This window comes from Dermacentor andersoni, chromosome 6, assembly GCF_023375885.2.
Source record: "Dermacentor andersoni chromosome 6, qqDerAnde1_hic_scaffold, whole genome shotgun sequence".
NCBI classification, from domain to species: Eukaryota; Metazoa; Arthropoda; class Arachnida; order Ixodida; family Ixodidae; genus Dermacentor; species Dermacentor andersoni.
Window position 1 is genome coordinate 30994029 of NC_092819.1, and position 121896 is coordinate 31115924.

Here is a 121896-nt window from a genome sequence, read left to right on the forward strand (position 1 = left end):
AGTATCCGCCTCGCATGCAAGAGGACCGTGGTTCGAATCCCGGTGCCGAGCAATTTTCCACAGGATTAAAAAAAATTATCCGCGTGTTGATAAAATTGCATAAACAGGCCTGGAGTACGGCCTGATCCCGATGACCAGATTTGGTAACGCACTCCCTCACCAGAGCAGGATTGGCCACCCTGGTGTAGTACTTGGCCACAACCTCCTATATGAATACAACAATCAAACCCCGGCCCTCAGTCCCCAGCGGCTGCGAAGTAACTGACTACGGCGGCGGCTAGACCTGTGACGCAGCAGAGGGTGCTAAGAATACCTGGATCCGAACAGGCCGCCATTGGAATCTGAACCTGGCAACGTTTAACGTTAGAACATTATCCAGTCACGCGAGTCTAGCAGTGCTATTGGGGGAATTAGAGGGCAGTAAATGGGATATAATAGGGCTGAGTGAAGTTAGGAGGCCAAAAGAACCATATACAGTGCTAAAAAGCGGGCACGTCCTGTGCTACCGGGGCTTAGCGGAGAGACGAGAACTAGGAGTCGGATTCCTGATTAATAAGGATATAGCTGGTAACATACAGGAATTCTATAGCATTAACGAGAGGGTAGCAGGTCTAGTTGTGAAACTTAATAAGAGGTACAACTTGAAAATCGTACAGGTCTACGCCCCTACATCCAGTCATGATGACCACTGCAGGAAGTCGAAAGCTTCTATGAAGACGTGGAGTCGGCGATGGGTAAAGTCAAAACAAAGTACACTATACTGATGGGCGACTTCAATGCCAGGGTAGGCAAGAAGCAGGCTGGAGACAAGTCAGTGGGGGAATATGGCATATGCTCTAGGAATAGCAGGGGAGAGTTATTAGTAGAGTTTGCAGAACAGAATAATATGCGGATAATGAATACCTTCTTCCGCAAGCGGGATAGCCTAGAGTGGACGTGGAGGAGCCCGAATGGCGAGACTAGAAATGAAATAGACTTTATACTCTGCGCTGACCCTGGCATTATACAAGATCTGGATGTGCTTGGCAAAGTGCGCTGCAGTGACCATAGGATGGTAAGAACTCGAATTAGCCTAGACTTGAGGCGGGAACGGAAGAAACTGGTACATAAAAAGCCGATCAATGAGTTAGCGGTAAGAGGGAAAATAGAGGAATTCCGGATCAAGCTACAGAACAGGTATTCGGCTTTAACTCAGGAAAGAATCTTATTGTTGAAGCAATGAACGACAATCTTACGGGCATCATTAAGGAGTGTGCAGTAGAAGTCAGTGGTAACTCCGTTAGACAGGATACCAGTAAGCTATCGCAGGAGACGAAAGATCTGATCAAGAAACGCCAATGTATGAAAGCCTCTAACCCTACAGCTAGAATTGAACTGGCAGAACTTTCCAAATTAATCAACAAGCGTAAGACTGCTGACATAAGGAAGCATAATATGGATAGAATTGAACATGCTCTCAGGAACGGAGGAAGCCTAAAAACAGTGAAGAAGAAACTAGGAATAGGCAAGAATCAGATGTATGAGTTAAGAGACAAAGCCGGCAATATCATTACTAATATGGATGAGATAGTTCAAGTGGCTGAGGAGTTCTATAGAGATCTATACAGCAACAGTGGCACCCACGACGATAATGCAAGAGAGAATAGTCTAGAGGAATTTTAAATCCCTCAAGTAACGCGGGAACAAGTAAAGAAAGCCGAGCTATGCAAAGGGGGAAGGCAGCTGGGGAGGATCAGGTAACCGTATATTTGTTGAAGAATGGTGGGCAGATTGTTCTAGAAAAACTGGCCACCCTGTATACGCAATGCCTCATGACCTCTAGCGTACCGGAATCTTGGAAGAACGCTAACACAATCTTAATCCGTAAGAAAGGGGACGCCAAGGACTTGAAGAATTATAGACCGATCAGCTTACTGTCCGTTGTCTACAAAGTATTTACAAAGGTAATCGCAAACAGGATCAGGAACACCTTAGACTTCTATCAACCAAAGGACCAGGCAGGATTCCGTAAAGGCTACTCAACAATAGACCATATTCACACTATCAATCAGGTGATAGAGAAATGCGCAGAATATAACCAATCCTTATATATAGCTTTCATTGATTACGAGAAAGCGTTTGATTCTGTCGAAACCTCAGCAGTCATGAAGGCATTACGGAATCAGGGTGTAGACGAGCCCTATGTAAAAATACTGAAAGATATCTATAGCGGCTCCACAGCCACCGTAGTCCTCCATAAAGAAAGCAACAAAACCCCAATAAAGAAAGGCGTCAGGCAGGGAGGTACGATCTCTCAACTGCTATTCACAGCGTGTTTACAGGAGGTATTCAGAGACCTGGATAGGGAAGAATTCGGGATAAGAGTTAATGGAGAATACCTTAGTAACTTGCGATTCGCTGATGATATTGCCTTGCTTAGTAACTCAGGGGACCAATTGCAATGCATGCTTACTGACCTGGAGAGGCAAAGCAGAAAGGTAGGTCTAAAAATTAATCTGCAGAAAACTAAAGTAATGTTTAACAGTCTCGGAAGAGAACAGCAGTTTACGATAGGTAGCGAGGCACTGGAAGTGGTAAGGGAATACATCTACTTAGGGCAGGTAGTGACCGCGGATCCGGATCATGAGGCTGAAATAATCAGAAGAATAAGAATGGGCTGGGGTGCGTTTGGCAAGAATTCTCAGATCATGAACAGCAGGTTGCCACTATCCCTCAAGAGAAAAGTGTATAACAGCTGTGTCTTACCAGTACTCACGTACGGGGCAGAAACCTGGAGGCTTACGAAAAGGGTTCTACTTAAATTGAGGACGACGCAACGAGCTATGGAAAGAAGAATGATGGGTGTGACGTTAAGGGATAAGAAAAGAGCAGATTGGGTGAGGGAACAAACGCGAGTTAATGACATCTTAGTTGAAATCGAGATAAAGAAATGGGCATGGGCAGGACATGTAATGAGGAGGGAAGATAACCGATGGTCATTAAGGGTTACGGACTGGATTCCAAGGGAAGGGAAGCGTAGCAGGGGGCGGCAGAAAGTTAGGCGGGCGGATGAGATTAGGAAGTTTGCAGGGACAACATGGCCACCATGACCGGGGTAGTTGGAGAAGTATGGGAGAGGCCTTTGCCCTGCAGTGGGCGTAACCTGGATGATGATGATGATGATGAGGAGGAGGAGGAGGATAAAGAACGCCGCTGGCTATATAGCGCTTTATAGCGTACGTAGTTAGCTCACTTTGTCTGCCCTCGACTCTCTTTCTGCGACTTGCCCCTTCCCCCGTGCAGGCTATAGCCGACTAGAACTACCTCTGGTTAAACTCCCTGCCTTTCTGTAGACCTTTTCGTCGGGCAAGAAGGAAACGTCTATAGCAACCAGCGCGCAGCGACCCTTTCCTAATTTCTGGCTTGTGCGAGCCAGCGCGGTGCTGGCTGAATGTGTTGCCATCGAGGGGGGTGAAACAATTTGGAGCTATCGTTAGGTAATTCTGCGGAGCAGTTTGGCGATGTCAGCTCATACAAAGGTGTCGAAAACCACTGGGTAGCCCTTTATCTGCAGCAACAATTACAGAAAGCGGAAATTTTAGGCTGCGCAAACTAAGGGGCTGTAGCGCAAACGTGTGACGTGCATCACCAACCATGTAGCGTGTGTATTTGTAACCTGTTTTCGCTGCGTCAGTTCCCACTGAACGAAGAGCAACGGCGCATGTGGATTGGCAGCGTGAATAATAATAATAATAATAATAATAATAATAATAATAATAATAATAATAATAATAATAATAATAATAATAATAATAATAACACTTAACCGTGTGACTTATTGGCGCGGGAACTTGACATGAACAGTCTTCATGCACAGTCAACTCATGCAACTCCGACATATCTAAGGGCCAGTCGTGAGCATACTTGAGCCCGGCCGCCGATATCATTTCCACGCATTTCAGACCCAATATGTCCACAAATACTATGTCTTCAATATGTGCAGTAATTTTGTGTACGTTGGGTCTCCTATTTGAGGCCGATCGCGTGGTTTAGCACAACGATCGCTGCGCTTGGTGAACAAGCATGTTACGTAGGCTTTGTCACGTACCTGGACAGAACCAATGACACGTACCTGGACAGAACAAAGGTAATGTTGTTTGCCGTCGCTTGGAGATAGTCAGAGTATTTCTTTATTTAAGCCTAATTACATAATTAGTCATAGATTATTAATCAACTTCTGAAACATCGATGAAAAGTGTCAGTGAGGAAATTGTAGAGCAACACGAAAAACTCCTGGTACAGCTTTCTGTTGCTCACTACGTGCTGCATCGAAATGTTTTTCCGAGCATGAAAGAAGCCCGCGTATACACGCAAAGTGCCTCGAGCGGCCAGTCGCGAGGCCCTCTCTCTAGCCACCATAATAAAACAGTCTATACACCCTTTCTCTCTATCTCTTCTCAGTGGTCGGTACATTGAGGGGTGGAAAGACGTCACTGAGAAATAATTTGTAGCACCTTCAACTAAGTACAACAAAAAGCGTGCACCTGTACAGATACGTTGAAGCGGTGTGCACAAGCTTAGAACTTTGCCAGTGTGTTGACGCTTGCTTGTAATCCGGTGATACCGATGACATGTCTTCATTTCTTCCACGTGACAAAATGTAGCCCGCGCGTTTCACTGGTGCCGACATATCCTCATACTACATTCATTCAATGAACAAAGGAGAAAGACACGAGATCTACTTGCACCATAATGGCGCCGAGAAGCTAACGTCTTTCTTTTCCCTCCAGGTTTTGTTATTTGTTCAGTCGTTTCATTCCTCGATGTGTGGCATACTTCTCGTGGGCAAGTGCCATGTTTAGAAGAACCAACAAATCAATTTCGTGCTTTATGTATATCGCCACCCAGTGCGTCGATACTAGAACACCTTATGTCGATGCGCTGGGAGATAGTGAGTGTGGTGCTAAGAGACGTTAGTAATGGTAGTAGTACGAAACTTTATGAAGTGTTAAGGAATCGGGTAAGGAAATCCGATCTTGCTTCTTCACCTACCGGCGAGTGACTCCTCAGTCCAGAAGTATAGTTATGATGTAAAAGAAAGTAATCGTGGCTGCGTTTCTGATTTCACGCTCTCGCTCCTCATATGACGCGTCCGGTAGGGCGCGTTTGGGCGAGGTGTGGTAACGCGAGACCTGCGACGCCAGATTTGACGAAGATGAACGCTTCTCTCTCTCTCTCTCTCACGCACCCTCTCTACCTGCATTTGCGCAGCGGCTCCCGAGTGGGTGACGAGACCCCGAGACACGTCATCGGCGCTCAACGGGCCAGCGTCCTTGGATTGCCTGGCGGTCGGCTACCCGACGCCCACCGTCCGCTGGTCCCGGGAAGAGTCAGGTGAGACGACGAAGCACGACGACCGTCGCGTGGGGGGCGTCGTGTCGTCATCGCCTACATTTCCCCCTTTCTCCTTTTTTAATGCCTTACGTAACCCGACGTATGCTGGCATCTCTAATTCTGCGTGTAATTGTGAAATTATCACCGGGGAAAAAAAAGCGCGTATGAAATGAAAGAAAAAAAAAAGCAAACCTAGCGACATCTTTCTTTCTTTCTAGCTTGTTCGTATCACCTTTTCTTTTTAACGGGCTCAGCCAACATTTCGGGGCAGGCGACTGAGAACCCGAAATGCAACCGGTCAGGGGGCCGGTCGGTGAGCTGCAACGGAAGTGGAGGGGCAAAAGAACAAGTAAACGCCGAACACAGAGTGAGATTCGTGTATAGGTATAGCAATACGCTTATGCCATCGCGTGTGACGCAAGTATGTACGTATTTCAAACCTATTCGGTCAAGTGCGTTTGATAAAGCAGACGAGGAAGGCAACCGCTATAGCTTTGCTGCAGGCCAGCGTTTGCCCACCTCCGCACGGAAACGCGTAACGAATACACATTTCCCGCATTTTGCCAAAGCCGCCGCTTCGATCGTAGCCTGCCATCTAACCACAACAGACTGTAGTGAACGGTTTTTATAGGCCATAAAGAGGCCAGATTATCTTTCTTTTCTGTCCTTATTTATATCTCTGAGTAACGGAGAAGCGATATGAGAGTAACGTTTCGTATTTCTTTGAAAGTATAGCGTAGATGGGTATGAGCGGGGGAGAGGGGACCGGGTGGAGATACTTTTTTTACAATTCACAAGAATACCAATACACCTAAGTGTTTTATGAATTTCGCCGTTATCGTCACTGTTAAGAATCAAAAACGGTGACTGGGCAAGTCACAAAGCAACTCAGCTGTTATAGCCTTCTCCCTAAACGTTGCCGTCATCTTTATCTCCTAACCGTAGGGATCCTTTAAAAAGTTTGTTATTCCCAAAAGTGTGCACTTTGTAATTGTATGCCTTATTTTAAGTTAAATAAACTTTAAGCTTTCAGACTTTTAATTTATGAAATCAATAACAAGAATGACGCGGGTAGAGAACCTGCACTAGATAGATAAAACATGACAGGATTAAAGCCAATGTAAGAAAACTGAATAGCGAATGTTAAATAATACTGAAAGCTCACACTTTTCATGAAACCGATTATACAAAGCCTCTTTCGTGATATAAAAAGAGAGTAGATCCAACGCCTCCCAAGAATCGCTGCCAGAAACGTTCAGGTTACGAATCTAGGCCGAAAGATGAAGGCTACAGTATATACTTATAGCGTATACCGTGGGAAGGAACGTTTTCCGAATGAGTCCCTGCGGGATATCGTCTCCCTGTTTATCTGCCGCGCATTCCGCGACTGTCAGCGCCGTGGCCAACTCGTCATTCGCGCAGCCTCCGCGCACCGACAGAAAATACGGCCTCTTTGTCTGTGCTGACGATGTTCTGGCAACACTGCCCTTCTGGCAAGGTGAGCTGCCAGGTTGGGCAACGCGTAGCGATTTATTGCGCTGCGCTATAGCGGGGTGGCCGTCAAGCGAAGTACGCGTCGGCAGGACACCATGGCTGACGCGCAAGGTGTTTTGGCAGGGCGTCGCGCAGCCGACGAGAGAAATGGAAATAAATGCTAGAATGACGATTATCATTTCACTTACGGCGTGACGCCATTGTCGATTATACGTTCTGCATCAGCAGAACTCAAGTGACAGTGGGCGTTTACTGCAATTTCCGTCAGGATTTCCTGCCCATGTGTGAACACTTATGTTGTATAATGACCAATTATATTTCGGGCGTGAATGCAACATAGCCATCGGGTGAGAATATGCCTTTGGGGTGCAGCTCCGGTGCGTGTTTGAACTTGAAGATATGCTACGTGCTCGGTTATTTTCTTTCCCTCGTTTCTCTTACGCCTGCTTTTACGCACGCTTTTCGTGTGTAGCGGCTGCATGCATGAGGCGCAGCCAGCCACTGCGTTCCTCAACAGATCTCCGGTTTGTTAAGGTTACATCAGACATGGCGCGCCGTAATGGAAACAACACTTGAATCTTCGACGACGAGCTGATGTCCGTGCTACTGAAGGAAGAGCTGTTTTTGATCGTCATGAGACATAAACATCTTTCTACAGCTGAAAAGATGACACCGTAAGCGAAGTGCCTGGGGTGAAATGTGGCCTCCAGAGTGCATCGCTATTACTACTATGAAAGGGTATTCTAATCTGGTGAACTGAGCGATAATCACATCCATAAAGCGTATTCGAAAAGTAATTTCCTCACTACATGGCAGATTTTTTTCGATCCGGACGACACAGACGTATATTTGAGAGACCATGGGTGGCGTTCAGTGTGATTCAGTCCTCCAGCGGCAGTTACATAGTGCAGATTTGAATTGAACATTTTTGTAGAATCATTCAGTCTACTTGCGCTTCCCCTAATATATAGTTTTATGAAGAAGAAGAATTTTATTCATTCATTTAAGAAAATAAAAGCACACCAACAATATGTGCAGAAGGAGGTCCCAAAGCTCAAGGCTGTAAGGGGACCTCCTGTTCTAATTGAAAAAAGCAAAACAAAGGCATTGCCCTTTGCAAAGAGCTTCACCAACGTAATATCGCCGCGTCAGCACGTCACCATTCGACCACACCATACGGTGCACACTTCGTGAAGGTCAAGTTCACAGCGTATACCTTCAAACTTGCGGAGGAGTGGTATACATGCCCCGTGCAGAGAGTATCAGGCTCGTTCTACACTAGAATCTATATACTGGCACTGCACTGTATTCAGCTACAATTTATGAAGTGCGAAGCGAATCTATATGTAGTGTATGCTATAGTTGTATCCACTATATGAAGCTACTCGCCAAAATTTTCCGAAATATGCCCGGTATATACGTAGTATTCATATACATACTATGAACTATGTTCGGAACGCGTCCGAAATACGCTCTCAATATGCCTCAAATACGCCGGTATATACGCCGAAAATAGTAAGAAAATACGCCCGGAGTACGCACTACATATATCTGGTAGTACCTCCCAAACACGTCCGAAATACGCTCCACGGCTCGTCCTGCTGGAAAGTTCGCAGGCCTGCGTCGACGATAAGGTTCGACGACCCATTCGGGAAATGCCGAGCCACGAGGGAAAAGGGAAACGCCACCAACACCCTTCCTATATCTCTCTCTTCCTATACTTGGCTATGCGATGCGATGGTACAAGGGAACGGGATGCATGCGGCTTCCCATGATAATGAGTGCTCGCATCCTGCCGCGCAGCCTCGCTGATCGCCGATAACTGTGGCGTGGTCCGCATGCGTATTGTTTTGCGCACGGAAGCCCCGCGTTGCGGCGGATATATGCATAGCAAAACAAAGGCACTACCAGCAGAGGCAGCAGTATATGGCCGCACGTGAGGGGCGTCTGTGTCGGCCCCGTATCGTAGCTTACTTGCGGGCGTGCCCCGAAAGCTGCAGAGTTTAATTTCATGCAACGCAGGGGGAAGGGGGCTCCGATCCCGCTAAACTAACTAGGCTTAGTTGCTACGCTGGCGAGTGTCGTGCGTGTTTTGCAGAAGCAGGCAAAAAGTGTCACATTTGAAATCAGCTGCCGAAGTTAGACCAGCAACGGTGAGCTGAATAACACAATATAACAGTGGGTAACGCCTTCAAGAGGGAGGCATCAGAACTCCTGATGAAGGAGCTGTACCAGCTGAAAGTGATAGTTCCTTAATTTTATAACTTCAGGGTTTTAGTTTCGTACCATAGCTACGGTTGAATGAAAAGGGAAATTGGCATGCTCCTGAAACAAACACACAGCTACATATATAGAAGAATCTTACGCGGGGCTTCGTCAGGTCAATAAATGCCAACTTTCTCTCTCACGAAACTTCCTCCACTGACAATTCCCGCGTACTCAACTGTTCTGAATTGCGGTTAGGCTCCAGGCGCATGCAGGCACAAGAGCTTATGGGCCTATGGATGAAGAACTTATGAGTTTATGGCTTATGAGTTTACTAGCAGACAGCAGACATTTTTCTTATGGGGCTCGCGTATAGGAGCCTAATTTCTTTGTTTTCACCCTTTTCGTCTCCTCGTCACTTGATTCCTTTCGTTTCCTGATATCCCCATTACTTAGCATTATGTAGTTGTTATTAGGGTTAGACATTCTGCAGCTTTGTTACCTGTAACTGTAGGCGTAATTTCAAATATGACAACAGAACGAACAAAGCACACCGCACATTACCGCTGTAGCTCGCGTCAATTTGCGCAAGTCCTGCACGCTTCCTTGTTGATTTGGACAGCCGCCGTGCTCAAGGAATACGCTTGAGAGTACATATATGTCTGCCGTTCTTTACCTAAATCCACCCACATTCTGGGCTTCCTCGTCGTGTATTCTTAAATTTACTTGTTTCTGCTTGTTCGTGGCGCTGCATGTGTACGCAAGAAAAAAAATACGATATTATACGGGTGTACACATACTTGTTTAGTTTCCTGTTCCTACACCGTTATATACACCGCTACAAGAATCACCAAAGTGCGTTCGACCTAGACCGCACCCAAGCACTGTTCTGGGGTTTCTTCTATACGTTTGCGGCGGACACAAAACCACTACCGCGGCTGTCGATTACCAAAAGCGTTCGATAACGTCCCCATGGCCCACCACCAAAACGTTCCCTGCGCTGCACCCAACAACGCCGCTACCGACAGCGGAGCCGTGCGTATAACCGGACTTGCGTTGTGTACCGCATCCGCGCAGCGGGCAGCGCCTTCCATTAGGCGAATGGGTTATGCGGGCACCGGCGAAGCGTAGCGTGACGACCCACAGCGGGCAGAGACAGGAGCAAAAGTTGTGACAAACAAGGCGTCCGACGCTCGTTCATTAGGCGTCCATTAGGCGCGCGCTCGGTAAGCGTATCCGAAGTGTTGCACGATGTTGTTCGTTGAAGGCGATGTTCGTGTGGAATGCAGAAATTTTGCCCGCGTAGGATCGATTATGGCCCCGTTCGCAGGTTAAGCAGCGACCGTTCTTTTTTTTTTTTTTTTTTTTAATGTGTCGCTCTTTGTGCTGCCGCATCCACTGTTCACAAGTTAACGTTGCGAGCCGCCGCGATGTTGTTCCGCGTTGTTACTAAGTGCTGCAGAAGATGGTCGTTCGCATCATTAGGCTTGTGGCTTCCAGCGTCGCATCACTCTGATTGCTCTCGGGAGATACAGTTTACATCGGGCACGCCGAACACACTAGTTCATTGCGAGTTTCGTTCCTTCGCGGTGCTACACACATCGAGGCTAATGGAAACTGACACCGGGAGCACGTAACCCACGCTGTTTCCAGATAGCTACAGTGCCCGAGTTTAATCACGCTCTCGGGCTTATTCGCCTGAATTTCAGTTGTCATGGACGTTCCACTGTAAACATATAAGTGGAATGGTTTGAAAAGAGCATTTTTTTTTTTCATTCTGCAAACGTAAACAATCATGTGTCTGTTCCTATTGTGCGCATCAGCCAGTGGGCATGCGGGAACAATTTTCGTTATCCCGGAGACAGATAATAGAAGTCAGTCAGTACTAATGTACACCACTCGTTCGTAGTATGTATTCTTCGCGCTTTGGTATAATGGCTATAGAGAGAGGTTTAATTCCAATAGAGAAGCTGGCACATGCGTTGGCGTCACGCTCCATATAGACATAGAATAGGGAAATGCGCCATGATGAAAGAAAGAAATTAACAGGAACATATATGAAGATCAGTTTTAGCTTCTTCGTTGCAATCGCAGGAAAGGCTCATTACAGACGTCTTCGTTGTCACATTTGTTGTCTAGTTTTCCCTTCAACTTCGGTAAGGCCGCATTTACTTTCACTCACCAATTTCTACGATGCAGAATGACTATTCAGCTCTGATAGCGTCTGCAAGGCGTCGGAATAAAGTGTAACGATTTAGAAGCAACTATGAGGTAGCGCAGACGCAATTCGTAAAGTGACGGAATTGTTTTACTTTTTACACTCACGTCCTCGACGTTTCTTTATTAACGCAACATATGGCACTCAGGGCGCGCTGCAGCGCGCAATCTCTGCATCCTCCGGCAATCGCTACCTCCCCAGTTCAAGCTATCAACATTAAAGGGGGAGAAAGGAAAACGCCACACCGCGGCGGAGTGATGCCGGAAAAGAAAAAAGCTGCGCGGAAAACCCCGTGGCGATAAATCAGTTCCCGGGCGACGCGAGCGCGGGCGAGACGCGTCCAACGATCCCAGGAGTGCAGTTGAAAGCACGTCGTCGGCGCCGCCCGGCCCCGTGCGGGGAACCCGGAGTTCCAAATCGAAAGCACTCTGCGGACCGCGAAGCCGGCTCGCCGAGCGACCGACGTGGTGCACGTCCCACGCCCCCTTACATGACAGCGTATACAACCCCGCGTCCGTCGGGGCTGTGTCTGGCATCGGGCTACGGCCCCGATCGTTCGCCACCGAAATGGCGGCAGCCTCGCTGCTTCTCGGAGAGATTTCCCGGGGGCCTGTCGCGCGAACAGCGGGTGCGTTTCGTGAGCTTGAAGCCGGTAACGCGCGAGAAACGACGACACCTGTCGGAGCTAGTTCGCTTGGCCTGGACGAGTGGCCTCGTTCGCTGCCACGTGGCGAAATATTAAAAAAGAAAAGGAAAACGCTCAGTGGAGAAAGCGCACTCTTTGTCACGTCTGTTAAAGACCTCCGGTGTTTCTGTAGGTTGAAGGTAAAAGGGGAAATAAATATTCAGTAGGAGGATTGAAGAACGGGCGTTCAGTATGGGCGGTCGCGTCAGTGAAATGAACTTCAAGCCATCACACGGGAAGACCAAGAGTATACTTGGCGAGCTACGTTGAGTCGGTTTTGACACAATTCGCCAACCAGGCTCTGGACGGCGCCCCTCTTAAAACCTAGCCACACACTTTATGGAGCAAAGCATTCTTCTTTTTTTCTATCTCTCTGTTTTAATTGACAAGGAAACGTTTCTGTGCAACTTAGTTTACGTACACAAAAGTAAGTGCGGTCTTCCGTACACTCACAGTCACTGTAGGTAGAAGCGAAGCTATGCCATAGGAACAGCAGCATTCACGAGACCTACCTAGCTGCGTTGTCTAGCGCCCGTATGACTCGTTGCGCGAGAAAGCTCTGGGAAGGGATAAGCGATAGGGTAATGGTAAGAAGTTTAATCGGGCTGAGACCTGTTGGCTACTAAGCGCTGGAGAATGCGGGAAAGGAAGCATAAATGGTGGGGGAAGGAACGCACGCACACGCTCTAGCGTTCTTCATTCAGTGACCAAAGGTCACACAGACCAGTAGATTTCAGCAGCGCTCTTGTGCAGTTTTGTGAATGAAAGCTGTGGGTAGAGCAACATAGTTCTCCTTCCATTTCCAGTGCTTTCGAGCTGTGCGAGTGAAACAGGAGGCCGACTTGACGTGTCGAAGTCGATTGTGATGGTTTCCACGGTGCACGAACGGTTTTAAGAAGTGCATGGGACAGGGGTGGAGAGTGAAATGCTAAAGCCAACATATTTTCACTAAAGATGCTGACTTTGTGATAAGCTGTAGATATGTGTTTGACTGGCGGCCTGGAATGGGCTACTCCAGGTATGGAATGAGAAAAATTCAGAGCCCTTCCACTTTGTGAAGATGGAAGACCAGCGAAGCTGTTTAGCGCACGACACATAAGTGACCCAGAATATTGAACAAAGGTACGAACACATTTATTGTCCTAGCCTGTGGTAATCGGGGCGGTATAGGTACGCACACACATTCGCGTATCACATCTGTTATTAAATGTGCCCGTCGCGTAAGACAATGAATGGCTCATATCCCCCTAAGCAATGGCTCATACCCCCGTAATTACAACGACAAAAAAACCTTTTCCACAAGGTCTCCGTTTTTCCCTTTCGCTAATAGAGCGTGTTCATGCTCGACAAACAAATATCTGACGCTTTCTCCTGGGTCTCTTTTGTTTCTCCTACGCATGCGCAGTGTCCGACGATGTGGAGCTGCGTCCCGTACCGCTTGGTGGCGCCAGGGTGTCGCTGCTGGCCAACGGGACCCTGGTCATCCGCGAGGTACGCAAGGAGGACGCCGGCAGGTACCGGTGCGTCGCCTCCAACGGGCTCGGACAGGACCTCGAAGGGACGCTCACGCTGTCGCTTCACGGTAAGCAAGGCTTCGTTGAGAACGTGGCGCTCACGCCGTGTATGTCATTCAGCGGTAACGTTGGACCTTTCTTCGTGCCATTTTAGTTCAACCTACGACAGAGTTTCGCAGGAAGATGGAGGCTTGAAGCGATGAATAGAAGCTGAACAAATGAATGTCGCTAAAGCCAATGTTTCCACAAATGAACTTGTCAAGGAGACCAAGACAAGCCCGCTTGTCCAAACGTTGGCTTTAGCGGCACTCTTTTGTTTGACCACTGTTTATCGCTTTAGCTCTATCTGTGTTTCACTCCTTTCAGATTAAGAAACACGAGTGTACTCTGCAGAATACATGTATCGTCTACGCGCGAATTATATTATGACGCCTGAGTGCAAAAGATTGTTTCTTTTTAACGGTATGTCGCTAAACATGTAATTTTGTGTGTGTAAGATTTGCTGGAAATCTTCTGAAATTTGTGTGGAAGGTTCTGCGGCGAACAGTCATTTCTGCGTCATTTTCCGTGTCATTGTGCACTTCCTTTCTTTCTTTGCATGCTATATAGCGCACTAGACTTGATTGATCGGTGAGCCTCAGCGCCTCAGAGAGCTGCACCGGGACCGAGAGAAAATAATAAGGGGTTTCGGATTGGTTTTGGCTACCTGGGCCTCCTTAATGTGCAACAAATGCTCCGAACATTACCGTTTCTGCTTTAAAGCTGCCATCGAAATACGGAGGTCAGGCCGAGGATCGAACCCGCGACCTGGTGCTCAGCAGCAGAACGCCATAGCGACCTATCCACCGCGCCGGGTAACCGCGTCAGGTTATCTAGAAGATAGGAGCCGAATGTGTTACGCGCAGCAATCTTGTACTTCTTTACGCGCAACTCATGCTGTACGTACAACTCGGAAACTCTCCGATGACGCAGTTTAATATGGATGGACACGAATATCGCTGTCTGTTTATATAACCTTGGCCGGACGAACAAGAAAAGCAAGAACACAACTAGGTTCGTGCATATAAATACGTGGAAAACACAGTCGTCAATAACAGGTGTAAACGCAACCACTACGACATCCGTCTCGAGACAGTGCAGCGTTACGAAATCAATTCCGTGTGCGCGGACCGTCCTATACAGCCTGCGTGAAAGGTGTGCAAGGGAAGGAGGAAAAAAGGTGTCATGTTAGCAGCTCTTATGAATTACATAAAATTTAAAAAACGAATACGAAAGCACGTCTTCATTTCACAGCGTCCATAAAACCGGGTATGTATGCTTACGCAAGCGGCCCCTGCGAATTTTAGAAAAAAAGGAAAAAGCATCGCGTTTCTCTTTATTGAGAGCTTCGCTCGACATACGCAAGGCCGCGAGCGTTGCGTAAAGGTATCGGAATATTCCGCGTTTTTCTTTTCTTATTGTACAGATTTGCCCCAAGAGGGATCAGTTCAATAACGCTATCTATGGCGCGTGCCATTCTCCCGTTCACAATGTGGGCCGCTATTCGGAACAAATTTTAATAAGCTTCTGTTGTGTTTCCATTGAAAGTCCAGTGATCAACTGCTTTCACGATAAATACGATAAATATCAATTAGAGCTACTGAACTTGTTGTGTCGCGAGAGCTCGCGTGAAAAATTTTACACGTGGTCGGAAAGTTGAGGTTTACGTCGTCAGCGTTGCGCCTGTATTGGGACCGCCACGAGCACGTGTGAAAGGAAATCTCCCAAGAGGCTTCCTTTCTCATTGCAAATTGGCCGTGACAACGTGTGAGATAAGTATGCGCTTCCGTGTGCATATGCCGCAAGCAAGACAGTGAAACCAGCAGCTTTCGGTGCCGCGAAGAACACGGGCACGCGCGTCCCAGAAACCCAACCAGTACGACGACGATGTTCCAGACTCACGGCTGACTAGACGAACGCGGAAATGTTGCTCAAGCTTGTAGCGGCGCAGCCTAGAGTGCGCACATTAGCGACAGCGCGTTACAGGACTTGCGCTTCTCGCCTATTAAGAAACAAAAGGAGCAGCGGAAGGAAAATACGACTCGCTTCGTTCGCCAAACAGGCCCGCGGCGCTGTTTCGCCGCGCGACTGCAACACTGAATGGCTTCACGTACTGGAGAACCGAAGCCTTGCGAAATGCCGTTCTGTCTTGGTTACCACTTTCCGGCCAGCCCCTCTCTCTTTCTCTCTCTCTCTCGACGCAAGCAGCGTAGCCCGACGAGCTTGCATGTATATCCACGGACGTGGCGAGACGAGGAGGAGGAAACAAAAAGAGCCCGAGGAGGCCCGAGGCAGGAGCATTCCGAAGACGTTGACGCGTTTACGCACGCTGCGGTGTGTGTGTGTGTGTCTGCCTGGCTCGAATCCAAGAGCCTGGCTGGCCGAGCTTCTGCGAAACGGCCTCGGCAGGCGGCCACTGACTCTGACGGCGAGCAAGACAGCACCGAGTCCTTGTGCTGCTCTGCTCTAAGGCACTCACGGCTCCCGTTGACATTTTCTTATTATCTTTTCTAAATCGCGTGCCGCGTTCGTGTGCGTAGTAAAAAAATAGCGACTTATTCGGCGAAATGTGTCGCGAAGCGTGGACTGTAGGCGGTGCGGGGACGACGACGCACCTTTAGCGCAGATTACAGCTCGTAAGGAGTCGTCGAAAGCAAGTAGCTGCCAATCTGGAAGTTATAATCCCGCGCGTGATCACTACGGTCTTCACGGGCAGCGCGTCGGCAACGCAAGTCGGGTGCTTGGTGCGATCGCTTGAATACGGCGTGGTAACGCAGGAAACAGAGTGAATGAAACGCAGGGAGTGCTGCGTTTGTGTTAACGTGATAGCGCTAAGGGCGTCCCGCGTCCTACGCCGACCGCCGTTTCGGTAAATATCCCTTCGAACCACCCATACCCAACCACTCTTTTATCACCAGAGTAGCCCATACCTTGTCTTTCATTCTTTACAACGTTTTTCCTCGGAATTTTGAGAATGACAGCCCACAAACAAATGTCATATAAAAAAACACCAACATCACATACCTTTTATGTTAGGTCTTCGCAGACTTAAATATTAGAAGTGCGAAACAGTAACAGGAGTTCGGCCCACGCAAGAAGCCGCGTTTCTACCATGAAAGTTCGGCTTCACACGTAGCGTTCGCAGTCAGCGTTTCCCGGTAAACATTACGGTTGCACAAGCTGCAGTTGCCGGTAGGCGTGAAAAGCAGTCAGGGATCTTTGAATACCATCGCGTTCCAACTCTTAAAGGCGAAGCTTAAGCGTCCTACAAATTTTTGCGTTTGTGTCATGAACAACTCTGGCACAATGTTCTGTGTTCCCGCTTTGTTTGGCGCGCCAACATCACCAAGCCCTCATTTTCTCTTGCCCAACGCCAACAGGCTTGCGCTTCTCCTACGAGTTTTGCTGGATATTTCTGTTTAGCCTTCCTGGAAAGCGCTAGCGTAATGCGCCTTCCTTTTCGATGATGACTTCTTACAGTCGGCGTTTGCGAAAGTTAGGCGGCTAGAGGTGCGTGTGGGCTGTGCAGGAAAAATTCTGACGGCGGCGGCTGCATACCTACTCTCAGAAGTTCGGTAAAGTATTGAATCTGGCGCAGTGGTTCTTAGCAATATGCTTTGAAAGAGAGAAGCTCTTCAATGAATACCGGAGAGTTTTTCGTGGCAGGATGCTTAGCCTGCTACTCCAGGTGGGAATGATGAAAAATGAAACAATACGCCCAGTGAACGGTCAAAGACACTTTATACAGAACGATTTATACTTGTTCAGTATAGATTGTTTTGCTTCACAGAGTTTCTTGTTCTGCGGAACTCGATCTCTGATAGACTTGCTTGGAGTGAGATGAAACGAGCGACGTATTGACGACACATGAGACGAAAATTGCACACACACACGTACATTCGAGCCTCTCTACACTAAATTCATAACACTATCACCAGGATTCCGTTAAATTAAATTATGGGGTTTTACGTGCCAAAACCACGATCTGATTACGAGGGACGTCGTACTGGGGGACTCCGTAAATTTGGACCATCTGGGGTTCTTTAACGTGCACCTAAATCTAAGTACACGGGAGTTTTCGCAGTTCGCCCCCATCGAACCAGGATTCCGTCAACAATAAAAGCCAGAACAGCTTGGCAAAACCAGAAAACAGCTTGCTTAAGTTAATTCTCCTTCTGGTCTATTTGATGATGCTGAAAGTGCTAGTGACCTGCGTCGGCCAAAAGAAATGGCTTGAGGTGGAGAAAGAAAAACAGTGCCGAGCGTTTAGATGCTGACAAGTCGAACAATGCCAACCTAATCCTGATGCAAAAAAATAATGATTCAGTTGCAAGTTAACGGTAAATGCGAGAGACATGCGTTAGCATTACGTCGCTCCTCTTTGAGGTGTGCGACGGATATATATATATATATATATATATATATATATATATATATATATATATATATATATATATATATATATATATATATATAAGCCTTTTTTCGCAAGTGCTCTTTGCAATTGGCTGCTCGCCTTCGCTAGGATATCGAGCGTCAGCATACGCTGGCATTTTCTCTTACGAACAATTCTAGAGCAAGAGCTTTATGTGAATACAGGCTCTGCATATTTGAAATCTACTTTAGTTATCCCGCATAGGACAGACATGTATGACATCTTTGCATTGCACACAGATGGTCTCACGGACATGCGTGACTGCCTTTAACGTTCCCCCAAAACCGCCATATCAGAAAATTACTCATGCGTATATTCAGTTATCAGCCCTAATGACAAACATTTACCAAACTATGGCCCAAATTTTGAGCTCATGGCCGTCGATTTACGTAACAAACGACACTGGTTCGCGTACGATCGTCGTAAGTCAATCGTCTCAGGAGCTGTCTGGCACATCGTCGCGGAGCAACATAATCGGACAGGTCTTATCGAAAGGCGAGTGCGGGACGAAGCCTCCGAGTTCGGTTGTTATCGCCGAACCATAAGCACGCGTTCGTGCTCCGCTGCACAGAGGAGTTTTATCTCTGGCACAGATCCAACGACCGCCACGTGTGCTCGACGAGGTGAAAGGATTGTGCGATTAAACTATCTTAGTGACCTTCTGTGAACCTGTCGCTCCTATTTCCATTCCTTCGCTGTGAAAGGCAGCAACAGCTTCTAAACAAACCGCATTTATTCCGAAAGAAAAAAAGAAAAAGACATCACAACAGTTTCGTGCTTTCTATATACTCCGTCTCACGAACTTCGCGCTATACACTGAAAACTATGGGTCTTTTCAGTCAATGTTTCTTTGTTTGTTTATTCGTATGTTTGTTTGTTTATTTGCTCTTTTTGTGCGTGTGACCAAAGTGCAAAGTTGCACCTGACACCCAATAACAAACTAGTGCCCGTATTCACAAAAGCCTCTTACGCTATAACTGTTCGCAAGAGAACATTTTAGCCAGTCCTTATGCTTGACATATCATTAGCATAGGCGTCCGGCCAATGGGAAAGAACCCTCACGAACGAAAAGCTTTGTGAATTCGGCCCTAGGATCGCTTGCATGTCTTGTATAAAGAGGAAAGTATCGCACAATGTGCTTCGCTAATCCATCCGTTAATCTCCTAATCAACCGAATGTCGTACAGGGGAGGATTAGCGACGGTCGGTGGCCGCGGCTCAGTGGCTGTCGCGTTTAGCTGCATGGACACAAGATGGCGCGTTTGATTCGCGGCCACTAAAACGACCACGATGACCGTATTCAGATGAATGCGGAGGGCAAGAAACATCCACGCGCTTTGGTTTAGATGCCCCTTAATTAATGTAGGTGGTCCAAAACCGTACGGATGCCTGCACTCGCTCCTAACCTCCTAACCTACTCTGTAGCTTTCGGACGCAAAAACCCGTCAAGCAAGGCTTGTCGAACTTCATGATATATATATATGGCTCTAGCTTTAATGGTTCAGAAAAGGGCAAAATTGTGTTAAATATAACATCAGACGCAGTCTACACTACACGAAGGGAAAAGCCGAAAGAAGCACGTCCCACTCACGGCGTTTACGCATGGAGCTCACTCGGCCAGATAAGGGTCGTTTTGCATACGCCGTTTCACGCGACGCAGCCATCGAAGAAATTTCTAGCTCGCGAGCCCCACCCCGCATGCCGACGCTTCTTTCGAGAGCTCAGGGCCGCTGGCGTGGCGCGATCAAGAGCATCGATTTTCGCTCCCCGCCTTAACTCTCTCTTTTGCTGTCATTTTCCTTGATTAGTGTTCTACTTTTTCTTCCCCTTTTTTCCTTGTTTCTTTTTCTTTCTTTCCCTCCCTCGTCTTGGCATTTTCGGGCCTTGGTAGTAATGGCCTCCGCAAGAGACGCCCATCGCGTGGTTGCGATTTTCCCGGCACGGCTAACGGCTAAGTTAGCGGGCAATCAGAAACTGTGCAATAGCACAGACACTTGGGCAATACGGCTGGATCCGTTGAATACAGTGTAACAGCGCGAAGACGGGGGCCCATCGCAAGAATAGAAGGGACGTAGGGCACGTCTCTATGTATCTTACTCGTCCCGCGCGCGGTATTTGCGCGTGGTATCTGCTGCTGCACATAATAGATCTGCGCATGACGACAGTGGCTCATCCACTATCAAGGAGAACACCTTAATCGGTATTACGAAACAATTAATGCACATAGAAGCCAACGTGCGAAGTGAGACCTCCCACATAATTATACTTGTTGTCTGCCTCGTTGTGCTTTCTTGCTTCCAATGAAAAAAGAAAGAAAGAAAAGAAAGGCAATGAGAATTGAAGGACCGTCTTTGGTGCAAATGAGCAGTCCTCTTTCACTTTGATCACAAATGTAGGTCTAGAAAACAGAGACGTGTTCTTGTAACTGAACGACAACTAGCGGCACGGATGCACTTCGCGGCACGTCGGCTGTTCGGACGGACATTCAAGATAAAGTAACATTAAACTTAGAAAGAGAGAGAGAGAGAGAGAGAAAATAAACCATGAAGCGGTACAGACGGCACGTCTCACTTGAAAATAAGGGGCCTTCGGTGCATGTGATGACGATAATGGAGAATTTTAGTTTAGGGAACGCAAGCCTCTTGAGGACCCTAAACTAAAGCTCTCTAATGGCGGAGAAAGGCGCGTGGCGGGTGACAAACCGACTGGCGGTCGATTCTGGAGCGCTATGAGAGGGAGGCGGATCAATTAATGGCGAACTGGGGAGGTCGTAGCCGTACGTAGAAAACAAAACATTTCGACCACAACCACCACCATCACCGCCACAGAATGTGATCAAAGACGACGACCTCCTGCTCGCCATCCGCGTTTCAAGTATCTTTAGAAACCATCAAGAGGAAGCGCACGTTCTGGCACCCGCTTTCCTTGCTTTTCGCGAACGCCAGTAGAGCTAGCCGAGCTCGATGCCCTTCTCGGTGTCTATTGGTCCTCTTGTGTGTCGCGCTGAGTGCGGGAGGGAGACTGAGCTTTTGTCCGGGGTCACGTTCGGTTCGGAAGGCAGTTAAAATCTCGGCGCTGCAGACAAATGCGTCGTTATGTGCGCTGCCTCCGCTTTCTCGCCATTCATATATATATTCGTCGCGGATCGCGCGCTGGAAACGACTTCTTTTGTGCTCAGAAACACATACTTCGCTGGCCTCGAAAGGTACGCCTTTGCCCCGAGGGTCCTAAGCAAGCAGGTTCTTGGAAATTATTCATTGCGCCGTAAAAACGTGCCACGTCTTGACACACGAAGCCAACAACAGGCCTAAGTGTTGCTTGAAAACGAAGCCATTGCTCCAACTGATAGCTCACGAGTGTCACTTATGTGAAACAGGTCGACGAGTCGAGATTTCAATAATACTGTAAGTGTTCGTTACCATGCATAGTTGAACGACGTAAGAAGTAGACGAAGTGAAAACAGTCGTTTCCTATAGCGTCCGCAGAAGAGATGGTAAAATAAGTGCACAGTGACGCAGTCCACCTTTTGACTTCAATCCGAAAGTCTATTCCTCGGGGTATACGAGCTGTCTTGAAGGTTAGAAAACGCCTCAAGAACCTCCGTGGTCTGCTGCACATCTGTTGGTATTGCGCTTATCGTAGAAAGCAGTTAGCGATTTAGCCATAGGTATACACAGCCCTCCTTGATACAAAAAATGAATACAAACAATGAAATGTGCAACATTCGGCAGCCAAAAAAACGCCATTGCCATGTGATTGTCAGTAGCCTTTTCAACTCATTTCATGCTGCGATAACTGCTGTGATTTTCTTGCCTGTTGCAGGTGGAGTGCGTCGTATTCTATCCCTTTCCCGCATTACGCTCATGCGTTGCTCATCCCAAATTCCTTTTATACGAACGAATGTGCATGAGGAATGGCCACAATATGTTGCACGAATCGGAATGTTCGGTTTGTCTGTCTTATTTGCGTGTTTAGGTTGGTGTACCTTTGCATACGCGTGTGTACTTCTGTCTTTCTCTGTGCCACGAGTGTGCTAGCATACGTGCCCGTGCGTGTGGTTGTAGGTATGATTTGTCTTCGAAAGCTGTCAAATGATACCTCGTAGTATGCGCATGAAGTTACTCTTACAGCCATCTCCGGCACCCTCTAGCTCCTCTCTGTCAGCCATCGACACTAATCATGAAAATTAAGCGTGTATAGATAAGTAGAATGCGGCAATATGTGAAAGAAACGAGTGCTACCTCTTCAGATGTGGTGACGTTGCGTATATATATATATATATATATATATATATATATATATATATATATATATATATATATATATATATTAAAAGCTGCTTGCTCTTCTACGTAATTTCGACTCTGTAAAGAGCTATACCATGTCTTTCAGTACAACGCTATCCCAACGCTGCAGTGTAATGACACTCAATATACATGCTATACAGATGCACAGCACTGTGGACCAGCGGCCCTCTCTCTCTCTCTCTCTCTCTCTCTCTCTCTCTCTATATATATATATATATATATATATATATATATATATATATATATATATATATATATATATATATATGCTATTTGGATGTGGGCGTGCTTTCTGTCACATGTCATCAGCCATGTGAGCATCGTAGAACCTCCAAAAGGTTTCACGCTTGGAATCAGAATACCGTATACCGGTGAAAGGTCACGCACAGGCACATGCACTATACACGCCATAAGCTTTTCTGCGCAACTTTTATCACAGACGCCAACAACAATAAAACAAGGCAACACAATTTGAGCACAGGAACACTGGGCCTCTCGTTATCTTGCCTCGGCGTGCCTGACAAAAGTTCCCGTTCTGTTGGGAATGCGATACCGAAACGGAAACGGGGGAGGTACAAAGGAAACGAGACCGTCAGAGAATTCTAAAACGCCCCACAAAATGCACGATCCGCTCCTTGACAGTCGCCAAGCGCGCTCGCCTTCGAGTTGCTTCCTGTTTGAGCCGGTGAACCCCCGAACGTGTCCCGATTATTCAGGCAGGCAGGAAGCGTCCAATCAGCGGCGTGCGCCGGCGTCAAGGGAGCGCCGTCGCGCCTCTCGGCGCTAGCGGCAGCGGGTCAATAAGATAGAACCCCACGTCGTCTGGCGTGCTGCGAGGGCACAGACCCCTGCCGTGGCCAGATTTGAAAAGAAACTGCACGCCCCCTTGGCAGTCACTCACTGCTGCGTCGAGTTTCCTCTTTGTCGTGTGTCGCAGAGGTCCAAGTCTTTCTCTCTCGGTTCTACTGTTGACAGCGCCCTTTTCAGAAGGATTCTGTGACGTTCGAAAGGAAACAGTTCGTTTGCCGGCGTGTCTCTGTCGTAAAATTTTTGTTTTGCTCACCGTCTTTGCAAAAGTTTGGTCTCTGTCGAAATTTTCGCTTGGGAGACCCTAGTTCAGCTACAAGAAAAAAACTCGAAGAATAAAATCGTGGAGGTCCAAGTCCCCGGGGCGTTTCTGTATATCAGAAGGGGGCTTCGTGGAATACTGTTATTACTGGACAGCTGGCAAAAGAGAAATAATCATAAGGCCGTTTCTAGTATAAAAATTTTCCTTAGGCATCATATTGAACACGTCGCTCCATACGCATGTGCTAGCCAAGTCAACTTCACCGCCAACGGGCACACTTTGGCTTCAGTGTAAAACTCGTCGAATGGATCAGTTAAATTTGCTTTCCACGGGCTACAAGTACGCTTTTCCATCTCTACAATGTACTAATCGTCGATAAAGTGCTCAGAAAGCAGCATATGTTCGAGCTAATCAGTATCATCTACAGTCGGCTCTTTATTGCAACCTCGGTTAATTCGACATTTCGCCTAATTCGAACACACTAGAAGGTCCCGGCGAGAAATCATATATGAAATAAAAACTAGTTTAGTTCGAACGCGAACGTGTGACGCTTCGGTTAATTCGACCCACGCCGTCGTCCCCTCATCCGCGCGGCGGTTACTAAGACTTGAGAAACAAGAAATTTAACAGATGGCGCTACTGTTTCCCTAGGTGTGAAGCTGCTTCACTTTACTTTTACTTTAATTTTTCTATACCTTTATTTTCAAAACTTTAAACGCTTTACTTTTCCTTTCAGTTCAACGATAAGGCGGCGTTTATACATGCCGGCCCTCGATGCCGCATGCCGGTTGAGTCACGCTTCAAGAACCCTAAGCAGGAATACATTACAGACAGCCTCAAACAATAAAAAATATATTTGAATTCATTGGCTTTGCCGCCGCTTGCTAATTCGACTTTCGGATAATTCGAACAAATCTGGCGATCCCGCTAGGGTCAAACTAACTGGAACCGTCTATATTTTCACGTAGTAGTGACGGTGAAGAACAGAAAAACTGGAAATTACGAAACTAGTGGTTTATCGGGCGAACTTGTGCCCTCAAAAACATGGTTACACCCAAAGAACGGCGACAGCGGAGAACACAGTCGGCGATCGTCGAAAATCTTATCTGCCGGTCAAGCGCGTCGACTTTTATACACGAGTCATCGAAGGTTCCAGAGTAATCGGTGGTGCCCGCATGTCTTCCCGAAAGTTCTACACAATTAGCTTCGCACATACAATCAGATTACACAAGCTTCGGTAACAATAGAACCATCGATAACATTCAAGAAATTTCAGATACATGCGGGCGCGTTTCGCGCTGAGCGATAACATACGTTAGACGGTGAAAAGCGTTCAACCGTAAAAAAATAAACAAGTCCACGTGTCAGTATTGAAGCACGTGCTCCTCATCCTTTGTGTGACATTCGCAGCGCAGAGGAGCTTCAGCGAGTTGAGCAGATTACACTCCTCGTATATCAAATAGGCCACTTTTACCATGTGTGGATGCTGGGGGTAATCAAGAAAAACCATGCAAACGCGATAAACTGCCGGCGGCACCACATTGCAGCAGCATCAACAAGAAAAAAAAAACATCTCTTACTTACGTTTGTAAACGAATGAAAATAATTCGTGAACTTTGCTGTGCTTTCTGGCGCAAGAAAAAAAAGAAAGTGAGAGGTTTAAATAAGTGAAACTATTACGAAATACGTGACGTCATACTGACACCATGTACGCCGCCATGGTCGTCTGTCGTATTTAGATAGGCTCGGCCTTTACTATTATTATTACTTTCCAAACATTTCTTTTTCCCTAATGATCCATATTGCGCGTGCAGTGCCCGCCCGCTTCGAACAGAAGTTTAGCGTGGAGAGCGTGAGGCGTGGCGACACGGCCATCTTGCGCTGCGAGGCGCTCGGCGACAGCCCCATGGGTGTCACCTGGCACCGGAACGAGGACCCGCTTCCGCTGGACTCGCCAAGGTAAGCGCGCGCTCACACGTTGCGCATAGCGCATAGCGGATTGTAGGTAACCACAGTACGCGTACGCGACGACATCCGGCTACACCGTAGAAAGGCCACGAGCTTGTCTGTAGCCACGTCGCATGTTGGAAACGAGTAGTTATTTTCAGGGCTGGCGTATACTTTCTGGCATTAGTAAGTAAATTCATTGCAGTAAAGGCAGCGAGGACTTAATGCCTTTCTGGTTGTTGCTTTCTTACTTTCTTTCTTCTTTTTTTTAATAACCGTTATTAAAACAAAGAAATGATTCTAGGTACCGTTGCGGCATCGCTCTCTCCTTCGCCGATCAATGAACACCCGGTACAGCTTTCTGTTCTTGCAGGAAATGCGTAACAGAGTGGGATTCCCGCTTTCCTTCAACGTAGCGGCATTGTCTATAGTTTTTGTCACTTTCAGCAGTAAAAAAAAAAAAAAAAAAAAAAAAAACGCTTGTAGGAGTTATATACTGGTTTCTTGGCGAGCCGGAATGGCAACGTCGAATGGAACCAACGGGCAGCGAACTTGGTTTCGCTGAAGAGGGCCAAAGACGGGGTAGAGAGACCGTCTTGTGGTGGGGGAGTACAGCCTCGTGCATATACGGCGCGTGAAGAGGCTCACTTCCGTGCTCGCTTTTGTGCCAGGCTGCAGGTGTTCGAGAGCGTGACCGACCGCGGCACGGCCTCCGAGCTGCACGTGCAGGGCGCCGAGCGGTCGGACAACGGCCTCTTCAGCTGCCTCGCCAAGAACGGCTTCGGGACGGACAGGCGAAGCATCAAGCTGGTCGTCCTCGGTGAGTCCCAGCTCATTTGCTTATTGAGATTGATTCAGTCATCGATTGATTGATTGTTTCAGTCATTGATTAATTAATTGATTGATTGATTGATTAATTGATTCAAACATTGATAGTTTCATACATTGATTGATTAATTGATTGACTGACCGTTTCAGACATTGATTGATTGATTGATTGATTGATTGATTGATTGATTGATTGATTGATTGATTGATTGATTGATTGATTGATTGATTGATTGATTGATTGATTGATTGATTGATTGATGTCACCATTGACTGAGCCCATTGCATATATATCGTTGCCATTGTGCACGGGGCCTGCAGGAGCCAGAAACAGAACTAAACGCTGGGCGAGTTGGTTCCAAGCAACAAGGAATGATTGCAAGAAGGAATCGCTAAAGCAGCTGCAGCTTGTACTCGGCACAAATCCCGCTTGGCCCTTTTTGTTCGATAGTTATACGGGGCCAACAGAGTATCAATATTTGAGCCAAACTACGCCGAATACAAGCAGCGCATTAGTTGAGAAGAAGGCCGTCTGAGAGTGCCTCGAGTACAGATGGGTTTCTTTCTATTTAGGTGTGTTCGGTATGAGATGATGCCCCTCCAACAACACTTAACCAGCGCTACTACTGCTTCGGAACGTTAAGCGTCACTAATAAATAAACCATAGCATCGCTTCCCGTACTTTTAAACTTGGAAGACAACAACAAGGTATAAGAACTGACGACCGCGCAAAGGAGCGATGCAACGGGAAATGATGGGCGTAAAGTTTATAAATAGCAAAGGGCGGTATGGATTAGAGACCGAGCGGGCGTAGCCGAAGTTCTATTTGAAATTGAGGGGAATGAGTGGAGTTGGGGAGGTCCTGCAATGCATTAGGCACATAGATAACTGGTAGACTATAAGAGTGACTGTAAGAGACAGCCGAATACGGCGTATACTGTTAGATGGCGTGATGAGAATAACGAATATACAGGAAGAATACAGGCATAAGATGGAGTCGGTTGGCGAAGGACAGAGGTAATACAAAGACAGACGTATTTCAGAAGGGCCTTCGTCGTGCAGTAGACATGAGATGGGATGGCGATGATGATTATGAAGATGATCCTTACCAAAATGCGACGCATATCCTCCTTTTTTTTTCTTTCCTCAGAGGTACCGTCAGCCCCGTTCGATGTCAAAGTTGAGCAGTCTTGGAGTCGTTCCGCCAGCGTCCGATGGAATGCCCCGTACAGCGGCAACAGTCCCGTTTCCAAGTACATCGTGCAGTATTGGAAGGACCACGGTGAGAAACTCTTCTTGCCTCGTCCGAAAGAAAAGCCTGCGCGATACTGTTCGGCCAAAACAACCGCATGGCGTGTTTGTCTCTCTCTCTCTCTTTCCTCTTGCATCGAAACTGTGTAGGCGCTGCGCACAGGCTAGAAGAGGCCATCGTCGTAGCGCCACAAACGTCGACCCTCCTGCGCGACCTTCAGCCGGGCACATCGTACATCGTACGCCTGCTGGCCGAGAACACCGTAGGGAGGGGATCCCCGTCGGAGAGCCAAAAGTTCCAGACGAAAGAAGAAGGTGTGTCACTTCATTCTTTCCTACTTTACGCACGGGTCACCGAACGGGACATTTGGAGCTATTGGTCAAATAAATGCGTGCGGACCTGCATCATGCTGAAACTGCCTATGAGCCACCGGGATTGGACCGGTATAATGGCAGCATTCCTTTCGCTTGATTTTCTCCCTTTCTTATCATTTACCCCTCACGACGTAACAGATGCCGATGATAGCGTAAGTGAAGCGCCGCTCAGACCACTGGCGAAACGTTATCCCGGACATGCTTTTCAGGTTAGCCTGCGCGTCTCCCGGCATCTCTCGATAGTCTTTCTTGAGTAGCCTGCGGGTACAGCGGACGTTGAGCATTTACCGCAGACGCGGGTGCAGAGACACTTCGGGCAATTAAATTGCGCCACTTTGTTTTCCATGTCAGTGGCAGAGGGACGTCGACGCGTTGGGGCTCTCCCCGATGCATCGTAGGAATTAAAGCACCTTTATTAATTTATTATGGGGTTTTACGTGCCAAAACCAAGATCTGGCCACGAGGCACGCCGTAGTGGGGGACTCCGGATTATTTTTTGACCACCTGAGGTTCTTTAACGTGCATCTAAATCTAAGTGCCACAGGCGTTTTTAGATTTCGCCGCCATCGATATGTGGCCGCCGCGGCCGGGATTTGATCCCGAGACCTCGTGCTTAGCAGCGCGACAGCAAAGCCCCTAAGCAACCACGGCGGGTAAAATTAAAACAGCTCATTCGTGCTTAACGCTAATATGCACCCCGTGACCTGATGAAAACAGCGACCCTGATGAAAAGAAGTTGTCTTTGTCGAAACGTTAGGTCAAGACTACGCTTTTCTTGCTCGCCAACTGTTTAATTTTCTTTTTTTCTTCTTCGCCATATTGAGATGACGGGGGAAGGTAACAGACACACGGAACCGAACTGTACCGAGCACTTGACAGTACCTAAGGCATTCTTTTCTTAAATCTAAGCATATTTTTCTCTCTCTTATTTTCACGCCCGTATGACCAAAGTTAGGGAGGGCGCTTAGATTTAAACCAAATAAAATATGCCACAAGGCTGAGGAAGAGATATCGTATATAGAAAGGCTCAAAATTAATAGCCCTGACTAATGCCTAGTGCAACAATAATATTCCTCGTAGAGTGAAATGCTGCATACCGCAACGATATTCCTTTGCATTCGTAGTTGTCAATGGCCTCGCTGGCTCGTACTTGGTTATGATGCAAAAGAAGCGAAACGATGTCAAGGAACGCCATAACAGGACAGACGCCTTTTTCTGTCCTGTCGTTCCTTCACCTCGTTTCGCTTCTTTTACAACGTGACTATACTTTGTAGTGATTCACTGGTAGCCTTAGTTCAAATGTAAAAAAATCACTCGTGAACAGTGGCCTTCATTATTCCCTTCTCCTGCAGAACCAAGCGGCGCTCCTACTGACGTCATGGCCGAGTCTAGAGGACCAACTCTTCTTCGCATCAAATGGAAGGTATGTGCGGGCCAACATCTGCGGCACAAAAGTGCCTCGACAGTAAAGCTCATTCGTGCTTACCGTTAATATGCACCCCGTGAAGTCGTTTATTAATCAACTGGTAGCTAGCTCTCACGGCGCCGGCGCACACAGATCAGACACTCGATAGTGATTACTTGTAATTCATCAGAGGCGTATTCATAGCAAGGTACGTGTTTTGGTGAAATACACTTACTGAAACTTTGCTGGTCCTTTCGATAGCGCCGTCCGAAGAAGGGCAAACAAGGCCTGCTTTCACGTATCAGGTCGTACGCCATAGAGCTGCTCACAAGAACCGATGCCACCCAATATTGGCAGCGAACATAATATTCGTGATAACGGCCGGCCAATGACACAGTTTATCAAGCGAACAGCTTTGTGAATCCGACCCAAAGTTCCTAGGGGAATGGAAACGCCCCGAAATTAGAAGCGGGTTAAAAAAGCCTCCGAATTGACGTCCTGGCTACGCGGCTGCTGTCTTTTCGACTTGTAGCGGTTAGGCTTTGCTGCTACCGTTGATGAGTGAAATGTATGGGCCAGCGTTGCAAGTTTAGGGCCGTTCTTTGGTCAACCAAGTCACGTTGATATATATATATATAAAATAAAGGACAAAAGAAAGAGAATGGTGAGCGGGTACAGAACAGAAAAACAAAGAAAAAATACAAGGAAAGCGTGGAAGATGTTATTAACGTCTTCCAACCACTTCCTTCGCAATGGCCAGGCACCACCCAAGGAACAGTGGAACGGTCACCTGCTGGGCTACTACATCGGCTACCGCAGCCGCACCTCGGAGGAACCGTATAGTTACCAGTCGACGCTGGTCACTGACCAGCTCGAAGAAGAGCATCTCCTGTCTGGTCTCAAAAGGGCCACCGAGTACAGCATCGTGGTCAAGGCGTACAACGCGGCCGGCTCCGGCCCAGACTCGCAGGAGGTCTTCTCCAGGACAGCGGACTCTGGTAAGCTGGTTAGAAAGAGCTGGCTTTGATGGCAACTGGACACAGACCGCCCAAGGCCTGGCCGCAGGCTTGGCGAGCAAGACTATTCATATGATGGGCGAAACACGGTGGTGACGCCTTAAATGGACACAAACACTCGCTCACACACGAAAACATCTACAAACATGAAGTGTTGAAAGGAAGCTAAAGCCATCATCGCGCGCGTTCTACAGGCAGTGCTGTGTCACCGGTAACTGTTGACGTACGAGTGCAAGCTTCAAACTGCTGAGTATAACGCAGCAAACCTTATGAATGACACTGCTCGTACAATGCGATGAAGCAATGCGCTATTTTTGTACTGCAGAGCCACCACTGCCGCCACGTCTCTGGCTCGAGTCCCACGACCGTTTCTTCATCGTCGTTCACTGGCAACAGCCTCCAGGACCACCTGTCACTCGTAAGTACCCGCCCGGTCCAGCCCCATGTAGCACGGCAACGTCTATCAAAACAAGATCCCTTTTTTATCTTAATTTAAATGTACCTTGCCTTGACTATCGCACTTTCATTTTATTGAAGTGTCTTCATATGACGTCATACCAGTACAGACCTTTTCACAAGAAGCTAAACCGCCAGCGCCATGTTTGCCACTGGTCTGCGGGAACATGGGCTAGTAAACTGATGAGAGTTGAGCAACGAGGGCAGACACACACTTTGCTACAGTACAGAACCAACACTTCGCATTCATTCGCCTTCGTGCCTTACGTCGCAATACTGACATTACCTCGCCTCCGTCTAACTTACTCGCTTACAACTCAGTGAGTCAACTCTTCGTTCGAAGCCTTGCCTAGCGCTCTAAGACTGCAAATACTTAACGTAACTGGAAAATGCGAAGACGTGCAAGTGTCATCGGCTGAATGGATGTGCCGTCTGGCTACCGCGCAGACTACATCATGTCGTACCGGGAAGAAAATGGCCCATGGCGCGAGCTGACCGTGCCGCAGGCGGACAACTCCAAGTACACGCTGTCCGGCCTGCGAGAGGCCACCCGCTACCAGATCTACCTGCAAGCTGCTGGAGAGGGATCCACAAGCGCCCCCAGTGAGACCATCACCGTGCTCACAGAAGGCGGAGGTAAGCCGCGGATGCTTTCTGCCGGCCGAACGCCTGCCTACGTTCACCTTCGATAGCTGTCGGTTGTCCCCAGTACATGTGCCTGGAAAATGAATCGCTTAGCGCGGGAGTGAATAAAGCTGCATTTGAAGCAGGTACTTAGAGATGTCCACAAATAACATCGAAATATATCAAACTGATGGAATTGTTCGCATGACTCCGAAATTACGTAGCAATTTGAGCAGTCGCGTTCAAGTTCTATTCTGTTCAAATCAGCGATACTATACTACAGGACGCTAAAAAGCCTATCAAAAGGTTGAGGCTATCGCTCGCGGCTCGTCGAAAACATTCACACAGCGGAGGTCACATCGGAGAGCTCTGAAGTGCGACTTTATCGCCCAGCAGAAAAAGCATTTCAACGAGGATCTTGTTTCGTGAACTGAGTGATGGGCGTCACATTGCAGCACTATCGGATGCATCCATGCCGGCCCCGCACGGAAGCCAGAGCCGCGAACTTCCGGTCTACTTCCGGCTGTCGGTAGTGGCGCCGGCAGCCGCGTCGCTCACCATCATCGTTCTCGTCATAGCCGGGGCCTGCCTCTTCGTGAGCCACGAAAGGCGGAAGTACAAGAACATCATCGGTGAGTGCGCTTCACTGTGAAGGCTACAAGCCATCGCGGGTGTCGACACTTTGTTTATGCAATATTTTGATTGGCCATAATGTCGGTTCTTAGATGTAAAGGTTGTTGGGGAGAAAAACTATCGTATCTCCTCACCTCGACGCAGCTAGTTCAGAAACATCCAGTGGCAAGTCCCCTCTCGCAACTCGAAGCTCCTTAAAGCGTCTGCTACCGGGCTAGGACAATCTGAATTGTCTCGTAGCGTGCTCGATGTTCCTCGGCATGTGTCATCTGCGTCATAGTATCTCGTGCCTTAACCGGTACTCAGTGCGCTAAAACCAGAGAACGGCCCTGGCATAATCTTTGACCAAATGGATATGGCGGGAATTCGCTAAGCGGCAACAGATTCATGAAATGAAACTTCCGTACCAACTTCATAGTAGCACGTAGATAAAAAGAAAACGAACACAGGTTCATCGGTGCTTGTTCTTGCTTCTGCTGACATTCATGAAGCATAGTTTACCGTACCTTTCCCAGGTTGTCCGTGAATATTCATTCTAAAGCTTTGAAAAAAGATGCTCGTGCGTCATCGCGACGGCCTGTTCTCTCTCTCTCTCGTCCCTGCAAATGCAGTGCCCCCGTTGAAGCCAATCAAGTCCGGCACGTACATGAGTGGAGCCGCAAGCCTCGGGCGTCCACAGAGCCAGCGCTACGTGGACGTGGACCAGCGACTGGGCGCTCCGCGGACACCCCGGCACGCAGACGGCGAGCGAAGCGTCGGGCCGCCCGGCTCGTGCCGGCCGCTTCTGGGCTCGGCCATCCCGCAGTACCCGGCGCCGTACGCGACGCTGCCGATCCGCTGCCCGGCGGCCGACGGCCCGTCGCCCTCGCGGCTCACGCGTAACGCCAAGGGAACGTCCCTGTCCCAGGTACGTGTCCCGCAGGAGCCTTGGGACGCGCCGCGCTCAGGCGTCTGGTGCGACATCTGGGCGTCAATGACGCTCACGGCCGGCGGCAGTGTGCGCTTGAGTAAGGCCCTCGACGTCCGTCTCTGCCTGCTTCTGCCTGCTGCCTCCTACACTCGCTTACTCTGCTCTGTGCTGGCGCCACGGCGGCAAGCAGTGAACCTTTTAACTCCCGAAAAGGAGTAAGGCTGTCCGCTAAACCACGCAGTTGTTGTTTATTATGGCGTGCGAAGCTATGGGAGACTTGGCTACTAAGCCGGCAATCCTAAAGCCTTAGAAAAGAGGGCGAAACCCTACAATAATAAACACAGAACTTGAGGGGAAAATATAGAAACAAGCAGGCAGAGTTCACGCATTACGTCCCTGCGCTTCATGTCACGCTTAATACCCTAAAGTCATCAGAAGAGTTCGTTGTTCGGTGAAACTCGCCAACAGAGTTTTGCTGTCACCGCAGCCGTTAGATTTACGATTCTGAAGTCATGATTCGGTGCCATCAGTTCTCTTGGCACGTGCCAAGCACCGAACTCGCGTACGTGTCTCCGAGGAGCAGGTTTAGTTTGTTGTTCCTGCGCAACAGGTTATTATTTTGTGCAAATTCGTGTGTAGAGGAGACTCTCTCCCGATTAATGCGTTCAAATGAGCTGGCGACCAACATATTTGCGAAATGAAGGTGCAGGGTGTCAGCCAAGGGACAGCATTGCGCCATTTCAGGTGTTAAAAGCATTAGATTGCATAAGCAGCCGCAGGCCCACGCCGTCCACGAATACCCCAAGCTCGCGTGCAGTTAGGTCGCGCCGTTTTTTGCTGACCGCCACCCGCTCGTTGTCTCGTCTGGTGCCATCTTTCTCTTTCTGTGTGTGTGTCTCTCTGTCTTTCTCTTTCTCTCGCTATCTCTTTCTCTCCGTCCATCTTCCGTCTTTTCCCGTTTACCCTTGTTTCTCTCGAGGGACAGAAGAGGATGCGGTTGCACGTACGTTCTTTATTTCTCTCATTTCTTTAAAACTCTGTTTCGGAAGGGCTGTTCTTTGCGTTTCGACCGAAGGATGGCGTCAGTGGCATAGTTGTCAATTGCAAGCAGTGGCGGAAATTGCCGTACGCACCCGCCTCAAGGGACCTTCCCCGGTTCCAGAGGCAAATTCGCAGGCCTTCAATGTTTGCGGTCGTCGATTTCGCTCGTCAAAGAGATCCTGCAGGTGGTTTTTATTATCGAATGAAGAAAGCAGCGATAATCTTGGTATGAAATGTATCAAGCGAAAGTACGCTAAAAGAAGTACTCAAGAAGATGCTTAGGTATTGTCTAAAACGTTGTTAGCTGACCTAACGACGATGATATCATTGGGGGTATCCCTGAATAAACAATGTTCCTTCTTCTCTTTTGTTGTACATATTTTATTATTGCCATAACGACCTTATGACGATAGCTTTCTGGAACGGCGTGTGTGCGAGCATATCGTGAAGGGGAATTACAGCTACCCCGTGCAAGAGAGATAGAACAAAAAAACAAAAAAAAAAAATCAGTGTTCGACATATGCCCAGAAACATCATCCTTCGTCGAACTCAAAGTGTCTTGCACATGCCTTTACCGGTATTTTTTTCTTCTTGATTTCTGTTCACACCATAGTGCCTGACGCATCATTATTCATATATACGAACGCAAAGCGCATGCCCTGTGTATAGGAAAGCGTTCACGAACTATGTGTCTAGACATACGGACTCCTTAGAACGAGTCACATTGTGCGCGGGCCTGTTTTTCTTTCTTTTTCTTTGCTCTCTCGCCCTCGCCACCAGGACATTCTGGACAGGGAAGGCCAGGGCAGCAACATCATCGAGGAGGCGGCAGAGATCCACCACTACGACATCGCAGCCTAGAGGCGGTGACCTGTGGCGATCTGAGTGCAATCGAACTGTGCGTGGAGGACTGGAAGCAGAAGCAGCATCAGGGATGGACGGAACACGGGGAGCAGGTGACGACGAGAGTGGCAGCGCAGGACAGCGGGAGACAGGGAGTCGAGGGCGACGGGGAGAAAGGAGCGAGCGACTCCGTGGTCGAAGCGCCCGAAGGCCTCGAGCTCAACTCATCAGCGTACAAACCGGACGCGGACCCTAGTTCCTCACAGGCCAACAACATGGCCGTCGCTTTCGAACTGAACCTCTGAAACGAAAACACTGACGACAGACTCACTTTCATTTCTTTCCCCATTTTTTTTTTGTTCGTTGCCCAGTCCCCCGTCGCTGGCCATCGTCTCGACGAACTCCTCATTAGTGTGTGTACGTACACGTGTGCAGTGCGCGCGCGTCTCTAAGTAGTGTACGTGTCGCCCACCCGAGAACCTTTGTTTCGAATTGTGCGTGCGTGTGTGTGTGCGTACGTGCTGAACGTGAATTGCTCATCGTTCGCCGATCGTGCTTGCGTGTAGCGTTCTGTCCGTATAGTAAGTAGCTCTCGTGTTGACGTGTAGAAATATCATCACTTCTTGACTTCTCGGCACCCGAAAAAAAAAAAAAATACACACACACACATTTCGTTCCCTCGCCCATTCCCGTTGCCACCATCAACCCAGCTCCCGGCCATCGCTTGTACTTGCGATTTAGTTTTCGTGATTATCTTTATGCAGGTTGTTTGCCGCAAAGTGCGAAAACGAAGTATCTACTTTTAGTCATCTAAAGCCGTTGTGATGGTGGCAAGGTACTGTTGTGAATATAATAAGCGACGCCGGTCGCTGACCGGCGATCCTAAGCAATCTAGGAATCTCCACGGAAAACAAGAAACTACGCAATGTGAAATGAAGCACCAACGTTCGACGTTTTGGATTGTGCTCCTGTTTTGTTGTTTTCCGAAGCCTGTGTAGTTTCGTCGTCGGTTATTTTCGTGGGCTATTCCTGCTTTTTTTGTCTTTTCTTTCTGTCTTTTTTTTCGCTTTTATTTCTTTTCTCCATGCCTGGCGTCTTGCGGAAGGAAAGTTGCTTTGCCCTTGTCACGTTGGTAACGTGAGGAAGTGCAATGAAATAAGGCCTCCCATACTTAGAACTGCTGTTGTGTTGCAGTGGCATTGCGCACAGCCGAATTAAATCCTTTTTCATTGACCCGCACTGTTCAGTTTACCAACGTGACAAACGGCGTACAAGAAAAAGCAAGAAGAACATTCCAAACGAAATCGACGATCGAGGCGCCACCAGTCAGGCCTTTTTCTCTTTCCTTCTTTTTTGTACAGACCCTGTTGCCTTGTGTGCTTCTTTGACAGCCAACTTCAAACCACAAGCTGAACCACGAAGGTGTCATTGCTGACACCTTGCTACATAGAGCTTTTTTTTTTTCATGTAGTGCGCTGTAATTCTGTGATACTGAGTAGGTATTTATGAGAGAAAAAAAGAGGAAACATATGCATTGTTTGTTTTGTTGTGGAATAAGTGTAGGTTATTTGTACATTTGTCTAGCGTTCTTGTTTTCGATGTCCAAAGAAGCAAATCGAGTCATGTAAAGCATTTTTAGACGCACGAATGTCGATCGTGTTTCTCTGGTTTTTCGTTGTTCAGTCGGACGAGTAGGCGTGCTAGTATAAACTCAACCGTCAGTAAATTGTTTGGTCTGTGACGTCACCGCAGCTGTGTCAGAAGCAGCCTGAGTTTCACGTGCTGTCAGGTGGGCGCCTTCGGTATGCCATTGTTTGCCGCCTATAGTTCTCGGCGAATAGTAAGGGCTGTGTTAAAATGTCAACTCTTTTGTATTTTGATTTTATTGTTATGCGTCGCCATGTAATCAGTGCGCGTGGTTCGTCTTGAAACTACGTCCGGAAATTATTTTCTGCAGATAATTACCATGACTTTCCACCACCTTTCTGTGTTATGTGTGCTAGATTCCCCATAAAACTCACCCACAACAGGCCTTTTCGTAAAATATTGTTTCTCAGTTTGTTCTTTTTCTTGTGAAAACGTGCTTCACTTAGCGTATAGGCGATGTTCTTGTAAAATATCGGGAAAGTTCGTAAATACGATTACCATTGTGGGACTTCGCTATACCGATCAACGAAGCTGGGGACAGTGTAGACTGCGGCCTAAACGAAGCAAACATGCTCGCATTGTTAGTTTTGAATTTTCGTTTTGATGTCATCCAGAATGACGGTACTTTGAATGGTACTATAGATATATCAGTAGAGCTTGGAACGGCTGCCGAGAATTTCGCAAATTGCAAGTGTTGATTATACTCCAGTCAGGCGTACAAGGAAGGGTTTGGTTATTTGTGCGGATGTGCTTCAGAGTTGTGTAACGTCTCGCAGCTTCTACGCCAAGACGGTGTCACCCTTTATAGCTTTTTACCTGCTGTAGAAGAGCGGCTTTCATCTAGGCGATAAGAAAAGGAGAGTTCAAACGCAATCTGCGCGCGGATTATCTCTCTCCCTCAACTGAATTATGGTGCTCCGAGATAAAACCGGGGTTGCAAGACTTTTTCTTTTTTTCAACCTTGGTTATCTTTTTCTTTCTTTCATTTCCTCCTCATATAACGTAGTCTCTTGTACAACCCCGTACCAATGGTGCTGGGAACACGTCGCCACACGTCGTATACTGTGAGCGGCTGTTCCACAACCAAACAAGTTTTGTATGTTAGTTGACTGTTCTGTTCTATTCTCTTCGCTTTCCGCGACGTTAGACCTTTCCGACGAGCAAGCTATTCGACGATAGCTGAAGAAAGCCAGAATAGCATTTGTAGTCGGTGTTCATCGAGCGTATTCCTTTACCGTGAATCGAACGAGGAGACATCGCTACTGAGTGAGGCATCACATTAGGTGAAAAATGCAAGTCATTTAGTTCTAAATTCTGGATGCCAGCACGAACCAGTGGCACCACGTCGAGATTTCGGTAGGCTTTTCACACATGGAACACTGACACTACGAAGCAAGCTGTTCTTGTAAGTTTTCGGCGTATCTTGTACAAGTCTGTGCCGGATGCTATGCACTTTGCGCACTGCTGGCACTGAGCAACCGCGATAAAGCGGAGAAGGATCGCGAATACAGGGAACCGCACCTATTTTTTGATTAAATTAAGGGTTTTCATCCGTAGTTAAACATTAATACCTATATCGCCATACCCGTCGTGGATATGCGTGCGTACGAGCAAGGCGTTTTAACACAATGTGATGTCGATGAAACACGATCAACACGGCAAGATGCAGGACGCGTTGTCCGTGCGATATGTCGGCCCTGAAGATGGCGGTACTGGAGCCATCGATGTTTGTTCGCTAAATGCCTATAGAAATGTCTTTACTGCACGGGAATCGATAGGACCTTAAGCCGAGAGTACACAGTGACAAAATCCCTTCTGGCTGCCACAGGCTCCAGGGATCATGTTTCACTTAAAACCGATTGTACGACAAAACAAAGCCACTTCCAGATTTGCGGTATAGATGAGCGTAGAAACAAGTGCGCCTATGAAGTGAATAAGTCGTACAGTCATAAATCACACTTGAGTAGTCTCGCGGGCCAGAAGCGTGCGTCTGCTCACGATGGCCTTGAAGGCAAAGGGCATCTCTCACATTCTAGTAGCGCGCCGAAAATTTGCGCCGTCAATAAATAAAGACTTGATTCAGCCCGGCGGTGTCGGTGCACAGTGAGGGTATGTAGCTGATGTACAAGGAATACGACAGGAATTATCGCGCGTGGACATCACTGCGCACGGCTCACGGTTGCCCGCTCGCGATTGTTGTTTTGTATAAGCAGTGAGAGTACTATATACCTGCATCTGAATGGATAAGTCTTGCTATCTTACTGTATGCTTTGCCGCATAGTATGTACGCATCACATGTGTGTGTGTATGTAGCGTGTGTTACCGACGTGTAGGCGGGAGAAGTCGGTGTAACGGGGTAGGAACGGTCACGTAACACACGACTCCCAGGAAAACGTGTGCGAACCGTTTAATGTCCGCGCCATTCAGGTGCTTCTCACTTTCGTTAGTCGAACCTGCGAAAATTTGTCATCTTACGTTCCAAAATTGTTTGGCGTCTGAACTGCAAAGTTGCTGCAAGTGTCCGCATCCCGGTGTGGACGATGTTCTTTTGGAAGCTACGTACGTGTCACGTGACTTGTCCTGCCCTTGTCCCCAGCGGCCTTGTCCCAGTGGCGCCCCGCGCCATCTCGATCTGAATTATGAATGTAGGCCGCTCACCATTCTAGTCTGACCGTACACCGTCTACGAGTAACACAATCTCTATACCCGCGAATGAACTTTCTCGCTGTCTGTAGAGTGTAGAGGCGACGAAGCGTTGGGTATATTGAAGATGTGTTGAAGGAAACGGTTGTTGCAAAGCCACCTGCTGAACAACGACGCAGTTCGGCACTGTCAGAGCAGAAATACACCTTAATTCTACACACGACGACCTAGCAGCAACAAGATACCGTACCTGAACGCTTTTAGATCATATCAGATTTAGACTGACAGATGCTCACTGACGAAGGTTATGATCGCGGAGACAGAATGCGACGTACGCTTTTGATACTGAGAAGCGAGTTCTCGGTGAAGGGAGATTTCGCGTTGGCGCAGGAAATGTACATCAGTAGGCAATTATAAATCACAGGAAGTAATGAATCAAGGCTGCAAACGCACAAGGGTTACGCGAGCGCCCATCTGTTGACGCTGCTCTAAAAATGAAATACCGAAGTTATGATGCACGTCCCACAGACACATTATTGTTGGGATGACGTTAAACTTTGCTGAGGAGAGATGGACACCGAGTGTGAAGGAATTCATCAGTCACCCAGGAGCTGGCTTCTCTGATAAAAAAAAATCAATGTATGGATAACGTTCATGCATACGACTTTATAATTTCTTTTTTTCTGGTGGACTGAAAGAGTCAATGACTCAGCAAACGGAATGACGCACTCTGAAACAGACCCCTTTGCGTCTGTTTCTGTTCAATGTTATATGCTTGAAAATGAAACGTAGTGTTTGTGTGTGTGTGCGCCAGAACGCACCATTTGGTCCCAACAACCAGAAAAAAAAATTTTCACGTGCAACCCAAAAGCAGCCACGCCCTAAAACAACTTGCGGTCAAGCGTTAGATGCTGATTTCTTTTTATTTATTGCTCCACTAAGCACTAAAGCACCGTTCCAGTATCGCTTTTGACTCACATAAGAACGGAACCGAGTCGAGAGACTACAGAATGCGAAATTATATGCACTGCAATAGTTCGACCATGTATATAGGTCATGGTTGGCGCAAATAGCAAGGTAAATTTATTTCTAACAAGAAACGAGCTGTAGGACTCCGTCTTTTGCCTCTGTTAATCATGGATGCATACACTGAGACGCTTCGTTCTTCACAACAGATTTAATATAGATTTTTGTTTTCAGTGGACACACATTACGTCAGGATTCACTGTAACTGCAATGTATATAACAGCTAAACGGCTGTCCAATGACCGCTCACTGCCCGCGATAACGATGACAGAAGGCTTCGTGAAGAAAACAAAAGCTTCTCGGCATCATGATGACCTCTATCCTCACGCAAATGGCACCTGTTCAAGAGCGATTCATTGTTATTAGCCACAGCGTTCAGGAAATGCCCCGCCCAGCGGAACGAGCCTGTATACTGTCCGTACTGCGTGCGTATAAAATTGGAGTGCCAAACAAATTACGCCGCGCTAATCAGACCACAGGTGTCGAATATATAGGAACCTTGAAACAGGAAGTACACGTAGTAAGTAGGTCATAAGCATTATCCTGGAGAGCTCGCGCACTTGTTGGGCCAGGTGACAGTCATGCCGGCGTCGTATTTCGCTGCATCGTTTGGTATTCTCACATGCGAAGAGTCTGTCTCATGTAGCTGTCGTCGTAGTCGTCGTCGTCGTCGTGTAAGGTAAAACACCTCACGTAAATTCCGGCGCTGTGTACAGACCCCAGTATGAATAAACGAAGGTCGTCTGTCATAGCTCTCGTGGTATAAAGGTGTGTTCAGAAAAGTGTGCGTCAATAACGTACAGAAACAGAAGCACAAAAGGAAAAAGAAAAGAACGCCTATTCAAAATGAAATCAGCATCACTGTGTTCACACTATAGCTCTGTATATCACATCTCCAAAAAGTATAATTGCTGTATACTTATGATCCTGCAGTTCCCATGCATTGCGTCGGAACACGCATACTTCTTTTTCTCCTTCCCCTCGCAGTTTCCGCATCAATAGCAGTGTGTATACTCTTTATCGGACATGTTATAGTCACCACACAATAACAGGCGAGAGATTACGCCTTTGTAATCTAGGCTTTCTGTAAATATATACACCTCGATAGCGCGTTTACACTGCTCGCACCCACTCCGTGCGACCGAGTGAAGCGTTTGGTCTCTTGTGCGTGATACCCACGGTCTCGCAGTCTCTCTCTGATAGCGTCGTTCTCGGTATAAACAACAACAAAGTCACCAGCGAAGTGTCGATGTACAAAATGCTGTTTTATAAAATTTACATTAAAGGTTTCGCAAGCCTGCAGTGTTATCGAGCTCGTCATTGCGGCCCGCACGAGACCTCGGCGGGCCCAGCCTTGTTACGACGTGCCGGTGTCCTGGGCATTGAAATATTTAAGTTCTAATTGCTTGTACAAGTTAGGCCCAGCAAAAGAAAAACAAAGTTTTTTTTTTTTTTTTTTTTTGCTGCTCAACGTTTTGTTACCGTCAAACAAAAAGGCAGCAGGGGGCCGTGGCGCCACTTGTGATATCTGCTGACACCTAGTGATGTCGCCTCCAAACAAACAAAACAAAAGCAGAAACTTACATTGCAATGCGCGACTGTGTTTTACATTTATCCGCTCCCTTAGATGCTTCCGCAGTCACCCACCCACTTGTGACTGTCTTCGCACACGAAAAGTCGTGCAATGGAAAGAAAAGAAACAGGTTATCCCAATTCTCGTAAGGTGCGTCGCTTCCAGCGCTCCCAAAATATCGACCCAGCCATTGGATGCTATTCGTGCCATGCCACTATTCTCGAAAGTCATACTGTCGAATTCGCTATCTCGTCTCTGACTGGCCCAAAGGGCTGCTATGGCCTGACTGGTTCAAAATGCCGCCATTGCATAATTTCATAACATGGCGGAATTTCACCACGTCCAGATGAGCACCCCAGGACTGTAGGGAACGTCAACCTTCCAGAAGCTCTGGAGTTCATAAATGATGGGAGTGTTAACTGTATGATCAGCAGTGAAAAAAAAAAAAAAGCAGGGAAGAGATGGAACAGAGATCGTTAGCGGCATAAGTAACTTTAGAATATAGAGATAGATGTTTTAATGAAAAAAATAAAAGGTAGGAGATAAGTAAAATGCTAGACTACAAACTACAGTAAGACCCGATTATCTCAAGTAGGCCACGTGGCCATTTTTCGCCTTCCCGTTTCAAAAGGGATGCCATCAGAATCATCATCATTAAAGTTAGATTAACTCGCATTGTCATTCACGGGCACAACGAAAGGTTCAACTGCTGTATCTCATCAAGCTCAGTGTGTCACCAGACTATTTGATGGTGCGAGACACAGTTCCTCGCAAGGCCCTTTACTTCCCACACAGGCGCAAATTCTCTGGTTGCACTGCCCGCAAGACCAACTGAAGCCGTGCGCTGTTATGAACGCTGCATCCACACGCGGAAGTCTCGCGATTCTTCGTCGAGCGGGAGCTATACTATTCTAGCTTTACACTTTTACCGAGAAGTAGAAAGACGCTACTGTTTATCCAGGACGTTGCAGCTTCCAGTTAGTCACGCGTTCAGGTACAACGAAGGATCGTAGGAGATTCTATGCAATAGGCTGTAGCCATGCTGCCAGCTTGTGCCAATACAGCTCCGCCAGACAGCGGACGACAACTGCGAGACGTGCGCTTCGCTTAGCTTCCTTTTCTTTTTCCAAAGGTAGCGACGACAAGGTAGAAATCGCATGTCCTTTTTCTTTTTTGAGGCGCGCCAGAGAAATAAAACAGCGAAGTGAACGAAATGGTGCAGCAAGCCAGCTTGCCGGCCTTCGAGCGATATGCTATGCCCTCGATGGGCACAGGGGCGAGTGAAACACGCAGGTGCTCGCGCGCTTGGGGGGCAAGTGGGGAGGAGGAGAGGCAGCGTGAAGGGGACCCCAAACGCGTGCCCATCTGTCGCGCTCCCTTTAAACCGGACTTTTAAACCCAGAGCAGTGAGGTTTGAAAAAAAGAAAGAAAAAGAAAGTAAACGAAGAGGAAAATAAGGAACGCACGGCCCATAGGCAATCACACCAGCTGGAAAGCAGCTAGAGGGGTCACAGCTAGCGGGCATAGACGTATGCCCCCCTAGTCGGGGCCGGACCGCCTTTCACCAGCGATCGTAGGTCACGTGGACGGCCTTCCGCCCCCTCCCCCCACGCTCCATGGGGCAGAGCGCACACCGCGCCTCATGTAGCGGGAGCGTCACTCGACATTGACGGGGTAGGAGCACAAATGGAGCGGCTGGCCGTCGACAACACCTATGCCTTCTCACTACTCGTCGACGACAATTTATAGAACTCTACCAAAAATAGACAATTTAAATAAATGTCAACCGTAACAAAATACATTTTTGCATCTTCAAGTACACTGGCACAACATGCTAATCACGCTCACGGTATAGGGTTGTAGTCAGAGAACGCAGCTTTCTATTTATAAACAGAAATATATGACGACCAAGCTGCGCGACAATCGTCAATGTTATAAAATTTCACTTTCATTAATGACTTTGCGGGCATATTGAATTGCAGAATTCAATTGTTTAAAGCAGCCAGAACTCAAAGGGACACTAACAAGAAACAATAGTTGAGTCTAGACAGGTAAAGTATTCTTTGGAAACTCTATTTTCGATAATTTCGCAAATAAAGCGAAAATGGTCAAAGATTTGCATTTTGAATTTAGCGCCAAAACGCCAGTGCCGATACGTGAATGTGACGTCACGAATTTTAAATTATTTTTCCGTATTCGGGCCGCGTTTGCCGAGTAAAGCGTTCCCAAAATTTGCCACGTTCAATCCTTGGCTCCTTTAGAACACAACGCAGTCCTTCATGGAAAAAAATTAAGTGGCGCCGTGAAAATCCATCCAGTCGCGCTGGTGCGGGAACTTCAAGGAGGCATCAACACCAACCTTTCCTCGTTGAATTTTTTCTGGCTTACCTATTAAGTGCTTCTTCCCGCGATAAGAGTAGCGCACAATGCCAAATATGGCATTGTGCAAGAGTAATTTACTAATACAGGGTAAATCATTTTTCTCTTTAGTGTCCCTTTAAAGCATAACTATTTGCAAGAAACGCAATTTCTACTTCCAAAAATACGCACTCAAAATGTGCCGTGAAATGCATTTTGTTCCAGCTAACATTTCATGAACTCGTGACAAGCGACTTCCAGCATATTAAGCGGCGTCACTGCGGCTTCGTCGGCGCATGCTCAAGTCACGACCTGTAGAAACAAAAACAAACAAGAAACAAACTTGAAAGCGAGTGCTTCCAATACAACTTCTTCAGTTCCTACTAGCGGTATCAATCTAAAACACGCAGTAACGTAAGGCTTGTACGTTCTTCAAAATTTCTTTCGTCCATCGCGAAACGAAGTACATAGTCGCGCGCAGCACACGACTGGTAAGTCCTAGCCGAAGTCGAGGTCCTGACACGGCACGCGCTGAACTGGAACAACGATTCGCCAATGAGCGGGTGCACATTGCGTACTATGAGGGTACAGCCGCTCCTAGAGCCCTTCAAGCCCCTCGGTCGTCGGCGAGCGCACGCACCCTCTCCGCGGCAGGTGTGGAGTGCGGGCAGCCGGCTGCGACATGGAGTCTCCCCCCACGGGAGACTGCGCGTCTTGCACTTGCCCATGGAAGACGTGCGCACGCACAAGCACGGTTGTTTCTCCCTGCACTCCCCCTCTCTCAACCACAGCCGCACCGCCACCTGGCTTTCCGTTTGTAGTGGAGACAAGGCCAACGCGCGTAAGCCAGGGAGAGCCAGGGAGACGTAGAACGTGCTATCGCGAGTGATTGCAGCCACGTTGCGAGAGCGGCCACGGCCAAAATAGGTCCAGCTTAGCACGCGCTTCCTCATGGCCTCCGCTCAATAACTACATGCATCGCAGCTATGTGGAAACCAATTAAAGCACGTATTTATCGCCGTTCATACACGTCATTGTACCTATGGCGTTCGAGGGGGAAAAATACCAAACCCTAGACAACTGTGTTTAAAATTAAAACTGCTATTAATCATGGTGTTTGATGTCCAGAAGCAGCATATGGGCTATGAGGGATAGAGCAGAGACAGGCACCACATTAATTTTTGGCCACCTGGTATTTTTTAATGTGCACCCAAAGCAAGGCACACAAGAATTTTTGCATTCTGCCCATGACAAAATGTTGCTGTTGCAGTCAAAATCAAACACCATGAGCTCAAGCTCAGAGGCAGAGTGCTATAGCCGTCGAGCCACTGTGGTGGCTGAATTGAATTCTGTTAATGTTTGTGCTACAAAACATAAGTAGAAAAAAAAGGATGCTAACAGAGTGCTCTTTCTGTTTATTTCTGCCCTTTCTTCTATACTTTCGTTTTGCACCACAAACATTTACAGCTATGTTCACAACTAGCCTAATGTCAACTTTGCTGAATTGCATTTGCCCAGAGTTCACAGCAATTAATGAAAGATTGAATGTGTTCACTGTTCACAAGAAGTTGTCGGTCATAGTGCCAAGTAACAGACGATATATATATGGGCTTCGAAACATCGCCATTTGGGGACACGGTCAGTGACTAACTAAAATCCATTGTGCATGGAACTACTCTATACATTGTTGTCCGTTCATTTCGCACTAGGGACACACAGGCTCAAGAAAGGATTGAGTGTGGGTTTGTTTTGAATACGGCTTTACACACTGCCACCTCCCACAGCAGAGCACGAGTATCTTCCCCCAATTTGACAAGTTATTTAGACCATCTTAAAAAGCCCCGAGTAAAACTGCCCACTTAAGCATTTCCCATTTCCGTAATCTCCCTTGAACAGACCACATCATTGTGTGCAGAAAGCTAAATAGAACCATGCCTGTGACCAATTACTTGATGTGGCCTGCTCTTGGAAAGCCCATGCCTCAAAAATAATATGTCCTCCATGCATGTAATGTGCAGGATACTTTGGTAAAGCAACACGCAAGAACAAGAAACCTAAGCTCAGTAAGCAGTTTAATATGGTGACGGCAACATTTGCGAGCAACAAATATTGAGTAACGCCAAACTCTTTTTAACAGTAAATTTCTAGTGTCATATTGTTAGCAAAGCACGAGTGCATTGGTCTTTGTGAACACGTATGTATCTATTAACAGAAAAGAAAAAAATTAAGTGCATTTATAAAATTAACTATTAATAAAAATGTCATAGCAAATACAAGTACCTATCAGTGACTAGGTCTTTCCTTAAGCCATGAGAAATCCCATGTTTGTGCCAAATTAGCTGAATACAAACCTACACTGTGTATGATTGCCACTCAGGCACAAGCAATTCAGGCAAACTACTCCCACTATAAACATTTGCCTGCTCCTCAGGTAAAGGTTTCCCAAAGAGTCTAAAGGTAAAGGTAGATATGAGCATTTCATGACCTCAGTACCAAGACCACCCTGAACATGTCCGCAAGTTCTCGGGACACACTTGAAAAGCCTACCTTTAGAACAGAAAAAATGTGCAATGCAAACAGCTTTCAACATCTGTACAAGGGGTATTTTACGCAAGTCACAACATTTAAACTACAGGATCCCTGAAAAGGCTAAACACACAAAGCATCAGCACAACAAAAACACTGAGAAGTGGTTCATGGCTTATTTATAAGGTCATGTCACATCAAACAGTCAACTTCGCATTGTTTCAGGAAGATTTTGAGATTTCACACTCATTTTTAAATATGCTGTGAAAGCTGACAGTTACACATCTTGGTTGAGCATAGCCCTGTAATGAATATTTCAACTGTTCGATTGAACAGTTATTTCAACTGAATATGTCAGGCACAAGACCTTTATATTGATTCAGATGTTCGAATAAGCATTTTCCTTCGGTAGCTATAAAGTGCACTTTATGTACAAAAGCCTCCAAGGGGTAAAAATCAACACACATGGATTTCATTCTTGTGTTATAAATGAGTGCTCTTAGAGTGGAACAAATTATTAAGGCAGCATACTGCCAGCCACAATGTTTGTATAATTTACAAGCTGGTAACAACAGTATAACAGTGATACTGGCCACTGTATTTCTGCCCCCTATGGGCAAAGAAGGGCTGGTGCCTCCTTTTGCAACAGTAAGTGCATGCCTCACATTTTAGCTCCCTCTAACTCCAATGTAATGCTACTCTGCTTATGCACAGACAGAATGAATTTACACCATTGAAAGGCAAGCATACTCCTCCAATGGAGAGTATAAAAACTTAAATGTAGTCAAATATACAAGTAGTCTAAAAAATATTTCCAGAGTACTTGTATATTTGTTTGAGGGCTCATCTTGCCCTCAAACAATAGTTTCCATCTATCATGCATGCATTTACTTTGTTTAATGCTGCACTCCCGGTGCATTCGGGTCACAGTTGGAACTTGCGTATGAGCATGACATAGCATTCAAGAAAGGAAAGTAGAGAACAGAGTGTTGAACAAAGGAAGTGTGCATAAGATTCATGATTATTATCATCAGGTTGGGGGGGGGGGGTCAAAATAAGCTCCAAATAGTGTACAATGCTTTAAGGTGTAAAATCCAAGAAAAATTTGCACCTTTAAGAGCTTATATTGTCCCCCAACAATAATCATCATTCATCCTGCGTGCACTCTTTTAATGGTGCAGTCCAAGCCCATTCAGGTGACGGAAGGCATGTGCATATCGGTGCGACACTGTTTCTGACAGGAAAGCAGTGGGCAAGTGTTAAAAAGGAAATGCATGCACGATTGACAGATAAACTCCAAAGAAAATAAACCCCAGAGGCTGCATGTTCCTTGCAGAGCCACTGCCCATCTAACTAGGTGCTCAAGTTGCAATGTACAGGTCGGATGTAAGGTAAGGCCCGATTTACATTTCTTCTGTGCTGTAATCAGAAAAGTACCGCCAGGCACACTGTTTCCTTGCGGGGAGTACTTAGCAGGCGACGAAGATTGAGGTTTGAACTCGCATGCCTGCTGTAATAATTTTTAACGCCGATTGTGAGTTTGTTTTCATAATGGACCAGTTCATATACTACACGCAATAGAAAATAAAAAGAATAATGATCCTTATCTTGAAAATTCAGCCTTGCACCAAAACAGCTACTTCTGCAGCCACTAAGCTGCAAGAACTTGGACTCCCTTCTGACCTCGCTGCCTTTTAGCTACTCAGGACACTGCTGGAAGCATTGTCAGTCAGATATTTTGGATGACAGCACAAGAAATTGCCTCAGCTGCACTTGTAAATTTTTGTTTCTGGTACTAGGTTAATGCGTAATAACAATGTTTCTAGAGTATACAATAAAAGACATATCTCATATTCACAAGAGGGTCATCATTTAGGTGCACTGCGGCTACCATTTTAGCAGTTTTTCTGATTAAGGCCTAGATTGGCAACATTTTAGCTCCTTGCAGGATGTTAGCGGTTACTGATAAGTTGGGTGCCAAGCAACTGCAAGTAATACATCTGTTGAAAGCATGAGGGGGGAAAGCATTTCAATCAGTATAACAGCAAACATCAAGCATACTACAGGCAAACCTATATGCAACAAAATCACATTTGACATGAAAATACCTTCATTATATATCCTATATTTGTTATACGAATGTGTTTGTTACAAATTGATAGAGTAGCAGTGAAAAATATGGATGGGGGAAAAAACGAAACAATTAATGGTTTCCAAGTACACAGCTACAGAAAGTAGACAGAGTGCAAACTGGACACATTGCACAATGCACATTACTTGAAAACTGAAAAATGGAGATATTAAAATAAGTGTTGGGTTCGGAGGGCACACAGCATTGAATCAAACACAGTGAAATACTATTTAACACAAGTAATGCAAAAGTGCAATGTACATATGAACAAGTTTCATCTTGTTGACTTCAAAGAATAGTATAATAAATGGCACTGCGACTTCTCTTGAGCGTATAAGAGAAAGTGTCCTCAGTACAGCATCACATAGAAACAGTGCTAAGTTATTTTTTTTTTATAAATGTATATATATTTAAGGATTAAAATAAAGCTTACCAGAACTTATATAGACAACAATGGTAGTATCACAAGCTGCTAAAGAACTGTCATCAACACAGGCACGAATGTGCTCCATATCAAGGACAATCTCTACGACAGCATCGCCGGTTACACCTTCCACCATAACAACCAGTGACAGCTGATCTGCGGTGTTCTTATACACTGGTGTGATATGCACACAGTAAGAGAGAGAGATACAGCGCACCGCACACATCTTTTTCAACATGGAAAGCTTTGATTTATGGTACATGCTGCATACACATGCTATAATTTACACATCAACCAACTGAAAAAGAAAGCATGTTCTTCAACCAAGAATTCATATAAATGGAATATGTGTCAATTATGTAAGGGAAGTGAGATTAGCGTCACATCAATGCCACATATTCAGTGTATGCCATGCATGCGTTACCATAACTCTCGCACTCATGGCAAGCAATCTGTGGGACTTTTTTTTTTCTCAGCAACTAAGAGCCAATATATACAAAAATGCAGACTAATAGACTAGCACGCAGTGCTCAGTAGGCCTGTTGGTATGAGGATTACATATTCACTATTGTACAGAGACAAGAAGATCAAGTGTTCAGCTATAGAAACAACCAAGCTTGAGGAAGGAACCATAGTTTCTCGAGTCCCAACACATGAAGGACAAAATTAAAAGCAGATTTTGGATTAAAAAACTTCAATGGTGACTTGGAATGATCATGCCACTGCAGCCTCTAATGCAGGAGTTCTTAACTAGCAGTCGCAAACCCTCGAATCCACTTAAAAAAGTTCCTAAACCTATTACATTTTTTTTTCTGGTTTTTTCTTCACACATTACACTACTTCACACTACTTCGTTCATTTATTTTTACTTATAGATTGCACAATTTTACACTGCTATAACAATGAATCATTTTGTATCGATCTATTTGTTAACCGAGAGTCCCGCTGCAGTCGTTGGACTTTGGGACCCTCGCCAGTATACCACTAACAACCATGCATCTTGAATGAACAATAAACTGAAACATTGTGATGCCAGCAGGGTCATGTGCTTGACGTGACCAAGGTAAAAGCTGTCGATTAATTAGCATATGAGGGGCAATTTGCCAACGTGACAAAAGCGGCCTGTGTGTTCTGAGGAGGAAGGGGGGTTCACCCCACTGATCCTTCTGTCGAGCTTCGAACAAGCTGACACTCCAAGAAGTGTGATCAGGGCCACTATCTTGCATGCATTCAAAAACTGAATGTCGGCTTTTTGAACGCGTGCAAGATAGCAGCCCTGAAGTGGACTATGAAAGAACCCATTCTTTTTGTTCTTTACTCTGGGTGGCTAATGCAACCTGTTGCTATTGCTGCATGCACAGAATTGGTGAGATGAAGGATAAAGAAGTATGCCGTGAAGTGGAGGCTTATCCAAGGGGAGAATAGAGAGGGCAATTGAGAAACAGCAGCAACCACACAGTTTTCGACATCATTTAAAAAAAAATTATTCTGTATCTGTACGTTAATTGCAGGCTGGTACACAGTTGCCACCATATAACATGTTTTTGAGCTCAAAATGGTTTAGGGGCCCTTTAAACTTGATCCACATGAGATACCAACTTGCTGGTCAATCGGTTACATGATGGCAGGACTACAATGGTTTAGCTGCAATTAGCAATCACCTACAAAGTGAAAAAATGGCACTGATTAGCTGAACAGAGTACCACGCTATGATCTGCTGCCAAAACAGGCACACCAGTGAGCATCCACAGCCTTGCAACACGATGGCCCACACAGTATCTCTTCAACATAAAGTAGTACTTCCGTACCACGTCATTTCCTACAGAAAGAGTGTCTTATAGACCTTTCCCTAACCTAATGCGGGCACTTTGTTCATGCACAGATAAGAGAAAGAAATGCCACATTCGTATTGTCTGAAACACAGGTGCACAAGAAACATGAGCCATGGTGACTTACTGCAAGCATTCTTGGCCATGACGATACCAAAAAAAGGATCATGCAGATCTCACACAGACATTGTGGGAATCAGTGTAGGCGAAGCTTTGATAAGCTGGCAAGACAAAACAGCTCGACACGAAGCCAGAAATGCTGCATGTGCCGAGTAAATAGAAACCTTGCAATACAACCACCTCTAGTCAGTGAGACAACTGATGACAAGAACGACCGCCACCCTGACGATGACGACATACCAAATTGCAAGGAGGTAGAGGAAGGAACGCTCAGTTTCCAGGCTAAGTATCTCTGCTTGCTCCATAGCTACTTGGTCTGCAACCCAGTTCAGGCCCACCTGGCAACGAAAAAGCCAGATGCTATTTCCCCTCCTCACAGTCCACAGTCAGATATTGCCCTCATGAAGCCAGAAACGCAACGTCACATGATGCCTAGTCTGCAGACCAAAGCATGGACTTGGTTTACTGTGAGGATGCAGCTTCAGTAACACTTTGAATTCTCGGGTTTAAAACAGAAATGAACTTAGGGCCACAATGAAAACAGTATTTGCAGCTACCCTGATTGCATTAAGGTGCGCCATATGTCCCTTGAAGTCTGGATTGGTGATAACGGTGGATGTGGCATGTAGAAAATGCGAGTCAGGATAACAAAGATAAACAAAAATAGTTGAAGTTTAAATACTAGTAGAAAAGTAATGGCCACTGTTGTCTACATCATCGCGAGGAATCTGGCTTTGCATGGCTAGATTTTGCAAGTGCCTCGCCAGATCGCTTGTCTGTTATTTTTGGAAGACAGTGCGTGTTGATGACATGTCGCAAGTAGTGCTCATAGGCCCCATTGACCTCTGGGAGTCTGCAGACCACATATATAAAAGCACTGCTCTAGAGCATATAGAAAATGTAATGGGCGTAACCAATTCAGCACAAGTTACTTGGGCACAGAAGGGCTAACTTGTTTGACTTTTAGAACATCACTCCAAGAGTGGTTCAGAGCTGACTGGATTTTTGCTTATGGGAGGTAAAAGAACAGCTGAAGAATGACAGAATTATCAAATGAGGCAACAATATTCCTTTTCAGTGTCCCCTCGCAGCACAACACATTAGAGACAGAAGTTCCAGCTATTATAACGGAGGCCCATGTGCCTGTGATTATGAAGCACCTACGTGCAATCAAATTTGCAAGACAACATTGTCAATTCAGCTAAAATTCTTCGAAAACTGCAAGTATGGTGTGGTAAACAATGTAACAGACCCCAATATATGCTTGATCTCAGTAGTTGAAAGAGCAGCAAGCAGACACCAATGAATTTTACGGACACGTTTGCCTGGCTGCAAAATGTGACCCTGCGCTAGCTCGAACTGCGATGCAGCTCCTTTTGTGTGAATGAATCAGACGGCAAATACAATGGCAACAGTGGCAAAATGTGCACGTGGGGAGGTGAAAAGTTGACTTAGTTTCATAATTGTAGCACATTTCCTGTTTACTGTCAAAAATGGATGCCTTGGTCAACCTTGAACAACCCTATAAGCTAAGGCCTGAAGTGTAACATTGCAAGAAGTACGTGTATACAAGAACTCCCACAGAAAAGATGTGCAGTAGATGCTGAGATCCTTGAATACACAGCACTGTGACTTATGCCATGTAGCAGTTGTTGGGATTAAAGAACAGAATACTGCACCAACAACAGTGAAGCAAGTTATAAAAATGCCCACAGCCATGTTTATCACAATGCAATAATATACATCAAATATTCAGCAAGTTGGAGTTTTCCTTTTGATGTTGAAAAGTACTGAAGCAAGCAACAACCAACACAAAGGTAATGGTTAAACGTTGCAAAATGCACTGTATCACTGGTGAATTAAGAACTATTACAAAATGTCCTCGGCTGACGCATTTTATAGTCGCATTCTCCATGCAATCTTAAAAAACCTCGGATCAATCTTACTCGACATGAAAATCTGAAAACCTCTAGATTAAAATCTGCGCTCAATCCAGAAAATCCAGTGTTATGGGCATCAATCACCAGACAAAAGACAAGAAGGACCGGCCAAGAACACTGGCCAACAACACTGCCGCAATTTTAAAGCCACACAAAAGGACGTCAATCATCATCACCCCGCTTGAAAGTCAGCTCGTCAAATGACGCAGCTCCAAAGTCCGGAGCCAGGCGAGTTCCTGCATGGCTGTCCAAGCTTAGATGCAGCAGGCTTCTGAGGAGTCTGCGCACGTGCGAGGGAGTACCAGAGGAAGTGGCAGCTGGTGACGAGGACAGGGACGACTGAGGCGAACCCGCGGATGACATGTGAGAGAAAGAAGCTCGGCTGCCGGTGCTGGCAGTTTCCTGAGCCAGTGCAGTTATCTGCTGGTGGCTCGGCCCCATGTCCTCCACAGCGCTGGTGCTTCCCCGCTGTGAAGAGGGCACTGAGCCCCTCCTCGGATGTCATTCGAGCAGGCTAAGAGAGTCTTGCAAGACGCCCTGGATGACAGCCTCATCTTCCAGCTCTAGCAGTTGCCTGCACAACAGAGAAGGAGGTCACAAAATTGATGGTAAGAAGACTTCACTTGTGGTAAAGGATGAGGCAGAGAGAAGAAAAGAACACGTCAACGACAAATGATAAAAATTTAAAAAACATATTTTGGTCCTTCCCAGACAGGAGTCTTGTGGCATGCTAAGGGTGTAAGCTAGGGCTGGGTGATCGATCGGTTAACCTTCCGATTAGCCGATTGAAGCTTTAATCACGACTAATCTTTTTGATCAGATTGATTGGTTAAGCTCGCATGGCTGCTGGGGGAACATGCGGGTATGGCTTTCGAAACTAGCCAAAATCATACGGTCAAACTGATCCAATGTATCCAGACGAAAAAACGGAAGTATACTCGTTTTCAGTGGAAAATGGTGAGGAAACAGGGCCAGACCAGGTGGTGTTTCATCGCTTAATGCCAGAAGTAACTGAAGATGACTTGGAGCTTTTGCAGTGGTGACCAGTACAGCGCCTTCTACTAGACATAATGCCGGTTGTAAGGACAATGACGTACATCCCGGCAACATCAATGCTATGCGAGCACGTCTTCTCTGCAACTGGCATGACTTGATAAGCGAAGGAATTCTCTTCTGCAAGAGATCATATTAAGCTTCTTTGCCTCGGCAGCTGGAGCCGCGATTGCATTTGACTGAGTTTGACATGCTCAATTGTCTATTTTCAAGCAGCGTTGCCTAATAATAAAGACAACTGTCAATTCAAATAGCATACCTTTTCTTTATTTAAAGTGTACGTATCATGACAAACCAGAGGCTTTTTTTTTGCTTATGTAAGTACACATACAAATCTGATTAATTAATCAATCAAAATGTACCGATTAATCTGGTTGAAAGGTTTAATCAACATCTAGCTCTAGTGTAAGCAGATGAAAGCTTGACTATGTGCAGCTCAGCGTGTGACAATGTGCAAGAGCAAAGTGGATTAAGACTAATTTCTTTCCACCTTTAGTGACTAAACGTAAAAGCATTGTATCAAGCTTCTTTCTTTTCTGAAAACACATGCAAAGTCCAAGCCTATGTGAAAGCTCCATGTTTCTCAAGGGCACAGAAAAAAAAAAAATTGAAAAATTGAAGAATTAAATTCTGGACTCTTGTGTGCCAAACCTAAAATATGATTATGAGGCACGCCATAGTGGGGGAACTGGATTAATTCTGATTACCAGGAGTTCTCTAACATGCACCCAACAAAGGTACACAGGCGTTTTTGCCTTTCAACTCTACTGAAATGTGGCCGCGTGGCCAGGATTCGATCCTGTGACCTCGGGCTTAGCAGCACAATGCCGGAGTCACCGTGCCACTATGACGGGTAAGGGCGCAGGAGGTCATGTGGCATGTGCTACCAGTATCACATTTGATGAGCAAAACAAGAACAAGGTAAAACCGGGAGCCAACATTTCGACAGATGGACCTGCCTTTTTCAAGGGAAGTGATAAAGACAGGTCCACTTGTCAGAATGTTGGCTACCACTTTTACCTTGTCCTCATTTTGCTCATCGTCTTGAATTTCCCTCTCCCACCTTCCCTATGTTTTCCTAGCATCAAATCTGTCACTTCCCTAAATGAATGAAGACTACAGTATTTTCATTCTAAGTACCATTATACTATTTTGCAAGGTAGGATAGCACTGTGAACATTGTAGGAATACAAGTGAAAGGAGAAAAAAAAATAATTCTTGGGTTTTACATGACAAAACCATGATCCAAGTATGAGGCACGCATGCCATAGTGGGTGACTCTGGACTAATTTTGACCATTGGGGGTTCTTGAACGTGCATGAGTGTTTTTGCATTTTGCCCTCACCAAAATGCAGCTGCAATGGATGAGCTTCGATCCTGCAACTTCGTGCTTAGCAGAGCAACGACATAGCTACTGAGCCACCATAGCGGGTCAGTAAAAGGTGATAGTGAACACAATCAAGCAATGTGGAATATGGATCATATCTATAAGAAGATGCACTAGCACACACTACATAAACGAATGGTAACAAGAACAAGAATCATGATGTGTGAGAGAGCTAAAGCTGCAAGGTCATCGAGTATGGAAGCATAACACTGAACACAGATGGCATGTTAAATGCCAGACTGCTTACAAATGCAAAACAAAGCACACATGGCACCAAGTATTTTCATGCGACTGTAACTGTATTTGATACAATGTAATCGTTGCCTACCAAGCTCCACAGAAATCCTTTATCACTTCCCTTGTCCACAAGTGAAGGTTCTAAATCCTAAAAGGCCTCTCACCTGCGTAGCCTAAGTGCTTTAGAGCGTAGTTCCTTATCTCTGTTTCGGATTTCCAATACCATGTCCCACGCTTCCTTCTGAGGCTTCTGATCATAGACCCAGCGTAAGAACAGGGCTGGCCACAAAACCTAGAAAGGGAAAAACATGACCTCTTCATGAAGTTGAAATGAAAGGTACACAGCTCTGCACATCAGTCAAAACACCATAATCTCCAGAGCACCAAAGACATCCAATACATTTGAAGTGAGAAAGCGTCACTATGCTACATTTCATACTTTGCAGACAATGCTGCAAAAGCTATGCAGGCAATGTAGTCATAAAAGTCTCACTCCACATGTTTCAGGTGAAGGTGTCTTTGATTTGTGAGGCTTTCTGTTAATGATACGTAGTACTTCACATAATTACAAGTTGATGTTAGGTTACATCAAATCCCACATTATTTGTGCACCTTTGCGCTTCCAGTATGCATACTACCATGTTTTGGTCGTGTGCGATCTGTGACGTCTGATTGCAGAAATATTCCATTACGTTCGGAGGCTTGGATATGCAACGCCTTCCATGTAAATAGCTTCATCGTAATTTGTGACGCAAAAGTACGAGACGTAACGCTACATCGAATCGCATGACACATGCTTACAGTATATCTTTACTTCACGTGTGGCATGCTACTTTTGGCTCTAGGATGCCAGCAGCGATATCTCTTTAGTTTTGTGGTATTGCCTGTTATGTATGAAACTAAGGATATTGCTGTCGTAAGCTTTGCATGCTTTGTGTACTCTATTATAATACACACCCTGTTTTTGACCTTCTCTAGAAATAAAAGTGCACATCAGAATCGAGCAAGTATGGATATTTTTTAAGAGTGAACTGCTGGGTTAGTAGCTGATTGGTACTGTACGCTTGGAATTGCAAAATGAGATGTGCCAATGAAGAAATAGAAAAAAAAAAGAACAGAATCACACAGGACAGCTGCCGTCCCACGTGATTTAATTTTTGTACAGTTGTCTCATTTTGCGCCACCATCACACTGTTACCAAGGATCCAGCCCAATTCACCAAAGAAAAAAATCACCCAAGCATACACTTGTTTAGGGCGAAGCACCGCATTCAAGAGCACTTACTAAGCTTTGAGGGGCCACTGATGGCCAGATCACCTGGTTGTTGTGGTCGTACATTGGATTCGTAAGCTCTGTCAGCATGTCTGGCGAGTTTACATAAGACCTGAAAGAAGGGAAACAAAAGAAACGACACAGCAATCAGAACATCTAAATCCTGCAGATTTCAGCTCAAATACATTGTGAAGCTTGTGCAATAACTGAAAGTTGAGTAAGTTGGCACGCCTCCATGACAAAGCTCCGCGGTATGGAAAGGCATGCATGCAAACGCGAATGCAAGTAGAACGACAAGGAAGTTTAGACTAAAAAAATTATGATAAGAAACAAACAATGTTTGTGTTGTCCTTATAATTAATTAACGACGGGATTTGTATACCTGCCTTTTCGAACTATGAACACACTGTGAAATCTCAAATGGTGGTCAAGCAATTGCTTCACATATTCGAGACAACCTTAGGCTCAGAACATAAGTTACATGAAACAAACACAATTATTTTGTTTACACATATGGTTTACTTGCAGAGAAACATGCCACAGAGAACAAAGCTAAAGACGTTAACACAATAGTGGAGCATACAGGCCCATAACAAAGATGACAAGACATTGCCGGCTGGCATTCACTGGTCAAAAAAAGGCAAGTTTGTACGACAGAGCTTTAACACCTTTATGCACTTCTGGCACCCCGAGCAAGTGTACACCAAATACATTAACTCTGAAGCTACATCATGACAGACAGCTCCTGCTGCTTGCAAATGACAACAGCACTGTCCATTGTGCCCACCTACTGATTGATTGGTTCACAAGGCTTGATGTCCGAAAGTAACAAAGGGTCTATGAGACACGACATGAGGGAGTTCTCTGAATTATTTTGAACCACCTAGCATTTTTAATGCACATCTAAATCTAAGTATGCAAGCATTTTGGCTTTCTACCCTTACCGAAATGTGGCCACCACCATCATCATCATCATCATCAGCCTGGTTACGCCCACTGCAGGGCAGAGGCCTCTCCCATACTTCTCCAACTACCTCGGTCATGTACTAATTGCGGCCATGTCCCTGCAAACTTCTTAATCTCATCCGCCCACCTACCTTTCTGTCGCCCCCTGCTACGTTTCCCTTCCCTTGGAATCCAGTCCGTAACCCTTAATGACCATCGGTTATCTTCCCTCCTCATTACATGTCCTGCCCATGCTCATTTCTTTTTTCTTGATTTCAACTAAGATGTCATTACCTCGCGTTTGTTCCCTCACCCAATTCGCTCTTTTCCTATCCCTTAACGTTACACCCATCATTCTTCTTTCCATAGCTCGTTGCGTCGTCCTCAATTTAAGCAGAACCCTTTTCATAGGCCTCCAGGTTTCTGCCCCATACGTGAGTACTGGTAAGACACAGCTATTATACACTTTTCTCCTGAGGGATAGTGGCAACCTGCTGTTCATGATTTGAGCCCATTCTTATTCTTCTGGTTATTTCAGTCTCATGATCCAGATCCGTGGTCACTACCTGCCCTAAGTAGATGTATTCCCTTACCACTTCCAGTGCCTCACTACCTATCGTAAACTGCTGTTCTCTTCTGAGACTGTTAAACATTACTTTAGTTTACTCTAGTTTTCACCATAGGCAGGTATCATACCAATTACCTCACGTTCAGCAGCAGAACTTCAGAACCACTGGACCACCACAGTGGATTTCAGCAACTACTAGCAATAGACATGGCAAGAAAAGGAGCCTACCACAAGGAGTATGTTTTCTGCGCCAGCTTGAGTTCTTTTCTTTCCTTCATAGAGTTTGCAAGGAATGTGCCTGCAAGTAAGTTCAAAATTTGTTAATGTCATCAACACAGAGGACAAAAAAAAAACATGAATTTTTCTGGTGGGAGAAGAGAACTCACCAAATGAAGAACAGTAGCTGTGTTCAAACAGCATAATGAGAAACTGCTCGTTGAATTCGAATGAGCAGGCAAACTGTTGGTGAATCTGAAGAATAAAAATTTGAAGCCACTATGAGCTCCTGTCAGCTAGAAAAAAAAATTGCTTCTGTCGAGAGATTCATTTTTACAGAATGCCGTAATCTGCCTATATTTACTAGGTACTTTAAATGCTGCCCCATGAAATTCATAAATACCCTAAAGGATATTTTGAAATGGTAGAGGACATAGGAGTGAATGAGTTCCATTCAGAATGAACAACAACATGCTAAGAATCATCTGGGCACGAAATTACTGGTTGGTTCGTCAGAGGGAACTGACCAATGATAAATGAAAGGTAAAACAAAAAGCCAGCTCTGGGCCTTTAGCAGCGATGCTAGCCTTTTTGGATGGTGCTAGAGGCACCATCCAGTGGCAGCCACTGATCACAAGTGGCACTGCAGATAATGGCAAAGCTGGTACATACATGCTGTGTGAAGCCATTACAAATGATGGAACCTGAGTTATTACTGTATTAAAGAAAAATTAGACCCCCTGTAATTCTAAGAACATCCCCAGTCCTCACTTCTCAACCTACACTCTTAAAAAAGTTTACATCCTTTGGTTTGTGTCTTGTCCCACAACAGTAATCGTCATCTGTTTTGCCCACATTTCTTTTCTTTAACGCTGCGAGCCCGGCACTTCCAAGTCACGAGTGGCTTGCGCGTTATCAATGTGACACAGCATTCTCGACAGGAAAGCAGAGAGTACTGAGTATTCAAGAAAGTAAACGCAAGCAAGGCAGATGACGATCATTGTCATGGGATAAGATAAGCCCAAAGGGTGTAAACCTTTTTAAGAGTGTAAAAAAAATACTAACATGACACTTTTAAATCGAAGTTTTCTTTTTGCTTAATTTCCCATGTTTTGCATGGCTGCCTCGCTGCTGGGTGCTGTTGTGTCAGTCACTATCTCGGCGGATATATTTCTAGATCTATATACGAATGTTATATGAAACAACCAAAAAGTGGCTCGTACAACCCTTGTAGCTGATCAAGCATGCACAGCTCTGTCCTGTGTAAAAATATGACTTCCCACGAAAAACTGGAGTGATGAAAAACCGGAATGTATAATATTGGTTCACAGGCATTTCTAAAGCACAACGACCTATTGAAGGGCAGCTCTGGTGATTTTTTTTACTATGTCAAGGTAATGAATATTTAGGTTCCCGAGACCCTCCTTGTCACGCATCAAAGTAGAATCGTTCCGCAAAATCAAAAATAATCTTAAGTAAGCAAAAAAGCACAATAAACGAAACCGAAACCTGACCAGGCAGCTAAGCAGACGCTCGGCTGATTCGTGACCATGCCGGACCTTCAGGTGACAATGTCAGCTGCACCAGCACTTCGGATCTGTCAAATATTGACAGTCATGATCCTGACAAATTCAATAGCCCAAATCGCCATTCGCATTCGACCTGCTACCATGGGAGCCAGCGCCGATGCGCTACGTATCGTGCTGCAACAGAAGGCCAAGGATAGCCCTGACCACTAATTTTATACGTGCTGCTTGCTATTTTAGGTGTTTTGCCCCTTCTCAAGGAATCACTTCGCATGCTAACTGTAACATGTGGAGCACGACTTTCCGCATTTGTGTCGTGCAAGAACATCGCTGACAGTCCAAAGCACCAACCGGCGCAGTTATTTACATCGGCAGGTACAGCGACCACTTGTCGTTTGCTTGAGATATAATGCTAGCCGCTCATCAGTGAGATCAATTAATGTCAGAACATATCAATACAGGAAAATTTTGTGCATGTAAGCATCGTTGCATCATTATGATATGAATGACCACACACCTTCGAAAACAGCGAGCGGAAGACTGTAGTATGGGAGCGTTGCTACGCTGCCTATTTATTCTTCACATTCTCTTTGTGCACACAATATGTTCCGTAATGTAGACACAGATGAGGACTTTGCGCGTATGATTGTTGGTTCAGAGAACGCATAGTTTTCTTGCAGAAATGCCGATGCCAGTACTGACACCGTCGGCAGCTGAACGAGGCGGCTGTTTACGCTGCTGTATCGAAGGGGTCTACGTTTGGCTGCCCATACGGGATACGAGGCAAGCAGTGCACCTCGGAAGCTAAATAATGTGCGTGCACGACAATATGTAAAAATACACCCATGTTCGTAGTTGCATTTAATTTAGGGAAGTGCCGGTGAGTGTGGCTGGCAGCTTTCTGTCAAAAACGGCAATGTACCAATGTTGATACTGCTCCGTGTTGTCGTTTCTTGCTTTTTGTGTGTGCACTGTACGAAACAAGGAATGATTTATTACAAATTCGCATGGTCAAAGCTGAACTAGAGAAGCAGTTTTCGTGATCCTAATGGCTTAATTAGCTTCAGGTCAGTTGCTCAGGTCCGCCAGCAGTAGATGCATGAACTCCTCGACTATGACATATAGGCTTAACCTTGGCTGAACGTAATAGGCATCGGCTCAAACTGTGTATGAAGGTGATGAGGGCTGAAGTTTGTGCAGCCAACAACGCAACACAGCTTGCCACCTCCCACCTCTTGTCCGTTCACAGGGAACTTCTTGCGACAGCAACTTCTCGCGACAGCAACTTCTCACACCATGCACTAGCTCACGATCGTCGACACCTCGACACTGTCATCTGCGTGATCTTGGCACACTGTGCATGGAACACTCCTGACGTCATACACAATGTGGCCTGTAACTGAGGAGGAGGTAAGGTAAGGAGGGTGTTCGAGGCAATTATAGCCATTTGTAAAAAATCTGCACAACTCTCAAACCTGCTATTTTAAGGACTTGACAGAAGTGTTCAGAGGAACATAAGCAGCGAATTTCATCGACACCTGTTGACAAGGAAAAATTACTGAAATTGCCCTCTAATGAATTCGTGAATTATATTTAGCAGATTTTTTATTTACTTCTTCTTATTATTATTATTATTATTTTTATTATTATTATTATTATTATTATTATAAATTTAGCCACTTCAGTACATGCCACTAGTTGTATGCCTGATTTTGGCCAACCCTCCAGTATGGGGATGTCCCCCTATGATTCCTACATAAAACCTGAATATTTAATGTTTGCTCACTGATATCTGTAAAGCACACCAATTTGTTAATAGAATGATGTATTATATAGAACTACTTCTTCAATTTACATTTTTTTATTATTATATAGCCATTTCGTATATGCAACTGGAGGTGTGCTCGTTCATGGCCATCTTCCTAAATGGGTATGTCCCACTGTGGCATAACAGGTGCAGAGTTAATAAATGATGCTTGATATGTGTCGTACTTTTCTGAAAGAAACACCCTTCAAATTTTTTGAGAAATTCCCTTCAACACTGGTGTCTTGAAATTGACAATGAATGAGAGTGCATGGTGAAATTTCTGCTCAAATTGAGTTTTCAAACTTCAAAAAGGTGGACCCCGCATTATACTGAGTGTTGAATAAACATGAGTGCCAAGTACAAAAGATTAACTTTCAGTTGAATTTCATGCAGATATAGCATATTTCAGCAGATTCACTTTAATACCACATTTGTGAGATTAATCACCTGTTTCACTTAAAATAAATCCATGGTGTGTAGGTCATCTGTAGTGATGCCAGTCTGAGGTTAAAAAAAGATAAATACTGGGGTTTTATGAGCCAAAACTATGATATGATTATCAGGCAGGCTGGGGGGCCTTGCAATTAATTATGACAACCTGGGGTTCTTCGTGCACGCAATGCACGGTACATGGGCGTTTTCGCATTTCGCCTTTATCGAAATACGGCTGTGGCAACTGGGATTTGATCCTACACCCTTGGTGTTAGCAGCACAATGACAAGGCCAGCACACTACCATGGCAGGTGCCGTCTGTGGTGATGTAGGCAGATTCTGGTTGAATAGAACCATGGTACTATTTCTCAGCACTATGATGAAAAGTGCGTTCCACCACGCCATAACATAGTATTCCACGGCAAAATGCTACCTCTGTGCAAAATTTGAGTAGAAATCGGCAAGTGGTTCAGCTGGAAGATATACAGCTAAACCTTGATATAAAAAATTCGATATAATGAAGTATTTAACATTTGATAACTTCTTGTCCATAGAACTTCTTGTATATCAAACCTCAATATGACGAAGTATGTTTATACATGATTTCAAATATAACTAAATTTCACTGCCACTGCGATAGATTATGCAGGCATCAATGGAAACTGCCACGGATACAGATAATCAAATGGTTGAATTTGTAGGGTCCAAAGTAGTCGTCACCATGAAGAAGCAGTAGCAGTTGACTGAACAAAAGCAAATTTAGTAGGATGCGTTGTTGGGCAAGTTGGTTCACTGTATTTAGAAAGATTAGATGCGCTTTGTAGACGATCACAAGAAAGAAGACGGGAAAGGCGCAATGCTGTGTTTAGCTGTGTTTTGCGCCTGTCCCGTCTTCTTCCTTGTGATCGTCTACAAAGCGCATCCAATCTTTCCAAAAAGCAAATTTAATAAACAAGCTTGAACTGCAACAAATAAACTTTACAGAATGAACAAACTTGTCCAGCCTCCCCACAATCGTCATCTTGGCCAATCAATCTTGGCTCCTCTGGGGTGCATGCCGCATGCATGCGCACTTGCTAGGAAAGCAGTGTCCCTACTGACCCTTCTTGGCAATCGCTTATGAAGGCTTGGGCATACTTGTTCCATGATGTGCAGACAGTCGTGTGACCTATCTGCCACTGTCATCAGTGCATGGAGTGCGTCCTTACATGTAGGTGACTGCCGATTCATCACTCCGATTAGCAATCAGCAGCATTTCAGTGATCCTGACACGTCCCCTCTTCCGAAAAGAGTGCTCATGGGTTAAGCTTCTGTTGAACAGCCCTGGGAGGCGAATACTTTATGGTTGTCTTCAGAAGCCTCTTCATCATTTCATTATCTTTCTGCGGGCACACTTCTGCCGTCGATGCCGTTGCCTGTTTTACTCATTCGTCCATTGTCGTTGGCGCAGCATGTTGCTTTGGGAAGAAGCTTGATGTCCCTGCTAGGGGTTTGTGTACCACAGTTTCGTTGCCACATACTAGACTAGTCTGTGCTGCGCATGGAATGAGAACATTGTCGGCGAACTTGACAGGCGCTCGTCACAGCACTGCAGACTTCACAAACCTCAATAACCAGAAGTTCCAGATTTTCGCAGACTCCTGAAGCAGTATGCTTGAGGCCAGCCTTCGATACTACTTCATTGCCGGTGCACACATAGCAAGGTGTCACCTGTTCAGCTGCTACCTACACTGAGTCATCCCTTGATCTGCTCGCTTCAATTCGGACGGCATTATTTGTAGTTTTGCAGTCCTTCTGAAAAGTTTCACGAGCTTCCAACCAGGCACTGATGATTGGTGGATAGATTTAGTTTATGGCAGATGGAGCATCGCCTCTCTACTCTCCTGCTTCTATATCTGAAGCAGTACCGTCTGACTATACATGTCCGATGTCCTTTTGAAGAGTGCTAAGCTGCTGCAGTACCTCTTCCTTGATCTCATGGTCAATGTCCCTCATTCCGAAGTACTTGCTTGTGCTTCTACCAATTGTCTGAGCGGCCACCTACTTGAAAAGCCCCGTGGTCACTGCCATCTTTTGTCACTTATGCACTCCTTGCAATGGCTTTACTACAACAGGCACTCTTCGCACTGGTGAAAGACATACTCATAGCTATGCATGTTGGGCATCAGATGTAGCGTCCGAAGTAGTTGTCGCCATGAAGCAGCAGCAGTGGTCGACCATGAACCGACAAAAGCAAATTTAATAAACAATCTTAAACTCCTCTAGCCTGGCTTTAGTTGCACGTGGCTGTCATCGAGGCTGAGTGCATATGCGGCCCGCATGCCCTGTTTTGGAGGTAATCTGCAGCAGGTGCAAAGGTTGGGTGAGCCAAGAGGGCCTGCTTCATGTGTGCTGTCTTCCCAGTGATTTAATGCTGGAGGTCATGCAATTTCGAGTATCAGAGATGCATTGGAGTGACACGCAGGCGAAGCATTCGTTTCCCTCTGCTGGTGCTCTTCATGATAGCGATGCCCCACTGTTGTTGGCGCTATCAGCTGCGGCACCGGAGTGAACGCAAAAGATTCACACGCTTCGCTTAGTACCACTAATGTGAGGATATCGACACAGCACAAAACCATACCTTTAGTTGCCGACTCTCAAATTTAACAAAATAAATGTTTTTCTCAATGAAATTATTTTTTTTCCAATTTCCCAATAATTCGGAAAATTTTACGGCCCCTTCTGTGTATGAAAAATTTGTCGACTACTTAATGCATAAAACGTCACATTTCAATATAACGAAACTTCGCTATAACGCAGTAAAGTGCCAATTTCATTGAGTTTGTTATATCGGGATTTCACTGCATATGTATACCTGGCCGCTTCTATTTGGGCAACACTCAATACACATGCATTATTGCATAGCATTCAGGTAAATACCGTGTGTGGCACGCAGGTCGGTGAGAGCCGGCAATATTTATGTTCCTACCTGAAACACGCAGTCCAAGAATATGAGGAAGGTGGGGCTCTGCTCCTTGGTACGCATGCTGGCAGGCGCAAAAGCCCCTTGCTGGCAGCGCAGACGAAATGGGTGTCCTGCACGAAGCCACTCGCGCTCCACAAGCGCCTGGAACCCACGCATCGTTCGGCAGTCCGGGTCCAGGATCACCTGAGCCAGGGAGCACGCAAGCAGGGTCGAGTCCGTGCCTTCGGACCCATGTATCACCACGGAACGTTCTGCAAGGTGAGCAAAAATGATGGACTTGAAAAAGGGGGTACCAGTGAAACACAAGGGACGTGCACACAAGGAAAAGGTGTTAGACACGGACACAAATGATGGCATGAGTCAGGAAGTCGACTAAAAAATGCCCATGATAAGTCCAGCGGAGGACTGCACAAACAATATGTGAGGTTCTTTTGCATATGCCGTGAAACACCTGTACTTGTCGGGTGCCTTTTGTGTATGCAAATTTACTTATCTACAATTCAATACTAAGTTCTGTACATAGAATGTACAATCGCGATCAAAAATACGCGGCCCACGGCTCCGGGCGCAGGAGCGGCTGCGGGGCCACAACGCGGCGCTGCTATCTTCATCGGGTTAAAGCTCTTTACATCGGGCGTCTGCTTTGAGGGTGCGCCGAGTGACGACAAACTTCGCCCTCACTCTCGTGCGGCCAAGTCACGCGCTTGATAAATTCTAGTGCGGCGCTCGGCTGTTTCGCTGCTGATGGTCAGTGCACAGGAGGGCGCTTCCATATCGCTTCGATTGCCGTGTTGCCATAGTTCTTTGCACGGCGGCGGCGGACGGCTTCCGGGCACGGCTGGCAGATTCGAACGTTTTCTGCAATGTGAGTCTAGTAACGCTTTCGCGTTAAACGAGAATGGAACATTAGTCAGGACGGGCGTTGACACCAACAAAGTGGTGGCTTTTTGCTTGCTACTCCTATGCACCAATGCCTTGCCATGGCGTCTTTGGTTGAGAGCCTGCATGACGTGCGCCGTCCGTTCAAACGCCAAGCACACAAGCGCGGCACACACGGGCGCGAGGCGCACGTAAACATGAAGCGTGAAACCATGCAGCAGCCTAACGCGCGCCTGCCGGAGTCGGTGCGTGTATGCAAGAGGTGCCAGCTGGTAAGAGCCGTCAGCTACGAAAGAGCCGAACGCCGCACTTGAAATTTATCAAGTGCGTGACTTGGCCGCACGAGAGTGAGGGCAAAGTTTGTCGTCACTCGGTGCACCCTCAAAGCAGGCGCCCGATGTTAGCCCGATGGAGATAGCAGCGCCGCGGTGTGGCCCCGCAGCCGCTCCTGCGCCCGGAGCCGTGGGCCGGGTATTTTTGATCGCGATTGTACTGTACAAACTTGCCAAACACATCCATCCTGTTTTCTGAGGCTTTGAAGAACAACGTTTGCGTTTTTCTCATTTGCATCTTGTGTTCCCCTTCATGCAGCTAACTGGCCTTGCTTAACCTTTGCACAGATGCTGGTTTACAACTGGCCCATGCATTGCAACAACTGAATCATGAGCCATAGCTCACTAGGGAACTTAAAAACTGTGCCAATGTTATGACAGTGCAGTGCAGCTATTTTAGAGCATCAGCTCCAGCAGAAAAAGGTTCTGGGTTCAAAACTGGCGAACATGTTCTCCTTTCTTGAACAGTCATTGTTATGAGGGAGGTAACTACAGTGACAGATGTCATGAACGCTGCTAAAAGGTGCTGCAACAACTATCACTATAAAGGGTGTTTCAAGGGCCCCACACCAGGACCCAACAGAAATTGTGGTAATGCAATGAAAGTCATAAACCGCCATCTATAGAGCATTTTACCAGAAATATTGTTCAATTTGCTTCATCATTAGAGAAGATGGTACAAACTGAGATGTCAGATTGCTATACAGCAAGGAAGTAAACTTCACTGATAGCGTCCGCACGCAGCATTCTTTCCTGCTTTCTTCATACCAGAGTCGAAGGACAGCGCCACATTTTTGTCACAAAGCCTGATTTTCCGCTTTTTTCTTCCTTCTTTGCTGCACTTGCAACCGTCGTTTTGCATGCTCTGCATTGAATTACGATTTAATGAAGTCGCATGCTCAGTCGATGATCTTGCAAGCACTGAATGTGACATGGACATGCCTTTGATTGGACGTCGTCCCTCTGGCAGGAAATGAGGCCATCTAAATTACAGGTGCACAGGCTGTTGCGTGAATTTTTAGCTGTTTTCACAGCGTATATCTTGTAATACCTACGGGACACTGTTGTCAATATGTGATCTATGCACGTTCATCTGTTTGCAATGCCCAAACAATGTGAGAGACCTTTAAAGAAAGACTAAACATAAACACTAAATCAGTTTGTACTAACAAAGTGTTCTTTCAAAAGATGATTTAGGTTATTTTGTGGTAATTGTTTGTTTCTTAGACGAGGAGATATAGGTCAAAGTTCTATTTAAAAGCTTTCACACTGGAATGCCAGTGGATCAGTGTGACGTCACAGATTTGAAACTATATTTTGTGCTGTCACGGTGCTGTAAATGTTCGCAAAATGTACTAACTCCAGTCCAGGTTAGTGCGCATCTCCTCCTTCAATGCGCAGCCACACGCGCCCTATCTTGGAACGATTCGTGGTGAGTGCAAAAGTTAGGTGACCCGAGATAGCTGATGGCTTCGTGTGCGCTGCGTTCTCGCGCGCCTAATTCTCGTCGAAGCGAGAGGCAGCATGAAGGGAAATGCACTCGCAGCTGCTGTCATTCTTCACCACGCCAGCGTTGTGACACCAAGTGTTTTCAGTCATTGAGTGAGGTCTGTTGTGCTTGCCCATATGCAGGCGACACCATGCTTCTTAATTCAATTAGTAAGCAAATGTCTACTGTGGTTTATATGGTCAATAAAACTATGAACCTTGCTTCATATATTTGTCTAACACTTTGCTATTGCTATCAATCTTTGCCTTTTGGGTGAAACCTTTCCTTTCCTTTTCCTTTCTGCATCTTTTCTGACTTGCAAAGCCTCTCCTCATGGCAAGAATGGCTCTTTTGGTATTGCAGAATGGTAATGTTACTAATAAAGCTCATATAACATATTCTACCTAGTGTCCCTTTAACACTATTGATGAACCAAATGTTGGCTACAGGCCACATCATCACCTGCAGTGCTAGGTGACAATACGATAGGCAAAAAGAAACAATACTGCAGCTCACCGTCCTGGTCAAGGCACTGGGCAACAAAGCAGGCGCACGAGAGAACGCTCTTGATATGACTCAGCCACCCCGATGCTTCGAGCCGGGACAGCCACTTGTCCATGCTTACGCCGGTGTCGGTTGATGCTGTGACAAAAGCAGCATCAGTCAGCGTATCATCAAAAAGTTTCCCGGAACCTGCTGAAAGGTTTCCAGCCAGGCACTGTCATAATATAGACCATTGTGTGCAGCAGTTGTGATTACCCAGGAAGTATCGGTTGGTTTTTGCTGGTTGTTTAGTGTCTAGTGAGCCCAAAGGTCCACGTACTCTGTGATGTGAGTGTTTGCGCATTCCTGAAATTAAAAAAGTGGATAACATGTAATTACTCTGCATTTCTTGTAATTATCACTAGGCAGTGCAATTTTGGCTGTGTGTACACAGTAAACTTGTTGTAATTAATTCAGACTCGCGTAACATTATTCAAGACAAATCTCATTGTTTTAATTGGTCTGTTATGTTTTTAATTGAGTTTGAAGCTCACTTCGAACAAATCAGGCAACGATTTCTGTTAATGCAAACATTTGGCTCCTCAAGGGCAGAAGGATTTTGCCCTTGATACAGCTGATTTCGAGATACTGATTATAAGGCATAAGATTCAGTAGCCAAAATGTGCTCATGCTTGATATTCATGACAGAACATACGGCACCATAATTTGGGTACAGATCCATGTATCAGTCTTGTCTGGTGAAATATTTTTTCAAAAGTGAATGACTGCCTATACTTGTTAATGCATAATTCCTTATGGGGCCGTATTTTGTTCAGCTTTACATAATCTGAACTTTTGTGAGTTCAAACAGAAATCTGCACTCTACAAATTTTAATTAATGCGAGTCGACTGTATGCGCAATGTCTCATGGCCACCTGTATTATTTCTTGCTTTACTGAAAGGCCAACTGCAACAAAATTTTGTAGCGCACAAAAGCCTACTTTAAGATAATGTAAATATGGATAAGTCTCCGTGCAAAATTTGACGTTTCAAACATGAGCAGGAACATTACGAAAAGCTCACAAAAAATACCTAGTTTAGACACCAAAATTGAAAACAAAAAAAGAGACTACCATTACTGCTCACTGGAACTAAAGCATGACCTGATGCGTGGCTTCTCAGCATGTTTTCCTCAATCTTGGAGGTCATGCTGCTATGTAGCATAGATACTGCAGCCACTGCAGGGTGCTGCGATGAGATGCTCCGACTATCGCATGCTCCGACTGGCCTCTGTGGTTCTATATACGTAGCTACATGAGCCAGCTCTAGCTTCTGGCAGCTGTGGCTGCCTGCGGCGCGCTGAGAAATCTCGAATGCAGCAAGGTGGGACTTTCGTCACAGCGACACCACCCCATGCATGCATGGCCTGCTTAGGTGCTGTTTAAAGGCTGCTAATGAAAGTACTATACAATTACCAGCTGGGCTTTGCCAAGATTGGTTCGCTGATATGTACTACTTAGTCATCACAAATTTAGCTAAAGTGAAATTTCGTTGCAGTTGGCCTTGAACCTCAAATGCTGGCGCAGTTCAACCTTTGAATGATTTAAAACACTTATTTTGACATTATTACTGGCCATGAGGATATCCCTAACGCATGACATTAGGCAAGCTTGCAGACTGCTGCACTCAGTTGCATCAACACAGCTTATTCTACATGAAGATCTGGTGAGAAAAACTTCAACATCATCATTTGATGCTAACAGAATAACTTAGCATGACTGAAAAGAAAGATAACTTGTCAGAGTGTGTGTGTTTCAAGATTTCTTGGTGGCATGTGGCCTTGGCTGACACTGCATTTTAGTCTCACAGTTTCAAACCTTCCAGTTAAAACGTCCCAACAGTAAACTGTTTTTACATCTACATAAAGGTGGTCCGAGATGTAAATAAATAAAAAATGGCTTTCCTTACAGATTTGACTGTAAACACACTTCTGCTACAAAACTCGATTATGCTTTGAAGTTACGTTTTGTATGGCTGATGCTAGAATGTACAACAATGTTCCGTGAATATTCTAAAAACAATTGAAGAGATGAAGTTTAGGCGTTAAATGTATAACAATTTGAAATAGTAAACAAAGAAAAGAATAATCCACATAGAATTACAGAATATTAGCCCCCACATGGTGGTCTGCTTTTGAGGAGAGGATTGCGTGACTCCAGAAATACTTGAATTCGTCACACTGAAGAAAGGAAGGTCACAGCAAACTGCATGTCTTCTGTACTGTCATACGCAAATGAATCACGAACAGGAAAATTAATCTCAACGACGGTATCAGAAGATTACACTTGAAGTTAACGAGATATTACTATTCTTGCTTAGAACTTAGACAAGGGATACACTGTTATATTAAAAAAAAAAAAAAAAATTTTATGCGAAATGAACCAGTTTAGTTCTTTAATCTCTTGGTTGCATGTTTGTATTGTTCTGTTCACATTCTATTTATTTACAACAGTACAGTGCATGCCACACAGAGGGAATAGCTAATCAGTATACTGGCAGTGATCATACCTCCAATCAGATACAAGGTACTCAAAACCAGTTGATAAGAACAGACTGGTGGGCTAGTTTGTAGTCCTGTTGTCCTACGTCCTCTCTTTTGCTTCATTTCAAGTTACGCAGGTAATAATGAGTACAGGTGAAAAATTCTTGGCCTGAAAATTGTTTTTCTTTCTTACAGTGCACACCTTCTTGAAGACGGCAGCAGCGGACGTGAAAAGCACCAGTATGTTATGAACAGTTTAGTGTGACAATTGTACCATGTCATTTTCGCATTTCAATTTCGCACAGGCAAAAACCCTTCGTATGAAACATTTCATGTACACGATCTCATGGAGGCGTTAAGCTAACAGAGCTTCAATGACAGCTGGCTGCTCAACTGCTGAACCTGAATATCAGTAACTATGCCCCCATGAGCTTATGCACGCCTCTAATAAGCCCTCTGAATAAGTTTATTTTGGAGGCTCAAATGCAATATCACACTGACAGCACACAAAGGTACATAATATTATACAATTCTTGCATGAGAATAATGTCATGAGGGAGGCAACTTCGACAAATCTCTGGTAACCTCAATCAGCTTGGATTCATTGGCTTCAAAATTGAGAAAAGGTATCTTTTAGCAGGTTTTTCCTCATCATATTTGGCCGATGGAATCTTTGTAAAGGCTCAGAAACCTATGCTATCATTCTTGCAACTAACCAACAAAATTTGTGTCCACACTCTTTTAGTGGACATCTTCATGATGAGTTGTATCCTCTACCTTTGTGCGAGAGAACTGCTCAAGTGTAGAGGTTAATTCTGCCTGAATAATAATCAGGCACTTTCTCTAACCTAACATGCTTTGCAGTTCAATCACATTAACTTCAACATGTTACAAATTTTCCGGTGGCCTAAGTTGATTTAGGTAGGAATTGGTTCCTAACCACTCATATCAATTCGTAAGAGAACACAGTTGGTGAAATAATGTTATAACTTGTACTATGCAGTTGTCACTTTCCTCAAAAAGAAAGGGTGCTTGCAAAGTCCAGTACTAGTGATTCAAATGTAGACCACAACCAACAGTAACCATACCACACACACACACAGATTGTGCACAGCTATCTTTCTACAACATGCCATGCAAACCATGCTTCAAGACACAGGCAAAAAGAAAAAAAAAACATTAAAGAAAAAAGAAGTATAATATCCAGAGTCATCATGCTTTAGCAAGACCATGCCCAACCCCAAAACACAAAGGAGAACGCACAGTGGCATAATGATTCTTGATGCTCAGTTTATAAGTTCTGTGCTCTCACAGCGAGAAATTGGCCACCAACTATCTATAACCTACATACCGTTGAGTTTCTTTTGACCACTCAGACCCAGAGAGAGGGAGTGAAAAATAACTCTACATTATCCTACTGAGCCCTCATGCCTATCCTGATGGACACAAGTTTTTATTTATTTCAAAATTGAAGAAGTGGTAATAAAAGTTATCCAGCTATAACTTGAATCCAGGTCCATGTGGATCGTTCTTGTTACCACCAGTGTTTAAGACAATTGATACTGTTTAAGTGAGACTATTCTATCATCAGCAATGACAAAAAAGAAAAAGAAAGAAGCCATGAAGTACACTTTTAATGCCATAAGATTGCACTGTTATCTAAGGCGGTGTGCTTAGGTTTATCCATGTTTTTAGGCAAACAGACGAGTTCTCTTTTTGCATAATAAACTTGAAAGATGATTTCTTTGCCTATGTACACGAAAATGATGCTGTGCAGGCGTACCTGTGTCATTCAGTCAAGCTGTGAATTTTTTCAGGTTTGTAAAAGACTGCTTGGCAATAAAAGCTGACTATAAGATTTATTGTGTGGCTAATGTTTTCTTGGGCCTCATGAGGATAACACAGGAAGCATAAGCACTTGATGCTATTCCAAAAGAAGATTAAAGGAAGGGGCTAAGAAAGTGACGGTATGAGTACAACAAGAAGCAATGAATTGCAATACTGGAGTAAGTGATGACTCAGCACGGTACAGTAAGCAGTGACTCGAGACGTTGCGCTCAGACAATCTACGCAAGCCGAACAGAAGAAGAAAAGGGGAGGGCATAAGTGAAGCTACGCATGCACCGAACAAGCGCAACCGAAACTGACGCTGCATTCTCCAAGAGGCAGATTACACAGTGCCAAACAGAGGAGCATGCTGGTCTGGCCTCTCTGGCAGAAGTGAAATAAAAACTTGCCTCTCCATCTTGATACAAATGGCAAGCTGCTCATTAACGCCACTGCTCCATTCGGGCTAGTGCTTACTCCGTCACTCAGCGGGTAGATTTCTCAAGAGGCAAGCAAACCAAGAGAAAAAATATAGGAGAAAGAAGGGCAAGAAAGAAAGCAGTGAGAGAGAGAGAGAGAGACTGCTGTAAGTCAAGAGTGAAGTTGCCCAGAGCCCACAACCTAAGAACTCATCATTACTATCCCTGCTTATTAACGAAGTGTATGGATGAGTGTGGAGAAAAAGAGAGCAATGCAAAGAATTGAAGTAAAGCTCAACTTTAGCAAATTGTGAAGTTCGTCTCCAGTGGCACAACTACGTAGGTCACCCAATATGAAAACTGTGGAAAAAGTAGAAGCAGCGTAAGCTGTTCTTCCTCATTTCATTTGTGAGAAGAAAAACAATGGAGCCCCACATTGACACTTTATATTCCTTATCTGCTGCAGAAAGATGACAGGTCATTAACATCTCTATTTCTATGTGTTGTGATTAACTGGTGAGTCGCATCGTATCGCTCAGGTTCACTGAGATTTACTGGCAAGTGATGCGCTGTTGCATTTTTCTCAAGCTCTAAAGATGATGCCATTGTGCCCGCAACCAGAAGCAACGAACATTTTTCATGTGCATAAGTTTTTCACTCTGCACTACAGCAAAGAATGATAACACTGCTGAAGCCAATGGACAGCATCACAATTTCCTTATTCCTACATTACATATTCCTCTAAAAAAGCTGCAAAACCTGTAATTTCATAAAAATTTACACATTACTACTAGAAGATTGTTACGTTCATGTTGGAAAACTTCTACAGCCAAATAACTGCAAAGCTTGATGCACCTAACAGGCACAGATATAGAATATGCTGTTACAGATGGCTTTGCACCTATCCACACACGGCAGTTACTATAATCTGCAGCAAAATGTCTAAACAAACATTCTGGCATTTAGTCCTAACAAATAAGCAAGTGGTGCAAAGAAAAGTTGAAGCCCCAAACTTACACTCAAGAAAGCGCAGCTGAGTCCCCGTTTTACGATCGAAAAACACGCCAGGTGCCTCTATTAAAGGCAAATATGGACCAGAGTGTCGTGTAGTTCATGCTTCCGGTGAACATATGCAACACAACACATGAACTTTCCAAACATGACGATACCAAACCTAAAAACAGAGGGTTTCTGGAAATGAACTGGAATGTGACTAACATAAGACAACAAAGTGCAGATAAACTGACAAACTGGAGAATAGGAACAGTGGACAAGCACACAAACTCAATATCCAGGTTCACCTTGCACACTACATCATTCACTCTACCATGTACCATATAACACAGGCCCATGAAAAAACGTAGAATTTTGTGTGATAGCTACAAATAAATTGTTTTCTAATTTATAGACAGTTTTTGTCCATGAGAGTCACAAACTCAAACACAAGCGCGAGAGCTGGTGGTTAGCCCTATCAGGAATGTCATTGTTTTTAATAGTGGCGGTAGCACAGCCTAGTACTATAGTAGTGCTGGTAATGACAAAATGCAGCCTGTAATGTTTTCCACATATGCAGTTTATGACACATTCTAGAGAGACTTTAAATAGAAGTTTAAAGACCTGGTCTTACTTTCAGATCCATAGAAAGACACTGTTTCTAAAACTATTTCATCTCAATATGCAAATAAGAAGGATACTGAAAACACAGCTGTTTTAGCACAATGTAAAGCTAAGTACTAGACTACATTTATCACAGATTTCCATAGGTTGGCAAACTCACCTATGAGTCTATTCGCCCAGACTGAACTGAGAGTATGAGTGAGACAGGCCGAGTAGAATTTCAGTGAGTTTGAGTCTGAGTGAGCGTGGCTAAGCAGAATTTCGGTGTTCCTGACTCCAAGTGAGCCCAGCTGAGTAAAATTTCGGTGAATTTAAATCCGAGTGACTGTCACTCAGTAAAATTTGGTGAGTGAGTTATGCTTATTTTGCCAACCTGAAAATTAAAGCAATGCTAATGTCGCGCCGACAGCAACATGATTCAGTGCACTGCATACATTGCACAAGTGCATAAAATTTTTCATAAGATTGTGTCAGTCGTTTGCACTGTTGTCTGGCTCCATGTCGCACTTACTACTCCCTCCCCCACGTCTCCCCACCCCTTGCAGAAAGCGTGCAGATCAGTTTTATGCATGTTTTTAGCGCAGTGCCAGCAACACAAGTTGATGCCCTTAAGTCTGGACAGTGGACTTACGCCGCACTTCAATGCCCCCTCCAAATATCTCCTCTGCTTCTCCTTTTCTTACTATTCACACCTCTGCAGAATGCTGCAAGCAGGTTTGGAAGGGAAGTTGGGGAAGGTTCGCTGCAAAGCACGCAACATCCGGGGGCATGCGCTTAGTATGTGTTGTTGCGGCTAGGGTGGCGTTCAAGGCATGGAATCCACCAAGCCCATCGACTACGACGTCAAGTTGTAGAAAATGAAGGAAAAAGGATGTATTAGCTTAGTTACACGGCTCCAGTGCACAAGCCCACTCCATGCAGGAGCAAGTTAAACGTCTCAGTTCACATCAGGACCCTCTGTCCTCACTCTCGAAAAGTATCTGCTTTTAATCCTTCCGTCTTCCCTAGGTGAGTCGACTAGGGAATCTGAAGACTGTCCAGCAGCAAATCACCATCGTTGACTCCGTTGCGATAGCACGCCCATGCTATCCCTAACCTGCAGTAACTCCGCCTCAAAGAAACTGGTTTGGAATTTGTGGAAGAAAGGAATCATCCGGCGACACCTGGTTTGTTCGTCGTTGCCCACCCCATTCTTTGCTCAGTCGGCAAGGTGAAGCGTGGGCTGAGGGCCTTTCATGGAATCCTGAAACAGCTGGTTTACATGCTGTCTTGATGGCTGGATAAGTGATGTCAAATATAAATTACTGATACCCTGCTGCTCCTACAAATTGAATGGATTTTCCAAATGCTGAGTGTTAAGTGTAACCTTTGAGAATGATGAGGTGAGCTAGACTTTCAGAAGTGCTCTCGTGAATTGTAGTTCGATTGAACTTCGGCAATGTAGCTTACATGAGTACGCTTTGGTGCCATGGAGGAAAAAAAACAACTAGGAGGAAGTGTGATGCCAAGCTGCTAGCATTGGCAAGCCAGCATCCTCTAACGCCACCCCACTACCTTTCTCTTTAGGGCCTATCTGTGCAATGACTCTTAAAACGTAGGCACTGAAGGCCCTCCACCATTGCTCAACCTTTACAAGACACTGCTTATGTGGTAACTATTAGTGACGCCCTTGTCACCATCCGTTCATGTTACGCGCTCTCTACTCAAAAGCGTGACCAAATGCAGCATGAATAGATAAAGATTGTGATGTGATGGAAACTTCATTGAGTGTTTCCGAGCACGCTTTAGATAATCTGCAGTAAAACGTAGTCACTAAAACAAATGTTAACAAGTTTGCATGTTTGAAATGGATCTTTAAGTGGTGTGAGAAACTGAATGACTACAAACAATCAACGTTTTACGTTAGCTGCTTGAAATGTATCAGTTTTTCTGTGAGATTACTTCAAGTTATGTGAAACCAAGCAGAAATTTTAAATGAAAACAACTTTATTGGTGTTTCAGAGCAGCATTATAGTATTCTGGCAGTACACTGAAACGAACTCTTGACTGTGTTGATAAGAAAATTGTATGCGTATGCAATGTATATGAAATGAAAATACTACGTGAAGGAGTATACTTTGTGCTTATATTTCGCTGGAAAAACCTATACACTCCATGCGCTCAGCAGCTAGGCAGCACTGCTTGCATATCAGGTGGTGAGGGCCTATTTACCATGAGTCTTTCCTTTATAGTATTTTTATGACTAGGCTTCAAGCTGATCACGTGACGTTTCAGGTTTTTTTCCCTTCTCCATGTATGAAGCTCAGATTCAGTGCATTTGACAGCAAATATGGAAGTTAGCAGTGTCGCTGCTGGAGCTGCGAATCTGCACTTGCGGTATTGATTTTTGGATCAACCAGGACTTATGAAATTCTCAGTGCCTAGCACGATGTCCCACAACTCAAGAAGCAATACAGTGAGCCACACCATCTGCGCCAGTATCGTGAATCGTTGTTAAGAAGTGGCACTACATCAAGTGAAGTTTTATTTGTGCACAATGTTAGCAGCGTCCACTTTTGTTTACGAGGCAGGCCTTCATACTGCAATATGCAAGGAAGAAAAGATTTCTATCCTGAGGTGCTAAAAACGCACATGCACGCTGCACGCACTTTTGCACAAGCACACCAATAAGAATTTCAATATTGTTTAAAGATCCATCTAGCAGATTTTATCCTTAAATGGACCTTGAAACGATTTGGCGATATTGTACAAGTGTACTGAGTCGTTAGGGTAGGTCGTCCTGATCACTAATTGACACATCTAAGTGCTCTGCATAAAGCGTGTAATTTATTATGAGGTATTAAAAATGTACATCGCTACCGATCGCAGCACGCCACTCGGCTGAGTTTTCAGTCAACCCTAACCAAGTGATGCGAGGTGACCATATGGTGCCAGTAGGGCAAGCTATCTGATTGGCTGCCCAGGGCACGTCACTGGAGAACAAAATTTTATGGAGAACGAAAGTTGTTTGTAGTAGTTGGAATGTTGGTTGATTTGTTTCTATAAAAAAGAAAGTAACAGAAACAGAATGCACAAGGACAATTTATCACTACACTCAAGACTTCTGGCACACAGCAAGTGTCTGCTTGTGTTACAACATGCTCCATGTTGACGAGAGCTTCGCAGTCAGCGTAGGCCTCAATTTTTCTTTTCGCGAGCACCACCCTCGTTACGTTGTGGTCTGCAAACATAGCAACTCGCAGTATGTCAAACTGCTACATCATGTCCCTCTGCAAGGCAGCAGATGAACGGAGTTGCTGTAGTGCATCAGACTGTCGGTATCTGATCAGCACCAGAATTTGTGCGTTTGCGAAATTACTACCACAATTAGGATTACTACCATAATGGTGCTTCGCCTGTCCGATATTCGGGTGAACGCAAGTGCAATCGAAATGGATGAGCATTTCACGGGATGAGTGGAGGCACAAACATGACCGATCCAAAGATTTTAGAATGGCCTGCACGGTGCAGCCATTTGGTGGCACAGAGCTCAACCAAACACAGAACTAATATGGCACTAACATTAGGCCACGGGCCATCCCTTCTAATAAAAGTTTCAATGGCACTAACAAAGTGTATTCTACCCTGCTGCTGGCATAAACTTTTGGCAAGAGTGTAATCGTGAACGCATTGTTTTTCTACATGTTTAAAATTTTTTACAATCGGTTATAGCAATATTAGCTCTTTGCTTGGCTGGTTCAGCTCTACGCCACCAGGTGGCTGAGCAGACCGATCAGGTCACTGACGTAAGTCTACACTAAAGCTCCTTTGCCACAGCGGTAGTAGTATAGAGGTGCTTTAGCTTACGCATCCGACCATTCGTCAAAACGAGCAGCTCCACTGTGGTTACCGGTGTACCGGACACGCTCGGTGCTGCGACAGAATACTTGTAATGCACACTGCTTCGATAGCTTTCGCTTGGGATCAACTGCCAGGCAGCTGGCAGAGAGGTTGGAGAGGCTTTGTGCGCTAGCTCCAAGACAACCAGAAGTAGACAACACAACGTCCCATCATGACGCAGAGCCAGTGAAGGTGGAGCTTAGCCCCAATCGCTCGGTGAATGAGTTGAGGAGAAAATGCATGCCTATGGAGGAAGGTAACTTGTAATTGCCCACAGCTCTCTTAATATGAGATGCTTCCCACTAATTGTGAGGCGAATGATTTACTGTAGCTGTACCCTACATATCTACAAAATTTGTCTGAACCACTTGCCTTTCAAGCAAAATACTTTCAGCACTGCAAAGATCGCGCACCGTACTTACTTCTTTTGGGGCATTTTGATGCACATGATATAAGGACCTTTCATTTATGTTGAATACTCTTGTGTGTACATTTCCATAAATGTTTTCGCATTTGCTATCCCTCTGCATATGCTATATTTAGTCTTGTATGAAGGTCTTTTATTATTTGACGTGTTAAATTCATGAGAAAGCCTGAACAAGTGATAGCCAGGCCAAGTGGACCTGCCTCAGTCGGATTCCAATGAGCGAGTCCGAGTCAGCCCAACTGAGTAAACTATGGTGAATCTGAGTAGAAGTGAGCTCACGTGAGTAGAATTTTGGAGAGTCGGACTCCAAGTGAGACCGGCTCAAAAGAATTTTGGTGAATGCTAGTTCGAGTGAGCTCAGCTGATTTAAATTTTTGTGAGACTGAGTCCTAGAGAGCCCTAAGCAAAAAATAATTTGTGAGTGAGTATGAGTGAATTTCGTTAATGTTGCCAAACTATGTATATTTCCATGCGTTCTGCAAAATTTCTGCAGCAGCGATATATGCTCAATTCTGCAGCAGGCTTTTTCATAGGCAGCTGGGATTGGTCAAGCTGCTGTTATGTACCTTGCATGCACCTTGCCAACACCACCATTTAAGCATGAAAATGTACTCGCATGGCAAACAAACAGCTCTAAGCTAATTCTGTTATATAGGTAGGCCTTCAACCAGATAAAGGCAAAGAGGATAACTAAAATACCCAAACAAAGACTTATGAGCAGCACACCAATGTGTCGGAAAACACCAGTCGAAACTCGAGGCTCACCTTCCACCACTTTGGAGAGGGACTCCAAGAGGGCTGTATAGCGCTCGATTGGCTTGTGCAGGCGCGTCCACATTGGGTAATGCACTTCCGGCTCACAGCCACCACCTGAAAGTTTTCAATGCACAACTTAATTCACGAAACATGTGCCAGTTGGTGCATTGCACTTGAAAAGGGAGAATTGTGGCATGTTGCACATGTAGATTTACCTTTTGTTTTTGCTAACTGAGCAACATTCTGTGTTCGAGTGTCGATGATGAACCCCTTCTTTCCACCCATCAGCACGGACTTCAGCAGCTCCTCATCCCCATTACAACGCCGCATTGTGGTTCCGACCAATGGCTGACTGCACCTCATGAGTGCCGTCTGCAGGTAGCAATAACAGCATAAACCATTAAGACATGCTTCATGCAGACTCCTAACACACGCTGGCCGACCTATCTGCCCTTCTTAATCCTCTAAAGGCATCAGATGAGCTCAGTTTTTTTCTGGCCAAAACCGTCTTTTCTCGATTTTGACAAACTAGCTTCGTTGAGTATGTTTTGGTGCTGTTAGCGGGATTTTTGACCCATTGAGCACATATAACAGTTCCCAAGCTACCAGTGGATACAATAGGTGGTAGTATGGGTCCTGCAGGAGTGCTCACAGAGGCATACTTCATAGACTCACTCAACACAGCCCTAAAACTCAACAGCCATGTTTGCACAGTTTTTGCATTGTGTGTTCGCCACTTGTGTTGGCCCAATTATTGTGCTGTTTCATTCAAAGATATTGCCATCTTAACTAGCTTGAAAGGACCTTGGTGCAGTAATTTATCAGTGTGTTGGCCCATTACAGTGTCAACAAATTTTCCCTCGCTCTTTATAGGCTCTTAATTTCTTAACTGATCATCATGATTTCATGATGATCAATACATTGATAGCAATCTCTGAAAGTGAAACGAGATGTTTAAGTGAGATCAAGTTAGGTGCTAATATCATGTATGTCTAATTGTCTTGCAAACACATTGGTGCAGCACTACCTCTCAAAAAAGCAAAACTTTAAGCATGGAGCTCCTGACGAGTCTGAACACTCTTAAAAGAACAACTTAGCAGCATCCATTCAGGCACAAAAAGGGAAATGTTTGCTTCTGGATTAGACTGTTTTACAAGCTTCCATTCTACTAGCTAAACGGGCAACATAAAGAAAATCCTACTATGCCGGTCCAAAACCACAGCTAGTTGGGCGAGACGGTACAAATGCATCTTCACCTACAGCGCGAACAAAACAGACTGGACACGAAGGAAGGATGACACGAGCGCTGACTCATGACTGGAAGTTTACTGTGAATAAATAACATATAAATAATAGAGCTCATGCATGCGTCTACCAAAAAAATTGTAGTATATACAGGATGAGACAAAGATCAAGACTTATGCCAGCAGGGACAATGTGGTTTATAAGAATGTGCCGCCATGCAGAAAGTGTTAAATCACCCAAACATGTCAATGTATCAATGGCAGTTGCAAGAACATTCTTCTAGATCAAAGGATGCTGGTCAGGCACATTTGGCTTTGCATTGCTCAGCATGTAGTTGTGTGGCTGTATTTGATTCTGTGTGTATGCTTTGGAAGAACAAAACAAGAAAGGCCCCCTTATAGCAGAGACATATAAAATCGAAAGAAGTGGCAACACATGCAAAAGTAGGGTGCCAGTACCGCTATACAGCAGAGAAACACACTTCCTCAATGCATATAGGAACAGAACTTGCAATCTTGCCTCTGGTGGGACTTTAGCGTGTGTTGCAATCTTCTTGGTAGGTACTTCCATTTTTGTCAATTCGTGCATGCACCAGTTTTTTCATTTATATGCAATTTATTAGCAATAAACTTCACTTGGTGAGCCAGCGCATGCATCATGTCATCCTTCCTTTGTGTCCAGTCTGTTCTGTTCGTGTCGTGGGTAAATGTATAAAACAGGCCAGATGCAAACCATATTGTTGCTGCAGAGAGCAGTATGGTAAATATATATTTTTTTACCGTAATTGTATTTCTTCTGCGGTCAACTTTATTTTGCATTTTTAAAAGGAATGCTGGGAGTGTGGCATAAAAGCACAGAGGCCCTTTTACAGCAGTGCGCAGCAGCAGCAGCAGCAGCAACACAGTGGTACTAGCAGTTTCCTCAGATTAGCACAATGCTGTCAGACAAGCCGTTAATCTTGTGTGCGAGCTGAAATACACTGCAAGTGTAAGAGCATTGTCAAAGGTGCAGCTGATTAGGAACGAAGCCATCAGCCTAACAAAACAACATTATGCACAAACAGTTGCTGGATGTTTAACTGGTGGATTTATTGGGTTTAATAATGTCCAAAGGCAACACATCTGCTGCAAGAGACAACATAGAAGGCTTGGTATTAACTAGGAGGTCCTTTAATACCCACCTAAAATGCTAAAAGTGTAGTTAACATCACGTTATGTCACTGGTGTTAGAACCAGGCACGTCACTGCCTAAAGCCCAGCATTCCCTATGGCAAAAAACACTGGTCCCTTTTTGGAAAGGTGTACACATATCCTGAATTTAGTGATGCGATACATATGTCACCAACCTTTGCTTTCTTGTGAAAGTAGCTCAACACCGGAAAACGGCCCATCTGTCTGAAGGAAGCTGAAGCAACCAGCACACTGTCTTCTATCCTCTTAGGTACAATCACTTGTTCAGGATAGGTTGGACAGACCTATTGAGAACAGGATTTGAGTGGAGAAAGAAAAGATACAGTGTTATAGCTAGGTGTTACAAATAAACTTTAGCTCATAAAAGGCAGACCAGGCTTCTTTACGGCAGAAACCAGTCTCATAAGGCACTGTCACCAGATATACTCTAAAGAAACATGTACATTGTTACTGTAAAACCTTAAAGGAGTAATTGTAGTATTAGTCCTTTTTCCCTTTATTTAACTGCTGCTGACTTAATGGTCTCGGTGCGGTGTTGAACGCAGAGGAAATCATCATAGTACAGCTAGCTGCTCTTCCTCTATACTTATAGAAAGTCTCACTGTGTGATCAGGACACTGCTGTGCCATAGTTTGCTTGGTTCATGCTAACAAAATTGATCAGCAACCAAGTCACTGTGAGAGGAGAGTACTACACAAGAGGTGTTTTTAGCTGGGCTTGTTGGTGCACATTAATTTCTAAGTGAACTGTGTGAAGACGGAACAAGCAAGGAAACAAACAAACGAGCACAGTGTTCGTGTTTGTTTCCTTCCTTGTCCTGTCTTCACGCAAAAAGTCACTACAGAAGCTTTTTTGCAAAAGCTTCTTCATGATGAAGAAAACCTCTTTGCACTAAGCAAGAATTTGCCCAACTTTGTCATGCAAAACATGCAAAAAAAATTTTTAATGTGATTTTTTTGGTTCTGTGACTAACATTTTCTCTTATGAGGCATATGGCCCCTTTAGCCTACTTTCATGCACGCTGGTGTCCTTCAGCAGTGCTTTTTGGCTCTGACTGCTAGGAAGGAATGTGTATGACAAAACATTTAAAGACAGAAAAAAAAATGTGGGGTTAATGTCCCAATACAACTCACTCGCTATGAGAGATACAACAGTGGGTGGCACCAAATAAAATTTTCATGACCTGGGGTTCTTTACGATGTACCTAAAGCCCAGTACATGTGTTTATGCATTCTAATCCCATCTAAATGTGGCTGCTGATACCGGGAATTGAACCCCCAATCCTCATGCTCCCCAGCAGAATGTCATAACCACAGGGCCATCGCTCAGTGGTCAGGTGAGGTCCTCCTTAAATTTGTGTTATCCATGAAGAAACTATAGTCACTTGCTGTAACCAAAAATCTGTATATTTGCTCATAAATACGGTGTTCTCAAGTAGTTTATTAGGTAAAATGCACCACTAGATAATATTTTAAACTAATATTCCAAGCAGACTAGTTGTTGGTAATTTCTAAGCAACTACTCAGGATATGTCAGTGTAACAAGTCACAAACGTCTCACCGAGAAATCTTGGTTCACAGATGATATCCGCCAATCATCTGAGACCAGCTTGATTTTGGCAAAGTCTTGCTCTGTTGCGAATGCTGACCACCCATCCTCCATTATAACGAAAGATGGATTGTAGAAGAATGGATGAAACCATTTCGGGTTATCTGCAGAGGAGAGACAGGAGGCATGAAATGTTACACCCAGGGCTATCTACAAGAGAAAAAGCCAATGGTTTATGTCACAATTACTTTTTCCTTACCTAATGCAGAAAGGCATTCGATGGTGTCTGCAACATTGTTGCAAGCTTCAACACCAGTGATATCGAGCTGAATTATCCTGAAGTCCTTGCATTTCAAAAACAATGACCCAGATAGGGCCCCAATCCTTCGTTCGACATTGTCAACCATCCTGTGGAGCAACTGGAAAAACAAAGGGGGTTCTGAAGTAAGCTGCAGTCACAATTGGTGGAAATTGAAGCATTAAACCTGCATGTCAGTGCAAGCATTTATCAATGCATAGTGTGCGAGTGTGAAAAAATAAAACTGGTCAAAAGACATTGCTTTCGTGTCTCAAAAGTCGCTTCGTCCTCGTTTATTCCATGCTGTGAAGTGTTCAAACTCGAAGTTTCACGGATGAATCCGCCAAGTTCAAAGTTGTAATGTTGTACGTGTGTGACACTGACAACGTGTCACAGCATCCACTTGTAGGTATTCGTGAACATCCGCACGTGGCACATTTATGTCAACTTGTTCATGACAGCGTTGTTACCAAGTGTATACGTACCCATAGCTCCTTATCGTCATCAGTACGCGAAGAGAATATAGAGTGGTGACTCGAAAGAGATAGCGTCCCCGAAAAACTTGTGCAGAGCGGTGCGTGCAGAACTACACGGTCAACTTTGGTGATCTTGATCAGTTCTGCAAACTCCATTTTTTTCCGCTTCGATCTAGGAGCACAAAGAAGATAAACGTCAGGGCCGCAAAAAGCGCTGTTTTACGCACGAAAAGAATTCCACGCATTAGGAGGATATTTTGCGAAGAGGTTCACTAGAGCAAAACCGCAGCTGCGACAAACGTGCGGCAACATCTGCGACGCCCACTAGCAACCGACAAGAGCTTCAACGCTCTGCTTTTCGTCACGCTGTACTTCCATAATGAAGTTAACCGCTTACCAATGTATTAGTACGTCTTAAACAGGCATTTCCGGTATATTCCGCACTTTACATCCAACGACAAACATCATAGCAACATAAACAAGCGGTAGATGAGACAGGCCGCGATGTCCAATGCAGTCATTCGCGTCTGGCTGCATTTGTGGCTTCAGTTGACTATGGATTCTGTACTTTCAACTTACAGCGAGCCACATAAATTTTTATACCAGAACCGGAACCAAAACTACTAGGCGTCAACGTTGGTATCGGGGATATATTTTGCTATAAGGAACAGCATAGGTAAAGAGTGCCTTGCGTTAATAATTCCCTTGGCGCAAGATACTGTGGGAATGCTATTCATTTGGGTCCGAAAGCATGCGCATTTTTATCCACAAGGTTTTGTTTCGTTGCGCGGCGTCGTGTAGTCGCATAGGTGGGCGTAGACCTTGAGTGTATGTTGCACAGTATATGAATAATTTTTTTTTTTTTTTTTTTGAAGAGACGTCATACTTTGTGGAGCCAGAATGCTAGTCGAGAATATACATACAGCTGCGGGTGTCGAGACATCCGAAGAAAAGGTAGGGAAAGTAACACTTGGTAGCTTTGTCCCAGCCAGCGTTAGCCAAGCTGTTCAGTGAAAACAATATTTAATAAACACTGCGCAAGATACAGTAAGACCTACGGTGTTCGATCGCAAGAATTCTGGCAACCGAGCACCATCGGTTTTAATATCGTAACTTGCACCGTGTTCTTAAAATTTTCTTTCTCTTTTCTTTTCTTTTTTAGCTGAACAGCTTGGCTAACATTAGCTAGGAATCCCTAAATGTACGTGCGTCCACAAGTGTCTCGTTTTCTAAATGTGGCTGATACATTGTTTGAGGTAGATGATGTGGGAGAAGTTCGCTGCAGCGCGTACGAGCGGTTATAGTGTCCTACGTTTTCCTTTTTCTGCGACCGCTAAAGCTAACCGCCTCCCCGCTCTGCGCCCCGGGTCGCTACGCTCCCCTAGGCAAGAATCCCCCGTGCCAGGCCTCCTGGTAAACAATATAAAAGAAAAAAGAAAAAGAATACTACGGAAATTCTGAGAATTGACTACCAATGCGTAAGCATTCTTTTACTCGATTGCTACTTCGCTTTTGCTTACTTATTTAGCTAGCTTATGCACATCTACCCATCGCTGCCAATCATCCACTATTATAACGATTACATGTGCTAACTTGACCAATTATGCCTATATTAATGCGAAAGCATTACATGTATATGGCTAATGAGGCGGAAAATCCGGCGCAGTTGTCGATGTTTGAGTGGCCACCGATGGCAAGCCCATGGCCATTGGTTGGAGTAGAGTCCACGACATTTGGTGCTAATTTAGGCGAAGTTAATTAAGGTATAGCGAATTAAGGCAGTCGAACGCGTTACCTTTGTTGGGAGTCGAACCCACGACCTTGCGTTGTGGCATAACATCTGCCTGTCACGCTGCGGACCATGGTACGAATCCCGGTCAGAAGATTTTCTTTTTTGTTTGTTTTTTCGAACGTTACCAATGATCTACTACTACATTGTGATAACGATTACATGTGTGAACCAATTATGCATTTATTTTGCAGATATATGGCGTCATGGGACAGGTAGATTTTGCTGGGGTACTCGCCAAAGAATGTTTACGCTTTAAAAAGAACACGCACTTAGAAGCCAAAGGAAAAAAAGAACAGTGCCCTTCCACTCTGTGAAGAAGGATGACCAGCGAAGCTGTGTATGTGGGCCCCTTAAAACTGCACCTCCGCCGCAGGTCGACCTGGCATTTCACTATCTTCGTGATCTACGCACATATGGGGAGTGCCGCATGGTTCACGTCCGCCGCGGATCGGCCCGGCATTGCACTATCTTCAGGACCGGTCCACGTATGGGGAGTGTTGAACGCCTGCTTCACCTCCGCCGCGGCGGCCCGGCATTGCACTATCTTTGGGATCGGCCCACGTATTGGGAGTTTTGTCCATACACGGACACAATATTGGGGGAAATAGCCCTTACCAGCTTCGCTAAAATTGGTTACGTCTGTGTTTCTTAATTACTAAATGACGGCTACGAACGCGGGAGCACTGGAACGAGCGCACGGTCGCACGGCAGCAATCCACGCTAATGTTTGTGCACAAAAGGCTCATGCCAGTAGCAGAAGGTGGGACGCTGCCCTTGCTCTGCTGCAGAGCCGATTCAGCGGGGCTGAATGGTGTGTCCACTTGGCTTGGTCGCTTTTGTAGCCAATTACGCACTGCGCGACTCTGGAGACATTCGAACGCTCCACGCGTGAACCGAACATGCGTCTCGATACTGTGACAGCACGACTACGCCAACGGCAACGGCACAAATGTACGTACATCAAGCGTCTGTATAATGGGTATTGCAACAAAAAAAAAATGCTGAAAATGCATTAAAAGCTAGTGTGTGTTCGAAATTTGACGTACGCTCCATGTTTATATAGCTGCGACCTTTCTATCGTCCCAACCAGAAGAAAACGCAGTTTAGATGCCGGTATCATTCTGTTTAATTAATTGGTACAGCAAAATGTATAACCAAAACGCTAATTTTCGCGTACAAAACGCTTAACGCGGAAAAAAAAAAAGATCAATATGCAATACTCTGCAGCTGTAGCGACAAGGTGTACCGTATATGGTACACCTTGTCACTATGTCAATATGCGGACATATTGTCCGCATGTCATCCCTGACGGCAACAACAACCGTCGTTCGCAGAAATTTCATACTTCCTCGCCCCCATCCTTTCTGCCAGGTTCGTCCATTCAAAAGGTAAACAAAGTTGAATTTTGGTAATGCATACAAATAAATTACAGAGGCAAGGAATTGGCGAAGTTGAATTTCCGTGAAGCCTGCACACTCAGCCTCCGAGTTGCAGCATTGCCATTAGTACCCCCCTCCCCCACCTCCCTCTCTCTCTACTTATTCTATGCGACGACCTCAGGTGTTCAGTGCAAAGACTGGAGCGCGCTCGCACTCGACCGCTCCTTCGAACTTGGTGTCCGAACACTTACTTGATGGGACTTGGTTTGTTCTTCGGAGACTTTGAGTAAGACACGGACCCATCCCTACATAGATTGAAGCAGAATAATCGAAGCACTCGTTGCATCAGCTGCTCTTGGAACGTTGCAGTAGACAAGCACAATGCCACATTTCAAGCCGCGTAAGTTCAAGTCCCCTCTTTTCTTTAGAATGCGATCGCGTGCGCTTGAAACATGCACGGCAAATGGTTGACACACCAGCGTCGTTTGAGTGAACCTAGCCGGGTAAACATTTCAAAAAAACACCCACACCGCTCACGTAGCGACACACAAGAAAGACGCACCTGCTGATCAAGGTAGATTCCGTGCTCTGGCTGTCCATGGTTCCAGAATATGTCGCAGGCGCAAACAACTGCACGAAGTGCTGGACGGAACGCAGAAGTGCGACACGGCGACGCTATAGCACGCGTTCACAACACGTGATTGAGTTATAACGTTCGCGTGACTCACGGCACCTGCTCGCCCAATCTTCGGTCTTTCTCTTTCTTTTCTTTCCCTGCCCCGCTGCTCGCGCACCTTCGAATGCGGGCACGTACGTACCTGCGCGATGTGATTCTCATTTCGGTGCTGTTCTGCGTCTTGTTTTCGCAACTGACGCTATTCAGTGCAGGACAATGACACAGAGTGCATATGTATCGGACAAATGCAACAGAAAACGACTCGTTGCGTCGCGTTCGGCATATTTTGAACGATTCAAGCTCTGCCCGCGAGCTTGGGCCGTTGTTTTCGCACTGTACGTCATAAGCAGAAGAAAAGGATATGGTAACACTTGCAAGCGAAAATTGAAGAAAGAAAGTTTTCTTGCAGCGTCTTTCTTTTTTCTTTTTTCGGAAATGATTTTTTTTTTTTTTTGTCTTGCAGACATTTAACAATTGCCTTTTCGGCCACACAAGAGTTCGTGCTTTCTTTTTTCACGAAAAATGCATTTGGCAGTTCAAGTTACATATAGAACGTTCCGTTTCTGCTTCAATGTATGTCTTTTTTATTGTATGTGCTATTCTCGACTAAAGCTTGCCTTCGAAAGTTCGCTGTGTGTCTCGAATACACGGCGCCCTGTTGTACCAGCATATATTTATGTATACTTTAATACGCGATGTGGGAATCACGCAGCATGCTGCACTTACCTTTCTCCGGATATGCGAACAGCATGCGCGCTGTCTTGCTGCTGTTGTTGCACTACTACTACTATTAATTAATTCATTCATTCACTCTTCTTTTTTTTCCCGAGAATTATTTGCGGGTTTTGCTTTCATGTTGCTTTAGCTTATCCCACTTGTGCCATTCGATTTCGCACTCCGGCGCCCTTTAACTGGCCCTGCCAGTACTGACAAACTCGTTCTTCGCCTGTTCAACAAAGCTGCTGTACGAACTGCCGTCCTCATCGTTGTAGGGGCGTTTCGCATGCAGGCATCCCTTAAATAAATGACAAGGGTCTATACACGTTTCTCGGGCCCTTTATTCGACTCCTTTTTAGACGTTCACAGTGCATGTGTGAAAGAGGGTGTTGCTTTGGCCAAGAGTTTTGTGATGAAGACAGAATGGAAGAGTTGTCATGTTAAGTAAATAGGTGCGAAATTGTGCTCTTCTTCCCTTCGTTTCTTTTTCGTTTCCTATTTTCTCGAGGAGGGCATCTTGGAGCACTAAAAAAAAATGTTCAAATCCACTTCCCACTTTTTCACGCGGTATCAGTTCTACATAGTTGCACGTGCGCAGAAGATTAGTGAGACGCTTCGTCAGGTCTATTTCGTTGGACATTAGTCGCGGCGAAACAACACAAGCACGATAACAAGAGTTGTATAGGTATCCCAAGCGTTGGTCTTTGCGCTCACGCCGCTTCGCCGCTCATAATGATCGAAGGGAATTGCCATGCCAACTGGCATCAATAAATGAAAATGTGAGGGAGTGCGATCTATGGAAAGAGTCAAAAGGAGGCCATCGAGAATGCCATAATATAATTTTGTGACAAGAGTTTGCCGCTCTCGACTGCTCAGTTCAATTGTATATATAGGACTTCCCACGGCAAGAACAAAATGAATGAGGCGCTTTGCTGGTATGTCTGAGCGCTGACGATGGCGGCATTGACACCCAATCGGCTGGCTCTGTAACCGCGACACAGGTGTGTATGAGTGCACTGGGCAAACACAAGCGAATTAAGGTACGTACGCTTAGCCAATATAAAAGCGAACACTTCATCTGCCTTGAAATAGCGATTCTTGAAACCGTGCAAGTCAACACCTCACTCACTGCTATTTCTCATGTTGTTCGCCTGTTGAAGAATCCCGCTCACGCAACATTTTTCTCATTGCGAGCATACACAAGGAAAGTCAACGGCTTTGATCACAAATTCGGTGTCTTTTCCTTTCATGTTGGCGCAACGCGTGTGCAAAGCGACATGCGGCCACCACGCGACGAACGCGTGACCAGCGGCCGCGGTAAAATAGAGAACGGAGCGAGATGGGTGGAGAAATAAAACTCCGCAAGCGCATTCCAGGCCGCCCTTGACTTCACGGAGGAGGCAGACCTCTTCAGCCGATCCGTGCGGACAGCGGATTGAAGAGGTCCGCGCGGAGCGTACGTGCGAGTAGACCCACACTGAAAGACGCCGCTGGACGAAAGTACTGACGGGACTTCTCCCGTCAGTACTTTCACCCTGCCATCGAGCTGGCCATGTTCGGAACTCTACCTGTCCTCTTCTCCATTTCCCCACTCTCCCCGACTTGTATACCGCAGTTGAGGTTTTACTATAAAGTGAAGTACTAGTTAACGCTGATTTCATCCAGTAATCACTACTCCACTCCCCTGCCCTCCCCCTCCAGATACAAGGAGAAGCACAAATAAAAAAAAAAAAAAGGGTATATGTAGGCGAACAGCTAAAGCTCATAGACGACGCCTTGCCACGATGCTTCTTGATCAATAGCAGACTTTCCTAAAGAGAAAGGGGGCGCGTAAAGAAAGCACAGGAGAATCGCCTGTCGTGTATCGCAGGCAGCTATATATACAACAAGGGCAAGCCTTTGCACGGAGGACAAAGACGGTAGTCGATTTCCTAATTTCTGATTCGTTGATCTAACCCAGTGATGGCCCCTACTGATGGATGAGTTGAAGGAGAAAAACAAAACTAAAACGGCGACGGCACGCAACGTATTTCCGACGTCAGCGTATGTGGGTCGCGCGGGAGTACTATACAGTACATGCTACCACCATGACCGGAATGCATACCACAGGGGTTCACTTTAAAACAATATTCGCAGTAAACACGTTTCGGTTGTGCATGATGACAGTGAAGTAGGCGTACAGCGAAAAACAGACTCGTCGACGCGTGGCGACGCCACGTTCAAGAAGAGTTGGAAATACGATGCGTGTGGTTACCCTATATATAGCAAGACATACAAGAAGACAAAACGCGTACGTGACGAATTGTGCTGCCGTCAGTGCCCAATTGAGAAAGGCGATAAACACAGCCAGATGCGTCTGTGCGAACCCAAAGCTCTTCGAGCAAACTTGAATCAAATTCATGTGCGGAAAAACACGTATACAAGTAAATATAGCGTTCTGTTCCGCGTTCTGTACTGTCTCGTAGTGACTGTACTTGTACGTAGTAGCTGAAGTGACAGGAATTACTATAATTTGGCGATGTCAAGCAGAGTACTGCAGGAGGGTTTTTCAAATGACGAACTTCTCCCAGGTGCGCTCTTTTGCTGCTATTTTCCATCGGGAACCAGCTTTACCGAACGAAATGTACTTATGATCCAACATATGCACATAATATATAAGATGTCCCAGCTATCGTTAACCAAGCTGTTTAAAAGATATGTAAAAAAATAGGCTGCGGCTTAGCTCAGCTAACCCTGGATATGCAAAGCGAAAGCTTGGTTTAGCTTGGTTAAGTCTTGGTTTCATTTGGTTAACCATTGATCTGGGTGTAATTAATATACTTAGGTATACAATCATCGTTAAGTCAGGTATGACGGCTGTGCCTAGGTCGGTGGCTAGACATGACTGGGATTAGGCTTGGGTTGACACGCATCGTTCGACGGTGCGACGGCTGTTGTGCCACAGGGAAAGCGCAAATGCTAGACATGCAAAGAGACGCCGCGAACACGGGCATGCGTCGAAGCCACGGTGTAGTCGATGCACAAACGGACAGGATGCGAACGCGGTCTCTACATTTATCTCGACGGTGCGACACCTGCTGCATTCCGGACCCTCTCCAGTGAAGCAGCTCGCCGGGCGATATCCGCGGCGTCGTCAGGCGCTGCTTAGCGATGACGGCTCAAAGCCTCCCGCCCCCACGGAATGCTCAGAGGAGACGGCCCGGCTTCGCTCTCATCCATATGGCCGAGCTCGCGCAGACTAGGCGAGCGCGGCGCTCCTCTTAGTCAGGCGCGCGGCGAGTCACGTGGTCAGGCGGCGACCCAGCTGCGGAGAGCGCATGCGCCAAGCCGGCAGCGGCGGCGGAGCTCGGCGCGGCGAGTCACGTGATGCGTTACCAAGGTTCAGCTGCGGTCAAATGAAGGTCAAATTGCTGGCGACGGCGAAACTCGGCTCGATGCGGTTAGTAAAGCTTTTGCTGTAAACGGTGCAAGATTTTGAGATCCACGGTATTCGGTCGTCAGACCTCTGACGACTGAACATCCTAGGTCTTAAACTCGTGCCTCGCACCGTTATTTAATTTTTTTTTTCGTTGAGCAGCTTGGCTAACGTTAACTGGAACACACGGTATATAATATCGCACTCAGTTACGGGGCTTCCTTGTTTTTGACATTTTCTCCATCCTGTTGCGAAGTCTGGTCTGACGCAGGTTTGCTCGAAGACAGTTCTGGGCGTGCCATACGATGAGATCAAGCGCTGTACCTTGGAGCTATGTACAAAATTTTGCGTACAAGGTCATCGTCTGTCTCCTCTTCCTTGTGGCAAGGACGACATGCCGCTACAAGCACTTCAACCATGCATGTTCACATGTACAGGCGCATGCCAATCCCACTCTTGGGGTCTTCCTGTACGCGTGCCTCGTCGTCGTATCCTTCGTATGGAGGCGGCTTCTGCAGGTAATCGAGCAGGAAGGGCGGCAGCCGCTTGTGCGGAGGCAGGTCGTCGATGTGCAGCTGCGGTACCTGGGACGCCACTGAAGGCAGGGTCTCCTCTTGGCGCGACTCGTGCTCCTGGAGCTCTCGGTAGTAGGACACGCTCACCAACAGGAAGTATGTCTGCGAGATACGAAATTATGAATGTGAGAATAGGTTAACTGTATCTGCAATAGAGCACTCGCAGCTCTTTTCTCTTTATTGTCCCTTTAACAGAGAAAACGAGATATGTAGAGAAGCAACGTACCCTAGTCAAGACGATGAACAGAACCGGTATTAGGGTGTTGAGGGGTAACGGCACCTAGATCAGGAAGATGCAATGGTATAAGAGAAATAAACTTCGAAAAACTTAGTTACGGGAGCATACTAAAACAACGCTCTTATAAACGGCGACATCAACCAACCGTTCTAAACGCTATGAGAGAACCTGCTAATTGAACTCACGGTCTGATAGCGGCGGCAGGAGAGCACGATAACTGCCGACATGAGTGCTGGCGACACGATGCCGCAAGTCGTGAGTCCTATGAAGGGTAGCAGGAGCCAGCGACTTTCCTGCGGAAGCACAGCCAGAAACGCGGAAATCACTGACCAGTCATTCAATTTTGGCTCCATAGACGCGCTTTTGGAGCCGGCAAAGCAGCCACCATTGCCGCCAGAACGTATAAGAACATGGTGAACAAATATGCATTAGCGAGTATTCCACATTCTTTCGTGAAGTGATGACGAAGGCCACATAATATAGAAAACCAAGACAACACCCCGTATGCGATCACACTGTTTTTTTTTTTTTTGCCTTCGCGCTGTGTGCTGTGCGCTTCATTGATGTTTTAAGAAAATAATTGAGACGGCGCGTATAATAACGGCGATCTAATTACCCATGGATTGCATCAACATAGCTTTCACATCTGCGTCGTACAGTATAAACGGGCTCTCTTCACGCTTTTTAGTGAGGTTTAGCGAAAGGATTACCACGAAAGTCCGAGATCACTGTAGACGTGTCACGTTGATTGGAGAGTGTGCATTGGCAAACAAGGCCAGCTGAGAGAGGTAGCGAGACAGTCATAAGGAAAAGTGGCACAGTTGACGCACCAGTGTGGTTGCCTTGATGGCTAGCCAGGAGGACATCATCTCGAAGAGCAGGATCAGGCCGAAGCCCAACATGGCCATGAACTCCACGACTGGCGAAGCGGCTGCAGAGGCATGCGAACATATATGGGTGCACGGCGCCGTGTAAGTTCTTGCTAGGCGCATACTTCGCGACCAGATGCTAGTCGTGAAACCTTAAATGTATCGCAATAAAAAGAAACAGCGAATCCGCATATACTTGTCTTGTACTGGTAATCTTTCAGTACGGTGTTTTCATTTGACGCAGGAAGAAGAAATGCTATAGAGAAAGAACGAACAAGAAACTACGGCGCTATTTCTCTCGCGCGCTGTTTTTCTGTGTCAATCCAAATTAGCAGACTTCTAAACTTGAAGTTCTAGTCTGCACTTCTTCGGGGCATAAAAATATTTATTATTATAGCGGCAAAAGCGAGGCAAAACTCTTTCCCCCAGCCCCTCCCCCCCCTTTTTTTTCTGCGTAAAAACACCTCTGAAGCATTTCGCTGCTTCTGCTCTGTCAGGATTTCTTCTAAGAAATGCAAAATAACAGTTAGTAATGGTTATTTTCGCTTCTTCCCTTTAGTTTTTATTCTTACAGGGGAACAACAACAAAAAAACTCCTTCGTTGACTTATTGCCCAAAAAGGTGTTAATAAGTGTAGACCACGCATGACTAGCCGATCGTCATCACTGCTGTTACGCAGACTTTATATGTATCCATTATGAGCCCATACATACAATTAGACCAACGTCCAAACATGACGATCGAGGCCTATAGAATTCCGGGACCATGACGTCAGTCTAGTGGGTCCATGCATCCAAAAGGGAAAACTGGCAGGCAAGCGGCGACGCTTATCAAGGGACCGAACGAGTTCTGGGGAAATCATCAAGGTGCAAGTAAAGGAGTGAAAGCTGTCGTTAGTATCTGAGAGTCATTACCTTGAGAGCAAAGTCACATGATTAGTTCTTGTATAGACGCACGTTTACTCTTCTATCATAGGATGGAGAGGTGGACCAGCTGGTATTTCATTCTCGTAAGCAGCTTCGAGCGCACGAAAGACGAGCGATGAAGCTGTGTTGTGTGTCGCCTTAATTCTTCGTATCTCGTCTTCCCTGCGTTCCAGGTTGTTTACGAGAATGTACTCCTGAAGTTCATAATTTCAGCACTGCGTGATTAGCGACGAAAACTCCGGGCCATAACTGCAAAGTAATAAGTGGTAGCGTTCTCTTTCGCCCTTTCCTCTCACTAAACTTTCTTCTCGCTCTGCGAGTTTCCAAGTCTCTTGTCTACAGATGGCGTTGATCTATATCAAAAGCACGTGCAGCGAGAAAATTGAAAGCGTCGGAGCAAAAAAAAAAAAAGAAAGACAACAACAACAAAAAACTGTACTTTCGGTTAAGAGTGAAGGGGCCTTCAAGGAGCATGTTAAATGTTTGTGCGCTATTTGTCGACTACGTGTCTTAACTACACTACCGTAAGGCGACGGTGACAACAACAAGCAGAGGCTTGCCGTCGTGTGCGTGGCAGAGCTGTTCTTAACCGTGTCCTCGGTCGTACTCGGAACGACCTCAACCTCATTCAACAAATGCACGCGCATTTCCGAGTTTGCCAGCCCGCGGTTGATTTCTCTCGGGAAATCGTAGCCCACGTATACGACGTCGGCAAAACACAAAGAGAAAGGTCGAGTCGACGTTTGCGGTGCACTGCATCGTGCGAACCAATCCTGAGAGCACGCGCGCGAGCGAGGCACCGCGGTGCGCAAGTGGCAAAAGTGGGTCGCACGCTCACGTGTCACGTCGAATCCCAGGGACCTGTTGATAGATTCGAGGAAGCCTTGCTGCCGGTACAGCGAGATCATGTAGGTGACGAACAGCAGGCTCGTCGAGAACTGAAACGAGACGAACAGAGAACATCGGGTCAAGTGGTCGACTCGCCTCGAGGGTGGTTCACTGGTGCGAAGACTAGCGTATATGCTTCGCTTGTTTAACTAAATCACGTTACCGTCTCGATGAGAGAGAGAAGGTGATCAAAGAACGACGTCGAGGTTAGCCACGGTCGAGCCCCGTCGGCTACCTTCCATTGAGGGAAGCAGAAATGAGAAAAACGAGATGAACAAAAGGAAACGAGGTTTTGTGGCGCGACCTGATCCCCGCGCAATTAGAGAAGGCCACTCACAATCACATGCTTTCCCGAGTCAAATTTATGCAGACTCTTAATGCTCTCTGTGCAGATGACGGCTGATGTCATTGACCGGTTCATTGACCGGAAAAGTCAGAGAGGTCGGCCGGAAAGTGGAGTATCTGGCTTGCTACTCTGCGCAAGGGAAGGGGCTGGTGTCAAACTTAGTCTTGAAACATTTTATCCCGTGAATGGTTGGTCATTTGGCTCCTTTAAGCTGATTTAGCGTGGAGGGGACAGAAGCTTTTTGGTTGTCCTGGGAGGGAAGTGACGTAAGTTTGTTCGTTTGGTCCGACTGCTTATTAAGCTGTGTCTTGTGGCGCGACTAAAGATAAATTAGGCTATACTTTGCACCAAGCACAAGCTATAATAATAAATTATAAATTTATAAGTAGAATTAGCTTACATGGATATAGCACATTAGACATCCATGTTTAGCACTAGCGCAAAAAAAAAAAGAAGAAGATACACAGAACAAGTGGAAGAAAGAGACACACATCATCACTCATCACTGCTTCTTTCTTGTACTTCGTCTTCCTGCGCTATACACTTACGTATCGTCAACCTATACGAACTCGCCAAAATTTCGGTTTTGCTATTAGACGTCTATGAGACTTGCTCGCTTAAATGTAAAAATACAAGGACCGAAATAAGACTTAATGGCTATGTAATATAACCCAACATTCCTTATTTATTAAACAATTGAATCGCATGCCAGAGGCGAACATTGTCGTCGGGGTCCGGGATTAGCTTTTCAATGGGCATATTCAGCTCCCGAACAGCCCCGATGTATCTGTACCCTTACGTTTTGTCCTGAACAGCTGCGGGCGAAACAAGTTACGCGAGCGAACGTCAGCCGGGATCACTGAACCCGGCGCCCCTGTGCGCATTCAGACCTGCTACAGCTGACCCATGGCCTGCCGAGGCTGTGTTATTCCCATCACAGCTGAGAGAGTGAGGCAACCACTTCGCCTTGTGACGCCTCATGCCATTACACAGCGGTTGTTCTTGTGATTAAATGCGTTAAGTAATTGCTTTGGAAGCATGCAATTCATACGCATACAACTTCTGACTGGCGTGGAATTGCTTGGAACGAGCGCACTTTCCTTTTCAAGGAATATTGCATTATCAAGAGAAGCAATTTTTTTGTTGAATATTTGATTCGACAGGATTTGCTGCAAGGCATAAAGAATACAACAAAGTTTAAACAAAAGCTTCCAACTCTGCATCTTGAAAAAACTGCAGCAGTTTCTTTGCAAAGTTTTTATCCATCACCCAACGGTCAAGGTTTCTTAAGTCTTATGTAATTAAGTCTTAAGTCTGATCGCCCGCGTTCCGAGTCGCATCCAAAGCAGGTGTCGAGCCCCTGACGTTGTCACAGGTGCTGAGCACTTGGAACAAGTTCCTTGATCGTCTTTTGCCGGTCCCCAAGCACAAATGATATTTTCGTCTCGATGTTAATCAGCACAACAAAACTTTGATGACCTGTTCGTTGTGTTGTGAAATGCTTTCTGCATTGAACCACGTGGCATCGTGTTGTTCCGTGTGGCCTAAAAGAATTTCGTGCGAATGCAACCATCTCGCATTTAAAAAACGTTGCTGAAAGTGCGTTTTTTGGGTAACTCTGTGCTTGCTTAGGTACATTACAGTAAAACTGCCAGTATTACCCGCGGACTTACAACATGCCTAGTTGTCTTTTCCAAGCTTTCGTTTAGTAATTTCCGCCGTTTTCTTGGCATGTAATCGCGATAAAATTCATACTTCATAGCACATCGTTTCTCTTAACAATGCAAAGCGATTGGGTTCGCCTCATCGCTGAGAGTTACTTGGCACGCGATGCTGTGTTCTCGGGGCGATTTTTGATTTCGTCGTCTTAAATGTAACGCCATAGTGTTATTGTAAGTTCGTCTGGTGTCATCTACGAGATGATGCGCTTTTCGTCACCTTATGGTGAATACTGCGGAAATTCATATGTACAAACTCCTGTTGTGTTGCCCTTCTTTCGTGGCTGTTTTGTGCTTCCTAGAGCTGTGAGTCGCTGTGTAATTTCACGTAGTGCACGTGTGTATTGCGGTTAAGTTAACACACACACACACACACACACACACACACACACACACACACACACGCACACGCACACGCACACACACACACACACACACACACACACACACGCACACACGCACACACACACGCACGCACGCACGCACGCACCATTATTAACGACACAAAGGAAAAGATAGATACAAAGCCTTAAGACATACCAAGCTGTGCCTTAGAGAGACACTAGAGAAATAAACTATAAACAATTATGGTAAAAGAGAACTCGGACCTTCATTTCCTGTTCTAATAATCAATCTAAGCCAGGGTTACAAGACTGGGCTAATAGCCAAATTGGGCTACTTCTCAAGCGAGTTGGAAACAGAACTTTTCTTTTGGATATGTGACTGCATTTGGGCTATATTTCTTTCTGAGAACTAACCCCCGACTCTTTACAGCTCGGCTACCCTTGAGACACTAAGCAAGATACGCTGAGGAGGGGGCGGATGCCACATCACCATTTTACCGGATGATCATTTGAAATTGTGCATCGCATACCAAATTAGGCGGCAGCAAAAATGTGGCAAACCATATGTGTGGCTGCCAATCACTAAGTACCATGCTTAGTTGATAAGTTAGCAAAGTTCTAGTCGCCAATTTGTTAACATCCTTGTTTCTGAGGTGCAGCTGCCATCTACTGCACTGTAATTTGTCGTGTAACCTATTGTATTGTTTCGTGTATTGTGTTGCGTTGTTTATTGTGAAATTGTCATTAGCGATAACTATGCTGAATACATACCATTGCTCAGCCCGTTTATTGAGTGACAACCTTTGTTTGTTTTTCTTTCAAGTGATTTCTTTCTTCTTTTTTTAGAAAAGAGACTGCATTTCTCATGAAGTCCTCATTTACCTTATCATAAATTTGCCTGCGAGTCTGCATAGCTGCGCTTTTTGAAGCAGTGCTGCGAGTGCGAGTGCAGGGGGAGAGTGAGACATGACATTTTGTGTCCGCATATAAAATACGCATGTATTTTGAATGCCTCTTTCAGACTCCCAGATGAAGCCACAATAAAACCTCAGGGCGAGTAACCCTGACCTAACAAATATGCCTTTGCAAGAATAGGATATTTATTTTGCGCCTTCTTGGGGGCTCATTAAGTGGCACAAGCCTCTGTAGAAATCTCGGCCTCCTAGTATCCATGAAAGAAACTAATGCGCAGATTCCCTTAAGGAAAGTAATTTAATAACCTGGAATCATCTCATAAGAAAACACAAATTTTTTGGCTACTTCTGGGCTGCTTAATATTTTCACTCTTCGGCTACTGCTGGGCTATTACGAAGGCCAATTTGGTGAACTGTCGTTGGAGTGATCTGGTAACGCTGCCTATTACAGCAAAACTAACGAAAATAAAGTTTTGACAGGATGCTTTATCAGTTTAAACTGATTGCGTGAATCTCTTTGGTATCCCTTTAGGGTGATCGGCACAGGTTGTAAACGCTTTGTGACGTATGTGATCTTGCCTTTAATAGAACTCACCAGTGTTATGACAGCTGAGTAGCGAGTGCCTCTCTGGAGAGAGCACTTGAAGAAGCCCGTCCTGGGAGTCATCTTCTCTACCTCACTCTGAAGCGAAGAAGAAAAGCTTGTCACGTGGTCCAAGCACGTAGAGAAACTGAAAAAAGAAAACACATTTCTTTTTTCAAAGAGACTGACTTGCTAAATATAGTTGTTTTATGAAATCTATGATCAAGGACGCTGGCTATCGGTGCACGGCGGTTACACTCGATCACGTCATCGGGAAGCTGCTGGGGCGGATATTACAGCGGTGTCTGTCACGATAGCGGCGCAAGGAGGAGCTAAGGATTTGACGAGAGCGTGATGCGCCTACTATATATCTGCGACGTTATCTTTCCTAGAGTAAGTGAAGTAAATTTTTTTCGGAACCAAATGGTCAATTGAAAAACGAACTTTACCAATGAGCACTTAAGTCGAGCGGCACCAAGGGCGCCTCAGAAGAAGCAAAATAAAGTTGGCATAAATCCACACATCACGCAAAATATGAAAGGGGAGCGAAGAAGTAAGATCGATGATGCTGTTCTGACCTTTAAAATTACTGGCTGCCGAAAGAGGCGTTCGATTTGCATTCTTAAAGATAGCATAGCGAGAAGACGTACATGAAAGGTGTCGGCCAATGTATCACTTTCGTTTACGTTTCTGTTTTTTTTTTCTTCTTGCTATTATGCTTCCTTCAAAACAATCAATCTCCAAAGTCACTTCGACGCTAAGCGGCGCGGTTTTAGAAGAGGTCGTTTGCTTCGTATAGGAAGGCAAGTGGATGTCAGTAGCAAACGTCGTATTGAACACCAGTGTAATCCAGAACTGCACATGCTCGAGCACACACCAAACGAAACGGTTATACGTATATATATACCTTGGAACTGCGCTGCGGCGCCACGCGGTACAGCAAGCAAAACCAACAAGATGCACGGCGGCGCTTCGGCGGGCAATGAAACTTCAGTGAGCGGTCGCTGCGCCCCGAATAAGTTAGTCCCTTAAACGCGAGCAGCCGCGGCCACTTGTGCAGGTGACGAGAAGCAGCTGCCACCGTCGGTCGGGACCCCGTGTGCGACGGAGCACAAGCAGACGACAGGCGCAAAAGCTGGCGGCCCCGATTCGGTCTCTCCGGTCATGTGTAGAACAGTATATGTGTACATACCCGGCAAAATGTGCACGGAGCAGGGTGTCGGTGATAAAGAAAAAAAAAAGGGAGTTTGAAAAAAAAAAACACAAAAAGGTGGAAAGCGAAAGAGAGAGAAAGAGAGAGCAAGGAGGAGGAAAAACGGGGAAGCCGAACAGATGAACGTTCGGTTTGCTACTCCACACTGGGGTAAGGAAGACGGGAAATAAACAGAACGAGAGAGGGGTATGGTGAAGTCGACAGGTTGCGGCCATAAACACATCTTTTCCGGAAATTCGCTCAGCGATGATCAGAATGGTCAGAATGTTAGCTTCTTTTGTTAGCTTGCTCCTAAACGTCTTCCTTGCAACATATATTTAAATGTATTGCTTCACATCATTGTCTCCTGCGGTGGCGAGATCAGAGTGTGAGAGCAGAAAACCAGCAATTTTGTAAATCGCTAGCAGAGCGCAAGATTCTGCTTTGCCTATATATAGAAAAGTAGCTCTCACACATTCTGCTGGCTCACTAATAAGCTATTCGGTACGTCTTCAGAATTAGCGACAAATGGAACTCTGTATATCCCATTGGGATAAAATGTGGATAAATAAATGGATAAAATAAAAAGATGTGCACAAACGGACTGCATGACGTAAGGGAGGACAGGACATGTGGGACCCGTTTCCCAGAGTTGATAACTCATATCGCAGTGGAAATTGAGAGAGCCTCATTAGGTAACCTGACTATTAGTCTCCACACCACACTCAAATGTCCCCTAGACTACGTCACACCAACTCCAGAGCAGACAACCAGAAGAAGGGCGCCGCCATCATACGGCTTTGAGAGCCACCCGCGCGACGCGGAATAATTGGAAGCTTCACAAAAGGATTAGTGGCGCACAATGGGCGAGCCATCTTTTCTTAGAACACGCAGCCGCATCTCGTTACATGATTGGCGGACACGAGCCCTAGCCTTCGCTGAACGGCACGGAGTTAGTGAGACGGAGCGTAGGCCTGCAGAGGCGCAGCACGCGTTAGTATGATGATCAAAACTAAATTAAATTAATGTGTTTTACGTGCCAAAGCCACGATATGATTATGACACACGCCGTATTAGGGGACACCGGAGTAATTTGACCACCTGGGATTCTTTAACGTGCATCCAATGGACGGTACACAGGCGTTTTTGTATTTCGCCCCCATCGAGTTGGGGTCGCCGCGGCCGGGATTTGATCCCGCGCCTGGGTTTCGCAGCGCAATGGCAATGCCACTATGCCACCACGGCGGGTGTTGGTGTGAGGATAAGAATTGAAATAAAGGGGAGTGGGTGATCATTAAGAACAGCCTTGTCGCTTCAAACGGTTGCCGCCAGTGTAGACGCTCTCCTGTAGGTGGAGTATTCACTGAGAATTCGGGGGTGAGGAAACGTTCTATATAGGTTAGCCCAACACAGTGACAGGATGAGCAATGACATACACAGCAGTGTCTGAGACAAGAACAGACTTGCTTATTTCGTAAGATTTAGGTACATGTGCCAACTCTTGTTGTATTGTTATGGCGTGCTATACACTATATATGTATGTCTCTTGCCCTTACTCTTTCGTTTTATATATATTTATGCGCATGTCAAAACATTGCTTGAGTTTCAGCCAAGTCTTGCGTTGAACGAAAAATAATTTTGGGGCTCCGGCTGCTTTTAAAGAGGTGTAAGAAATCGAAAGAAAATCATGCTGTACCATCGGAAACAAGTTAGACGACCAGTACTGGTAAGAAACATACGCAACGAAAACAACATCGCGTAACACAGCGGAAACAAAACAACAACAACAAATAATAAAGACCCACCATGGTCGCATAGTGGCTTCACCACGGCTTGCCTCATAATCAGATCGTGAGCTTGGCACGTAAGACCCCAGAATTAAATTTTTAATTGAAAAGGTAACGCTTGTTTGTGATCCTTTCTTGTTATGCTGGCCATGGCCACCTCTAGAATTTTTTCTTTTTTTCTTTCTTTCTTTCTTTCTTTCTTTCTTTCTTTCTTTCTTTCTTTTTCGACCCAGTGGGGCGTCTTTGCGAACCATCGTCGGCTAAGTGTATAGCGTCGAGCGACAACATTTAACCATAAATGAAAGTGCGTCACTCAAACTGCTACACATATGCTAGCGCGTCGAAGTAATATTTTTTTCCCGCTCAGCTAGGTTTACCAGGAGAACATTTGCAAAGTTCACAAAGACGCGCCCTTTCACTTGACAGCCGTGCGCTTCCCTATACGCTGCGAGTCACTTTTTTCCAGCTTGTTTTGTTCAAAGCTTACTCATCGCAAGACTGCTGCAATAAGGTTGAACAAGGGCACACTCTTCTAGCGTCAGCTTCATTGCAAGTACCTAGCTGGTGCTGCCCGTGACGGGCAGCCGCGCTTATACGAATCACGCTATATCTTGCAAAACCAAGGAATAAAACATGCCACGTATTTTAAATCCCCAGTTGTCTAAGCTCTCAAAGTTAAGACTAACCGCACAATGTATCGTCGTATAGCTATGAGAAACCACTGAGTAATTCTTCCACTGAATTTTCCCTTGCCTATGTTTTGAACGCAGCCGACTGATATTCCCCCATTGCTGTTCTCGCGAGGGGGCTTTGTTCATCGATCCCCTGCTTCTTGCGCCATTGTTCTGGTTATACATCACACTGCAAATCACTCTTCGAAGTCCAGTGTCATCATGAAAGTCTTGCCTGCCAGCATAGATCGCGTAATCTTTAAATTTGCTCTTCATCCTGCTGCTTGTTCTGGTTCGCGAATCTTATGCCTGCAACCTGAACTACACGGATTCGCATTCGGTTCAGCGGTCTGCCGGATCAGCGCGCAAGCTCAGCTACCTCGCTCGCGAACGATCGCAACGGTTGTACCGCTCAGTACCAAGCTAATCCGCCAGAACCGAGCGTACATTTGACACGCGCTGGCACTCACAAGGCAGCAGTGTAGCGACGCTTCGATGGTCTGAAAGGTCAAGGCACAAACGATGCGACGCGGTGCGATTCCTTCTTGGCTTTGATTCCGCGGGCGCCGCGGCAACGTCGGCAGATTCGTCGTCGTTCTGTGAAAGAGAAAAGGCAGCGTCGGCTGGCGGAGCACACTTGTTCGGTGCGGGGGCGGCGTTTCCTTCAAGACGCAGCTGCCAGCTGCGCGACGGGTTTCGGCGCTGCTGCCCTGGGCGCGCACTCGCGAGGCGTGGCGACGAGACAAGCAGCTGCCTGCGAGCCTCCACGTCCGCGCAGTTACGGTCGGAGGGCGCGCGGCCGCCGCGCGGAGTCCAGGGCGCCGCCGAGACCTGCCCGTACAACGGCCCCGTACATCCTCCTCAGGCCCATCGACCATCGTCGGGATCATCGGCTTCTTATCCTTTGCAAAACTAGAAGCGATGACCGAAATAAAAGAAAAGGAAAATCGCTTTCACGTGAAACATCTGCATGCGAAGGTGTCATATCAACGTCATCACCAGCAGCGTAGTTAAACGAAATTCCGTGGCCGCAGGTCTAGGTATACACTGAACTCACAGTCTTTGTCTGAAACAGTCTGTGACACACAAACAGCCTTGCGTTTTTTAACAACAGCCTTGTTATCCAACAAGCGCGTCTGCTGGTCTTACGTGATTTCTCCCGCCGAAATCACCCGACCAAACACCCAGTATTACGAATGTTTGTCGTGATAACCGCGTAGTACGTATATCCTGATGGCATAGATTGGTAAAAGGCCAACAACTACGCATGCTACACCACATAGCGACTCATGATGGTTTGCGCTTGGCGAAGTACGCAATATTTCAATCTCCGCAGCAAACTACGTATACGTAACAGAACACAATATAAATATGAGTACTATCATTCAGAAATAACACATCGATTTGAGTAACTTTGCTCAACATGAGAATTTTCCGGCGAACAGAAAACAATAACTGCGGCTTGCCGTAACGGTTTGCAGAAGGACTGAAAAGCGGGCGATTTGGAACCTATACATTCTTGGGCATGCGCACATAAAAAAACGAAACACGAGTAATGGTTTGTTGTCGCACATGCACTGGCATGCGTTGCTTAAAGAAGGCATAGACTTTCAAACCTAGCGCGCATTCCAAGAGGTTTTCCCGCCATGCGAAACATGTTCTCGGTTCTTTGCAACGTTCCCTTTGTATGCGCTGTGTCGTTCACAGCAAATGTAATACCGGCCAAGAAACACGCTGACTACTCGTATTCGTTAAAGGCGGGAGTTTTCAAATGAACACCTAGTTAGTGTTAGGAGAAACGTGACGGAAGCGTGCAGAGATTCCGACAGCTTGTTTGCTTTACCTCGATGAATGGTTGCCATAAACAGGATCTCCGCCGTCGCAGCTAGTCGTCCGTCCCTGAGTGCTGCGGTTGCCCAGTCGCCGAAGATAATGAAAAGCTCTCAAGACAACCGTTCCTTGCGGCATCGCTAAATGACAAGATAAGCGTAGTAGCGGGTATCATGTCCGGATCGTAGTTTTCTTCGCTCTTATTCTCACGTCCACACAGTTCACGCATTTTTATTTTTTGACAGTGGCGATGCATAGAATTAATGCATTTAGAAAAAGGAAGAATTGCATAAAAGAGGTCTCCGATGTCATGGCATTAATGTCCTGGCAGAGAGATGTGTAGGCAGAGATATCAAAAATGACATATTAACAAGATTGAGTGCATACAGTATAAAACGGTACGTTTAACTGTCGTATACGTCAGGGACTTTACACCTTCTTTTAACCTTTCTAGTCCAAACATAACCCCGTTGTCAAGACATCGTCACAACAAAAGCTTAAAATATCCGCATACCCTAATTAACGTCGTCACACTGTACCCGCGTAGATAAATGCATAAAGTTCGCTGAACCTTCGCGCACCCTTAGCCCTCACAATCTACACCTTTAACATTTCAGCCTAACACCGACACATATAAACGCAGTTCCTTCTTCCCATTAACTATAGAACGTTGGACTTTTCTCCCTGGAGATGTTCTTCCATGGCTATTAAAATTTTTTTTTCTGCACATATGGGATGGTTTTTCGCGCTCCGGCAATAAAATGCTCAATCGGAGCTGCGGTGTGTTTCAATAAAACAAATAAATAAAATAAATGTTGACCTGAGCTACGTTCTAGCCTGCTACTTTGCACTGGCGGAGGGGAAAGAGAAAATAAAGAGAAAATGGAGGATGACGATTAAAAAAAGAAACGCCGGAAACGCGCCGTGGAAGCATGCAAAAATAATGAGCAAAATGGAAGCACTGCAATGACACTAATGTTTGCGTCTGTCCAGCGGTGAATCTGTGTTTCAAAAGATAAGTGGGTAGTATAGCGGCGGCGTTTATCATGTTGACTACTTTGAACGTCTACTGGGTATACGGGAGGTCCCAATTCAGTCTACGACTCTAGGAACTCCTTAATTATGTAACTGTGAAACAACAGCACATGCGGATGACTAAATATGATTCCGACGACAAATGCATTTCCGCTCCGCTTTGATTTCGAAAAGCTTTCACGCAAGGAGCGAATGTATACATGCCACACTTCCGCTGCTTCCATTGTATGGGCACAGTTTTGCAGCTTAGAAATTACAAGAAGCGAGCATCTAAATTGACAGGGAGAGTTACGCCTCGTTCTACTGTCTGTATAGGGTTCTTAGAGGCCAGTGGCTGCAAACACGCGGTGTCACGGCACTGAGTAGTCTTAGTGACTTTGCTACGCCTGCGATGACTTGTTGCGCATGGAAACGTCCGATGTTGTTCACAGACGGGAGAATACTGTAATGCATCTATCTGTTCCTCTACACCCAAATAATATATTTATCTCCATCCAGGTAGGGGAAAGGCAGAGGCGGGTGAAATCCACGCTCACATGGCCACGCACTCGCCTGAAAGCCTCCTAATGTTTGACTTCTACACATAAGAGCTTTGGAATCACGGAAGAAGACGAGGAGAACGTGCTACATATAAAGCGTAATATAGTTCAGACCAGCGTGAAATTATTTACCAGAGCATATCGCTCAGAACCCATGTCAGGATTATTTCGACTTTCAAGCTTCAAACGAACGCTTGATGCTTGTGCTGTACCGTGTATATATGTTCTTGGTTGTTACCGACTCCATAGCTCACCTAAAAACATTCAAGAGAGCTCTAGGCTTACACTGACGACTCACTGGCTAAGGCAACTCGTGTGCGGCTCCTCTACAGGAGCCGAGAACGTGTCGTCAAAATTACCGAACAAGCTCATTGAGAAGTCTCATTCTACGCAAAGTGCAAACACGCGTTCGGTTCCCCCTATCCGAGCAGCGTTTGACGGCGGCGAGATAGGCCGCGATCATAAACTCGACAAGAAAAGTGGCGGCGGCGGTGCAAGCGTCAGCAACACAGGCGATAATGACGTCGCGGCAATTATGCTACTGCTTCCCGTGGCCAGTTTGCGATATAGGGGCATAAAAAGCGCGGAAACCGGACGAAGACGTTTCTTTAAACGAAATACGGTGGCAAGCTATACAGCGCTCAGGGACCCCAATGCCTTGAGGTGAGTATAAACTCCATTTGCTTATTTCACTTCTTATATATATGTTTTTTCTTCTTTTTTTCTTTTACTATACAGGACAACCGTGAATGAAAGTAAGAACTGTGTCTCGTTTCTAATTCCTAGCAGGTCCGATAGCTCGGCTTTATCTACGCATAGCATCCGTGCGCTTCACTCTAGAGGTGTTAAAAATATGTTAATGCACCTGAATCGCACAGCGACTGAGAATTCTCGCCATATGACCTAGGGTTCTTGATGAAAGTGCTGGCGATTTTTTTTCCTCATTATTCCACCCGTTCATTTTTTACTGCGATTTAGATAGCCGCAAGCACCCTGTAAAACGCGTCACTCTATCACATCACGGATGTTTCTTACGCGACCGGCAACAGCTACCTATAGCCACGCTTTATCCACGCCGCACACACTAACACTCCCGCAAGCGCGAAGGCTGTAGCTTCAGAAACAATTAATCTTTCACTGCACTTCCCGAATAAATTCTTCTTCGCAGGAATTTTACTTGTGTGCGATACAGGGACTTTCCCAAGTGCGCTTTTAAATGACTTGTCGCAGTCGACAATTGCTGTCGTAAGAACACTGTTGGGCTGCTTCCGCAGAAGTCATTAGTCTTCAAGGCTTCATTGCGCATCGTAGCGCAATGTTATCACTCACGCTGCCAGAACCGCTTACGTGACCCACTGCACACTCGCAAGGTTAAGTTGCACTAAGTGTTCATGACCTCGCGATTTCACGTTCCTTCCAAAGCTGGTGCCAGTTCTACACCTATTACCATTAACCTCAGTAAGTTAAAGAAAAAGAGAAGAACAATTCAATAGAAGTTCACGGAAGAGATAAAGAAAGACGTCTTTGACGTGTCAGCGGATATGTGTAAGCGTGACATGCGACTAATTCGGGTGCATCACCTAATCATCACGTTTCTTATACTTCACGCGTTCTAATATACATGCTTGAAATATCAGCGCTAGATTTCGGTTTTGACTGCGAGCAATCGATGCTTCAGTTGTGTACGTCTCGCTTGGATGGCGGATATCGTGGCTCTCCTCATTCTCCTTTTTCCCCCTCCTCCTCTTCATTTCCACCCTTTCTTTACATCGCCAGCACTGCCGTCTCACAGTTTGGTGGGAAACAAACAATTTACAGTGACTTTAGATTGACTGTTCGTTCTTTTTTCCTTTCTTTCTTCTTTAAAAGTGTGCACTATCTTTGATAGCTTGGCTTACGCGTCGCTAATTCCGCTTCTGTAGCGGGGGCGACATTACCTGCACCACCAAAGATGAGCATGTTACGCTTGGTGTTCTGCATGGAGCTGTATTGAATCTCTTCTTGTAGCGGCAAGAGAAGCCTTTTCTGGTCGGTAGCATAATCGTAAAACCGAATTTTGATAGTGTCTTCAACCTGCTCCTAACTTCTGAGAGATTTCCGGCCTTCCAGTAAAGTGCTTCGCTTTCTTAGGAGGGTGTATCCAGAGGGATAACAAAATTTCGAAGGGTGTTCTCACATCGAAACATTCGCTGTGGATTTAATATTGTATTCAGTAGTTTTGTTTCCTTAATGACACTACCATAATGGACACACGAACTTTCGTGACTCATTACTTGTTTATTTAGCGCAGTACGCTTTAGTTTACCTTCATTTCTCTAAACTTCTAAAAAGGCAATGTATTGTGTGCTTGAAGGCTATATTTTGTTTTGTTTACTCTTCAGCATCCTCCATCTTTTTCCTTCATTCTTTTTTTTGTACGTTTCAGAAAAAGAAAGGGAAAAAATATTCTACGCCAGTTCATCTTTCTCGAATATCCGTGCTTTATTTGATGTCATCATTTCACCATTTGCGCCTCTCTAATTCAACCTATATATGTCAGTGATATCAATATACATTCAATAGACTGTAATATAAGAGCTTCTACGTTGATTAGGCTATTGTTTTAGTCATTTATTCTTGTGTGTGTTTACTTTTATGTTAATGCAGCCAGGTAAAAAAAAGCGGACTTTAATCTATTTTTAAACCATAAAGTTCGAAATGCTGCTGGGCTTACGGCTTCTAATTAATGGGGCATGGATATCAAAATCGACTAAAAATTCAAATTTTTTTATTTTAATGCAAAGATATTCCAGCATCCATGGCAAATGTTTTCACCAAGCGGCATCTTCAGACGCGCACCGGAAGGTGTTTAAAAACGGTGCCAAACGCGGCCCTCTCCTGTGACCCTGCTTGATCGCTACGCAAGTTTGGGCGATAAGCCGTGGCGTTTGCTTTGTTATTATTGATTTAAAATGCATGTCTGTTTGTATAATCGTTTAGAAATACAATGTCTGTAGTTCCTTTAACGTTTTCAATAGTCCAGTACACGCTCCGAAGGTGTCATAATAGTCGCGATAGTTCGCGCGCGAACACTTGATTTGGTGTAGGTGCCCCCCCCCCCCCCCCTCCGCAAAAAAAGAAGAAACATTTGTTGAAGCATCCATAATAAGAGACGCTGTTTATGATGCAGTTAATGACTACAGTGATGCAACAATACCAAATAGACAGTGTTTTAGACCCTTGGTGTTGCCCCAAGTATGTTTTACGAGGCTTTGCTGAACAGCATTCACCATGATAGGATAAAATAGGCAGACTTTCAGGCCTATGCAAAAGTAAAAAGAAGAAAGAAAGAGATAGAGAGAGAGAGGGGGGATGAAGATCAAGGCGAGTGATAGAAGTGTATTGAAAGGCAATACAAATAAAATAATTAAGAAGAATACGCACCAGGAGCGGTTTAGCCAACTTGTCAGAAATTTAAAATTTTAAATAACGTTTTTGAAAACCCCACTTTTGCTGGCAAAATAAACATTTTTCCTTCAACCGCTGTACTTTCCGAATAGATTTTCTTGTGAATTGTTCATGAGTGCCTGTGACACCTAATAAACCAAATGAAATGTGCTGCCACCAGACTACTGGTTTTTTATTAACAGCTTTGTCTAAGAAAATGGCTTAAAATTTGAGTCTCTGGCATGTAAACTTCTTTACTAACAATGGTCAAAGCCACAATTCCTATTTGGTTCAAAACAAAGCCCAGTGCGTATTAATCTACCAGTAAAATTTGCAGCTCTTCCCCTACATAAAAATTTTCAGAAATGTTTCTTCAAGAAAGGAAAAAAAAAACATTAAAACATTAAAAGTTATATTTTATTATTTTATATACATTCAGTATTTTTGCACTAAATTTAGCGCCCTATTAGAAGACATCTATTACGAAGAGCCTGAAAATTTTCAACAACTTAGCTTTAAAATCTGCACAGATAATTATAGGCAGCTGTAGCTGAATATCTAGGTCCGGTGTCTATCGGCCTTTAAGAGCTGCGCGCTCGAAGTTAGGTCAGTTCCGAAGCTTGGCGTATGATGTTAGAGAGAGAGAGAGAGAGAGAAACAACTTTATTCGGTCCACTACAGACGTAAGCAAGCTCCACGTCACCTGGCTAGGCCCACTCGGGGACCATCAGGTGAAACCTGACGGCCCTCTCGCGAGCCCTCTGGACTGCCAGGATTTGAGAGGTGTGATCCTGGGCTTTAATTAACTTCATCATTTCCTCTTGAGTGAAAGGGGGACCGGCAGAGGCGCAGCCCCACAGGACATGTTCGAAGTCCGCATAATCACCACACAGAGGGCAGTCCGGGCTTGGGAACCGTTCGGGGTACATTGTGTGCAGCGCCGCGGGGCTCGGGTAAGTGCTTGTTTGCAGAAGCCTCAGAGTGACTGCCTGGGCCCTGCACAGCGAGGAGTGCGGCGAAGGTAGGAGTCTTCTTGACATATAATTATATTTGCAGATTTCGTTGTACGAGTAGAGAGGCTCGGGTCTCCCAGGAGAGGACGCGTTGCCCAGCGCACGGTCAGTCAAACCTCGTGCAGCCGAGTGCGCCTCCTCGTTGGGGTTGATCGAGGCACCCTCAATGGTTCCAAGGTGCGCAGGGAACCAGGCCAAAGAGTGATGTTTCATGTCTTTGGCACTTTGGATGATACGTAGGGCCTGGGGAGCCACCATTCCCATCTGAAAGGCCCTGACAGCGGCCTTGGAATCAGAATAAATCGTGTCGTGTACACTGTCCGTTAATGCAAGAGCAATAGCAACCTGCTCTGCAACGCTGGAATTAGAAGTGCGGACGGTAGCGCAGCTAAGGATTTTAGAATCACCGTCGATGACCACTGAGGAGAAGGCCTCTTCTTGAACATACGAAGCAGCGTCTACGAAGCATGTTCGGTCCTTGTTCAAGCGGGCACTGGCGAGCAGAGCTTTACCCCTGGCTCGTCTTCGTCCTTCGTTGTAGGTGGGATGCATATTTCGTGGCAACCGGTGTATGTAAATCTTGGACCTTACGTCGCTAGGCAGCTTCACAGCGTCGAGACTGACGACCGTGGGGTTACGTCCCAGCTGGCCAAGTATGGCTCGGCCCGCTGGCGTACCGGAAAGTCTGACAAACTGGGAAAATTCTTGGGCTTCAATGATTTCTTCGAACGTGTTGTGAATTCCCAAATTGAGGAGGTCTTTTGTGTGCGTTCGGATGGGAAGGCCGAGGGCAAGCTTGAAGACTCTTCTGATTAGGGCATTGATCTTGTTGCGCTCCGATACGAGCCAGTTGTGCATAGCCCCTGAATAAGCGAGGTGGCATAACACGAAGGCGTGGATAATCCGGATCAGATTGTCTTCCTTGATTCCGCGGTACCTGTTGGCGATTCTTCGGATCAGGCCGAGGGCGCTTTCGGTCTTGGAGCAAATGCGTTTGAGGGCGGCTCCATTGGCCCCGTTCGACTCGATGAACATTCCTAGGACCCTGATAGTGTCTACCCGCGGTACTGGGGAGCCCTTACCGGTGAGTAACGTAATGCGGCTCTCTGTTGCTGGCTTCCAGGACCGGTGTGAACCGCCTCTGGGCCTCTTCTTGTAGAGCAAGAGCTCGGATTTAGCGGGCGAGCACCTTAGCCCGGTGGGGATAAGATACCGCTCCGTCACATCGATGGCCTCTTGCAAAGCACCCTCGACCTGCCCTTCACATCCACTGGAGCACCAGATGGTGATGTCATCCGCGTAGATCGTGTGGTTAATGTTCGGGATTTTGTTCAAGGCCCTCGACAGGTTGATCAGGGAGATGTTGAACAGCGTCGGAGAGATCACTGCCCCCTGAGGTGTTCCCTTTGGCCCAAGCTGGATTTCGTGGGTCAAAAACTCGTCAATCTTGAGTCTAGTGGACCTTGAGGAAAGGAAGGAGCGCACGAAATTGTACGCCCGTTTGCCAACGTTACACTCTGTCAGGCTCTTGAGAATAAAGGCGTGCGATATGTTGTCAAAAGCCTTTTCCAGATCCAAGCCGAGAATTGCCTTAGTGTCGGCGGAGGTAGAGTCAATGATCTGGTGCTTGATCAGTCTCATGGCGTCCTGAGTCGAAAGCCCCGACCGAAAGCCAATCATGTTGTGTGTATAGCATTCGTTAGACTCGAGATGGTCAGTGAGGCGGTTAAGCATGGCGTGCTCGGCCATCTTTCCAACACACGACGTCAGGGAGATGGGCCTGAGATTGTCGATGCTCGGCGCCTTACCTGGCTTCGGTATGAGTACTGTGTGGGCTGCTTTCCAGCTCTTGGGAATGAGGCCGCTGCACCAGATATCATTCATCTTGTGCGTAAGGAACTCGATTGAGGCGTCGTCGAGATGCTTGAGCATTTTGTTGGTGATCCCGTCGGGCCCAGGGGCAGATCTGCCGTTGAGGGATGCGAGAACTCGCTTGACCTCAGCCACGGTAAAATCCTCGTCCATAGATGGTACGTCACGCCCTTCGTACTCGGGAAACTGGGGGGGCACCGGATCATTCGTGGCCTCCAGGTACTTGTCTATGAGGTGCTCCGTGGCTGCCTCATCTGGAGTCGAGTCGGTCGCCAAATGGACAGCTTTCGCCAAAGCTCTCTTCTGGTTGGACTTGGTGTTGCCATCGTGCAGTAGGTGCCTAAGGAGACCCCAGCTTTTACCGTTCTTGAGCTGGCCCTCCACCGAGTCGCACAGTTCGTCCCATTGCTGCTTGCATAGCACCTTGCAATGAGCCTCTATCATCTTGTTTATATCGGAAATTTTCTTGCGTAGTCTTCTGTTATGGCGCTGAGTCTTCCATCTCGCGAGCAGTGCCTGCTTGGCTTCCAATAGATGCGCCAGCCTACTGTATGATGTTAGAGAAAACTTCCTACGACCATGCAAGCAACGAAGTTATTCGAATCGAATTTTACGTTTCGTACCACACGAATCCCGTTAAAATTTTAATCCCTAGACACTTAACGCTGTTAAGTTCCAAAAGGCCCACAAACCTACAGAGTTTCCGGCGTGTGCAATTGAATATACCTTGCGGTATATTGAAAAACGTGTTTAACAATGTGCTACTCGAGAGTAACTTGCGTGTTTGAAAGTCCTTCATTTTCATTACTGGTCTACGCGTGTATACTAATGCCGATTTCCAAAGTAAAGTGAATAAGCTACTGTACAACAAAGAAAATTCAAAGTAGAAAGCGCGTTTACAGTACCCGTTAGAACCGCCCATTCCCAATGATATGTACTAACCACACGGCGTACGTTAGACTGATCGTTTCCAAACCTGACGTGTGTACTCATATGCCTTGACTTGTCCGGTGCGATAGTAAAGGTACACTTGCATGGAGCAGTACAAGGGCGCCCCAACTTCATTCCCATATTTTCTTTTTCAGGAAATGAAAAGATCCGTCGTTTTCTACTCCTTTGCCATTTTCTTGTTTCTTTGCAAGCAAGGTAAGTTATCTACACTTGCTCTCGTGTTGCATGGAAATTACTGCAAAAGTATGGTGTTATATATTTAAATATAGACGAGTTTAATTTACTATACGGCTTTCTTTTTCAGATGCGTTGGCCCAGTACATATTGCCGGTACTGTGTCGATTTATTTGTTTGTTTGCGACGCTGAAATTACGCGGGTATTCTTAAGTGATGATTAAAGTATTTTATTTTCTCCCGCAGATGGGGACAGCACCCTATGGCTTGGCGGTCAGCAACGCGTACATGCAGAGGGGACGCGCCATTGGAGCGGCACAGAGTGGTCTGTTCGGTGCGGGCATGCGACCAGCTCGCACTGGCGCCATGACGCCACGGCTTTACCGACCCTATGGTCTATACCCAGGTGGTCCTTATCCTGGTCCCACTGCTGTGCAGCCGATAGCGGCGGCGCCACCCACCTACCTTGCTACTCAACCGGTACCCGTGCAGCCCCAACCACACGAGCTTCAGCCGGCGCCACAGGCTCAAGTATACGTTCTGCAAGCAGCACCGGCGCCCCAGGCGCTACTGTACCCTCAGCCGTTACTGGTACCTCAGCAACTGTACCCGCTTAAGCCTGGTCCAGCGGCCCCTCAGCTGTATGCGCACCAGGCCGTGTTAGTACCGCCACCACAACCGTATCATTTTCAACCTTTAGCAACCATTCAGCAGCAGCCGTACACAGTTCAGCAGCAATCAGAGCTACAACCACAGCCCAACCCTGTTCTCGCACCACCGGAATTCCAGCCAGAATCTTCCCTTGACCAGAGGTCTGCAGCCACCCAGCCATCCCAGCCGCAAACGTACGCGGCTCAGCCACGACAACTGCTTTTGTACAGCATCGACCCAGCTACTTCTTTTCGGAATGAACCGGATCGCGATTCTGTCCACGTCGAACGTGATCCTGCGAGCGTAGATAACGTGCACGCGCAAGCTGTGACACGCACGAACTCCTTGCCATTCAGCTTGGTGCAACAAGCTTTTCCGGGAGGCTCGGTGCTGTTCCCTGTTCACAACAGAAGCCTACCCGGTTTGGCCCTAGCGCAGCGACACCTCAACCAAGCCAAGGAGTGGATTTCATCCATACCATCAATTAACGTAAAACCACAGCAGTCTAGCACCTTAGCTCGGGTTTTACCATGGCTTTCAACGAAGGTGCCATGGCTGCACCGCGAAGCTTCATCGCAATTGAAAGAAAGCGAAGAAACAATACTAAAAAATTCCAGGAACCCAAAGGAAAGAATTGAACAGCAACAACAAAGGTTACGGCTCTGGCAAGAAAGGCAGCGGCGACAGCTGTCTATGCAGCGTCTGCAGCATCAGCAGTTACTTAAGCAAAATAATGAAAAGCGGAGGAAGCTTCAGGAGCAAAGGCGACAGCGAGAGAGGCAACAGCGGTTGTTGGCACAAAGAACACGTGAACAACATCTGAGGCAACAACGAGCTCATCAAGGGGCAGTGAAGCAGAACAAGCAATTCAGGCAAGGTCAATTCCTTTTGCACGAGCAACGCCGACGGCAGCATAGTGAACCATGGACAAGACATATGGCTCCAGGATCCGTGTTCACGTCACCGAGGCAAATTCACGTGGCATCTGTACAACAAGCCCAAGGATCAGCTTCAAAAAGGCAAACCAGCGCTTTGGTTCACCCACAAGCAAGACGTGGCGGAAATATCAGCATCGTTAGAGGACCTTCATCTGGAGTAACAGTCAATAAGACAGCCTCTGGAAGCAGTATTAACGTACAGGTCCAACCAGGGATTCGTGGAGCTTCTAACAAGCATATTGTTGTGAAGAATCCTTGGACAGGAGTGACAATCAACAAAACAGTCACCGCGCAAGGTGCTTCCGTCCAAGTAAAACGAGACCCTCGAGTATCTGTAAAAAGTCAAATACTGGTCAAGAACCCATGGACAGGGGTTACTGTCAACAAAACAGTCTCTGTGGGTGATGTAAATGTGGAGATACAGAGCAAGAAGCAAGGATCTCCGATGTCGCGGACATTTGTACAAAATCCTTGGACAGGAGTGACAGTCAATAAGACTATAAGTGGAAGCGGTGCCAGCGTCTCAGTAAAGCGGGGTCAACAAAAAGTTCCTGGCAGCCAAATAGTTGTTCAAAACCCATGGACTGGTGTGACCGTAAATAAAACAATAACCGCCAACGGCGTCAACGTGCAAGTGCAACGTGAAAGCCATGTGATTCCTAGCAGACAAGTTATGATGCAGAATCCTTGGGCAGGAGTGACTATCAACAAAACAGTAACCACGCAAGCTACCAATGACCAAATAGAGCATGAAGCCTTGGCATCTCCAATCCACAAAGTCCTGGTTCACAACCCGTGGACGGGGGTTACAGTTAACAAAACAATCACTAAAAGTGATGTGAATGTCGAAATTAATCAAAACGAGCAGGGAACGTTGAAGAAACAAATATCTATAAAGAACCCTTGGGCAGAAGTGACAGTGAACAAAACTCTAGCTGGTGGTGACATCGCCGTCACTGTCCAGCGCGACCAACAAGAAGTTCCTAGCAACCAAATATTCGTACAGAACCCTTGGACTGGAGTGACTGTCAATAAAACAATAAATGCGAAGGGTGTCAACGTGCAAGTACAAAGTGGGAATCATGGCATTGCTAGCAGTCAAGTTGTAGTCCGGAATCCCTGGGCAGGAGTGACAATCAACAAAACAGTTACCGCGCAAGGTACCAACGTCCAAATAGAGCGCGGCTCTGGAGTGTTTCCAAGCCACCAAATCCTGGTTCAAAACCCATGGACGGGGGTTACAGTGAACAAAACTGTAACTGGTAGTGGTGTCAGCGTCTCCGTGCAGCGTGACCAACAAGAAACTCTTAGCCGTCAAATACTTGTTCAGAATCCTTGGACTGGAATGACTGTCAACAAAACGATAAATGCGACAGGGGTCAACGTGCAAGTGCAAAGTGGGAATCATGGCATTGCTAGCACTCAAGTTGTAGTTCAGAATCCCTGGGCAGGAGTGACAATCAACAAAACAGTTACCGCGCAAGGTACCAACGTCCAAATAGAGCGCAACTCTGGAGTGCTTCCAAGCCACCAAATCTTGGTTCAAAACCCATGGACGGGCGTTACAGTGAACAAAACTGTAACTGGTAGTGGTGTCAGCGTCTCCGTGCAGCGTGACCAACAAGAAACTCCTAGCCGTCAAATACTTGTTCAGAATCCTTCGACTGGAATGACTGTCAACAAAACAATAAATGCGACAGGGGTCAACGTGCAAGTGCAAAGTGGAAGTCACGGAACTGCTAGCACTCAAGTTGTAGTGCAGAATCCCTTGACAGGAGTGACGATAAACAAAACAATTACTGCACATGGTACCAACTTCCAAACAGAGCGTGACTCCCAAGTGTCTCCAAGCCACCAAATCCTCGTTCAAAACCCACTGACTGTAGTTAAAATCAACAAATCGTTCACTGGAAGCGACGTGAATGTCGAAATCCAGCACAATGAGCGAGGAACGTCCGAGGAGCAAATATCGGTAAAGAACCCTTGGACAGAAGTGACGGTCAACAAAACCATAATTGACAGTGGTGTCAGAGTTTCAGTGCCGCAGAGCGCACAGGAAGTTCCTAGCAGCAAAATAGCCATCCAATACCCATGGATAGGAGTAAATATCAGCAAATCAATCACAGGACCAAACGTCAACGTATCTGTCGAGCACAGCAGCCAAATGCAAGACCGAGAATCTCAGGATACAGTTGTAATCAGAAGGGCAGACCCTGGAACTAATGTCAATGTGGACGTCGAGCGCGCTGCACAAGGGTATGTTAGCAAGCAGGTAGTTGTACAAAATCCTTTCACAGGCGTGACAGTGAACAAAAGCACAAGTGACCATGCTGTCAACATCTCAGTCTACCATGACCTCGCAAAACTTTCCAGTGGCCACGTGGTCGTCGATAACTCGCAGACTGGATTAGGAGTCAGCAATTCAATAATTGCAGGAAATGTAAAAGTGGAGCCACAGAATAGCATGGAAGAAGATCGTAGTGGCAAGACAACTGCACAGAACTCCTTGGCAGGAGTGACTGTTAACAAATCCTTAAGTGGTAGCAGCGTCAACGTCTCCGTCCAGCGTGGTCCGTCAGGACTTCTAAGCAAACGAATAGAGATTTACAACCCTTGGGCAGGAACGACTGTTAACAAAACAATCAGTGAAGATGGTGTAAACGTTTCAGTGCAAAATGGTCTTCTAGGGGCCCCAAATAGTCAACTAATTGTCGAAAACCCGTGGGCGGGAGTGACGATTAACAAAACCACTACCACAAACAACATTAATTTTGAGGTCCAACGGAGCGTAGATGGAGCCTACAACAGTCATATAGTGGCAACAAATCCTTTCACAGCAGTGACAGTCAACAAAACAATTAGCGGTAGTGGTACGAAAGTCTCAGTCAAGCAAGGCGCAGGGGACGTCCTGAATAAACATATAGTGGTCCAAAATCCGTGGACAGGTGTGACGGTAAACAAAACAATCACCGGAAACGGCGTAAGTATCCAGGTAGAACGCGGTGTGCAAACGGCGTCGAGACCTGACGTTGTTCAAGGCGCAGGAACAGGAGCGACAATTAATCAAACTCTTAGTGCAAATAACTTGAACAATGTAGCACAACGTACCGGTGGAGAAGTTATTAGTAAAACCGAAATCGAACTACCGTGGGCAGGCTTTTCTGTAAACAAAACCATATCTACAAGCGGTCTAAATGTGGAAATTCATCGTGGCCTTCAAAGTGTTCCAGCCTCTCGAATTGTGGTCCAGAATCCCTGGGTGGGAGTAGAAGTCAACAGAACAAGAACCGGGAGCGGTGTAAACATGGAAGTCCACCGCAGCACTCAATTAGATACCAGTAGACTAATCACCCCACAGCATCATTCTACGGGTGCAACAGTTGACACCAGCAATGATGTCAGTCAGGAAGTCATTAGTGACACGCAACAACAGCCCAACGTTCAAATTTTGGTCGAGAATCCCTGGACGGGAATGAAAGTCAACAAAACCATAAGTAGAACTCATTCGAACGTTGCAGCCCACCTCGGGGTCCAAAAAGATTCAACTTTCCAGTCGTCAAATGTACAGAACCAAATCGTTATTCAAAACCCATTTACAGAAGTGACAGTAAACAAAACCACACTTGGAAGAACCGTAGATGTTCAAGTTAACCGGAATAACCAGCAGCCTTTCAAGAAGCAAGTAACTATAACTCACAATCTTCTAACAGGCACGACTGTAAACAAAACACTAACAAGCAGCAATGTCAACGTGATCGTACAGCATGGGAGCCATAGGGTTGTTACGCCAAATATAGTTGCGACTGCGAGTCAGCCCATCATCCATATTAAGCCTGTAGTACGCCGTCTGCACCAACATCATGTAAAGGAGGTGGTTGACCCTCAGGCTGCAAACTACCTCTTACCACAGCGACAATTCTTCCCGTTCTTCCAAGCTCGCCGAAACTTGAATTTTCAGATGCCTCCATACGCGCATCCATACATTCCTTTCATGCGAGGAAACCACTTTACGAAGAAAAGACCTTTTTGGCACGGCTTTCGTTTAGTAAGGCCTCCAAGTTACAGGCAACCGCAGGTCATACCTAACATATCCATTGACACTCAGGGAAGTGGCTCTGTTGTCTCGCACACCGAGATTTACCAAAACGGACGACCTCTGGTCAAGAACCGAATAAGCGTAAACCAAGATTTCACAGTCATCACAAGAGTTCATCGATTCGCTGCCGACGTTTTGAGCATCAACTACACTTTCAACTCTCAAGAAGCCGAAGGTAGTCGCAGTGACGTCAAGAACAACGTCGTAAAAAGTGAGTTTCATGGCTTTATGACAACACGACAGTGGTTCAAGCCGAAAATTAACGTGGACACCGGAGGCGATGACGTCAGCGTGAACACGCAGATATACCAGTATGGAAGACCGGCCGCAAATTCAGTTGTTGACAATCGTGCTGGGTTCGTGCTAATCACAGCGGTCCACAAGCTCCAAAGTAAACCCTTGAGCGTCAAGTACACGTTTCTTCCGCTCGGAACGCGATAGTAAAATATCTGCGAGTAGAACTTGGAGGCACGCAATAACAACTATAGAGGACAAGGTTAGGCTAACCATGCTAAGATAATGAAATATAAGACATGTAAGTAGTTATTTATCTTTGATCAAGGAACTGTGGAACACAATATAACTATGAAATACAATATAACTATGGAAAGAAAACGTTTCTTTTATGTGCCACGAATACGTTAGCCTAGCGATGTACGATAAGCATGAAACGCAAAATGATAGCAGCAATCAGAAAACAAAGTGCAGGGTCAGGCACTATTCAGTAATACATGTACTGTAGCATACCGGTGCCTACCTGAAACGGAAATCTATTGCAGCCCCGTTATACCACTGTTTAAAGTCATATCAAAAGTTGCAATAGTGAGTAGTTGCTTCACTTTTGTGTTTTATACATTATAACTGAATCATGTCATGAGAGAGATTGTTGAAAATTGTTTAAACATTGTATGCTATGAAGTAAAATTCAATATTTTGAATCTCTATTACATTGTGCTGTTTACACTGTGCAGTTGACGATCACTAATTAAGTGCTTAGAATGCAATCGAGGGCTTTTATACTGAGGGAAGCAAATTGATTGACCGGTGTATTCATTCACTGACCGCAGTGGAGCCCCAAGAACATTGTTTGCCAAGCTGTACACCTTTAAAACGGACGTTTTGTTTAACACAAATGTGTACAGAAGAGACGCAACCTTTATATACTAGTTAATACGAGCAAGACATGCTGTGACGAATGGTTACGACGAGATAACGGCAACTACGTTTGAAGGTCGTGCGGGTTGCATGTGTATGTACTGAAATAATTTTGCCGAATAAATGGACCATACTGTAAACTATGCAACTGCGTTTTTATGCTTCCATGTCACCGCACGTGGCTAAAAGCACGTGTTCCAAGACTACGTGACACCCATGGTCAGATAGAAAAGTAACATTGTGATGCTAGAAAATGACTGTCGGTAAGGCACCAGACATAACACGTTGCACTTCCCTTAGAATATAAAACTACTGCTAAGTACGAAGGTCGCAGGATCGAATCCCGGCCGGGGTGGACGCATTTCGATGGGGGCGAAACGCAAGAACACCCGCTTACCGTGCATTAAGTGCACGTTATATAGAACCCCAGGTGGTCAAAATTAATCCGGAGCTACGGTGTGCCTCATAATCAGGTCGTGGTTTCGGC

The 121896-nt window shown here is 45.7% G+C and overlaps 4 protein-coding genes across 9 annotated transcripts in view; 2 read left to right on the plus strand and 2 right to left on the minus strand.

Moving 5' to 3' along the window:
* Positions 1–34773, plus strand: part of LOC126521478 (cell adhesion molecule Dscam1-like) — a 149218-nt gene extending 114445 nt beyond the window's left edge. The window contains exons 3-16 of one of the 3 annotated variants that reach the window (XM_055066034.2): positions 5251–5373; positions 13381–13557; positions 25153–25297; positions 25957–26105; positions 27264–27395; positions 27515–27679; positions 29092–29162; positions 29905–30142; positions 30486–30578; positions 31064–31252; positions 31696–31872; positions 32485–32780; positions 33769–33786; positions 34605–34773. In XM_055066034.2, coding sequence (XP_054922009.1) covers positions 5251–5373; positions 13381–13557; positions 25153–25297; positions 25957–26105; positions 27264–27395; positions 27515–27679; positions 29092–29162; positions 29905–30142; positions 30486–30578; positions 31064–31252; positions 31696–31872; positions 32485–32780; positions 33769–33786; positions 34605–34685 — 2054 coding nt within the window. In that variant the 3' untranslated portion in view covers positions 34686–34773. The remainder of the gene's footprint in view (positions 1–5250; positions 5374–13380; positions 13558–25152; positions 25298–25956; positions 26106–27263; positions 27396–27514; positions 27680–29091; positions 29163–29904; positions 30143–30485; positions 30579–31063; positions 31253–31695; positions 31873–32484; positions 32781–33768; positions 33787–34604) is intronic. The other 2 variants (XM_050170187.3, XM_072288663.1) reach the window with 2 other exon arrangements.
* Positions 34774–45969: 11196 nt separating this feature from the next.
* Positions 45970–89490, minus strand: LOC126521482 (myotubularin-related protein 9). Of its 4 annotated transcripts, XM_050170190.3 has the most exons (16): positions 88433–89490; positions 88122–88175; positions 84709–84871; positions 84185–84344; positions 83938–84089; positions 82533–82661; positions 80158–80314; positions 79952–80056; positions 68752–68841; positions 68509–68634; positions 65296–65543; positions 58733–58817; positions 58575–58644; positions 56846–56945; positions 55726–55853; positions 45970–53458 (listed from the first exon to the last, which is right to left on the minus strand). In XM_050170190.3, the coding sequence occupies exons 1-16, from the start codon at positions 88468–88470 to the stop codon at positions 53386–53388; spliced, it is 1878 nt and encodes a 625-aa protein (XP_050026147.1). In that variant the 5' UTR covers positions 88471–89490; the 3' UTR covers positions 45970–53385. The 4 variants fall into 4 exon arrangements, with proteins under 4 accessions (XP_050026147.1, XP_054922011.1, XP_050026149.1 ...); XM_055066036.2 differs by having other exon boundaries at positions 88122–89490; XM_050170192.3 differs by lacking the exons at positions 88122–88175; positions 88433–89490 and adding an exon at positions 85097–88005.
* A 96-nt stretch (positions 89491–89586) lies between these two features.
* On the minus strand, positions 89587–104404 carry LOC126521495 (uncharacterized). The gene is made up of 7 exons (XM_055066039.2): positions 104200–104404; positions 100092–100227; positions 96125–96224; positions 94322–94422; positions 93677–93784; positions 93480–93533; positions 89587–93355 (listed from the first exon to the last, which is right to left on the minus strand). Exons 2-7 carry the CDS (start codon positions 100161–100163, stop codon positions 93104–93106), a joined length of 687 nt encoding a protein of 228 aa, XP_054922014.1. The 5' UTR covers positions 100164–100227; positions 104200–104404; the 3' UTR covers positions 89587–93103.
* A 10095-nt stretch (positions 104405–114499) lies between these two features.
* LOC126521483 (uncharacterized) lies at positions 114500–121552 on the plus strand. Its single transcript, XM_050170193.2, has 3 exons — positions 114500–114590; positions 114700–114725; positions 114816–121552. The coding sequence occupies exons 1-3, from the start codon at positions 114533–114535 to the stop codon at positions 120693–120695; spliced, it is 5964 nt and encodes a 1987-aa protein (XP_050026150.1). The 5' UTR covers positions 114500–114532; the 3' UTR covers positions 120696–121552.
* Positions 121553–121896: the final 344 nt, after the last annotated feature.

Bases quoted from the DNA above. Each gene is read 5' to 3' on its own strand.
- LOC126521482 (XM_055066036.2), bottom strand. From the start codon at position 88,216: ATGCAACGAGTGCTTCGATTATTCTGCTTCAATCTATGTAGGGATGGG. The intron at 84,090-84,184 runs GTAAGGAAAAAG...TCTCCTCTGCAG, and splicing joins CGAATGCCTTTCTGCATTAG to ATAACCCGAAATGGTTTCAT. The intron at 65,544-68,508 runs GTGAGCTGCAGT...CTCACCTTGCAG, and splicing joins CCAGTGCCTTGACCAGGACG to AACGTTCCGTGGTGATACAT.
- LOC126521495 (XM_055066039.2), bottom strand. From the start codon at position 100,163: ATGACTCCCAGGACGGGCTTCTTCAAGTGCTCTCTCCAGAGAGGCACT. The intron at 94,423-96,124 runs GTGAGCGTGCGA...ATGCCTCTGCAG, and splicing joins CCTGGGATTCGACGTGACAC to CCGCTTCGCCAGTCGTGGAG. The intron at 93,785-94,321 runs GTGCGTCAACTG...GTGCTTCCGCAG, and splicing joins CCATCAAGGCAACCACACTG to GAAAGTCGCTGGCTCCTGCT.
- LOC126521483 (XM_050170193.2), top strand. From the start codon at position 114,533: ATGAAAAGATCCGTCGTTTTCTACTCCTTTGCCATTTTCTTGTTTCTT. The intron at 114,591-114,699 runs GTAAGTTATCTA...TTTCTTTTTCAG, and splicing joins CTTGTTTCTTTGCAAGCAAG to ATGCGTTGGCCCAGTACATA. The intron at 114,726-114,815 runs GTACTGTGTCGA...TTTCTCCCGCAG, and splicing joins TGGCCCAGTACATATTGCCG to ATGGGGACAGCACCCTATGG.